Source organism: Miniopterus schreibersii, assembly GCF_964146895.1.
Source record: "Miniopterus schreibersii genome assembly, chromosome: 8".
Lineage (NCBI taxonomy): Eukaryota > Metazoa > Chordata > Mammalia > Chiroptera > Miniopteridae > Miniopterus > Miniopterus schreibersii.
This window is the reverse complement of record NC_138109.1, coordinates 42004044-42148222: the sequence shown is the minus strand read 5'-3', so window position 1 is coordinate 42148222 and position 144179 is coordinate 42004044. Positions and strand designations below refer to the sequence as shown.

The following is a 144179-nucleotide window of genomic DNA, read 5'->3' as shown; positions in this document are numbered from 1 at the left end:
CATGTTGTCCTCTCTATTTTGAATGTTCTGTTTCTTCTGAGCAACTCCTGTTCATCTTTCAATATACTCTTCATTTCTGTCACTGCACTTACATCACTGCATTGCAATGCTCGGATAATGTGCCTGTCCCACCAACTAGGTTTTAAGTGTCTTGATGGCCAGGCCAGAGTACTGGAAAGCAGGAGGAGCACACATGGCAAATTCCTTCCCTTCATTCGTAATCATCAGAAGTTAGTTCCACTCTAACACCAACAAAGTTCCATATATCTTCAGGGTCTTCCCTGCTCACCCTTCTCTTCTTTGTTGAAGTGGAAATCTGGCCCACCCCTGATGACACCATCTCCCACAGTTCTCTCACACTTATTTTCTCAAATTCCATTGGGTTTTAGGAGTGAGGTGGTGTCTTCCTTGGGCTCCACTTGCTTCTCTAATTTCACTTAAAACGGAAATCCCTTTGTGTCTTTGAGGCTCATTCAATTGAGATTTTGGGCCCTCTTCCTTTGGTCCCTGAAGACACCTACCAACTGCATGGCACCAAGTGACCCTGGCACCTAGCTCATAATCTTTCACTTCACTTTTCTCTATTTATTATTATTATTATTACTTTATTGTTGACATTATTACAGATGTCCCCCATTTTCCTCTCCTTTGCCCCCCTCCACCCAGACCTCGCCTTCCCTTCCCTCTGGCCCTAACCACACTGCTATCTGTGTCCATGGGCTAGGCATATATGTTCTTTGACTATTCTCTTCACCTTCTTTCAAGGCATTGAAAAGCATTGTTTTTTCCTTCTATTTCTCTTTTCTTTCCCTAACTCCATTCTTTCATCTCTTAAGTACGACTTGGGATATATATTACTCTGTTTCTACATATGTTTATCCAGTTATGCTTATATGCATGCACATTCATTTATTGGAATGGAAATTCTACTCTATTGAACTGTACTCTGCCATTTAGTTTTTATTTGCTGGTGTTGGTTTACCTGTAGCATTTTCACAGCATTACTGTTTTTTATCCTAGGAATGTCTTCATGAAGCCATTTGGGTATTAGCAGTAAGATTCTTCTTTTAATTCTAAAAAACAAAATGACACATTAGAAGCATTTTACTTTAGGATCGGTGTGGGCAGTCACATGGGAGATTAGGAAATCAACTGGAATGGAATGCATAATCAAAATCAGACTTCCTGAAGCAGGAGCCAAGATTTCCATCTCTTACTTGAAATAGTTAAGTGGGAAATTGAGTCAATCTTCTCAGATTCTTCTCTCCTCTCCATTGCTCTGCTTCTCTCTAAGGAGTCGGAACATTTCAAAACACTCACACTAGACTCAAGATGTGTGGGCGAGGCACCCTGGAAGTGACAGCTGTCCATCTGTTAGATACGGCAAAGCATGAGGAGCACAAGGAGCACGAGGAGCATGAGGAACATGAACAGCACAATGAGCACGAGGAGCTCGAGGAGCATAAGGAGCATGAGGAGCATGATGAGCATGAGGAGCATGATGAGCACAAGGAGCATGAGGAGCACGAGGAGCACGAGGAACATGAACAGCACGATGAGCACGAGGAGCACGATGAGCACGAGGAGCGTGAGGAGCACGAGGAGCACGAGGAGCATGGAGAGCACGGGGAGCACGAGGAGCACGAGGAGCACGAGGAGCACGAGGAGCATGAGGAGCATGAGGAGCATGAGGAGCGTGAGGAGCATGAGAGCTCAGCGTCGAAAAGTTTGGAAAACTTGAAGGATATTTTGTAGAACTTTCCAAGGTGGCCATAACCACAGAAAAATATTAAAGATGCCCAGCCGGGCGCAGCCCAGTGGATGAGCATCGACCTAGGATCCAGGAGATCCAGGTTCAATTCCCAGTTAGGGCACATGCCCAGGTTTCAGCCTCAATCCCCAGTAGGGGGAGCGTGCAGGAGGCAGCCGGTCAATGACTCTCTCATCATTGGTGTTCCCATCTCTCTCTCTCTCTCTCTCCCCCTTCCTCTCTCTGAAATAGATAAAGATATATTTAAAATATATATCTATATATTAAAAAAGAGAATGTTATATGATAAAACCATATAATTTGAGTTTCTCTAATTCTGAATTTGTAATGATTCCAAATAAGGTTGAGACGAAAGTGGTGGCTCCAAACTTTCTTTATGTGGATGGAATCCCCTGGGGGGGGGGGGGGAGAGGCTGGGAAATTGTCTTACAGTATTGTAGCACAGTGAGAATACCATTTTTTATTTAGGCTACATACTTATTCAGGATCACTGGGGTAGGGTGATGGAAAGAAGAGGAAGAAGCTGTGTATGACCCGCTTCTTCCCCAAAGCTACCCCTTGGCCCTGCTACTGTGTTGAAAGCACTTTCTGCATTTACAGCAAGAAGGTTGTACCAGGAACTTAAAAGAGACTAAACTGATCTCTTGTACATTTTTCCATGTTAACTATTCATCTGTTAACAACAGATCAGGCTTGTTCATCTGTTGAAGCAACTTCTTTATGGACTTTATTAAGTAACAACCAAAATGACTGAATGTACTTTGCTAGCCCAGTTTGATCTTGAATTGTAGGGTAAAAATAATTTGCTTACACATATTTATGCAATGTTTTATGGTTCAGCTTTTTTACTAATTTCTACTCTGTCTATACCTAAAATTAGACCAAATTAGTCAGTTCATGCTATTATAGAAAAGTTTTTATACAGCTGCTGATACAGTGAGAATATATATATTTAATGAGTACCTACCTATGCCAGCTGCTGATACAGTGAAAATATATATATATTTACCCACCTTTGGTTCTATTATTTAAAATGTTTTACCCTGTTTTCCAGTTCTATTTCTGAAATAAAGCTTATATAAATAATGTGTAGTTATAGTAAATAACAGTATTTGCTCATATGTATAATAGTTACATTGGAATTATCTCTTGTTCTTTTCTCTTTAAAAATAATACTTATTTAAATAATTAAATTAGCACAGAATTGTCCTATTTTCTTATTTGTCATTATTAACAGGAAGTTAATTCTTAGTTTATTCTTAGCAACAAATTTAAGTTATTTAAAATTTCACACTAACTTGGACTACTTTGGATAACAATAAAAATATCAATATTTGCATGTGGTATACATTTGAATATTACAATATTTCAAAGGGATTTATAATCAAATATATATATATTTTTAAATATATCTTTATTGATTTCAGAGAGAGGGAAGGAGAGGGAGAGAGAGAGATAGAAACATCAATGATGAGAGAGTCATTGATCGAGCCCTCAACCCAGGCATGTGCCCTGACCGGGAATTGAACCCCGATCACCTGGATCCTAGTTCGACGATCAACCGCTGAGCCATGCCCGGCCGGGCATCAAATATATTTTAAAACAACTGAAAATAAAGTTCCATATTCATTCGCCCACCTCTCAAGGGTAGCAGGGATATGTTTATTAATATGTAATTTAAACACTTAAGTTCTGAGGAAAAGCCCACACAAATTTAAAAAATCGCTAGTATACTTTATCTAAAATAGCTCATTCTAAATCTTCCTACTGTGTTTTGATTATAAATTTGAAAGAAAGAAAGATTATCTCATGAAGTAAGTGATGGCAAGAAAAAGCAACTCAGTGCCAATTAGGCAAAGCATATTCATATGTGTCAAACTTTGTGCATCACTGGATGTACTCGGAGACTGCCACATGAAACAACAGATTAGAAATATGTATTCAGCCCCAGTCGGTGTGACTCAGTTGGTTGAGTGTTGTCCCATGCACTGAGAAGTCACCAGTTCAATTCCTGGTCAGGGCACATGCCCAGGTTTCTGGCTCCATCCCCAGTAGGCGGCATGCAGGAGGGAGCCAATGTTTCTCTCTCTTCCTTTCCTTTCCTCTCTCTCTCTAAAAATCCATACAAACATTTTTAAAAAAGAAATATGTATTCAGTGCATCTAGTAAAATTTAGGAAATCAAAGGCCTTGCTTTCCTCAAAGTTGCATTTTTAAATAACTAGGTGTTGATCTTTACTAATACCATACTGGGGAAACATGATCGAAGAAGGCCACGGAGAATGGGCATTGGGGCTGCATGCTAAACCATTAACACGAATGGTATCAAAGTGATGATTTCAGATGGTGTCACACTTCTCTTCACACTGACTCAGGGGACTTGTGTGGGTAGAATCTGAGGCAGGTTATAATATGACTTAACCACTCTAAAGAATCCAGGCACTGTAGATAAACTTGAGGGCGCAGTGAGAAGGCTGTGTAGTGAAAGACAGTCCATGGGCTGTGGTATCAGCCAGGTCTGGACTTCTGGTTAGTGCTCAGTGACCTTGAGCTGACCACCTAACCTGTGTAAGTCATCTGTAAATTAGACCATAGAGCTTTTCTGGCAGGGCCATTGTGAGGATTATTCAATGAATGACATTTGTAAAGAGTTTGGCATAGGTACGTACCCATTAAATACTGTTCCTTTTGTTTTTCCTTTCTCTGAATAAAAATGTTGATGGATTTTTCTAGTAAATAACTGAATGAACTACATTTTGGTGGTTCAAATATATGGTCTAAATCAGAAAACAGAAATCCTGCAAAAACCTACCCAGCTCGGAGCGATTTGTTAAATATTCCAATCAAAGAAAGAATTGACAACACAACAGCAAAGGAGACCATTCCCGATAAAAGTCCAATGTCTTGTTGCCTGTTGTCTGAGAGGAAAGAAAAATAATTTTAGCTAAGCATCAGTGTCCATGTGATATCAGAAGCATTGTTCTGTCTGCTCTGCTCAAAGCGAAGGTCATTGATCTCAAAGGAAAAGAGCAAGGGGGAAACAAAATTAATCTTTACCTTGCGCTGTAAAAGGACTGCCCTTCCAAATTGCATGACAGTGCTTTTTGTTTGAGAAATGGGATTGCACGTATCTGATGTCAGTGGGTTTCTAGAAGTGCATCTCTAGCAGATGTGGTCAGCATTAGACATTCTTCTGAGCTTGTGGATGCATATTTCATATAAGAAGGCTTAGTGATGAACCTCATTTGGCTTTTCTGACACAAGTGAGAATTCTCAATTGCTTGTAACAGAGTCTAAAGCTGGCCACAATCACAACTGAGGTTTTGCTGTATGTGTTTTTAACCTTTTGTGTGAGACAGAAGTTATACACAACTTGTCACCATACTTCAAAATTTATTGTTCATGAGTTTTTTTCTGCTGAGAAAGAACATTCATTCTACTTAGAACAATATATGTAAGAAAAAATTTTAAATTGTTATACATCTTGCACTCACATTTCATTTTAAAATCAATGCTAACCATGCTTTCCTTGCATTTCGAAGTTGAATTAATCCCCTGAAGTCTTTAAATGATCAGTATAATATATTCAACATGTGCTACCTACCAAGATCATCACATTTTCTCCCTAGTACATGTAAAACCCTATTTTCTATTTTCAAATAAAGACTGCAATTGAGAAATGACTTATCACACTGGAGTTTGTTCTGAGCCATGCTGGGTATTCACCTCCATTCCATCCCCCTTCCTCCCTCCCTTTGGCAAATGTTTATCAGGTACTTATGTGGCAGACACTGTATTGGCCCTTCTCTAGTTATTTCCCAGCTGCACCTACCATACACTTGGAGTCTCCAGGCTGTCCAACCCCTCTCCCAAAGCCAATTGGTGGTCAGGGGCTTAGATTACTTCAAATTCCCTTGGGAAATGACATTACTGTTTTCCTAGGACTAAAACACAATTGCTGAAGATTTCATGCAATGAATGGAAGGTGCTGACTGCCACATGCCCTTGGGCATTAGTGCCTGGAGGAAGATAGAGAATCCCCACAGGAACATAAGACCCCGGCAAAGGGGACGAGGATAAAGCAGAGTGACCTGAGATACCTGGGTTTGAAATTGACTCTGCCACTTATCAGCTCTGTAACCTCAGGGCATAATTATAAACTTGCTGAAGCTCAAGTTTCCTCTTCTGTAAAATAGAGGTAATAATACCTGTCTAATAGAGCTGCTCTGAGTTCTGAGCCTCCACAATTCCCACAGAAATGTCAAGGTGCAGGTCTGTGTAGGCATCTGTAATTAGGGGTCTGCACTGAACCTAAGCACTTGGCTTATAATTGATTCACATGTACAGATTCAGAGTGCTCATACCTTGCTTCATGTTTTTTCATGACATCTATTGCCACCTGACTATTCTTGTTTTGTTTGTTGCTTTTCTCAGCCCCCACCCCTCCATCTATCTAGAATAGAAGCTTCATGAGACAGGGACTTTGTTCATGTTTTTCACTGCAAATTCCCCAGCATCCAAAACAGTGCCTGGCACATAGTAATTGCTTAGTGAATATTTGTTAAATACATAAATGATAAGTTCAAAGAATGTCAATATAATCTGCAAAGATTTCTATGCAAGAAGATAAGTGGTCTCCCCGTGGTCAGTAGTGAAATAGTGAAATAGCCTAAAGTTTTTAATTTAAAATTTCTATTTAGAGTTGTATTTGCCCATTGAACAACTTATAACCCAATCTAATATCTTTTTATGCCTAAAATATTTAGCTATGCTCATCAATGGAAAATCTTGAGTCATACTAACAAATAAAATAGGATCTTGATTGTACAAGAGAAAGTGCACAGACTTCAGAATTTTAAAAACAGGATTTGAATTTTAGTTTGTCACTTAGTGTGAACTTGGACAAGTTCCTCAACCTCTCTGAGCCTCAGTTTTCCCATTTATAAAATAGATACGTAACACTTATCTCACCAGGTTGTTTTGAAGATTGAAAAAGATAATGTATATAAAACTCCTAGTATATGGCAGACACTGAAATAGTGGAAATTTTTTAGAAAGAAGTTTTAGGGTCTTGAGCCCCAGCACCAATTAAAATGAAAATGTATCCAACTCAGAACAAAAGCTGGCAAAATCCATCTACATCATTCTTTAAATTCAATTTTAAGCAGATCTTTGTTGATTAGCTACTATAGAAAGCATATGGCTAATCTTCTTATCAAGAAATTTATGCCTGACACATAATTTTTTCAGTATGGAGAATTCAAACAAATGATTAGTAAGGTCTACTAGAAAAACCCAAATTGTATTTTCTTACCAGAAGTAAGGTGTCTTTTAAGGATGGAAGCCATTAGAAGCCCAGAATTCCGAGTATCGTGTTGGAATGATTTCAGTGTGACCAGGGGAACTTAAACAGAAAGAAAACAGCATCAGCTTCTTATATACTGCACTCAGGTTACCCAGTTTCCTAAGAGAGTTTCTTTACTTGTTTGGAGATGATTAAAGTAAATCAGTAACTTTTATAGTCCTGAAAGATGGAATAAAAGTGAAGGCCTTTGATTGTGTCTTTTCTTCTTTTTATTTAATTGGGTAAATCCCAAAGGAGGAAACAATGAAAAAAAAAACAATAAAAACTACTCAGGGTTTGTAAAACTTCAAGGTGTGTCCACTAATTTTATGAGGCTTATAGGCAACAAATACCAAGGAGCTTTATTTCATTCACTGAGGCAGAAAAAATGTACAATATCTGGTGTCTATTTGATTCCTTCCAATAGATGGTGCAATAAAACTTAGGTTTCCTTAAGAGCTTCCACCATGTGTCACTTTTGCCTTTGCACAATCTGTGAGATGCTGTTAGTGAGCAACCTCTTGCCACCATATAAGCCCAATTTTGATTAGTAGACACTCTGAGGCTGTAACACAGGGGCAGAATGCCATTAATGACCTCCCTCTGCTCCTTTCCTGCTGGCAAGGATCCTGGCCAGCCCCGTCTAGTCATAAAGGTTGTTAGGACACTGCTAATGAAAGCTTCTGACCAGGGTGGGGTGAGCAGCCGTGGCTGTGAACTCGCTTTCAGTATGAACTCCAGAGTCCTGGAGCTTCCTTACCCAGCTCTTCCCTCCTGATAATTAAAAGCTGCCAGAGGTGACTTCAAGGACACGATTCTCCCAGCTGACAGAAGACAATCCTGAAAATGGTTCTAAGCCCTGGATCTCCAAGAGTGCCTCAAGCCCCTATTCAGTCATTCTGATTTCAGTGTTCAAATTCTTCAAAAAAACAAAATTACTTTTGAGGCCAGGGGGAAATCACGACTGGAGGTGCCCTTAGTTGCCACTGAGATATCACACACTTGTATAACAAGCTATGTGGCCCAGACAACTCTCTTTGAGAAAAATATCAGAGTTCCAATAAAAAAGGTTCCTATGGGTCTTTGGAAATTTTTGAAAGGGCTGATCTGGGTGCCAGCACAAGCTCAATTGAAGACTAGTTTTCTAAGAAAAATGGGTAGGAAATTTTAGAAGATGAAAACATTAGAAAAGCCAAAAATTCTTTCCTGTGTTTTTATTCTGGCTTCTCCACAGCAAGAGGGAAATGTTTCACTGTGAATTGTGACAAATCAGAAATTCTCTTTGGCTTCTCAATGCTTCATGAAGTCTTTTGTTTCCAAGTATGCGGTTCCATCGAACTCTGAGGGAGCAAGGTTATACCCTATGGCCAACAGCCAGGTTTATTCATCTAAATTAGTATTTTATAAGCTTTTGTTCATTCTCAGGGAGCCCATGCAGGAGTCTGCATCTATATTAGTTTGAAATTTTAAGAGAAATATAGCATTAAAATGTGACACAATTTTCAATTTGGCAAAACCATGCATTTATAGCATATGTTGCTGGATTATTTTTTTCACTTTCATTATTTTAAAATCACCATTTTTATTTAAGAATATATATTGCTGTTGGCTTTTAATACAGTTTAATATAATTCTTTTGTATAACTACAGGTGGTTATTTGTCTATGAAACTGATGATGATTAAAAGCTGCCAGAGGTGACTTCAAGGACACGATTTCCCAGCCGACAGAAAACAATCTTGAAAATTGTTCTAAGCCTATAATTTGCACCATTGAAAAATAATTTTCATGTCTGAGTAGGGCTTTATTAGCCCCAATAGAGAATAAACATGATCTTCCTTTGGGGTCTTTTGTTATCATAGTTTCAAGTCAAACAGATTAGTTAATTTAAATTACATTGAAGTCATTTAAAAGAGAGCCTTAATTATCAGAGAGTAATTTCACAAAGAATCACATATCTTAAGTAAAACAATTTATAAACAAGATTGTTATAGAAGAAATCAAGACAGCGGCAAAACTTTTAAGTGTAGGACTGAAATGAAGCCACATAGACCAGATTCTTCATGGCATACTGCCACCAAGTGGTCAGGTCATTTCTTCTTAAATGATTTTATCATTTTTTTCGTTATAAAAGCAGTAACTACAATAAGAGAAAATAAATTCAACAGGGAAAGTAAAAGGGAGAGAAAAAGAACCATCTCTAATCCCATCCCTGTAATCTACCTGCTATTAGTAATTTATAGTATTTTCAAGTATTTTAATATACAAAAACACAAACACAGAATGATATACACGCATCTTTTATGACTGAAAAACTATTTACATGAGCTGTAATCATCAGTGTATTGCCTAATGTGCTAGAAAAATCTTATGGTATTATTATTATTTATTTAATGTCTGTTGTGTTATATCCACCATTCTGTCCTTGCAACAGAATATTAAATTATGCCTATTACTCTCACAGTGTATCCTTGACTATACTCAGAAAACCCAAATCATCTACTTTGGTAAAAATTTGCATATAACTTATACACACTGACATTGGATATTAGAGTTAGTCTTATAGAAGACAATGTGTTCATAGGGAATTTACAATGGTTTCAAACAAAAAATGTAGGTTCTTATACTTGGCCAAAACTAGAAACATAACATACATTTTTGGGCCTACCAAACACCCGCCTAATTTCGTCAAATCTGCTCAAAAGGTTTTAGCAATAATGTAGCCCATCTGTTTCTTACGGATGATGTCAAATCGGTCTCCTCAGCCCTTCCCTCTACATCCACCATGGGCCAAAGAGTGCTTGTTATTCTTTTTAAGTGACATTTATTGAGTACGAATTATGTCCCAGGTCGTGTACTAGACTTTACCTAGTTCCTCTCATTTAATCCTCGCGACAACTTAATCAGGTAGATAACACCATTGCTCTTATTTTATGGATGAGGAAACAAAGGCATAAAAAAAAATAAACGACTTGCCCAAAGTCACACAGGTAGAAGTCACAGAGTGAAAATTTCCACCCAGTTCTGACACACAGTTTTGCTGGTCGCTGGCCCCATTAATTAGTAACTTCCCTTCTGCAGCAGGATGGCTCAGGCTGGCTCAGCCAGCCCTGAAAGCAGCCTCTCCCATGCTGAGACCTGGCCCTGGCTCCGCTGGGCGCTGGCCGCGGTGTATTAGGACTGCCTGGGCCTGTAGGGCTCTGAACCCCACCACAGTGGGTTATGGCTGGGCCACTCCATTTAGCACTGATTTTTAGAATATTCCAGCCGAGAGTGATTTTCTTCCAAAAACCAACTATATTCCTTGATTATACAAGCAATACATGCTACTTGTAGGCTGCTTGAAAAGTATCAAAGAGTATGGAAAAGAAAATACCATTTTATATTTGTTCACAAACTGGAAACAATTATTTTTATATTTGTTAACAATCCTTGTGTATATCTGAACCTTAGTAGAGATCATGCTCTTTACTAAATGTCGTGTCTTGTTTTTCTTTTTTATTTAATATTATATCATGAACATTTCCTCATTTTACTAAAAATTGTCAAAATCATCACTAATGACAATTTAATATTTCATCAATTTCATACTGTATTTGTTTCACACACCAGCTTTGGACTCAGACAAGGCTCAGGTCAAGTCTGGATCTACTACTTGGATTTGCATGGCCCTGGGCAAGTTGCTTAATGTCTCTGTGACTCAGTTTCTTCATCTGTAAAATTGAATATTAACAGCACTTGTGAGATTTGATGAGATAATTCATATAAATCACTTAGTACCATGCCTTACACAAATTAAAAGCTTAGTAAGTGCTGTTGCTATTATGGTACTTTTAGATTGTATTCCAAATTCTTACCATTAAAACTAGCTTTTGGATAAATATCATTGTACATAAATCTCCTTTCCATATCTCTGTTTATCTTCTAAGACTAGATTTCTTTCTATAAGTGTAATTTCTGAGCCATAGGATATGGACATTTGTAAGGCCCCTTAATTTACCTTTTCCCTTGTTGATCTTGCTGTCAAAGATACATTAACCAAGGTTCACATCATAAAGGTTTTGACCAGAGCTGATACAGGGACTTTTTTTTCTAGACCTTTCTTTCAGAAGGTTCTAGATATTCAAGAAAGAGGAGTCATATTAAAAGAGACAAAGGGTGTGTTCTTCAAGTTATTGGAATTTTTTTTCAAGTCTATTTTTCTTAAAATATAAACATCTCCTTTTGGTTTCTTTCTAGTCTCCTTCTAATCAATTCAGCTGTTTCACAGCATTTAAGTGTGAGCTCCCCAGGCCAGTTTAGCTTTATGGTTGGAATTCAACATTATTGGGCCAAGGGTAGAAATTTAACTCTACTTCATGTCAGTGGCAAAGCAAAAGGCAATGGCCAGACATAGCAAATATGCACCAGTTGCCCAGGGCAGAGAAAAGGATTTGTCAGGACAAATTCACTACCACACCTTGAAAAGCAAGTCAAACAATGAATCATTTCATGGGTTATCATGTCATCCTTGCATATTAAAGACAGGGGTGTGTGTCTAGACACATTCAAGGAATTATCTTCATGCTTCTATTCCTAGGCTGTAAGTACTTGGTACATAGAGGGAGAAGAAGGCAAGAAATACATGTGTGGCGATCGTGTTGTTAAAGAGAAAGTGCAAGAAGAGGAAAAGGTAAAACTCAACAGCTACCCAGGAAATTTTCCTAAGGGACATGGACCATCCAGAGGTCTGATGTCAAAGTGTAGCAAAACTTTATACGCAGGAATGAGCAACTTCCAAGTTTTACCCAGTGGTTTAAGACTCTTCAAAAGTGCAGCCTTGCTCTCAAGTATGTACCTATTCTTGAGTTTGAAAGAGTCTAGTGATCATTTGCCATTTTTGTAGTTGCCCAGCACCAGGACATACTTCTTTGTGGGCATCCTAAAATAGGTAAGAGGCAGGTGGGGCTTTCCACTGTGGGAGCCTCAGTGGAGCAAACGCTCTCTTAAAGCCTTCAGAAGTAACGAAGCCCTGCTGATACCTTGTTTTTAACCCAGTGATAGTGATTTTGGATTTCTCACCTCCAGAGCTATAAGAGAATAAATCTGTATAATTTTAAGCTACTACGTTTGTGATAACTCATAATACCTGCAGCGGAAACTAATACAGAAGATTATTACTTCCTCATGGAAAAGCATAATCTTTAGTCTCTATCAGTGGGTTGCAAACCTCAGAGAGATTGTGAAGCTTTCTGAGGTGGTTTTATTTTTTATTTTTTTATTCTACAGAACTCCAGTGGTTTATTAGGTACAGGACCCAAAGAAAAAGAAATAAATGCAGATGAAGAGTCTAAAATGATTAGTGTGTTGTTAAGGAACATTGTGTATCTGTTTAACCCAGTTTAGTAAACATGAATCTACAAATTTATAATCCATCTCAATATGAATGAATCAGAAATCTCTAATTAGAAACAGCAGAATTTTTGAAAAGTACATTCTGTGTGCCACCCTCTAATTTCATTATATTTAATATCATCTATATTTAGCTGCATTGCTATAACATTTATGTATTATTTTTCTTTTAGTCATTAGAAGTCCTGAAAAATTAATGAGAATCTTTATGGAGTCATTGGTAATGCAACAACCAATAGCGTTTTGTGGGAACAAAATATAATGTGGTTTAATATCTTGCTCATACTTTTGGAGAATTGTCAAAAAATAAAAAAGAATAATATGATTTCTCTGGGAAACTTTTCTACTGCAAGTAGCAATTCAAGCAAATTAATTAGTCATTATGTATGAAATGTGACTGCCCTTCCCTCAGGCCTCTGACTTGTCATTAAAGAGATTACAGAGCCTGGGCCTTTCTGTCTTTATAAAGGCATCTGTATTACAGCGCAGAATTGAAAACATTCCTGTCTGGAAGTCCTCTTTTCACCTTTTTTATATCAGTGCTACTGAATTTAGGAAACTGATTTTCACATTTTCAATGTTGATTTTCTGTACTGACAAATTATCTTTTCCCCTCTGGGGCTCTTGCAGTACTGCTTATAGACACCAGGAATTTTTACAGCTCTCCAGGTTGGTGGTCTAGAAGCACCAACTTCAGCAGCCTTGGGTTCTCGGGATCTCAGCTGAAACCTCACATCCAAAGGCAGGGCAGGGTCTAGGCTGAGGAGTAATGTGGGATGGCATGGTTCACTAGGACAATGGTCTCACATCCGGTGCTTCTGGAGATTCCAGCCTCCTGAAGTGGGCTGGGGTGACTAGTGAAGCAGTGGGCAGGAGGAAGAGAAAGAAGAGAGATGACCAGATAGTATAAGAGATAATGGCCTGAGATTCTCAATGCCAACTCTTTTCTGTTCCCCTCCAAAACCACCGCTAATATAGATCCTTCCTATCCAAGAACATGAGATATTTTTCAATTTACTTGTGTCTTCAATTTCTTTCATCAGTCTTATAGTTTTCAGTGGGTAGGTCTTTCATCTTTTTGATTAAATTAATCTTAAGTATTTTATTGGTTTTGGTGCTATTGTAAATGAGATTGTTTTCTTAATTGCCCTTTCTGATAGTTCCTGGTTAGTATACAGAAATGCAATTGGTTTTGGGTTTTTCTGTATATTGATTTTTGATCTTGAAACTTTACTGAATTTGTTAGTTCTAATAGTTTTTTGGTGGAGATGTTAGGGTTTTCTGTATATAAGACCATGTCATCTGTAAAAAAGAGACAATTTTACTTCTTTTTCTAATTTGCATATTTTTAAGTTTTTCTTGCCTAATTGCTCTAGTTTGGACTGTGTTAATAGAAAAGGTGAGAATGGGCATCCTGATCTTTGAGGAAAAGCTTTTAGCATTTTACCATTGAGTATGATTGTTAGCTGTGGGCTTGTCAAAAATGGTCTTTATTATGTTGAGGTACATTCCTTCTATACCTAATTTGTTGAGAACTTTTACCATGAAAGGATGTTGAATTTTGTCAAAAGCTTTTTCTGCATCTATTGACACGATCATATGATTTTTATTCTTCATTTTGTTAGTGTGGTGTATCACATTTATTGATATGCATATGTTGAACCATTCTTGCATCCCAGGAATAAACCCCACTTGATTGTGCTCTTTGGTCTCCCTGTATATTCTGCCCACACCCAACATTGTTGTTCATGACACTTGTCCCTCTTAAAGGGTGTGTCTAACCTCTAGATGAAGTGGTTCTTACACTTTACTGCAGAAGTATCACTTGACTAGAGGCTGAGGAATCTGATTTGAAACTAATTTCCAAGTATTTCTAATACAGATGGTCCACTCTGGGAAGCACTGCTTTCTAGAAACTTGACTGAACCAGGACCAGCTGGAAAAACATGAATTGCCCTCTGGTGGTCCTGTCTCTGCCAAGGCCAACTTTTCCTCATCTCAGACTGCCCTATCCCAAGGTTCCTGGAGTCCTGCGGTTTCATTCTCTCCACCTTAATCCAAATCTGCTTTCACATCTTGTATTCATGCCAAAGTAGAAATAATTAATAGCATCTTATGGTTTACTCTTTTCTCATGTGTTTGCATTTTCATAACAAACATTACACTTAAAATGAAGTGCTGTTGGCATAGTTTTCTTATTAACTAGTGTATAGAGGGGGATTTGGTTAGGTGGCTGAGGGGGTGCTGACACGGGGCCCTCCTAGGTCTCTTAGGAAGGAAACAGCAGAGCTATAGTGTGGGTGCTAAAATCCCACAGCCTGCATTATGCCCTGGCTCTGCCATTTACCAGTTTTGTAACATTTGGCAAAACTGCTCGATCTCTCTGTGTCTCATATCTTTTTCATCTGCACAACTGGAATAATAGTTACACTCCTGCAGTGATGAATAAAGGGAAGTTCATGTGTAAAATGCTTATCCTAGTGCCCAACACAGAGAGAGCATCCAATAAAATTTAGCTATTATTATTTATTATCCTGAAGTCACCCTGCATTCAGCCACTTAATTAACCTTTTGCTATTGTACCAGCATAGAAAAATATGCTCAATGAACTTAGTGAGAACTTCATCAGCATAAAAAAACGACTAGTCATAAATGAAGGATACACTAACTGAAATGAAGAATAATTTACAGGGAACCAACAGTAGAGTAGATAAAGCTGAGAATGAAATCAGTGATTTGGAATTTAAGGAAGCAAAAAACACCCAATCAGCACAGCAAAAAGAAAAAGAATCAAAAAAGAAAATGAAGATAGTGTCAGGAGCCTCTGGGACAACTTCAAAGATATCAACATTTGCATCATGGGGGTGCCAGAAGAAAAAGAGAGACAGCAAGAAATTGAAAACCTACTTGAAAAAATAACGACGGAAAACTTCCCTAACTTGGTAAAAGAAATAAACTTACAAGTCCAGGAAACGCAGAGAGTACCAAACACGATGACCCCAAAGAGGCCCACACCAAGACACATCATAATTAAAATGCAAAAGGTTAAAGACTAAAGACAGAATCTTAAAAGAAGCAAAAGCAGTTAGTTACCTACACAGAAGCTCCCATAAGACTGCCAGCTGATTTCTTAACAGAAACTTTGTAGGCCAGAAGGAATTGGCAAGAAATATTCAAAGTGATGAAAAGGACCTTACAACTATGTTCACTCTACCCAGCAAAGCTACCATTTAGAATTGAAGGACAGATAAAGAGCTTCCCAGATAAGAAAAAGCTAAAGGAGTTCATCACCACCAAGCCTGTATTATATGAAATGTTAAAGAGTCATTTTTAAGAAGAAAGGGGAAAAAAGATCAAAATTAGAATAAAATGGCAATTGACTCTAAAAAACAAAATAAACAAACAAGCAGAACAGAAGCAGACTCACAGATACAAAGAACATTTTGATGGGAGGAGGGTTGGGGGAATGAATGAAAAAGGTGAAAGGATTAAGAAGTAAAAATTGGTTGTTACAGAATAGTCATGGGGCTGTAAAGTGCAGCATAGGGAATATAGTCAATAATATTCTAATAACTATGTATGGTGTCCGATGGGTGCAAGATTTATCGGATGATCACTTATGTAATGGCTAATCACTAGAGTGTACACTCAAAGCAAATAATGTATGTCAACTGTAATTGAAAAATTAAAAAATTATTAAAAAAAAATAATAATGTGTTCCTAAGATTTGGGCTTTAAGAGGTGCTAAAAGAACTTTTAAGCCAGTCTTTGGGTCTTTGCTTTCTCTATATGTGGTCACCAATATTTATAATGCATGTAAAGCGCTTTGAAAACATAAGACACAATTACAAGATGTTATAATAAAGTTGCTAATAACAATAGCGTGATTATAATTAAGTTCTTTAGTTCTGAAAAGAAAAAATTAAATCTAGTGTATAAACTACCTATAGTAGAGAGATATCTTCAGTATAATGGGGCAATTATGGAATTTTATGACAGTTACAATAGATTCATTTTATTTTGAATTCTGTTCAATTGTTTACAATTGAAGTCTGTTTGGTTAAGATTTTATTGAATTACATGTGTAAATGACTAGAATATTAAATTAATAATATATACTTAAAGATAAACAGCAGCTCAACTAGATTTTATTGAGAAGAGAATAATCTCATATTTAAGTGCTTTAACTCTTTCTGATTATTTTGTATATAGTAGGTAATCAATATTTATTGATACAATTTGATTTGTATCTCTTTTAGAAATTCTTCTAAAAGAATATATTTTATCAGTCTGACCTAAAGAGTTGAATGTAACTCTTAATAATGTTTTTTTCAAAGCAAAGTCTTAAGTTATTATGTGCCTCACAATCACCCAGGATGTTTGTAAGAAATGCTGACACTTGAGTATCCCCCCATTCCCACTACCTGAGACCTGTGAAGGAGGGATGATGAACATGCACAGCAGGTAGTTTTCATGCCCAGGAATGTTTGAGGACCTTTACATAAACTGTAGTCAGCCTTAACAAAATTAAAGCAAAATGAAAATTTAAGTATTACCACTTGCCCTAAATAGTTCTGTAAATTTTGATAGAAGAAAAAAATATATATAATTAGAAGAGAGACAGAGGTCAGAAGGAAAGCCTAACAGATTAAATATATAAATACACTCACCTGTTTCAGGTGTTTTATGAAAAAATGATGAACTCCAGGACTGCCAGTAGCTTTTACCTGTTTCTTGACATCTCACTTGAAATACATATTTAGTGTTTGGCTCCAAATAGAAAGTTGACTGTTGCACATATGTAAAATTGGTGTCAAATTCCTTAACCTAAAATGGATGAGTAACAATAATGAAATGATGCAATGTGCTTTTAAAACAATTATTCCATTTAGCAGAAATGCATGGAGTACCTATTATGTTTCAGGCACTCTCCTAGAGCCTGGGAAAACAAAGAGAAATAGGGTATTTTATATAAAACATGGCCGTCAATAATATGTACATGTAATTTTATATTAAAAATGAAGTACACATTGCATTTGACAACTCTCTCAAGATTTTAAATTTCAAGAAAGTCCAAACATAATATATTCTTAATTTTGAAATAGCAGATTATAATGGGGTGGAAGAAACAGGGGATCTAATAACAATTGTTTGATTTCTCTCTCTCTCTCCAGTTGGATATTTAGATCAATAATTGTTCATGAATGGTGAAATAATTTCACTTGCTAATGATAACTTTTAGAAAAAATTACTTATAAGCCAAGCTGCTAAATTGGTCCTTACTGGAAATTTGTGCACATTCTGTAAGACCTCTTATGTATATGTATGTGTGTGAGAGAAAATAAAATAAAACATTTAAGAAAGTTGAACTATAAAAATCCAATGGAAGTTAAGCAAGAAAAGAGCTGAGGTATAAACTTACAAATTGTTTTCTGGGGCACTACAACCTGCTATAAAATGTAATGAAAAATGACCCCCAAACAAGCTGCTTCATATGGGAGAGAGAAACCAGGCATTTACACAGCAACTTCAGTGTGTTGTGATAAGTGGATTTACTGAAAAAAGTGAAGCACAATTGAAAGGTAGACATAAAATATATCTAGAAATGCATTTATGCAGCGGCTGGGAGAAAATAGTTACTAGACACTCATGAAAGAAGAAGTTGAAACTATCAAGATTTTTTTTAAAGAGCAAGATAGCAACCTCATTTAGGGATTCTTCTGTTAAAACCCAATCTTAAAAAAAACCAACAATCTTAACATAAATCTCTAAAACTTGCAATGCATTGAAAATGTAAAATTCATGAAAATATCTGTATTGGGGATGTCATGCTCCCTGAAAGATATAATTCAGAGTCTCCCTGAGCCATTTTTCTAACCATGGCCCTTGGAATTTCTGTTATGTAAATGTGACTGGCGACACTTGGGGTCTCCTGGAACCCAGGAGACATTTTACTTGTGCCAAAAGTTTGACTTTCAAATGCATTCTGCTTCATATTACCTTCTCTTAGAAGGGAGTTGCTATTCTCCAATCTGGCTCTTGCCATTACATTTATAGATAGGTCCTCTTGAGGAAGTACCCTAAAGTGCACTCCAAATTCTAAACTAGGAAGAATAACTTTACAGAACTGTTAACAGAGTTGTTTCTCCCATGAGTCAAGCCAGGTGACTGCTTAGGGCCTTGCAAGCACAAGATGACACCTCAAGGTGTTCTTTTCAGAGGCTGAAATGAACATTGAAAGCTAGACCTAACTGAGCGACTATGGAGAGGGTTTGATCTCAAGTGCAAGAAATATGATTTTATTTTTTATAGCAGTTAATTTCTAGTTAGACACTCAATTCTGAAGGTGGGACATGGAAACTTAATCTCCATCAGTTTGAGGAGGCCCTTTTCTTAGGGTTACATCCAAGTTTCTGGGCGCATCCTTGGGTGGAGGGAAGGAAAATCTCAAACCTATTCCGAGCTCTATAATCCTGACTTCCTCCAACTCCCAACCTGGGACATAGTCCAGGGGAGGGGGCCCTTCTCAGTGACTCACCAGGGTCTTGACTCTTTTGATTCCTCTCTCTTACCCCTGGCCCTGGCCAGTTTCTGCTCTTTCTGTGCGGGTGGAGCCAGGGGTAAGAGAGAGGAATCAAAAGATTCCTCTGTTTGGTGGAGGAGGGTAGGAGCATGATTACTGGGAAACTTAGTTGTGATTAATAATCCCATGTTCTAGCAAGTCTCCTGTCTTATCCCAGCATTTATACTTTTGAAATGCAAAGGCCAAGGATTTGACCCTCTGCTATCTGTGTACTGTTCTGTTAGACATTCCAGGAAAAGAACGAATGCTTGGTTGTGTGCAGCCCATAAGCTGAGAATAGTTTTTACATTTTTTAAATGGTTGGAAGAAAAATAAAAAGAAGACTATTTCATGATGCATGAAAATTATATAAAATTCAATTTTCAGTGTCCAAAAATAAAATTTTCCTGGAATGTAACAATGCCCACTCACTTAGTGTCTATGGGTGCTTTCATGCTGCCCATGACAAGTTCAGTAGTTGGGACAGAGACCTTATGGCCTGCAAAGCCTAAACTGTTTACTATTTGGCCGTTGAATAAAAAGTTTGCCAATATCCTGGTCTTGTGTAATTAGAGAAATGAGTCACCATTAATCCATCTACTCGAACAAACAAAACAGTATTGTTGGGCACTATTAAAGGCAAACAATAATACTTACAGCTAATGTTTTAAAATACTATCTATGTGAGACATTATAAGATTCTAGACATTATAAGAATCGATGTAGATACAAAAATGATTTTGGAACAGCCCTGCCTTCCAGGGGTTCACAGTTAAAGGACAGGGAAATACACTTGTAAACAGATAAGTATATGCAACGTGGCAAATGGTCCTGAGATAGGGTACACAGCCACGGGCAAGGATTGCTGCTGAGGACTGTGAGCTCAATTTTTGACACAAGTTTCAGATGCCAGGGAGACAGTCCATGAAAATAACCAAGTAGGTAAATATTCTCCCCATGGTGTCAGCCTTGCGGGATCTCCTGAAGGGCTAGCTGGCTGATACCTCACAGTCTAGATGCAGCTTAGCTAAAAGGGGCTGAAAAGCATTCTCAATGCATGGTTTTGATTTTCAGGTGGGCTTCCTTTGCTCTGCAAAGCCTGCTGCATGGCTCCCTGGAGGTTAAGATGAAGAATAAATAATGATAATAATCAGCATTTCCTGGACATTAACTCTATTCCAGGCTCCGGGCTAGCTTCTAACAGCATTTGATCACCCCCACAACCCTATGAGGTAGGTGCTTCTCTTATTTCCATTTTAGGTATGGGAAGAATGAGGCACAGAGAAGATAAAGAACTTGCCCAAGGTTGTACAACCAGAGTGGCAGAGCTAGACTTTGAACTCTAGGGCCTGTGTGCTTAGCCACAAGTCTTTCCTGGGAGCTGCCTGCCACTTGGAAGTAAAGAACCTCCCTCCAGCAATGTCTGATGGAGGAAGAGCCGAGGTTGAAGAACAAATCTGTAGTCCTTTATGTCCTCCCACTCTTCTTGACTCTGACTTCCTGTCTCCCTACCTGGAGGCAAAGACAACACTTTATGCATGACCCAGACAAAATTGATGGGGTAGCCAGTGTAAAACACAAGCTTCATTCTGGCTACTACTAACGGGACTTGGGTCATCCAGATAGAAATAGTAATTCACCTTTTTCTGTCTGTGTGACTGGTTACATTTGGGAGAATCATAGTAGAAGGGATAGGATACCTGTTTTTTCATTTTCCAAATTTTTTGGGTGCCCAAAAGTGATGTAAGTTCTGTGAGAGGCACTTAGTTACTAACAGTGTAAAGTTTAGAGAATTTGGCTTAAGCTCTTTTGAGCCCATTCTGTAAAGGAGCTGATATTACCTATCACAGAATATTATTATAAAGATTAGATGGGATAACAAATATTCCTTCAGCTCCTTCATTTGCCTGCTCCTGATTGAAGAGAAGGTACTGAAAAAGGAGCTCAAGTTTACCCGTTACCAAGTCTCACAGTGGCATATGTAGCTCCACCAGGGGGAGCAGAGAACGAAAGTTTCAACCAGAAAACAGCTGCTTTCTGAAAACCTATGCAGAGATACTGATAATTCCTTTGTATTTTCTAAACATTCTTACAGCCTATTATAATCTCCTCCTACTTATGCCAAATAAAGGAGTTCCATATTCTCAGTATCATCCTATGACTGTGACAATACACAAGGGCTCCAGATGTTCTATTTGAGCAAAACCCTATTAACTCAAAATCTAAGACTCAAGAATTTCATTTAGGTTGTTCTCAAATTTACTTTAAGTTCCACATGGGCAAAAGAGAGGTCATGGGTTTTTGTTTAGTGTTTATCTCACTTGCCCCAGGCTTTAAGTGTGGGGTTGCTGTACACACAGATACCATAAGTCAAGGAGTCCAGCAGGATGGCTATTTGGTTACTGACCAAATGATGCAGCACATGAACTCGCATCTAAGTGTAACCTGAACAACTGGACGTACACATTTCTGATTTAAAGGAACAAGGGTAAATAAACAACTTGACATCAGGGATTTATTTTTAAAGAACAACCTTTAGAGGAGGTCATGAAGTCAGTATAGTATTACCCTCCTCTTCTTCACACTCTTTAAACACATTGGTCTACAGCAAAACTGATGCTCAGGATGAGCCTGAAGCAGAAGGCGGCTCTGGGGTCACACTAATCACCAAAGATTAGTGTTAAATACATATCGTTTCATTTAACTCCCTGAAAACTGGTAAATCCATACATGATATGTAACTCATAACACTGCTTTTTGAAATCCATACATGATATGTAACTCATAACACTGCTTTTTTATTTTATTTGAGTGAGGGTGTTCAATTCACCATCTTCACCTAAAATTAACTCCTTCCTTCCTTCCTTCCTTCCTTCCTTCCTTCCTTCCTTCCTTCCTTCCTTCCTTCCTTCCTTCCTTCCTTCCTCTTCTCTCTCTCTCTTTCTCTCCTTGCTTTTCACTCATCCTCCCACCTTCTTCCTCTTTTGAAAACATCACCTTGTTTGGTCTCTATATCAATGTATCAATGGGTCTGTTGTTTTGAGTTTCTTTATTCATTTGTTTTGGGTTTTTTTTAGATTCCACATATAAATAAAATCACATGATATTTGTTTTTCTCTGTCTGACTTATTTCACTGAGCTCAATGCTGTCTGGGTCCATCCATGTAGTCACAAATGGCAAGATTTCATTCTTTTTTATTGCTGAGTAATATTCCATTGTGTATATATATGTATATATGTAATACATATATCACATCTTCTTTATCCATTTATCTATCATACATGATAAATAACTCTCAACTGAGCAAAGCCAGACAACTCCATTTCTTAATTATTTTGACTAAATGGCAGTTCATTGTAATTGAAAAACTAAAGTTGCATATCTTTTCAAATACCCTAAATTGGGACTTTTTTCTCAGACTAGTGTTACTGTATAGTTCAAATTAGTGAGTTTTTTATTAATGCTCACAGGTTCTGTTCATGTGATGTGATTTTATTAGTGAACCTTGTACCTATGCCTCTCCTAAGACACTGGTAATTTGCCATTGGTATTTAAGGATGATTAGTTTGTCTAGACATTCACTTTTTAACCTTATGCTCATCTAAGACTGAGGCCTATACTAGTCACAAATCTTACATTTTGAATTACACTTTTTTTTTCATTTAAAATCTGAAGTTCCTTTTGAACTGTTTTTACTTTTCTGAATGCCTGTTGAATTTCAGTACAAAATCCTTAAATTTTATATCCGTGATCACTGATGTAAATTTCACCCTAGGACACTGGATTACAAGGAGCTAAATAGATGGAAATCTCTCCGCTGGACATTTGTCTATTTAGCAATTTACAAAAGGCAAGAGGACCTTTGCAGAAAACATCTCTCTGTTGGGAAGCATAGTGTAATCATTATTAAAACTAGAGTGGTTTGACTATCACACAAAGAATCAAATAAAAACATGTAAAATAGATCATTGTTAAGTCCACCGTGATCACTGACTGTTGGTTGGTGGGTTTTTTCATTCATTTACATGCTAAAGAATAGTGAAAGTTAGCTTACATTCCAAGTTCGGTTTGCTGTAGCCTTGTATCTCATTTCACAGGAAACCTTTTCAATTGCTGTTTGACTGTTCCAATAAATCACGGTCTTGGGGGCTGTAGTATTGATATCCTCCGCCCTGGAAATGATGGCTGCAGAAGGTATCACTAGGGAAAACAAAAACAAAAACCCAGCAATTTGAAACTCACTAGTTTTCATCAATCTATAGACATGTTAAAGCTCAAAAGTACTGCCTTGACCACTTAGCTCACTTGGGTAGAGCATCATCCTAATATGCCAAGGTTGTGGGTTCGATCCCTGGTCAGTGACACATACTGGAATCAACCAATGGATGCATAAATAAGTGGAACAATGAATAGACATGCTTCTCTCTCTTTCTCACTCCCCTTCCCCCCTCTCTAAGATCAATCAATAAATTTTAAAAATGATTAGCAAAAACTCTAAGTACTAAAAAGTAATTCCATGATCTAATTAACAATTAATGATTGGTGTTTTTTTTCTATTTTGTTATATAGGAGAAAATTGTGGTTGTTAAGTAAAATTCTATTTAGCCCATTCTTCATTTCTTTGAAAAGGAACTCTAATAGTCTTGACTCTCCCTCACTTCCCACACCCTTATAAATCCTAACTAATGAAACTCCAGACCCTGGTCTTATTAACAAAAGAGTGTCAAAAAGAAATAAAAGAGATAGCTCTTCCCTGCATCTGTTTAGGGAGAGGTGATGTTTTCTGCATCCTAAATTTACTTCAGAGAATTTGATTTGATCAGTTGTTAAATTTAAACCTTTCACAATAATATTATTTTTATTCTCCAGTGTTATATGGAAATTTATATGAATATTTTACTTATTACTAACTTGTTTTATTCTCCATTAAAACAAACCTGTACTTGAAAGTATGATTTGAGCAAAGCAAGTCTCACAGGGCTCTAAGATTTTACCAATTACTACTATGTTCCATGATAATAACTTTCAAAAGGGAACTGAAATTCTGATTGGTTATCTTACTAGTTCTTTTGTTGTACTTGGAGTAAGGGTGTAACTGAAATCTCTATATTTCTAAACTGCATAAATACTTACAAGTTTGTTCTATCTGAACAGAACAGAACCATTGACACTTTCCATTTCTCCTATATGCATGCTTAGAACAAAAAAAAAACAACCCTATGACTTTTCTAGATGTATTATTTTTCTTCCCTAGCATTCCTTTTTTTTTTTTTTAAATCCTCACCTGAGGATATGTTTATTGATTTGAGAGAGAGAGAATGTTTGCCTCCCATATGCTCCCTTCCCGGGGATTGAACCCACAACCTAGGTATGTGTTCTGACTGGGAATCCAGCCTGAAACTTCTTTGGTGTACGAGACGATGTTCCAACCCACTGAGCTACCCAGTGAGGGCCTCTACATGTATTATTTAACAAAAACTCAAGAGCCTATATGTGTTTTTAGGAACTATTATTACAGTTTAATATCCTCTATGAATTCTTTTTTTTTTCATTTATTCTAAATTTATATAGTATTCTTCAGGAAAAGTATTGTTTTATTATTAATAACTATGATCTAAAATTATGTGCACATGCCCGGCCGGGCGTGGCTCAGAGGTTGAGCGTTGACCTAGGATCCAGGCGATCGGGGTTTGATTCCCGGTCAGGGCGCATTCCCGGGTTGTGGGCTGCAGCCGATCAATGACTCTCTCATCATTGATGTTTCTCTCTCTCTCCCCCTCTCCTTTCCTCTTTCTGAAATCAATAAAGATATATTTTTTAAAAATTAATTAATTAATTAAAATTATGTGCACAGGTATATGATTTATACAGAAATATAAAAATTAAAGATTTGCTCTCTAGTAGCACAGTCTTAGAATAAAATCTTTGGGCAAAACCTAGCACAGAACAGAAATAGTAGCAGAATTAGTCTAATTAAAGACCTCACTGTACTGAAAACTCTTATCATCTGAGTCCTATAGTTGATTTCCTTTAACTAGTATAAGCTTCTTTAAGAAGAATTGGTATTCAGAGATTTCGAGAGTCAGGGAAGTGGACCCCATTGGGAGCTCGAGCAAGCTAACGTTATTCAGGGAAGTGGACCTTCTTGGGGGCTCTGAGACCACTTGGGGCCACTTAAGCATCCTCAATATTATGTTATTTACCCCCTCCTATCTCCCATCTCTGAGTTCGGCCTGCCACTGGTAGAGCAGCATAAACATTCATTTGCAGAATGAAATATTCCGAGGAGGAACCAAAAATCTGTTCGGTCCTATGAGAAATGCAGAACACAGTAAATCAGGTTTAAGATAGTCTTAGCACAGAGCAGGTTAATGCAGTAGAGATGTAAGCTTTTAGGTTTAAATGAACTTATATTTTTTCAATTAAATGTTACATAATATGTATTTGAACATATTGTTTGTTACACAAGACTCAAATATTAAATTTTTGTTATCATTGTTTAGGTTTCAAATATTCCCATAAAATTGTACTTCTTTATTTTTATTTCTTTTTTTCTCTATTTTACATTTTTAAAAGAGCTGTCAAATCTAGATCCAGTTGTAAAAGAGAACTGAGCATATGATAAAAGTATATGGCAAAACTATAAAAGAAAATATCTATAAGAAGTAAATGACAAAGTATTGTGAAATAACTGACCATCCATTTGGAAAACAAACTAAATTGGATCCTATGAAAGACATTGATTGGTGGCCATACAACCATTCCCAAACCTCTTTTCCCTTTCCCTCCAGAGGTAACTTCTACCCTTAATTCATTGGTAATAATTCTATTGCTTTTATTATTTTTTTTAACTCATATGCATTTATCTATAAACAATGTATTATTCAGTTTTGCCTGCCATGAAATATTCATAAATTGAAAAAAAATTCTCAAACCCCCCCAAAACTGTCATGTCATCATAGATACCATATTTTAAGTTTCCACTTGTATTGAAATAAATAGCATATGTTTGCCCATAATTATTCACTGGGGGAAATTAATATTCAAAATGGCAGCCAGAGGCACTGCATTTTCTGTATTAAAATTTATTTCTCTACAAAAGAAGTTTAAACATTCCTCTCACATGTCATTTTGACACAGTGTTACTGCATTCTTAGCCCTGCCTTTCAGCACAGCCTCTCTAACTTAATTAAAGCCCAATCCCATAGCTGTTATGTGGAAATTGCTCCTAGGAGAGTTCACTTTCTTCAGTTTCATAGGACAATTCATTTATCTAACTTGCAATGTCTCACTTTTAAAGTGTCACCAATGAAAATAGCTCATCTATTAATATTCTGGTGGCTTTGTTGGGTGGAGCCCCTACACTGTTACATTATTTGAATAATAAGAAGGGAAGAGGGGGAGGAAAAGGGGGAGAAATAACAACTCCAAACAGGAGGCTCCCATGTTCACAGTGTGAGAAGTCAGACTTGCTGGTGGCAACCAGATGAGATTTTCCCTTCATGGGAGGTGGGGTGATAATAAACTATGGCAAGTCAACAAGTCTGGGATGAAATCTAGCTGTCCTTCCTAGCTATGTGACCTTGAGCAAATTATTTTAGCTTTCTTTATCTGTAAAATGGGCACAGTACTACCATGTGTGATTGTTTCCACAATTTAATGCAATATACTTATTGTCTGGAACCCAATTCAATAATATTAAGGTCATAATAAGATCACAGTGATGATAACAGCAATATTACTACTAATAATTTAGTTACTAAAAATGATATTGCCAAAATGATAGTGAACATGATAGCCTTTAATCATCATTAATCCATCAAGGTGAATCTGTTATAAGAAAAGGGCATATTGCCCCATCCTACCTCAGAATGTAAATTTACAAAAATGTATACGTCATGGTCAAGAGAACTGTAATTCCAAGAATATATAATACAATGGAATTATTTTTCTCACCATAGTCAGCAGTGGTTATTTTCAAATCCAAAATTCAGAGCATAATGACAGATTTTTAGACCAATCCTATTAGTTGAGATAGTTGACTTTAGCTAGTTGAAATATTAGCTCTAATCGAAAACCTGTGATCCCCCAAAGATACCCATGCTGTACCCCAAAAGAAGGCATCACATTTCTTAAATTATTAGATAGCAGGAAAGTTGTCAGACACATTGTAATATGCGTTTTAATAAAAACTGAGGATAGGAGTTGAGGATGTTGGAATTAGAAGCTCCCTAGCTCTGCAATCTCAAATTTCTTAATGCAGCTTAGCCTCAGTTTCCTCATGTATACATTATAATCTCTTCTACAAAATAAGGCTCTTGTGAGGGTTAAATGACAAAATGTATTTAATAGCAGTTAGCACTGAAGAAAGTGGTGCATAAAGCTAGCTCGCTGAAATCATCCTCCATACAATAATAATCCCTCCTTATCTGAGGCAGATGGGTTCCAAGGTTCCCAGTGGGTGCCTGAAACCACAGATAGTACCCAACCTTATTATACTATGTGTTTTCCTGCACATACACACCTATGATCAAGTTTAACTTATAATTAGGCACTATAAAAGATTAACAACAATACCTAATAATAAAATAGAACCATTATAATAGCATACTATAGTAAAAGTTATGAGAGTGTGCACTCTCTCTCTTTCTTTCATAACATCTTTTTGTTCTATACTTACCTTTTCACTTAAAGGAAGCATTTTACAGCTTCTCTGGAATATCTGAATTGCCAGCATCACTACTCTTGCACTTTGTGGCCATTATTAAGTAAAATAAGGTTTACTTGAACACAAACACTGTGACACTGAACAGTCAATCTGATAACCAAGACAGCTCCTAAGTGACTAACAGGCAGTTAGCATATACATAGCGGGTAGATATATTGGTTAGAAGGATGATTCACAACCTGGGCAGAATGTAACAGGATGGCTCTAAATTTCACCACACTACTGAGAATGGCAACCTATTCACAATTTATAAAATGTTTATTTCTGGAATTTTTCATTTAATATTTTTGGGCCATGATTGACAAGCATAACTGAAATTACATAAAGCAAATCCACAGATAAGGGTAAATAACTGTGATAAAAACAGGAATAATTGGCACTGGGATCTCCAAAGAGAGGGTGATTCACACTGGTGCTCTTTGGCTGAACTCTTGCTTTAGGGCTGGGATATAGTTGTAAAAGGCTCAAGTTGTAAAGGGCCCAATTACTTTTTGGAATTTATCTTGAGAAAACCAACTAGCAAAACATTAGCAAAAATTTGTTCATGGCAACAGTCTAAATCTCCAATAATAAATGACTAAAGACATTTATCAAAAATATTATTGTAGATTAAATTAATAAAAATATTTATTCTATCATTATAAGTTTAAAAAGCAAAGTCTAAAAACATCTGAAGCAAAAAATGTTAACATTTGTTAAATTTGGCTGATAAACATGGAGATGTCTACACAATTCTCCACAATTATCTTTGCATTTTGTAAAAGTTTTCAAAATAAAAACAAAACCATAATTTCCACAATAGTGCATACAGAAGAATTCTTCATTGTACTGCATTTCTCACACCATAAGACTCCTAAGACTCATAACGCTTTATTCTAATTCTTATTTCTTTCCATCTTCTCTGGTAGCTCATAAGATATTTAGAGCAGCAGGTACCTTGTCTATCTTATTTCCACTAGCCCTTAGAACAATGCTTGAACACCAAAAGTTATCAATAACTATATTTTTAAAAACACATACACCCATTTAAAAATTATGAGTAATTCTTGTTTTCTTTAGCATGATCTACAGGAACTTTCGGAGAACTCCTTTTAGATCTAGATCTCACTTAAGTAGGTCAGCACAAATAAGTTATTTATTCGTAAAGACATTGCGTGATTTCTTGTTCTTTACCTATATCATCCAGGTCAACTTGCAGTTGTTTTGACTTCTCCATGCCCAGTACATTTGCAGCGTGGACCCAAACCAAATACTTCTTACCTCCTCGTAATGAGTCAGTGGAGATGTTAACATAATTTGAGGTGAGATATTGTTGTTCTTCTTCTGTCTCTAAACTTTAAAAAAAAGATTAAAATTACCGGTTATGTTTGGCTTGAATTAATTATTCCTCAAGTTTTTGATGCTACCTTCTTAGCTTGCTTTCAGAATGCAACATTTACTGAAAAATAGGCAAAATTGATTTAATTTTGATAATTTAAAAAAAGACATTCAAGGCTATCTACAGTCAAAGTGCGACTTTCATGGATTCCTTCCATTAAGAAAAAAATAAGTGCCCTAGCTGGTTTTCTCAGTGGTTAGAGTGTCAGCCTGCAGACTGAAGGGTCCGGGGTTCAATTCCGGCCAAGGACATGTAGCTGGTTGCAGGCTTAATCCCCAGGCCCTTGTGTGGGAGGCAACCAGTTGATCTCTCTCTCTCTCTCTCTCTCTCTCTCTTCCTACTACTCTCTCTGAAAAGCAAAGGAAAAAATATCCTTGGGTGAGAATTAAAGAAAAAAAGTAGTATAGATGTGTGTAGCTATGTTTATGTTTATATATATGTGTACATACCTATGTTTTTATAATATTTTACAACTGTTGTCATAAAAGCAAATATATTAATATCACATTTTAAAACATTTTCTCTGACTTAACGGCTCATTTTTTTTCTTCTGATTTTATTTTATTTTTTAAATATATCTTTATTGATTTCAGAGAGAGGAAAGGAAAGGGAGAGAGAGAGATAGAAACATCAATGATGAGAGAGTCATCAGTCGGCTGCCTCCTGCACACCCCCGACTGAGGATCGAGCCTGCAACCCGGGCATGTGCCCTGCCTGGGAATCGAACCCTGATCGCCTGGATCCTAGGTCGACGCTCAACTGCTGAGCCACGTCCGGCCGGGCTCTTCTGATTTTAAATGAAATTAAATATTTTCATGAACTCCTGAAAATATTGTTGGCCCTACGCACTGTGCCTACTGCACCTATTGAGCAAGTTGGCTCTGGACATAGCTTGAAGTAGACGAGCACCCTCTGGGAAAGAGCTTGCGTGGGGGTTCAGTGCAAGGGCTCTGAGCCAGACATTTCTACCAGATGTAAGAATGGGGAGAGGGGCGATGAGGGCTGGAGATCTGGGTGAGGTAGGGGAAGACTCTCCTTCCAAGACAGAAAACACCAGCACCTTCTGATACACAGGAAATGATGTGGAACATGAACCTGTAAGTAATAACTTGAAGTAGAGCTGACTGGGTCAAAAAAAAACTCCTATGAATTTTGAAAGTAGAAATGACTAGAACTGGTGGCTGCCTGGATGAGGGGAAAGGAGCCTTTCACTGCTGGAGAGGATGGAGAAGATAGAGGAGAGAGACTCACTGGGAATGAGAGAGAGCTATCAAATGATCACTTCCAATTATATTGATCTAAGTGTCCATAATTGAATAATTGAGGATCTCTAACCCACCAATTAAAATTTCCAATGTTATTTGTTAAGGCTAAAACTTGAAATTTTATTAACTGACAATAACTTTGAACAAAAACTTTGAGACTCTCTTTTAAGTCTTTTTTAAAATTACTACTCTATAATATTTTAAGGAGGTAGGGGTTGGGAGTAGTGGAGAGGAGAGTAAAGGGGAATGTTTCTTGCCTCATTTTCCGGTTTCTGTAAGGAGAGATTGTCATTAAAACTCCCTGCCTCTGGTCCTGCCCCTCGCTCTCGCTTCCCCCTTGAAAGTGAGGGTGATTATACTCAGGAGAAACTGGGCATGTGGACCTCAATCCCTTCCTCTTTCTTTCCCCTCAGGAGTCAGAAGACCAGAGATATGTCCTGTTCTAGTCTGCTCCTCCGACATGCTGTCACACTTAGAAGAGTGAGTGTCCCACGTGGGGACCTGCAGCTGTCTAGTGCTGGCCGTGACTGGGGGCAAAGGCAATAAATCCGTTTATTCCAGGAGAATCAGTATTAGAAAATTTACTGTTGCCACATCCCAAAGCCATGCTCTCCATGATCAAGCGTCATCAGTAGTAAATATCATAAAATATTTCAGCATTTAAAAGTAGTTAAAAACAGATACTTTGATATTTTATATTCACCGGCTAACTCTGTGGTTTCTCTCAGTTGGTTCAGAGGGAAATCTGCAGAGGTAACTATAGGGCCCCTCAGACTCTTAGACACCATTATCTGTAATCAGATCCATTCATAACATGAAAGTGTTTTCACTAAGTTTATATTTCACTAAGTTTATATTTCTGGAACTCTTCGAACTACGAACTCTTTTTTATTCCCTTTTCTTTAAGTTTTAGTCAGATTTTCTACATCCTTAGTTACTACATCCAAGTTACCATTCCTGCTTGTTTCTTAAACCCTTTGTTGTGATTTCTGCCTTCACTTTTCCCATGAAACTACTTTTCTAAAATGGTGTCCTTTCCAAGGTGAAGTCTTCCGAATCTTCTTTTTAGCATCTGTCCCTCTTAGCTACTTAAAATTTGTACTTCCCTTGGCTGCTGGACCCTGTCCTGTCTTCTGGGTGAGAGCTCCTGTATCTTTTTCACCCCTGCTTGGTGGCACCTTCCCTCCCCCAACTTCCTCTCCTCCTGACCCCACCACACGCAGGGCCAGCCCCTGGTGCTTGCCTTTTCCCGCAGCTCTTTCCCTCGGCTCGCTCACCATCCTGGCTTCCATCGCGATTCCACATGTACAGCTACCACATATCTGCGCTCTCACTAGGAGCTGCATTTGAGCATCGGCCTAAGGCCAGAACTGTATGTAGCACATTTCCAACTAGCTTATTTTTCTTTGAAAATCAGCATTTTTTGCCAGTCACTCCATTATTGTCAACAGTATGCTGCCTTTCTGATATCTTCAGTTTGCCTTTTTATTTTTGCGTTTTTAAAAAATTTATTGATTTTAGAGGGAGATAGAGGCAGAGACAGAGACAGAGACAGAGACAGAGACAGAGACAGAGACATCAACCTGTTGTTTCACTTATTCATACACTCATTGGTTGCTTCTTGTATGTACCCTGATCGGCGACTGAACCCAAAACCTTGGCATGTGGGGATGATGCTCTGATGCTCTAATCAACTGAGCTACCCAGCCAGGGCTCTCAATTTGCCATTTTTAATAATTTTCTGTCCATCACCCTTAAGACACAACCAAAGAAGGTGAAACATTTTTTAAAATATTATTTTCTTATTTTATCTTTTCTCCCTGTTTTGGTAGCTGTGGCCATGGTCTAGGTCCTATCTCAATATTAATTTTCTGTTTGATATATTACCTATAGATTCCTAAGTTAATTGTACTGCATTGTGAAACCTAACTTGATACAGATACTCTAATTTAGAAGGGAAGTAACCATGGAATCGGAACAGCGGTGAAAAGACAAGTGCCCTACACGCTCATATCCGATGAATGGAAGGCTTCACAAATCTGTATGTCATCTTCATTCGGGGGTCATGTCAATCTTCTCTGCACTGTTCCAATTATAGTATTTGTGCTGCTGAGGCAAGCAGCGCCTGATTTCTTTATATAACACCATTAACTGCTCTCTGTCCTGAGGGACTGACTTGATAGGCTTTGTGGGGAAGAAACCATTTAAAAATCACTGGCATTTCATCCCTAGGGCTTCATTTCAGGCCTTGTTACTATTATGTGTCTATACAGCAACTCCAAATTTCTCCAGCCCCACAATCTCCCAGTCAGGATTATAACTTGCCAGCCACCTAGATTTGTTGGAATCCAGAGTAGCATGCTTGCTAAGACACAAAACTCAGGGAGGAAAAGAGGAACCAGCCTTATGCTACTAAGTAACAAATGCATTTATAAATCAAAATACTAGGTAAATTATATTTCTATTATTTTTAAACTTATTGCCACTTCCAGAGCAGCATACCTTCAGCAGGCAATTAAGAAATCTCTAAGGCTGACAGAGGTGGGTGGGTGAGGGATGAGGGGAGTACACAGCATGCAGATGGCAGCAGCCACTCTATCTAGTTCAGCTCAGGTTTTTAACCCTCAGTGCACATTTTCCGGTGCTACCTCTTTCCTCTCACCAGCAGGGAGATCACTATGAACACCATGAGAGGTCAAGAAGGACGTACCATGGTGCGTCTTAGAGACAGACTTAGGTTCAAATTTCAGCTCTGCCCCTTGATAAATTGTGAGACTTAAAGCCAGTTATTTAATCTCTATGGACTTCAGTTTACTCATCTGTAAAACAGAAATAATAACGTCGTTGTTAATATGAATAAATGAGATAAATGAGTAAGTGAAATAATAAAGCATGGAGCACGTGGCTTCACACAGAATAAGGGGATTATTAAAAAACAATTAGTATTATGACTTAAAAGGTACTTTTGGCATGTTACTTTTACACATTTAAAAGAATAAAAATGAAAAAATTTAAAAATTTAAAAATTGTATTTCAACAAGTGAAATTTTATATTGCTTGTATCTGAGGTCAAATCATGCCATTATACCCAAGTGTTTACATAGTCGACTTATATTCTTTTTGAACTAAGGTGGAACATAAATAAATTAGCAAAGAATTTGTTATAAGGTACGCTAACTTCACACTAAGAAAGAATTAAAATGTGAAAATAGGGAAATGGCAACTACATGTAAGTAGTAAGTAGGGCGTCTTTGAATATTTTCCAGTTAGAGAAAACCACATGCATATTCTTAATTGGTTTGTGGCTAATTCTTTTACCGCACATATTGAGACCACAAGTCAAAATGAAAATGTTTTCTCGAAATGACATTAACCATATACTGGGTAATTTAATTCTGCTTTTAAAGCCTACTCTTATATTAGCATCTAGACCACAAAGCACTATTTTAGATGAAGGTTCCAATAATAATGACTGGCTATACTTTGGGACTATTTTTAGATAAAATTGTATATTATAAAGTTTTTAAATTTCTTATTTCTATTTCTCTTTTATGTGCTAATTAATAGCTAATTAATACATGAGATTATTTGTTGAAGGGAGTCAGCATGATTTATATTTTCCTGAAGTCTTCTGTGTGCCTAGCATAGTTGTAGTTAACAGATTTTCATTAAACACTGTCAATTTATGGTGATAATGGAGAATAGTGTCTTTTGTTCACTCAACCACTCATTGAACAATATTTATTTAATACCCACTTATGTACAAGCACTACTTTAGACAAAACTCCAGGGAGGAAAAGAGGAACCAGCCTTATGCTACCAAGTAATAAATGCATTTATACATCAAAATACTACATAAACAAACAACAGTGAACAAAACAGATAAATTCCCAAACTTTGTGTGGCATTCATTCTGGTAGGAACAAATAAATATATAGTCTGTCCGTTAGTGATGCATGTTCAGAAGAAAAATAAAGCAAAAAGGGGTTAGGAAGTGCTAGAGGTAAGGGTGAGGGATTTCTTGTTTTAGGGAGATGAGGAAGGCGTATCTGAGAAGGTGACATTAGAGTAGTAAACAATCAAGTCTCATGGCCTCTGGAGGAAGAACATTCTAGGCAATCTGCAAAGGACCTTGCTTGTTCCATTCAAAGAACAGTAAACAGTAAGGAGGTCAAGGAGGCTTGGTGGAGTGAGGGAGATGGAAAGGGATTCGAGAAAAGATCAGAGAGTTAGGGAGGAGGGGGAGATTTAGAAGGCATTGTAAGGTCACAGGGGGCATTACAAACCCTGGTTTTGATCTGAGTGAAATGAGAGATTTTGAGCTAAAGAGTGACAAGCTCTGACGTGCATGTGAAAAGGCTTACGCTGGCCATTGTGAATAACTAATGGGTTAGGAAGTTCTCGTACTAACTTGGATGAGAGGTGATGTGGCTTAGACCAGGATTGCTATGTATCTAGTGAAAGAGGTCAGATTTTAAAGGTAGATCCAATACATTTTGCTGATCATTTGTACAGAAGAATCCAGGTAGAGGCCAATGATTTTGACCTGAATAATATGAAGGACAGAGTTGCCAGTTACTGAAAAGGTGAATGCAAGTCTGGGGGAGAAGAAACTGGGTGTTTGATTTTGAAAATATTAGTTTTTAGTTACATTTGGATGTCTAAGAGGAAACGTTGAATAAGACGTTACACATGTTAGCTGCAGTTCAGAAGACATGTCTGGATTGGAAAGATATAAATTAGAGAGTTTTATACCATAAATTTGGATGATATCTTTTAGGTAAGGAGTTTTAGGTAGAGATAATAAGAGACCCTAGGATAGTGCTGTGAGGGTCTATTAATTAACTGGAAATAAAAAGGAATCAGCCAAAGAGACTGAGAAAAAACATCCAGAAGGTAGGAGAACCAAATGGGGGCGGTGTCTTGACAGCCAGAAGGAAGTGAAAAGCTAAATTAAATGTTCCTGATAGTAAATGATCTTGATAAAGAAAATGAGGGCTAAGAATAAGCCTTTGGATTTGGCAAATGGGGAAGTCATCAGTGGCACTGTTTCAGGGGAGGGCAAAAACTTCACTAAACTAAAGACAGGATGAGAAGAAAGGAAGCAGAGACCAAGTACAGACAACTTTTTTGAGGAGTTTTGCCATACAGAGGGGAAGAGAAATGGGGTAGGAGAGCAGAGGGATCAAGCAAGGGTTGTATTTTTCAAGAGGGCAGATGCTAAAGCATGTTTTAAAGCTAAAGGGAATAATCCAGTGACAATGGAAAAGGTGATAATGCAGAAGAGATAGAGGAATATTGTTGGAGCAGCGTCCTCCAGTAGGTAGGAGCGGTAAGATCTGGGACACAAGCGGAGACTTGGCCTCAGGGTGATGGTAGTTCCACAGTAGCAGAAAAGGAGATCGAGTATGTGTGTACAGATGTCAATGCACCAGTGGATAAGGGAGGTTGTGGTATTGCTCATTGCTTCTGTTTTCTCAAAGAAATGGGAAGCAGGTCATCAGCAGACCATGAAAGATGTTGGAGACCCAGAGATGAGAGAAAAACGTAATGAAACAATCCTTTGTCTTAGTGGGGGAATGACTTAGCCAGTGAAATACAGTGGGATTACTGGGTGGCTCTCTGGGCCCAGTTGAGGTTAGTGGTCATGAACAGAAAGTGGTATCACTAAGTCTGTGTTTGTCCCCAGCCACAATTAACTTTCTGAGCACAGGTACAAAACCAGTGAGGAAAAGGATTTTAAAATGTGAATGGCTCATCAAGTCCTAAAAGAATTACTGAAACGTAATATCAGAGCCATAAAAATATTTGGAATCATATCTAAGAACTCTTTCTGGTTGTTAGGAATGTGAATATGAAAAAGATGTGGCAAAAACAAGCAGATCTTATGAAATGGCAGAATAAACAATTGATTTTAGGGGGTCTGAAATTATATATTATCTAAAAATAATTGCCCTATTGGTCTTTCATGGCACCTGAAAATTCCACCATTGCTGTTATTCTAAAAAATTTATGAGCTTTTCATGCACAGAGAAAGTGTCTATCTTTTTTAATCTCTAGAATTTAAGATGATGTCATGAAGACACAAAATGCTAAATAAATATTTGCTAAGCTAATTTGAATGGAATGGAATGAAGGGCTACCATCATTCATTAATTTTCATTCAAGTATTTATTGAGTAGAAGGCACTGTGCCAGATATTACAAAAGCTTCCAAGATAAATAACATATATTACATGAACCTGTTGAGGGTATTGGGACAGCAGCAGGTAGATGCTTATTAGCAAAAGCTCATTAAGATTTTTTTGGTCACCATCCATTGATACATAGCAAAATATAGAAGGGTACAGGAGGGTATGTGAATGGTCATGCAGCTCTGCTGATGGGGTCACTACAAAGGTACTGGGAACAAAGAGTTCTTGAAGTAATATAGACACAATTCCTCTACTTTATAACTTCAACCCAACACCATCAGAAGACCCTGATAGTCCCCATCCTTCAATGGAGGAAATGCCACCTTTCTTCCACTGGTAAAACGAGTGGGTAGAGGTAAGATGCTGGTCAGTAAATGTGATTTTACTGGAAAATGGAACCACATGAGTTGGAAGTGAAACCTTGCAAATGCTGATCTCTACCTACTGGCCAAACTGGAAAATACACTGAGAACCCAGGATCAAGAAGAGCCTTCTTAAATCTGATACTTACTACTTCAACCACAAAATTCATTGTAAGTCAGCTTTTTCCTGGGAGGTAAGACCTTTTTGCTAGTTAGAAAAATTGACTTTCTCTTTTCTAATTTTTTTCAACTCATGCATGTGTTTTAATTATAAGATAAATAGATATTTACCGGTGCTTACGGAAGCTCATTCTTTGAATTTTTGAGAGGAGAACATTCATGTTTATGCTAATCTTTCAAGTCCTCTTTAAAATATGATAAAATCCCATTAGTCTGGACTCCATTAGTTCAGAATTTTGGTTAGGTTTATTTGATTTGGGCTATAATTTACTGTTGGATTTCAGGAAAGACAGTGAAAAGTTTTTTTTTAATATATATGACCTTTTGTTATTATTCTTTAACTAGGCTATGAAGGGAAAATGCACTGACTATGTGCCAGGCATTCTAGGCTCAAGTAATACAGCAGGGAACAAAACAAACAAAAATTATTACCCAAATTGAGTTTACATCCTAGTTTGAATGAATGAGTGAATTTACTCCTGACATATGTACAACAGCTAGAAAATTAGTCTCATTTATTAAAACATATATGAACATCTCTTTTTAGTAATTTGTCCATAATTACTGTTACTTGAAAATAATATAAATACAATTATTGTTTATAATATCCTATAAATTACCTTTACATTAAACTTCTTTCCCAAATCAGTCAGGTTTTTATATAAGAATAAATTAAATAAACCCAGAGTCAACCTTGAGTGTCACCATAATACTTTAGTTTCACCTTTTTGTTGTTAATATCTTAATCATCTCCTATTTGCAAACCATTTTCAATAATTTGCTTTCTTATAAGTTTTATAATAACCCAGTATGGTATTACTTATCCTCATTTCACAACAGGCTGAGGCTCAGCAAAGCTAAATAACTTTTCCAAGATAGCACAGCTAACAACTACAGTGGGCGATGTTACATGACAGTACTAAGCTCCATCTGCAGCGCACTTGGACGAGAAGCCTGGAGGTACAGCGTCTGAGGATTAAGGCCAACGCACAAGATTGCAGAGGAGAAAGGTAGAAAGAGCCTGGGTCCTTGGCTGTCATTGAATTATCTAGCCAGCTCAGTACATCTACTGCCTGATATGAACAGAAGTCCCATCTGTTCAAATCACCTGCACTTGGGTTTTCTGATCTTTGCATCATAAAAGACACCTGACTGATAAGTCTCAGGACTGGAAATCAAACGTAAAACTCTAAAGCCCTTGCTCTTTCTGTTGGAACAATCTCATAACTCACTAGAGGTATTCTCTTTATAAATAGACTGTGTGTCCCTCTTTTTGTGTGAAAAAACAAAACAAAACAAAAAGTCACATATAAATAATTTAAACATATATAATTTAGAATGGATTAATGAATTTTAAAAGAAATCTATAATAAATAATCTTACAAACTATTTGGAGAATATTTTTATGACATTAAATAGGAAATTAAGTGGTGGTTGGCAAGTTTTTGCTAACAAATATATTTTCTCAAATTGTGCTATGTTTGTTCCAAATATACAATGCAATTTTATTGTCAGGAACCCAAGAAGGCAGGTTAGTGGGACCTGAAAGGACTAACCCACATCCACTAAGACGGCAGTAACAACAAGATACTAACAAGTATTGGCAAGAATGTGGAGAAATTGGAACCCTCATTCACTCTTGGTGGGAATGTTAAATGGTGCAGTTGCTTTAGAAAACAGTGTGGCAGTTCCTCAAAAGGTTAAACAGAGTTATCTTATGACCCAGCAGTTCTACTTCTAAATATATGCCCAAGAGAAATAAAGACATGTCTACACAAAATATTGTGTACAAATATGAATAGAAGCATTATTCATGCGTAATAGTCAAAAAGTGAAAACAACCCAAATTCCATCCACTAATGAGTGGGTAAAGTGTAATATATCCATATAATAGAACGTTATTCAGCCAGAATAGGCAAATTCACAGAGAATGCCTACAACTGGGAAAACTGAGGAGAAATGGTGACTGCTAATGGATATAGGGTTTCTTTTTGGCAGGATGGAAATGTTCTAAAATTGATTGTGGTAATAGTTGCAAAACTGTGAATATGCTAAAACCATTGAATGGTACGCTTTATATACGGTGAATTGTATCATATATTGAATCATACTCAACAAAGCTGTTATATTTTTTAAAATTAACCAACCAACCATGATCCAAGAAATAGTAAAACCCGTCTAGGCTCTAGGCTCTCTGTCAGTCTGGCACTTCCCAGTTTTCCTGTGAACTTGGACTGTGGGATTGCTCCCACACTGCCCTCATTTTCACATTCCTAAAGTGGACTTAGCAATGAAACTCTAAGTTTTTTTTGTCCTCGTGGCCTTTTTCCATCTCATGGAGACTATTTTACCCCACAGGCCAGGGGTAGAAGTTAACTCTCAGGCCCTTGTTAGAATCCTCGCTCCCTATGTCTTGGAAAAGTGACTTTGGAGAGACAGTATGAACTCACCAAGCCACCTGTAAAACAATAATAATAGTTACCTCACAAGGCTGAGTTGAGGATCGAAGACATAATGCACATGAAGTGCACATGGAGCACGATGCTTAGCATATTGTGTATTATGCATCAGTGCACCCTGATTCTGATCTCAGTGTTTCCATCTTCCCTTTAATACCTGCTCATGCCTCTGTTTCACCCCTGCTCAGAAAGAAAAGTGTGACCTTCTTGCCCATGTCACACAGCTAGTAATTCCAGGCTTAGCAATGTATTCATAAAAATGTCTAGTTTTTACCCAGAATTTCTTGAATGAAAAGGTGTTACTTTTTATGTTTCATTTAATCACAATTATTCTGAGTATCTAACAGGTGGAGAAGATGAGCATGCTTGGAAGGTTGTTCTCTTCCACGATGATGAGACCTGGATGGCATCTATTAAACAGGCCCTGTGATCTGGTTCTCGACCCCATTTCAGCAGAAAATAAGTAAATTAGAAATAAGGCAGTGAGGCCAGCCTAAGTTCAAATCCCACCTCTCCCTCTCTGTGGCTGTGTGGGCCTGGACACGTTGCCTAATCTTGCTAAGCTTTAGCAGCCTTGCTTACGAAACTCAGAAAAAAGGATCTTATGTACCTCATAGGGTTGTATAGGGGATTAAATGAGGTAGCACATATAAAGCTTTTGGCTCAGTGCGTGGCGAACAGTAAAGATCTAATAATTTTTTTAAATAAGTAGTTTGTGAAATTTCTGAGAGAACAAAACGTGTACTTCAAATACACAACTGAAGGCATTATTTTTAAAAATATAAAGAAACATGGATAGGGTGGCCAACTTATCCCAGTTTGGCTACATTTTCCAAATTAATGGTCTATTTCCATCTTTAACACTAGCAGAGGAATCCAAAACAGATGGACATGCATAGAAAGATTTGAACCATGTACACTGAGGAATGGAAAGGGATTTTTTCATATCAACTTTTTCCCATTTTTTAGTTTCTGAAGAGTAGAAACTAAACATGCATTTTCCCCCAATTTAATTTAGTATGAAGTAATATAACTTTTATGATTAACCACTTATCTTTAAGCATAAAACTTAAGGGATTTGGGCTGCCTGGTGGTCTTGGCTCCAGTAGTCTGCATACTGTTCGAACAAAACACAAGCGCATTTCTACAAAGCCCTCCTAAACTCCAAGTAGAAAATGATTTCTTTCACTCAATTATTACTTTCAGTTTTAAAACTGAAAGTCCTGTGTCCTGAGAACCTCCTTAGACTCAGGCAAACCAGGAAAGTTGTTCAGCCTATTTGACACTAAATTTAAGTTTGGGGGAATCAGTATTAATAATAATAGCTTTCATGAATTTAGTGCTAAGTATGGACCTGGCACTGTGACACACCCTTTAAAAGCCAAATTCCATGTAAATAATTAGAACAAACCCATGCAATAGGTTCTATTTTAGGCCCATTTCAAAGATAAAGAGAAGTCAATTTGGAGAAAATAAGTAAATTCCCTAAACCTTAGGAGGAGGAAAGTTCTAGGATTTTTAAGCAAAGGTCCTTCTAAAACTCTCATGCTGTATAACAATTAGGCCACTGCCCCCCAGTTCTCTACCAATGAATTAAAAGGTTATAAAGATTATCAAAAACCTCGCCAACCAAAGTGAAAATATTAACAGCCCAAAAGGGTTGTGGTAGCTTCACTGATTGTAGATAGGGAGCGGGTTAGCATGTCCATTTAATGCTTGAGGGCTGATTTCTTGGATCCTGGGGGAGTTGTAAAGCACTGGCTGAACTGCAGTGGCAACTGCTTATGTTAAAATGTTGAGGAAGGAACCTACCTCTTCACGTGCACCACATACTTTGTGTCTATGTAGGTGGGCTTCCCAGTATTCCAGGTACAAGTCATGTTGCCTGAATATTCATAAATGACACAGGTTACCTTGTCAGGGACATCTGGTGGATCTGCAACAAAATGTATCACTTAGGAGTCACCCTAGAGACATAGAGTTCTTTATAAAGTCATTAGTTGATAAACTTCCCATTTTATTTGGGAAAACAGATCAATCCCCACTTAGCACTTCTCTCATTCATTCCCTACCACCTCACCTTGCAACCCACTCTGCCATCAAATATTGCTTCCTTCCTTTATATATTTCGCTATATTCTCTACTTTAGGGATACCAATATGATCAAGTTCCTCCCATCCCCCCCCAAAAAATCGACCCCCCTAAATTTTCTCCTTTCAACTACCACTGTATCTTTCTCCTTTTCTTAACAACTAAACTTGTGTTTTTTTTTAAGAATTCATTATACTGGTCTTTTTCTTCCCATATACTCTTAAACCCCTAACAACCAATATTTGGTCCACAACTCCAACAAAACCACTGTTGCTAATGTTGTTAATGACTTTTTATTTCTTTTCCTTTTTTTAATCCTCACCTGAGGATATTTTTTTAATTGATTTTTTTTTTTTTTTTTTTTAGAGAGAGTAGAGGAGAAATAGGAGGGGGAGAGAGAGAGAGGTGTGAGATAGACATATTGATTGATTGACTCGCATAAGCCTGCAACCAAGGTACGTGCCCTTGATTGGAAATTGAATCCAAGACCCTTCTGTCCTAGGGCTGACACTCTAACTACTAAGAGGGCATTAATGACTTCCTAATCAATAAATCCCATGATCTCTTTGCAGTCATTATTGATCTTGACCTCTGCAGCATTTAGTATTTTGGTCAAACCCTTCTTGAAACCCCTGTGCCTTTTGGCTCCTGTGAAAGAGTTCTCCAAAGTGTTTTTCTACTACTCTGGCAGACTTCTCCTCTGGCACTTATTCCACTGTAAAAGTTTAGTGTTTATACCTACAATGGAGTATTATTCAGTCTTAAAAGGAAAGGGAATTCTGACATATGCTACTACACAGATGAACCTTGGAGACATTACACTAAGTAAAATAAGTCAGTCACAAAAGGAGAAATACCGTATGATTTCACTTATAGGAGGTATCTAGAGTAGTCAAAGTCATAGAGATAGAAAGTAGAATGATAGAATGGTGGTTGTCAGGGGCTGGGGTAAGGAAGCATGGAAAGTTGATGTTTAATGGATATGGAGTTTCAGCTTTGCAAGATGAAAAGAGTCCTGGAGATGGATGATGGTGATGGTTGCACAATATACTCAATGCCACAGAACCATGCACTTAAGAATGGTGAAAATGGTACCTTTTTTGCTCTGTCTATTTTACCACCATAAAAAACAAGATTTTTAAACATGTTTGTAATCACAGAATTCTATTTCGAAGTTCTTTCTCCCTTCCCCCACCCCTTCTCAGTGCTTTCTCTGATTATAGAGGTTATTGCTAGATTTTGGTTGCTAGCGTTTTTCCCTTTTCAGAACTGACATCTCCCTCACTCCCAGCCTCATCCCCTTTCTACCCCAAGGGTTGTCCATCACTAGGCTCTACAGAGAAGTGTACCCTTGACCTAGGCTGATTGAGTATTTCTCTTGGGAATGAACGCATGACTCAAGATGAACCAATCAGAATTCTTCAAGGGACTTTTTAAGGAGCCATTGTAAAAGAGGCACTTTCTTCCTCCCTGAGATTGCTGCCTCTGAGTAACATGGAGCTGTGAGTTGCTGGTGGCCATCTCGCTGTCATAGTGAAACTATCTATTTAAGAATGAAGTCAACACAAGGGGAAAACAAAACCCAGAGATGGGAAAAGACCAGAGAGTTCTGATGACATTGTTTGAGGCCTTGGGGGCTCTGGAGCTGATGAAACAGCAACAACTATGGAACAGCACCTGGAATTTTCAGTTACATCACCCAATAATAAATTACAAAGAAATATGGAAATATTGAGTGCTGAATATATACTTTTCAGGTGTGGCTCTCTCAGCTCATCCCTACATGTGCAATTCTGTCTGGGAAACTAAACTAGTCAGAGAATGACCAGACAAATGGCAGAATGGGGGCTCATAAAGAATAAAAGTAAAGACATTTATGCACCTGAAGTCAGACCCAAAGATTTATCTTAAATCTAAATATACTCCTTTCACTTCACTTGCAAATTATGTACCAAGAATATTATTTGTAAAATCAGAAATAAATATATGAAAAAAATTATCCTTGTTGCAAATTGAAATGATAGTATTTAGACCAATCAAAATGTAGAGGATTTTGAAAAATGGTAATCCTCGGTGTTGGAACAGACTCAGGAAAATCCTCTAACACACTTGTGGAAATTGTTACAGCCTTTATGGAGAACACTACATATCACCGTCTTTACAAGTTGGAGTAATATTTTGCAACCCAGCAATTTTACATCTATGATTTTATCTTTAATTAAATGTTCATAGATACACAAAATATTTGGCTAAAAAATGTACCTCTTAAAGTATTGTTTATAATAATGAAAAATTAGAAACAAACTTAATACCCCCAAATAAGGTTAAGTAAACTATAAAACACTCCTAAAATATATCCCAAAACAATGTAGAATACAATTTTAGTATATATGAATTAATTTAGTAAGTAATGACCATATGATAAAATGAAAAAAGCAGATAGTGAAACAGTGTAGTATAGTGGTCTCATTTGAGAGACAGAAAGAGAAGGTTGAGGGAGAGAGAGAGACAGAGAGAAAGAGGAAGAAAGGGAGAGAGAGAGAGACTGAAAATTGAAACTAGAAAGACATAGCCTAAATTATTAAAGGCAGATTCTATTAATGGTGAGATTATAGGATTTATAGAGATAAAGAGTATTTCTTTTTGCTGGTCTAATTTTTTTAACTTTACTAATGGACTGTAACTTAATTTTACAATTTAAAAATTATTTTCAAACAGCAAGAAAACACTAAAGTACTTTATAACATTTTTGTGAGTTGTAGTATTGAGTTACAATGGGGAGAAACAGGACACCAAGTAGGGTAAAGAAATCTTTAAATTTTATTTGTGCCTTAAAGGAGGTGACTGTAGAAACAGACATTTATGTCATTTTGGATGTTATTGAGTAGTGGTCCCTCGATGATTACAGTGATTTATGGTGAAGTTATTTTTGTCCTCTGGTTCAGAAAGAGAGTATCATTGATTCAGTCATCATGAAAGAAAACTGGCAATCTTTTGGGACATGCTATTTATTCCACATCATTCTATAAGAAGTTAATGCTCAGGGTTATAAATGTCTGGTGATTAATTAACTCTGCAAAAGGTCAAATAGATTATATATACACATGCAAATAAACATAATATTTATAATATTAATGTGAAGCTATGTAAAGATGGGAATGTGAGTATGGTTATGAGAGTAAGACCAAATTGTTGTTAGATCTTACTGCCAGGTTAGTCAATGTTCAAGAATAAAAACCTGCTCTACAGCCAAATACTAGAGAATCCCCTGAAATATACAAAGATGGGGCTTACGTTTTTGCTCTTGCCTACCAATGCTATTCCTCCCCTATTATTGGGGCACTCATTAATCACAGGCCCGTTTTCTAATTAATTCAGTCTAGCCAAGGATCATTTTCTACTGAGAGCTTCTTGAAGGCAGAGTCTGTGATTCCCTCTTCTTTGAATTTCTAGCATTTAACACATTTTTGGTGCATAGCAATCTCTCAGTAAAGTGTATTTCATTAATTGATTGGCTTGATTAATGAAATGATAATAAGACTTAAAATGAAGAGAGATCCAGTGCTTCTCACAAAGATCACTCTTTAATTCCTTCTCCAAGGAGAGCACAGGTCAGCCTAATTGTGCCAGTAATGATACTTAATAGCAATATTAAAGATGAATATTCAGGACTTTTATTGGATAACAAGTCTGCTTTCATCAAGATAAATAGAGAGCGAAGATGGTTAAAATTTAAGTTATTTTAAGTTATTAAAATTTAAGTTACTAAAATCAAAGATATTTAAACTTTTAAATAAATGATTAAGTGTCAATGTGACTGTTCCATGTATGGTTTATATTAATTTGGTATTTTTAAATGCATAAAGACATTTTACAGTATTTGATTCCATAATTGGTGTTATTCTGATAGAACAAACTTCCTGTAATAAGCGTGCATTTAATTTCAGATAAGAATCTAAGAAGTGTTTAAAATCATGGCTAAAAATGAAAATCGTGGTAATAATAGTTTGTATTTCACAAATTACATATTAAAGTAAAGACCGACCGGCCAGGTGTGGCTCAGCGGTTGAGCATCAACCTAGGATCCAGGTGATCGGGGTTCGATTCCAGGTCAGGGCACATGCCCAGGTTGGGGCTCGATCCCCAGTCAGGGGCATGCAGGAGGCAGCCGATCAATGACTCTCTCATCATTAATGTTTCTATCTCTCTTTCTCCCTCTCTTTTCTTCTCTCTGAAATCAATAAAGATATATTTAAAAATAAATAAATAAATAAAGTACAGACCATTTAAAATATATATGGATAACTTTTCAGGGAAAGCAATGACTCATTGATCTTCTCTCTGTCTTTTATGACTTGTCTGCAGTCTAAAAATATACACATAATCATGATATTTAAAGCAGTAACGATAAATTGACATGGTAAAGCTCACAGGACAAATATCCTGTGATCAAAGTGATCCAGTGAAAGCAATGTGATTTCTAGAGTACCACAAAAACCCTCAAATATCTTGTTTTGATCTACTTAAATAGGAAGTGTTGTTTGCTAAGGATGCAGAAACCCAAGAACCCAGGGGTTCTTGAGTCCAGGGGTTTGAGTAAATTTTTTCCTGGCAGTTACAATTTCACACACATAGCCAGAGATCTATGTGAGAAGTTATAACTCACAAAGTAAATAAGTGGAAAGAGTGATGTTCTTTCTAGGCAGCCATTTGCAGAGGACAAGTGCTTCCTTACGTTGTCCTAGAAGGGGAGCAAAGGCCATTCCCTCACCTTAAATGTCACCCAACGGTCTTTGGGGGGCTCAGAGACCCTCAGCCAGCACTGGGAGAACTACTGGTAGTAATCTATTGCCCAAACTGCAGCACAGGAAGGGAGGCCAGGTTTCTTTTACCTCTTCCTTCCTCTGGCTTAAATGAAAGACTAACCTTTCCTCATCGCTGTGAAAGCTGCTTATTTGCCCTGTGAAGAAATTGCATATTATCTCAACACCCCCAACCCCACCACAAAGGATAAATATAGGTAGGATGTCCCAAAAAATGTGTACACACTTTAACAGCTGATTCTATTTCATTTTGAAAATGAAATATATTTTAATAAACACTTCCTTTATAGTTATTCAAAGTGTGTATACATTTTTGGGGGACACTCTATCATAAAGTATTTAAACATTAAGGCTTATCTGTGTTTCCTGAGGATGTGGACAAGGTAAGGAGTCCTCACACATCAGATAAGATGTCTGCCTGTGGTTTCCATTCCCACAATTTAGGACAAATTTAGCATGTTATTATCAGTTTAAGGCATATGTTAGCCAACCTTATACTTTGACCCCAAAACTTACTACTTCCTTTTCTTCCTCAGTTTATCTCTACCACTTCCCATATTTCTTCTCTTTTTTGAAAATCTTGCAAGATCAGGTAACCAAGGTAAGTAAGACAATGCCTTATTTCAGAACAAGGAAGCCTCCTGCTTTTCAGCTATCCATCCTGGGGGCCGGGGTGTCTGGCTCTTACTAGGTAAAGTCTGGAGGTGAGGAAGTCAGAACTCAGATTTGATTCTCATGTGTGCAGGCAGAGAACATGGCAAAGACCCCAAGCCCTTTATCTTCACTGAAAATGGGCCCAGGTGCCATGAGGAATAAGTATCTGGGTTACAACAGTGCTGAATTTACTGATCTATCTTTCATAATAGCAGAACCAAGAATTAAATACCAATAATTATGTAAATTAGCCCACATCGCTCTAATATTTTAAACCTCTTCAGAATACTCAAACACAAATTGAAATTAGCAAATATTTTAAGGATTAACTTGATAAATTTTTTCTTAAAAATTAAAGTAATAAGCATAATGATTTACAATTGGAGCAGTGGGGTTAGAGGAAGGAAATTGTACCAGAATGTTCAATGTTTTATCCAAAGGATGTATTTTTAAGGGTTTAGGCACAATGTCGTGGTACTTTAAAGTGTATAAAATGCTTTAAAATAAATGATTAAAATTAAGTGCTTACCACAGTCAGTATAACTTGCCTCATTTTATAGATATAGAATTGAGGCCCAGATTAGTTAAGCAACTTGCCCAAGGTCACACAGTTGGTAAGGAGCATAGCAAGAACACAAACCTAGTTTTGCAATTGTTTTTTTTTCTCCCTAAATCTTAACCTCAAAATTTCACAGTGAGATTTGCTTCAAGGTTGATGATATTAGTCTAGAAAAATAAAAACAAGCAAAAAACAGATGAAAATAACATTTAAAACCAGAGTTGCTGCCTCTCATGTATGCTGTGTCTCACCAGGCAAGTGGCTTTTTTTGAAGGCATTGGTAACATAAAATTTGTAGAGTTTACATTAAAAATTCATATTGCTGTCTTCTTTTGAAGAGTCAAAAAATCTAGGAATATTGAGCCCTCACAAATGCTGGAGCTGGTCAGTGGTTTTCCCCGTAGACCATATACTGTATGTGCTTTCCTCTCTGCACAGATCCCACCTGCTTTTGTAACTCATATTTTTCACCAATCTGGCTGCTGGAGACATTTAAGGTTGCAACTTCTGTATTAAACTAATATAAGAAGTGCACTATATCAATTTGCCTCTATTTTTAGATAAGTTGGTGATTACCGGTTAATTGCTAGACCAGCTTTCATTTGAACTTCTTTTGTTTGTTTGTTTATCCTCAATAGAGGATATTTTTTCCATTGATTTTTAGAGAGAGTGGAAGGGAAAGGGGGGAGATAAGAGAGAAAGAGAAACATTGGTGTGAGAGAGACACATCAATCAATTGGTTGCCGGAGATGGAACCTGTAACCCAGGTGCCTGTTCTTGCCGGGGAATCAAACCTGAGACCCTTTGGTGCAAAGGCCGACGCTCTAACCACTGAACCATACCAGCAACTGCTCCAACCACTGAACCATACCAGCAACTGCTCCTTTGGACTTTGAATGCACCCCCAACACTTACATCCAGAAGAAATGTCTTTTCCACATATCAGTGTCTCTTTAGAATATCCAGGACATTCAGCAGTGCAGTGCATAGAGGCACGTGGTTCCAGAAAGCTGTTATATTGAAGCTGAGCTGTTGTTGTATTAATCCTTGTGATTTTAAATCTTTCTTTGATGAAATTTTTATAAAAATAAAATTTCCTTGGTTGGCAGTTCTTAATTGCTGCTTGGCAATATATAGAGATATTCATACCCATCTTAAAAATTGTGGCTGGTTCTACCCAGATGTGGCCAGAGCAGTTTATACTTGTAATTCCTGGAAATAAGTAGATTAAAATAATAAATTCCATGTAAAATTTTAAAACAGGAGATTCAAAAAAATAGGCTATTATATTTAAAATTTATTCTTTTCTATTAATTAAATGATTTCCATGAGGAAAATGTCTTGGGACTAAGTGTATCTTTTAATTGATTAGTTTATTATCATCTATTTTTACTATGCTTCCATTAAGCTACAGCTGCATGACACAAGACGAATGTCAGTCTTTAAGCTTCTCTGTCTAAAGAACAATTGTAATTAGCTGTCTTATTTTAAAGCAGAGAACCAAGGCATTATGAGGCTACACCATTTTTAAAAGGTAAGATTAGATATAACACTAGGCACTGCAGAATCCAAGCCCCATTCTCTAGCTAATCAATCAATCAATCAATCAATCTTTCATTATTTTGTAGACAAGGGCTACTTTTACCAGAAACTTCTGAGTTGAATGAACAAAACCGTACTCTTACTTATAGCGAAAATCTATTGTTTGGTGACCACTTAAAATTCATCCTTGATTTAATAATATGGGAAATGTTCAGAATTTTATTTTAGTTAAAAAAAAAGTTGCAAAACAGCATATTTAGTATACGTCCAATGTTAGAAATAAATAGATGGATTAATGAAAGAGAAATACACTGACAATAAATTAGTAAGATTAGTAAGTTAATAATTTTCCAGTATATAGAAAAAAATCAGTTATCAACAGGAGTCAGCATGGATTTCATACAAACAAGTCAATATCCTGCAGGAAGGAGTCTAGTTCTGACGATGAGGCTACCTCTATATCTCCAATATAAATGTGTCCCAACCTGCAGAACAGTTTTGTACTTGTCACTACTCTGAGTAACTTGCACCATCTGCAAAGTTTTCTTCAAGGTCTAGAACCCTTCCTTGGTGTTGCTTGTCACCCAGTAAATGAACTCTAGCTGCCTACCCACGATACCATTACCTCCAATAGAAACTCCTAAATGCAAATGGCTGTCCTGCCTGAACTTCTGATGATCCCCTTCCTGGATTCCTCATAACTGCTTCTGCCTGTCATTATGCCAGATGTTTGTGTAAATCATTGGATGGGAATAACAGCAGCACATAAAACTGCAGCGAGAAGTTGTTGTGAGGGATAAAAGGCTTAGCACAGTGCCTGACACAGAGTCACCGTCAATAAGTGGTCTGTGGAACTGAATCAAACTCAAAATCTCTGATGCGTTTTCATATAACAGTTATAGAACATGTCAACTCAAAGTAATAAACTCCTTCATGGAAATGTTTATATGCGAGGTAAAGGTGTGTTCATTACAGCTATATACTTGAGAGAGTGACCCTGCATTAGGTGGAGGGTTGGACTTTTCTATTTCATTCCACATAATTTTTTGTGTCCATATAATTTTTCCCAGTATAATAACTTGATTCTTCAGAGATTCTAGCATAATACCTCTAAAATATTAGACACTCAATATCTTATTTGAATAAAAGATAACAATGGGTATTCAAAATACTATACCTCCATGGCACCAGCTGAGGAGTGTGTAAAGCGCTATCACCACGTCCCATTGAACCATGGCCTGATTCATGCCTGAAAGCAGGAAAAGCTCTTTGTTCCCCTCTAGAAGAAATACCAAAAATGTTTAAATTGTAATATTTTAATAAAATAATAAATGGCATTACATTTTTTCCTAACGGTAATTATTGTCTTTGATCAGAACCTTTGATTAGAAAGGAAGAAAGGAGGAAGGAAACAGCAAAAAGTCACTAAGGAGGTTGAGGAGGAAAGCCAAGTAATGGCATTCTCTGCCCTTCAAAAATCACTGTGAATTACCTCAGTAGGACCTTTTGACCATTGATATAATTCCTCTTAATCTAGTCTCTCTCATCAGAAATCTCTTTCTACTCTAACTCCTGATGATGAATTTTCCTCCTGACCAGATTAGGCACCTATCAAGCTCCAGGAATATCAGTATTTGATGAGTAAAACTTTGGAGAAACCAAAAATTTCAGAATCTCCAGAGAAAAGGCATTTAAAATGAAGAAAGATGAAGTGAGATAAATGCATATGTGTTATCACCAGTTAAACTTACAGAAAGCTCATTCATCTGTAGAGAGCTCAAAAGAAACACATAGGAATTGCCGTATCCTGTTAATCAGTTTCTTACATTATTAATAATTCAGTTATTCAATAATCAACATTATTCACTTATTTTTATCTGTTTAATATATCTTGAGCCTCTCCTATAAATAACAAAACAAAATTATCTGATAACATTTTTAAAAACTGGGGTCCTCATGACTCATGAATACAGGGATCCTTTTCCTAAGTTGTTAACAATAGTTGGTCTCGTCTTTATAAATAATTGGCAAAACAAGCCCTAAAATGTTTCTAGTCAGAAGTTAACTACTCACCTATTAGAATATATACAATAATTATTACTTAAGGTGATGTCAGACAATATTATAGATTCAACTTTCATCCATAACCACTGTATAAAATATCACAAGAACTTATAAGAGAAAATAACTTTGCCCAAGTATTTCCAAAAGAAAATACAGCTGTTTTTAAGGATTTGGATGATCACTTTCTCTTTACCTTTTAGTCTGTTTGAGGCACATAATTCCACTTCAGAGCCAGGCCCAAGTCATGTCTTCTTTCCCCACTGCTTGCCTGTCAATGATCACTTCAGATTTTCAGCTATGAGGCAAGTGGAAATGTCAGCAAAGCCCTGACCTACATTTCCGATTCTTGAAGAGGAACTCAGACTGTCCAATTCAAAATGACTGTCTCTCATGTCACCATTTGGGAAAACCCAGATTACTGAAAGTGAGCTGCTTTGTCAGTACTTTCTTTTCCTCAGCTTAATTTAGAATTACCTGTCTCATCCAAGCAGCAGAACACATGTACATGCTCTCTCTCTGTCAAAATCTTTGGCACCAAATATCTGATGCTTAGTTTTAATTAGCAGCCAACATTGGTATTAATTATAAATTTGCTTCTTAAGAAAAGAAAGTTTAAATGTTACTGTTGACCATTAATCTATTTAACATGCATTTTTAAGTACTATGTGCCAGATATTGTTCTGGGCATTGAAGGTATAATGGTGATTGATTACAAAGCAGCTCCTTTGTTGTAATGTGTACAGTGATTAAATTACAGATCAGTTACTTTGAGTTTAAACTATCATTTGCAGTTTAGCAGGTTTCTGCAAGCAAATAGAAAATTTACCAAACATTTGGTTGGTTTATAGTAGGCATCACCGGGGCCCTTTCTTGGCATACCTTTACTTCCTGCCTCCTCTATTTGTTCTACATGCATACCCTTTCACTTTATACACACCTTTCTAATGTAAACGATAATATTTTTTCCTCTACAGCAAACTTTCTTTTTAAAATCCTCATCTGAGGATATGTTTTTATTGATTTTAGAGAGAGAGGAAGAAAGAGAGAGAGAGAAACATCAATCGGTTGCCTCCTGGACATGCCCCTACCAGGGACTAAACCCACAACCTTAGGTATGTGCCCTGAATGGGAATTGAACTCCCAGCCTTCTGATGTATGGGACCACACTCCAACCAACCAAGCCACCTGGCCAGGGCCACAGCAAATTCCTTGAAGTCAGGAACTCCACAGTCTTTTTAATTTTTATATCTTTAGTATCGCACACATTAGAATACTCTAGAGGAATACTTAAAACATTCCTATGCTTGATTCATTCTAGACAATGAAGTCAGAATTTCTGTGGGTGGAAGCTGGGCATTGATATTTTTTAAAAGCCCCTCCCCCAGCAGGTGATATAATGAGCAGTCAGAATTGAGAACCACTGAAATATACAAATAAGATTGTTTTTGAAGACCACACAAAAGAAATGACTATCAATTGGGTTTTAATGATTCATAACAATTTCCCAACCTGTAAAGGAGAGGCTGTGGAAAAACACTTCACAAGAACAAAATTTGCAAGTAATATACATGTTTTGGGACTGGCAAGCGTTTCTTCAGGTTGAGAGGAACAAGATTTGGGCTGGAAAATTAGGTCAATAGCAGAATGTAATAGGCTTTGTATTCCTGCTAAGTAATTTAATCTTTATCTTAATGTCAGTCAGGAGGTAGCAAAGACTGTTAAAACAGAAGTAACAGAATCAGATTGTATTTTAGAAAGATAATTCTAATTATAGTGCAGAAAATTGACTGAAGATAAAGAGCCCAGTTAGGTGGCTATTGAAAATCAAAAGCTGATGAGGGCCTAAAGCAAAACAAAGGCAGCAAGAACTGAAAGGAGAAAACAGAATTGACAGCTATGTGGAGGCAGATTGGACAGGCTGTTGTGACCAATAAACAAATGGTGACTTTTGGAATTATGCAGTCAACAACGTGTGTGGGAATTTAAGGATTCAGGACAGGAAGAATGACTCTAGTGACTAGTTTTGCTGACTCAATAGATAATGACATTAACTGAGCACACAAAAGGAGGAGTGACGGTGGGGAAATTATGAATTTGGTTCTGGGCGTATTGATTTGGGGGTGCTTATCAAGTATTCAGAGAGAACTAGCTGACTAGATCGGCTGTTGTAGACATTGTTAAACTTGGGAGAAAAGTTTGAGTTAGAGATGTAAATTTGGATGATTTCAGCATGTCAACAGTATTAAAACTAAGATTAGAATAAGAAGACTCAGCCCTAGCTCAGTAGCTTGGTTGGTTAGAGTGTAGTCCTGATATGCCAAAGTACAGGTTCAATCCCCCACCGGGGTGCATACAGGAATCAACCAATGAATGCATAAATATAAATAACTGGAACAAAAAATAGATGTTTCTCTCTCCCTCTCAAACCAATAAATTTAAATATACATATGTGTGTGTGTGTGTGTGTGTGTGTGTGTGTGTATAAGGTTCAGAGAGAACACTCAGAGCAATAAGGGAAGGAATGGGTGGCCAGAACCAGAAAATGTTGACCCAAAAGACAAGAAGAACATAAGTAGTGTGGGGGCTGATGGTGGTCCTGAACCATCTTTTCATGTGTTTATCTGCTGTATATATTTCTTTAGTGAACAGTCTGTTCAAGTCTTTTGCCCATTTTTATTGGTTTGTTGTTTTTCTTATTGCATTCTGAGAGTTATTTATATATTTTGAAAAACCAGTCCTTTATCAGATACGTATTCTGCAACTCTTATCTCCTAGTTTGTGGCCTATATGTTCATTTCCTTAATGATGCCTTTTGAGAGAAGAAGTTTTTAATTTTAAGTTCAACCCATTAACTGTTTTAATGATTCATAATTTTTTTTGTCCTTCGAGTCTCTGCTTACATTTTCATCAATAGAGCAACACATAATCTTGTTTTATGTGTGTATCTGTTTAAAGACACCTTACTTAATCTATTGTTGATTAATTAACATTAAACTTTGGGCTAGTAGCACTGTCATTCATGCCTGAATGAAGCTTAGCTAACATACATATTTTTTTTGTAATGTACATTGCAGCCTACTTGCACTTAGGTCTTCAGGACTATACTTTGGGGGCCATTTTAAACAGCAAAATCACCAACAAAAAGTACAAAATGTAAACAACATGGCATTAAATAGACTGAAAACACTTGTTTGCCCTATAAGAGCCAAAATGACTCTTTTGCACTCTCCAGTATACTGTAGACTGTGTGTGCAATGAAAGTGAAGAGTTATTTTGATGACTGGCTGTGTCATCCTGCCTTTCTGTTGTTATAGGCCCAATAAAGGGCTGCACATTCCCTTAGTGCCTTCTCTGTGTGAACATACACTGTTCAGGGCTATGACTACAGAAGGGGATGTTCATGGATTTCAAAGATCCTGAAGTGGGAAAGAAGATGGTATTTAAAAAGTACAATGTGAAAGAATAAAATGCTAGTGGAAAGATCTGAAAACAGTTCTATACAGAGGAATATACAGCAGCCTCAGGTTCACATTTTTGCAAGCTTCAGCCTTGTATGCCAGCTCCTATAGAGCAAAGCTTACCTAATCTGGGTCAATGACTCAGGCTCAGTTTCTTGCCTGCCCCCTCCTGTTTGATCTCACACTTGTGACTCTGCACTAGCTTTTATGATACCAGCATCCCTCTTTCAACGGCCTCTCCTGCTACCCCCTCCTCCTCCACTGGGTGTGTGCTACCACTTCATGCCCACTTCACTTCACCAAGGGTGCCCAGCTCCCTGTCTGGGCCTGCCCTACTTTTCAACACTCACAACTCTGAGTAATTACAAGAAGTACAATTTCAGTCCTTTAGTCTTTATTTAAGAAGGTAACAGAAAATATTATTCATTTAAGAAAACTTGTTATCAAAAATGTTGAACTTGTTTTTCTAACTTCATGGCTTAAACTTGAAGTTATAAATTTTAATAATCTTGAGGGTAATTTTACGTGGTAGAACATATTCTTCAAATAAGCCAAATGAATGAGGTGTCGCTTTATTTTATTATCTCAACCACTGAATTAATAACCCCATTATTCATAAAGAGTTATGTAGACTCGATCAAGAGAAATAAATACCATAAATCTTTTGATTCATCCAAAGGATGGTACCTACATGCAGCTTTTTATTCTTCTCAGCATCAAAAACCTATGGCTCATCTAGCTCTGTTGGAGGAACAGGTGCTACAGGCTGAATCACCACCATTTCCTGTGAGATATGCATTAAAGGTCAACTTTGTCTTATTTCCTGAGTTTGTTAGAGACTTAAGAACTCTAAGAAGTGGGGGTGAATTCCAAACCTTCAATGTACAACTCTAGCTCTTGAAGATTGCATGCATACTTCAAAGGAGGCCAATTTCCAAATTCTCAACTTCAATATGTGCCTTTCCTAAATTTGATTTCTCTGAGAATGAGTCTGGGTTCACAGTCATCTTTCTCTCAATTCATAAAAAAAATGGTATTCCTCATCCCAAATCTCAGTATTGTGCATTACCCTGGTTATAAGTAGCTGCAGGGTACCAAACAAACAGATAAATGGAAATATTGATTTTAAGGAGGCCTCCTTGGATAATTAATAAAGGCACTTTAAACTCGTAAGATTTCTAGTCTTTCCCTGACATATATATATATTTTTTAAAGTGAAGCTTATGAAAATATTTGTGTTTCAGCTCATGTTGAGATACTCTGAATTTTAGCCAATTTGGGGATATTTGGGACCACTTCAGAATAGTCTGAAACTTGGGACCAGATGCAATATAAGGGACTTATGGTTATCCTCTTAAATGTTAAATAGATTTTTGATGGATTATCACAGTTTTTCTAGACACACTGGATAAAAGTCATGTGAAAATTTTAATTGATTTCTTACAGATTTGCTGTATTCTAGTCAATAAGATAGTTAAAGGTTATGTTATCATATTATGGCATATTTGTTCCAATTACAGCCTAGTCTCACTTATTTCATCTTGTAAGATGTTCAATAATTTCTATTGTCTATATAAAAGGAAGTAAATTTATTTGACTTATGTTTAATATTTTAGATGTCAATTAAAAAATATGCAAGGGAGTACATAATTTTAAAAGCTTCTTTTAAAGGTAGTTAAGGAAAACATTTAGACCACCTCACTAGATAGAGCTCAACTATATAAGCCAAACAAAAAACATATGTGGAAAAACTACACCAAAATATCAATAGTAGTTTCTTTGGATTATGGAATTATGGTTACTTTTTCTTCCTTTTGCTTTTTTGTAACTTCCTATTTTTTAGGATGAGTATATGTGATAATTTTAAAACATTTTAAAAATACTAAACATATTAAAGAACAAGGAAAACTTTAAAGGAAGGAATATAAAGGAGAAGTTTCTTCCTAGTCAATTCTAAAATATGAGACAGCTGGAGGGAATTACTGCTATGTCTACTGCTGCACACATTTTACTTATGCAAATTTATCTATAATAAGAGGGGAAAAGAGGGTTTTTATTCCATTGAACTTATTTTCATTCTTCTTCTATCCCCTTCAAAATAGACCTTGAGCCTTTAGTGACTCAAAAAGGCCATATAAGAAATGTTATAATATTATTTTTTTATCCACTCACTTTTGCCAATCAGTGGGATAAAACACCTATGAAGCCTTTCTTGGTGTTCAAAATATTTTTAGAGAATTTTTCAGATAAAGAAGAATAAAACTCAACATGGTCAAGAACACACTTGTCACTCTGTGTTGCAGGCCCCTCATTCACTTGGCCTTCACTTATAATTCTAGAGGAAGCTCAAATTTTAAGGGTGATTTTTATGCTGTTCAACAAATATATCAACAAGATATTCAAATTTGCAAATCTATCCATGCAAATGACTTTGAATATTGAGGGTCTCCTCCAGAAAGACTTAGAGTTCTATCCACTCACATGAAAGAGTGAGGACCTGTTTGCATGGAAGCTAATGACTTCAATGGTTTTAATTGCCTTTGCTCATCTCAAAAAAGTCTGAGACTTAAGAGTTGATGATACAATTGAAAATTTGCAAAGCTTCATTTAAATACTACTTTTTTTTTTTAATCCTCACCCCAGGATATTTTTTTCCAGAGATATTGCTTTTCAGAGAATGGGAAAGGGGGAGAGAGAGAGAAATAGAAATATGGATGTGAGACATATCGATTGGTTGCTTCCCCACTGGGGCTGGGGATCAAGCCTGCAACCCAGGCACATGCTCTTGGCCAACCCAGGACCCTTCAGTCCAAGGGCCAAACCACTCAGCCAAACCAGCTAGGGCTAAATACTGCTCTTTAATTGAAGTATGTGCTCTGGTTTTGTTTTTTGTTTTTGCTGGTGCATGCAACAACCTACTACACACCTAGGCTATGCCACCTAGAATTGTGTAAGTGCACTCTATGATGTTCCCACAATGACAAAACTGTCTTACAACACATTTCTCAGAATGTATGCTCATCATTGAGCAGCGCATGACTGAATTTTTTTTTAAATAGCTAAATGAGAGTGTTTTTAAAATTAAGAATGTAAAATATACCATGGAATCATTCTTGCCTTTCTAGAAACATTCATTAAAACTCAAGTGAAAAGAAAATTATTCTTTATCATTTTGTTCTGTCCATATTTGTTCTGACCTTTTGTACTTATTTGAACATTCATTTATTCAAGAACTATTTATTGAGTGTTTACTATGTTCCAGCAATTATTTCAGCACTGAGAATAAAGGAGTAAACAAACAGACAAAAATCCAGTCCTTGTGGAGCTTACATTTTAGTGAGAGGAGATAGTAAGTAAAACCAACAGATAAAATATAGTTTTAGATGGTGTAGCATTTGGAAAGAAATAAAGTGGAAAAGACAGAATTCAGTGTGCTGAGAGAAGTTCTTACTGGAATATAACATTTGAGCAAAGATCTGGTTGGAGTGAGGGAGGGGGCCGTGGAGTTAATTTACAAGAAGTGCTTCACATAGACAGAACAGTTGTGGGACAGGGAGGAGGGAGAATAAGAACCTCTAGGGTGTTCCTGGCTGATGTGGCTCAGTGTTTAGAGCTTCGGCCCTCGGACTGAAGAGTCCCGGGTTAGACTCCAGCCAAGGGCAAGTACCTCGGTTGCAGGCTCCATTCCCCGGCCCCAAATGGGGTGCATGCAGGAAGCAACCAGTCAATGTATATTTCTCACATTGATGTTTTTCTCTCTCTCTCCCTTCCACTCTCTGAAAAGCAATGAAAAAATACCGTCAGGTAAGGATTAAAAAAAAAACTTTTTAAAGAACCTCTAGGGTGCATGAGAGTTCCAGCAGGGAGGGCACTGTGGGAGGAGCAGGGTAAGGAGGGGGAGAACAATGGGAATTAAGTCAGAGGAAAAGGAGCTCAGAGGAGTAGTGCAGTGAGGGTGGTGGGCAGTAGTGTCAGACTCTAGGAGGCCTTCGGCTCTTCTGATAATTGAGTTAAGCCATTGAAGAGTTTGAAGCGGAGAAGTGACAATGATTTGATTCCAAGGATTCTGGCTTAATCAACTATAAAGTTTGGATAAAGTGGCCATTAATTAAGGTGTGATCAAACTTGAAGAGCAAAATACTTTGCTGAGGAATACGGAAGGGGATTAGAAATTGCGTTGAGACATGTTACATTTAGAATGTCTATTATGCATCCAGACAGAGGTGTTGAATAGGCAGCTGGTCATATCATTCTGGAATTCAGAGGAGAGAAACAGACAGGATATAAAAATTTGAGTTTCATCTACACATAAATGAAATTTAAAGTAATAAAAATGGATAAGATTACCAAGAAAGCAGATATAAACTAGAAATAGAAAAGGGAAGAAGTCCTAGGACTGAGCCCAGATCATGCCAGGAAAAATAAACCAAGGCAAATTTTCTAATAACTTAAGAAAGTTACCAGGAAATTCATTTATTTATTATTGGGAAAATAACCAACTACATAAATCACGAAACTAAAGAACTTTGAAGCTAAAATAGACTTTAATCTAAAGGATGATCAAATTCAGCCTGTTGGCTTCTGTCAACAAATACTTTGACATTTAAAAAACTAGCTGACTGACTCATTCATCCAATTTTAATTTAGGGTTTTAATTTCAGTCAAATTATGGGCAGTGATTGAAATACGAACCTTCAGTATAAAGTAGGTGGATTGGCCTAAGTATGGGGTTTCTCAGAAAAAGGGGGATCTAGTTTTAACTCAGGGGCTTGGGTGGGGCACCACTCAATTCACAAATATTTATTGAGCTCTTATTATGCGTTAAACTCTTGATAGGATAATTTGGGAAATACCAATATGAGTAAGACGCTGTCTTTTTTTTCAGAAGGAGTACAACAGAAAATGGAAAATAAGAGAAGAAAAATGCCATAGAGAGGCAGAGAGATATTTCATGGAGGTTCAAGCTAAAGAAAGTGACTCTCCATTGAGAACATCTAGAAGGCTCCACAGGGAACACGGCACTGAAAATAGCCCCTAAAATAAGGGTAGGATGGGATTTTGACAGGTAGAAGGTATCGTATGGACAAAGGCCCTGGGATGGGAGTATGTTTCACTCACGGGTGTTCATGTCCCCAAACCATTGTTACTGTCATCTGATCCTGTTTTCTTTCATTGTTTTCTCCCGAACTGGAGAAGCAGAGAGTGCATAAATAATTATTAGTTTGAATCCATCAAGAAAATATGTGTATATCTGTACACCCAAGTTTATTGCAGCATCATTCACAATATCCAAGAGGTGGAAGTAATCTAAATGTCTACCAAAAAAAAAAAAAAAGTGGTACATACATACAATGCAGCCCCTAAAAAGAAGGAAATCCTGTCATATATTATAACATTGATAAACCTTGAGGGCATTATGCTAAGTGAAATAAGCGAATCACAAAAAGACAAACACTGCATGATTCCACTTATATGAGGCGTCTAAAATAATCAAACTCATAGAAACAGAAAGTAAAATAGTGGTAGGGAAAAAAAGAGGAGTTGTTATTCAATGGATGTAGTGTTTCAGTTTTGCAAGATGAAAAATTTCTACAGACCTGTTGCACAACAATCTGCATACACTTAATACTACTGTGTTGCACATTTAAAAATAGTTAAGATGGTAAACTTTATTTTATTTTTTCCCACAATAAAAATGAAAAATGATCAATTGTAAGTGACTAAACCAAACCAGAATAGCTTAGTCAAACAGGAGAATTTTTTGGTTCAGAGAACCTAAGAAACGGTAAGATGCAACAGGGCCTTAAGAATAACTGTGACAGGGATTCTAAAAGGCCCCTAGGTGTCGCCCTCCACCTCCTGACTCATCTTTCTCACTGTGGATCTGCTTTCTCCAGAGTGGCCAATATAGCTGATGATAATTCCCAGGTTTACACCTTAGACCACAGAAAGAGTGCCTGCCTAGTGTTCTACCTCCAAGTTCAAAATATTGAGAAGAGCTCTAAGTGGCCCAGTCAGCCTCTGGACAAACTGATGACAGGATATTGTAAAAAGATCTTACAAGAAGTCAGGTCTTGTAAGAAGAACCTAGTAAATCCTGTGGGAACCATACAATTGGGAGTGAAATGGGATGGGAGGTATATCAGTTAGCTGTTACCACTTCAGTGCTATATAACAAAGTACCCCAAACTACTGGTTTAAAACAATTATCATTTATTTCCAAGAATCTGCATATTGGCTGAGGCAGCTCTAATTTAGATTGTGGTGAACAGGGTAGCTCTATTCCACTGTGGAAAGGACAGAGAAGAAGAATTAAAGAGGAATGAGAAGATCTGGTAATTGATTGGATATGGACAGTGAAGGACAGGGAGGAGTTTATTGACATATTGCTTCTATTAGTCAGGATAGGATAGGATATGCTGTGATAACAATACCCCGTAACCTCTGGAATTTAACACAAAGACTTTCTTCCTCCAACTTGTAGTTCTGCTGTCTTTCATAATTCATGGCCTCTTAAGTTTGCCACAGCTGAAGGAAAAAAGAGATTGAGAGGAACACAATTTCCTAAGTGCCTTGGCCTGGAAAAGACATACATCACTTTCATTCCCACTGGCCAGAACTAGATGGATGGTCCCAACCTAATTGCAAGGGAGATGAAAAAATGTATAGAAACATATGGATATTTGGTGCTATTATTGTTAACAGTGAGGATTAGCAGTATGGATGCTGAAAATATACCGCCTGAAAATAAAACTCAGTTCCTCTACTAACTAGTCATGTAGTTGTGGGCAAGTTTCTGCTTCTTCATTTGTAAAGTGATATTAACAATAGTACTTACCTCATAGGCTTGTTTAGAGCATTAAATAAGGTAACGAACATAAAAGACTTAGTGCCTGGGACAAGGTAGGCACTCAATTAATAATAATATTCAAATTAAAATGATTCCAATATTTTTTCTCTCAATGACCAGTTGAAAGGAATATAGAGTGTCAGATGTAGCAAGTTTGGGAAGGGATATAAATGAATGTGTTGAATTTCCATTGGAGATGTTTGGTGGGCAATCACAAAATGAACGGGAAAAAAATGGGGCTGGCAACATAAACCTAGGATGCATCAACAAGTAGGTGGTAATTTAAACTTCGGGTATGGGTGAGATTGCTAGGGAAAGTGACTACTTTGTGGAAAAATGAAAGTTTGAAGGCAGAACTCTGGATAATACCAACATTTAAGAAGAGGGGAAAGAAGAGACCACATCGGAACAATGATATCATTAAGAGTGCTCATTATGTGGTCAATATACTGGTTGGTTGACTGTGTAAGATGAAAGTATTAAGACAGAGTCCTTGCCTTCAAGGAATATGTATTTGAACTGGTAAAGCCAGATAATGGAAGTAAATTTTAATTTAAGCTTCCATTTTCTAGATAATTTCTCAGTCCTGATCTTTAGTGTCTGAATTTAGAGCCTCTTTTAGTTTTCCTGAAATTTTCCTTTAAAAGGAGACATTTGGAACTTGCTGAAGAAGCTTTGAATTTTTTTTAGTCCCTAAGGTTCTAAACTGTTAAAATGTAGTATAGTAGTGTTTTGCTCTCAGAAGTAACTTTTAAATTTGATATTATTTTTAGTAATACCTCAGACTCTAATGTGCTTATAGTGTTGGCTCTGCAATCTTGAAATTGTTCATTGATGTAGCCAAGTCTTTGCAATGAGGCCTGTGGATGATTTATGGTGGGAGTGACTGGGGACTTTATTCTGCCCTGGTTGGCAAGTTCTCTATTTCATTGTGTTCTTTTTCAAAAAACTGTCATTACTGAGAAAGTAATTAAGAATATGAATCCAAATTTCCCTTGAAAATAATTTTACTGAGTTTCAGCTTGGCAAGAACCACATTTTATAATAACTCACTCAACTTCACATTTTATCCCCCAGTAAATCATCTTGAACTAACATCATCTATTACAGATACACTGGGGCTACTCCCCCTAAAATGTTATAGTCAGAGACCTCTCCAAATTAAATTGTAATTTTCAGATCCCAGTTAGGTCCTGAGATTCAGAGGGGCGTAAGTCAATTGTTGCTTTAAATGAGCTTTCAGTACAGTGAGAAAGAGATTTGTTAGAGTGAATTCAATAGCGCAGCATGCCAAGTTCTTTAGTGAAGGACAGACATGTCTGGGAGAAAGGCAGGATGTTTTCAAGGAATAGTAGTAGAGTATGGCAGAAGGAGACAAGATAGGGTAGAAGATTAACTGGAAAGATGGACTGAGCCAGATCCTAGACTGTCTTTTCTTGAAACATCTTGTATATCATCTGAAGAGTTTATGTGTTACTCTGCAGGTAATGGGGAGCAAGTTGAGGTTTGTGGCCTAGAGCTGGATTTGATCAGTTTCCTGTTTAAGGAACACAGCTCTGATGGCATTTTGAAGGATCAATATTTGAGAGATAAGGAGGGGAGGGATAAGAAGGGAGTATAGTACAATAACCTAGGAGACAGAAAGTGAAAACCTAAAGGTCTGAAGGAAATAAAAGGATCGGAAAAGTCTCGTCCAGTTGGGGTCATTGTTGCTTCATTGGTCATGGAATTATGTGACAGACTGTTGACTCATTCTGGCCTCAAGATTCTATGAGTTAGTCTTCGCTGACGGTAGAAGAACCCTACATTCCAGAAGAGGGCATTTTCCCACAACTCTAAGTACATAAAAGAATGCTTCAGACGTATCTCTACATATTTAAGAAGTGAGATCATCTCTCCCACCCCAGTTATTATATCAGTTGAAATGGGGATAATTAGATCTATTTACTTGAGCACAAACTAATTTTGTGTTTTTTTTTATGAGTTTCCAGTATGGAGACATAGTAATGCTTATCTGGGTAGTCTCTCTAAATACGATGCCTACACTTGTGCTTTATAGGACAATGTGTTTTAGTTTCTGTTCACTGAACTCAGAATAAAAATTTAATAAGAAATTGAGAAGTTAAACTGTGAGAAAATTAGAGAAGGAAAGGAAACAAGATAATCAAATGACATGGTACAGAAGATACTGAATTGTCATATTAAAATAGAAGATACAGACTTGCTGAATAAATTCTCATTGTTTCCTAAGTTCCAAGGATTTAGAGTAATAGAAGAAATATATTGTGAAGGAAGCAAGTAGGCTGTCAGATATATGGACACCATTGGTGACTGCATGGGGGCAGGTGTGGCAGAAAAACCAAAATGATATACAGATGGAGAACATACATTTTGCAGCACTTACAGATAATCTCACATATCTTATCCCTAAGTATAATCTCACATATCTTATCCCTGGTAAGTATATCATTACTTATATTTATTTCTTTTATTTGCCAAACATTTATATGTCATTTACATTCACTCATTTAAACCTCATAACAACCCCATGAAATATGCATTTTTATTATTCCAATTTTACAGATGGGGCAACAGAGAAATTAAGCAATTAGCTCTTGGTCACACAGCTGGTAAGAAGCAGAGCCAAGGATTCAAACCCAGGGATCCTGACTTTAGAGTTCATGTTGCTTACCAGTACACATGCTGCCTTTCTAAGTTTGAAGATGGGAGAGAAAGCAATGTTTTTCAACACTATGGCTTGATCTAGAAGGACCTCAACAAGACTCTGTCAAAAATTTGTGTATTCTCATAAATGTAAATGCAGGCTAAAAGCAGTCATAGCATTTATAGTTGTCCAATTCCTCTAGTGCTGGTGGTTAATTCATTCAGGTTTTTAGGTATTAGGGATGCAAAGATGAATTAGGCATGGTTTCTGCCTTCAAGAAACACATAGTATATGTGTTTCTAGAGGGGGACTAGAAGTGCCATATTAAAGGTCTTGGATCATCGACCAATTTAATTTCAATGCAACTGATTATATAAATGTGAGCTCTTCACATTTACTTTCATTAAAATTATATCATGACAAAAGAAAATAGATATAAATCAAGCTGCATATTCTTCAAGTATACTTCAAGTATGAGTCACATCTGCTTCTCATATGGTAATCTTGAACTTTCAATTCACCTTTATTATACATTTAAAAATTCCTGGGGCCTACACACATCTGAGAGTTCTGATCATGTGACTTTCTACCTAAAAAAGTTGACCTCTACAATTCTAGAATTTATCCTATGACCTCTACAATTTTATTTTTTACCTAAAACAGCAATATAAAGATGAGTCTCTTAACTTATACCTACATAATCAATTATATGTTTAAACTGTTTTAGAGATTTCTTTATTTTTCTTCTTTTTAAATAGGAATTTACTGACTGACAATGGCAGAAAAAATTGTAAAGAAGTTAGATGTTCTAAATGAGCAAGCAAATACATTTTTGGCCAGAAGAATAAAGGTTTGTAAAATAAAAGCTAAAGTTTAATTAAATTATTAAAAGTTCGTTTCAAATGTGAATGATTATTTTTACTTTTTAGTTAATATGAAGATATAAATTAATTTGTAAAAAACAAATAAGTATATTAGTTGAAAGAGTCATCAATGTAGGTGGATACTGTAAAGAATTAATTAGATATAAGGTAACTTCTAGATAGTGGCCATATTAGGTTATGATGTATTTAAACTGCTTAAGAGCTTAAGCAGTCAAATAGTAAATGTGACTACAAACTATTGTTCTTATTAATATGTTAAACATGTTAAAAATTATTTACTTGGTTTATTAAAAGAAAGAAAATATTTGGTATAGTTACCAAATTACAAATAATTAAGGTTCATAAAAATTAAAGTAAAACGGTAAGACTCCTATGAAATTCAATAAATGAAGAATAATAAAGAATAAAGGATATAGTCCTCAAAAAAACAGATTTTTTAGCACATATGAACAATTTAATTTGGTTACACAAAGACATGCAAAATAATATAGCAGTGTGAATAAGTGAGGCATAGATAAGAGCACGCAGGAGAAACCAAGGAAGACAGAGAGGAGCCCTTGAGTGAAAAAACGTATTTATGAAAGCGGTACCTCGGTTTTCGAGTGTAATCCGTTCTGGAGACCGTGGAGTTCCGAAACGTTCGAAAACTGAGGGGTCAACAGCCGACAGCTGGGCCTCACGACCTTGCGCTCAGCCGAAGCCGCGTGACGGGTTCCACTTCCGAGGCATGTTCCAAACCCAAGCGTTTACTTCCGGGTTTACGGCGCTCCTAACCCGAAATGTTCCTCAACGGAGACGTTCGAAACCTGAGGTAGCACTGTAGTCGGGTTTACCTCATTTCCCTTTGTTTGGGGATTGTGGTCCTGCTCTGCCTGTTTTCCGATGCCTGCTTACAGTTGCTTTCCTGTATTTCGCCTCGTTTTCTAGTAGTTTGAGCAGGAAGGCAATTCCCGTAGCGCCTAATCTGACATTGCTGGCCAAAGCAAAAGTTCCCGCATCCTTTGACCTGCTTTCAGATTTTTCATCTCTTTATTCCTTGGCGCTGTGCTCTGGGAGAATTCATTGTAGAAGATTTTTGGCTCCTTAACTCACTCTTCAGCACTCCTTTTTCCTCTTCAGTCCATCTATATAAATATATGAACAAAGTTCTCTTTTGATTCCTTTTTTAACTCTAGTACTGACTCATGCTACTCGACAAATCATATGATCCACAACATACGCGGTGACAGGGAGAGGGACAGGTTGGAGAAACCGGCCTGCTATGGTTCCAGTAACTCTACGTATCAATATTGTCTTTGCTAAAGATATAGGTTGTTCTTAAGTTCTGAATTTTAGAATTAGGAGGGAGCTTTCATCATTATCTAGTCCAACATCTTCATTTCATTAATAGGAAAAGAGCAGCTCAGGTCACACAGCAATGGCACAAAAAAAGTTGGTGTACAAGACCCCCGACTTTCAATCTGTATTATTTTTACATTACTGACTACCACATAAATTGTGGTGGTGTGTGTATGAGTGTGTAAAGTGAGGTTAATTCTGTCCTTTCCAAACAAGATTTTCTTATATGAAAAGTACTCTTTTTTTCAGTGTTATATTTTGGCTTTGTTGCAGAAAAACACTCTTCAGAGCTGCGTAAAGAAAAAGACTCCTATTAAACCCCTGACATTTGATTTTCAGTTGGAATATGAAGAGGCTATTATTGCTACACCCACATCTATGACAGTATCAAAGAGGAGAGAAGATAAGTCACATGGTATTAAAAAAACTAAAAGGTAACCATTCTAACTACTTCAGACATTCAGTTTTGAGTTTTAAAGCGTTACTTTAGATTTGTCTTAGATTATGCAGTCTATATTAAATGTCAGCTTTGTCAAACAGGTATATTTCATAGTGGTTACGAATTATAACATACGAGATAAGCATTCAGAATATTCCTAGTTTATAAAACATGTATTATAATATTTCGTTATTGCACATGTTAATTGCAGATAGTAATTGTAATTCTAAATTTTTAAAGAAAGACTCCTCTTGCCCAGCCAGTGTGGTTCAGTGGTTGAGCATTGGTCTAGGATCCAGGAAATCGAGATTTGATTCCCAAGTCAGGGCACATGCCTGGGTTTCGGGCTCCATCCCCAGTGGGGGTCGTGCAGGAGGCAGCTGATCAATGACTCTCTCATCATTGATGTTTCTATCTCTCTATCTCTCTCCCTCTCTGAAATCAATAAAGATATATTTTTTAAAAAAGACTTTTCTTGAGCTGTATTATATTGCCTCAAATTAACATCAGGATTTATTTCAAACTTTAATATACTGCTGTCAACTGATGGTTGTTGGCACTAATTCAATGCCAACAGGAATCTCTAATTTGGGATACAGTGAAGAAGGAAACTTCACTCAGTGCAAACAGCTCAATTGTGATACAGTATGACTATGAGAACAGCAAGACTATGGAACAACTGAATAGTGTTATAGCTCAATTCTGTTCCTACAAGACATCTTCCAGCTGTGGAAACAGTCTTTAGGCTTGGGTGGAAAGGGAAAGTGCACTCTGGGAGACAGAGGGGAGCTGATTTACATAGAGAGAAGTTCCCACCCCTGGTCAGGGATTGGTCTGTCCTCATGCAAATGAAGACTCCAAATCCTCAAAGTTTGATTGGCCCAAATGGCACTGTTTTGATTGGTCAGAATGGAGCTGCTCTGACTGTCAGTGAGGATGCTGATAGGGATATAACTGTGCAGCTCTGATTGGACAGGGAAAGTCTCAGTCCTATTGGTTGAAATAGAATTCCAGGAACTCCTTTATAAGTGCTGGCTTAGCCAGCAGGAACACAGTGCAGGCAGGCAGTTCATTGAAGTGCAGTTTGTGTAAGAGGCTTCTGTATAGAAACAGCTGCTAAGCTCTGTTATTTATTTATTTTTAAATCCTCACCTAAGGATATGTTTCTATTGATTAGTTGAGAGAGAGAGAGAAACATCGACTGATTGCCTCCCATTCACACTTCTATGGTGATGGGAACCCACAACCAAGGTATGTGCCCGGACCGGAAATTGAACCCGCAACCTTTTTGTGTACAGGATGACACTCCAACCAACTGAGCCACCTGGCCAGGGCAGCTTTGTTTTTTTAAATCTGAGCCCAGTTAGCTACCGGGCACCCTTATTAATAGATATCACCTTTCTCAGGGTCTACACAACAACAACATCAAAAAAGTCCACCTACAAAATTAAGTAAGGAAGTTTCCTGTGTACTTATAAGGACTAGTCTGAATATGTCATAGTTGGTCTTTCACTGGCATTGTATATGTGTGTAATGCTATAAAATTTTTCTAGGCACCAGAAATGTCGAAGAGAGCCCAGATAATTGGGCTCTCTTAATTTCTTACTCTTTTTAGGGAGCTCTCGGATGTCTTTAAACAAATGTTTTAACATTTTGTCTATCTTTTTTAGTTGTTCTCAGGATAGCTGGTCCAAACCACCTAGTCTTCTATTTCCAAAAGTGAAACATAAATTACTATTTAATATAATACTAGATTTCACTCATACTTGAATAATTCTCATTCTGATATAACATTGTTTTTTCTAGGGCTCTAAACCAAATTCAAATAAAAAATCCTTGCAGATAACTTTTATTTATCTTTGTTACAATAGCTTTGCTATTACATACTACTGTCATTTTCATTTATTGATTTTCTTCTCTAAGTAATTATTGAGTGACTATTATACTCTGGAGATACAACAGCAACAATAAAATATACCTGTGTGTTAAAGTTCAGCAGATGGGGGGTAGTTGGGAGGATCAGATAAGTGAAAACATGCAGTTTTCAGGACAGTCAATATCTAAATACATACCTAATATATAAATCAGGAGAGCAAGAAACAGATGGTAAAAAAATCAAAAGCAAAGAAATATTAGAAAAATATGCCCTTTTTTGAAGACAGACATGAATTTTCAGATCAAAAGGGTTGCCAAGTGCTAGACTTATGGTAAAATTAGTACCAAAGGCGGGGGAAAACATTGGTTAATTACAAAGGAAAGGAAATCAAATGAGTTTCATATGTCTCATCTGCATTTCTAATACTGGAAAACAGTAAACCATTTTTAACTTTTGAACAGAATGGCAATCCAGGAATCCTGTATTTGGATGAATCATCATTTATATATGAGAACAATTTTTTGGAAAGAAAATACTTTAGAATGTCATCTGCCTACGTATTCTTTCTAAGGAACTTACTTGACGAAATATTCAAATTAAAATGAAATATGGATAATATAAAGATACAAACTAGGAATCTTTATTAAGCAAAAATGTATTTGAAATTGTCTCTGGTGCCAAAATGAAGGCTCTGGACTTCCATCTCACAGAGGCTGTCCTATGAAAACATAAAATATTCCAAAGAATTACCAGGGAAGGAGTTCATAAGGGATTTCCAGTTGGGAAGAGACAGGTTTTAGAACAGACCCCATGCTTCCATCTGAGTTGTGCTTGTCTCTTGGGTTTTCTTACTTTCATGTGCCAGAGCCACTTCAATGATTTATCCCAGGAACATGCAGCAGCCTCCCTTTAATTTCAGCACATGCAATGCAAAATCAAGGTCTTTACCTATATTTCCTTTAACTCAGCTACAATAGAATATAATCTCATGGAATTTTTTAAAGTATAAAATCAAAAATGGAAGGGGGGAAAGGTTTAAGGGAAATGAATTTTTAAAAATACAAGCAGCCCAAAATCAATACAACTTACAAAAACCAGATTTATAATTTTATGCTAGTGAATTAACCCACAAAATTTATAATTACAAGTTTCATTCCTCATATTATAAGAACCCAGTACTAGCAACACAAATTTTATTCCTCGGCGCTTGTCCCTTCCATTCATTCTTTCTACTATTGGGAGAAAATTCTCCAAAGGTCTCTTGTATTTCTGTATATCTTATGAGCAGAGGCACTGGCTGCCTTTGTTTCTGACTATTGTTTCAAATATGTTTATGTAGCAAACAGCCTTGGAAGACAGAGATAGTGCTGTCTTCTAAGCAAGAGCAGGCATGTCCTTATAAAAATTTGGACTCCCTAAGCTTAGGGTTCCATTCCTGTAATATAACCCATTGTGTGTGCAGGTGTCGCCTGGTCCTCTGCTTGTTACCTGGTGGAAGAGGGGCTCAGAGAACTAGCGTAGACTGTGTTACTCCTGTTACTATGAATAACAAATAGTCTTCTGTCTCTGATCCAGGAGTCTCATGTCTTCTGCCAGCATAGATGAAACTTTGACAGACTAACTTGTTAGTTTGTAAGTGGGGTCAAATCTCAGACTTTTCACAGTTCTTCACACCTACTTTTAGGGAAGAAACTTGATAGAATAACAGAAACTTTGACCCTCCTGTAAACTGAGTAGTAAAAGTTATTGTGCCTCATTCCTCAGTGAGTAATAGAACACCCTCACCCAGGTCCCTTTGTGTTTAGAAGGACTCTATATACCCATTTTATCTATTCTACAAGTCTACCTGCTTGTAGGTAGCAGGATTTATAATTTAGTTACATCTCAACTAAGTTCACAAAATTAATCCCCATAATGAAGATTAACAAAAGAAAGAAACATGGCATGAGATTATGTAAACTAGGAAAGAAAGTCATAATCAATTGAGAACAGAATTGTAACCCAAACATCTAGCACTTAATTCAATTTATTTCCTATAAATCATGTTAAGTATGCATTTATTGAAGGACAAAAATACCTCCTTGAAGCTGTCAGGGTGCATTTCTTCAAAGTTTTAAAGAACTATTTAAATGGTTTCTGAGCATAGACAAAGATGAAATAGTTCCAATTCTTTTTATAAAGCTGTATTTGATTCTCCAGTCTGACCACAAGAATTAGAAAACCATTGATGAATCTCACTTATAAATACAGATTTTTAAAAAAATCTACAATAAAATAATAGCTTAACCGTTTCATTTGTCTATTCCTTTTTCAAAATATATCCAGCAACCTCCTGGTTCATAGGTCACTGCTCAACCACCGAGCCACGCCAGCAGGGCTCATTTGTCTATTCTTAACTCAGAAACATATAACATATAACAATTTTTATTTCTCTAATTTCATTGACTAGTTCTGGTTATTAAAAGTCTGTCCAATTTAGTGTTTTGATCCCACATACTAATCAACTTTCCCTGCTCCCATCAAGCCAGGGTAGTGACATTGGAAGAGCTGAAATGGAAAAGGGTATGGCCAGCAATTTCCTTCTTCCTGTTCCCCTACCTGTGAGTGAAAGGTGGGTGTGGTCTTCCTCAGCACACCTTTTCCTCTTCCATCTTCTAATATCTTTTCCTCTGGGTTGGGAACAGTGGTGTGCTAGAGTTAGCTCCTACCAGTTCTTTAGAGCTGACTGTTGAATTTTCAGGAATTTTGTGAGATCATTATTAAACAGTCATTATTAAAAATAAAATTAAATAAACTAAGAATTCAAAGACATACTAAAAACAAAGATAATACTCAAAACTCATCACTTCCTAATTATTTTATTACCCTTTACTATTACCTATGGTCTCAAAATTATTTACATATATTGTATCCATATGGTAGAACTATTATGTAATATGCTACTGCACATTTCTTCTCAGTTCCATATTCAGTGATGTTCCATTGGTAGCTTGAAATCAACCATGGAAATATTTAATCATAGAAGTTGGCGAATACTACAAATCAAATTTTTATTTGTTGTTTGTCTGGATTTAAGGAGTTAAGGAGAAAATGTTAATGATGAAGATTAAACTTAAAAGTATGTCTCTTTCCTGTAGCCATTATACTTTAAGTAGCAAAAAAGAAAATTGAGGAAAGATTATTCTAATATTCAAAAACTATTATCTGTCTCAGCAAAGAAATAGCTTATGTCATTAATGAATATGTGAAGGTACAACATATGTCTTCATTGTTCAGTTTCATATTATTCCTTAATATGAATGAAAATATCAACCAACACTAGAGAAAAAGCTATTAAATATTTACCAGCACCCAGTTGTATGGGAGGAAGGGAAGAAGGAGAGGAAAAAACCAAAATTCTTAATCTGGCCACTGTTACCATCTTCTTTCTCATTGTTATTTTCTGGCCAACTCTAGTCATCAAGAAGCTAGCTGTTGAAATGGATGGAGGTGATCAAAAAGTACAAACTTCCAGTTATAATATAAATGTCTGGGAGATGTAATGTCCAGCATGGTGACTGGAGTTAACAAGTCTCTAGTGAGATCTGCTGACAGATTGAGAATGGGGAATGAGAGAAAGAAATCAAAGATGACTGCAAAGTTTTTGGCCTAAGCGTCTGGTTGAATGCAGATGGGGAAACCTGATGAGGAACAGATTGGGAAGGAGGTGGAAGCATGAATTTGGTTAAAGATATGTTACATTTAAGATGGTTATAATACATCTAAATGCAGAAGTCATGTAGTAGTTGGACATATAAATCTGGAGCTCAAAGAAGAGTTAGGGGTCTAGTCTATACTTCTGGAGACATCAGCATATGGGCAATATTTGAAGGTGTAGAACTGGGTAATATTGACTACAGGTGAGTGCCTGAGGTCTGAGGACTGAATCATGGGTTATAAGCATTTAGAGGTCAAAAATACCATGAGTTATAGACCATTAACTTCCTTATATACCATCAATAGTCAGAATTTAGTGGACAAAAATTACTGTTTACAACAAATAAATGCTGTGATCTGGAGTCTGAACTGATCCTAACTCCACGTTTCATCACTTTGACTCATCTGGCAAGGTCCACAGTATCTCATTTAACAATTTTCCAGCATATTTTTCTAAAAGGGTTAACCAGCTCCTGACCAACAACTTCCTGAAGTGCTCTCAATTTTATGACAAACAGCAGTTTCTATTCTCTCTCTACTTCAAGTGAATATCACTAATATTTTCAGCTCCTGCTTAATGAGTCCCAATTTTTCACACTCTGTACTGGAATATATTAATATCATAACATCCAAATCTATATAACTAGGACTTCACCACATTTCTCCAAATTTGTTTTTTAGATTCGTTTTATAAATGTTCTGATTATTTTAATTACATTAATTTTATTTCTTCTAGGCATGTCTCCTTCAAAAATAAGCCTGAACCTAGAAAGAGTGATTTTGAAAAGTTGAATTTAAGACCACACTTTGTACCAACAAATATAAAAAATCAAGAAAACAAGTCACTAGGTAATGCTTTGTGTAATGTATTTGTTTCTCCTTTAATTTATTAACGCATGCTTTTATTATACACTTTAGTATTTGTATCTTAAAGCTTCTTGATAATTTGATGTCTCTGTTCAAAGCATTTGCTTGAAGTATATGGGTTATAACTGCAGTGTGAAAGATTTTAGTGAGCTATAAAGAATTTCCTAAGAGAAAGAGATGTTAAATATCAGAATGGATAATTTATATAATTTGAAAATTAAAAAATATTTTTATGTTTATTTATTTTTCAAGAAAGTAAATTTCTGAATTTCCTTTTCGCTCAACCCTAAAAGTTTCCTTGTTATTGTTTTTAAAAAATCAATCAAGTATGGACATTTGCTTGATAGAAACTTACTTTACAGGAACATTAATTTCTGTAGCTTAAAATAACCCTTGATATCTGGTAGAGCAAGTCTTCCCACCTTGTTCTTCAAGAGTATTGTGTCTATTTTCTATTTTCCATTATGATTTCTTCTTTGGCCCATTGGTTATTTAAAAGTATATGTCTTAATTCAAAATATATAAGGCTTTTCTAATGATCTTTTCATTATTGTTTTTTTAGCTCAATTCACTGTGGTTTGAAGATACACTCTGTATAATTTCAGTTGCATAATTAGTTAACAATGGCATTATTACCCATTACATGGTCAATTGTTACAAATGCTCCATATGTGCTTCAAAATAATGTATATTCTGCAGCTGTCGAGTGCAGTGTTCTGTATGTCTTTTAGGTCAAACCTGTTCATTGTGTTTTTCAACTCTTCTATATCCTTACTGATTTTTCTGCTGGTTTGTTCTGACAATTAATGGGAAATTTTAGACATATTTATTCTTATTTGTAGCATTGTCAAATTTTGCTGTGCAGATTTTTAATACACTTTAGGCCATGTTATGAATTGCATAACATTTTAGAATTATTACATATCTAGTGAGTTGAACCCTTTTCATTATGAAGTGATTTTCATCTTATCCAATATTACAATACTTGTAGTTATACAGCTTTCTTTTGGCTAACATTTGTATAGTATATCTTTCTCCATCATTTTATTACCACCTTTCTATAATATTATGATCTAGATTTATCTCTTATAAACATCAAGTTGTTAGATTTAAAAATCTACTCTGATAATCTTTGTCTTTGAAATGGAGCATTTAGTCCATTTATATTTAATCTTATTTTGTTCTTTCTATCTCTCCTGTTGATTCTATGCTTCTTTTCCTATGCTCTTGTATCTACTTTGATTGAATTTTTTTAATTTTAAACTTCTCCCCTTTAATAATTTGGAAGTTATATACTGTTTCTCTTCTTTAAATTATTACCCTAGAAATTACAATATGCATCCTTTCAGAATCCTTTTATTGCCCTTATACAATAAAAGGATCTTAGAACACTTCAATTATTTTACTCTCATACTGAGTTTTATATTATTACTAAAGTCCAAAATCCCATCTAAATATCATCTAAATCAAATATGGGTGAGACTCAAAGTATGATTCATCCTGAAGCAAAATTTGTCTCCATCTGTGAACCTGGGAAACCAAACAAATTATGTGCTTCCAAAATAGAATGATGGTATAGACATCCCCATTCCAAAAGGGAGAAATAGGAACAAAGTAAGGGGTGATGGGGCCCAAGCAAGTCTAAAACCTAGTAAGGTACCAATTTCTCTCTTAGTTCAGGCTGCTCTAAAAATCTGCTGTAGCCTGCGTGGCTTAAACAACAAATATTTACTTCTCACAGTTCTGGAGGCTGGAAGTCTGAGATTGGGGTGCCAATATAGTCAGGTTCTGGGGAAGGCCCCCTTCCTGGTTTTCAGACAGCCGCCCTTCTTTCTGTGTCCTTATTGGGCAGAGAGATCCACCCTCTCCAGCCTTTTTTTATTAAGGCATTAATCCCATCATGGGGGCTTCACCCTCATTATCTCATCTAAACATAATTAGACCCACTTCCAAATACCATCACATTGAGGATTAGAGCTTCAACAAATAAATTTTGGGAAGGACACAAACATTCAGTACATAGCAACTACCCTACCTAAATTATACCTCCCTGTATTGTTCTCACTCACCAAAATCTGTTTATTTCTGTCTCAGCATATATCTCAACTTATAATTATCCAATCCTTTGTTTCTTTACTTGTTTATTTTCTGTATTACCCACTAAAATGTATGCATTGTTGGACAATAATTACCACTTCAGAGTCTAACACCAGTGCCTGGCATATTATAGGTGATTAACAAATAACCATTGATTGAATGAATGCCACACACTGTATTAAGTTTGTTACATCTATTTTTTATCTCATTTAATCCTCACAGCATCCCTATTAAGATAAGTACTATCATTTTCACTTAACAGATGAGGAAACTAGGGCTCAGAGGGGTTAAATAACTTTCCTAAGTCTACATAACTCACACACAAGAAAAGTAGGCTTTGGTTCCAGGCTATCTAAATCCAAAGTCTATATGCTTGGCCCTATAGTATGCCTACTTTAAGACAATCCATTAAATGATAATCCAGATTAATAAAACTCATGATTGAAGATGAGGAGAGGGTAATTCAGATTGAGGGAAATATCTCTCTTTACAAAGGAATTTATAAAAAAATTTGACTATCAAGTATGATTCTACTTTATTTAGAAATTCATTTTTTTCCAACATACAGCTTTATTGTATTATAGTAAGTAATCAAAAGTTATATTCTGTTAATAGAAATTCACTTTTAAAGCACATTATTCTAGAACATATTTAGCTCTAAAAATGTAAAAGCAATTTTATGTAAGCAAACAAGATTATCAAACTACATTTCTAAAAATTTTACTAATGCAGAGAAAATAGTTTATTGAGTTAAATTAAAAGCAGTCTAATAGTATGGAAATATCATTTATGTTTGGATTTATTTCTTTAGAACCAGTAGAAGAAAATCTAAAATCAAGATCTAATAGAACTTTTCTTTATCTTAAGGATAGAAATGAGGTAGGTTTAATTTGTATGCTTATAACTACTTAATAGCCATTCGCATTAACCCAAATAATTTTTTATATGCTTCTACCAATCCCAAATTCAAGTGGATTTTAGGATTCAAAAGCATAAGATTTTAAAGTGATTTTATCTCTGATATTATGGAAAACTTTACATATGGAAATAATAGAGGAAATAATATATTATTTGTTAGACAATCAGCATAGCAGAAATTATTTATTAAATATGATACGGCATAGCAGTTATTATAAAGTTGGTTAGGACAGAGTATCATAATCTATATATGCATAAGTTACATATTTTATTTTAATTTAAAATATGAAAATATGTATGTACTTGTTAATCTTTTAATGTGTAGCCAAGACTATTTTTGAGCATGCAATAGTTATTTAGATTATGTAATTACAATAACAACTACCATAACAGGTTTTCTTCTCAAGTCAATTTTAGTAATTTTTCTTTATATTAAAGTTTCTCTGTTTGACTTTCACATCTGTAATCTATTTCTCTTACAACTTTCCTTCTTACCTATTCAAACTTGTCTGTTATACTCAATAAATGATAAATGCTCCCTGCTCTAAATATTCTGTTTATGAATACTCTAGGCTTCTTCTGAAATACCCTCATCTTCAAATCATAGCACTAAGTTCTTCCTCATTGATGAAATCTTTTCTGTCTATTTTAGCCCTCACCGATAGTCCTCTTTTCTAAACTCCTCCTCATTTATTGATTAGTTTGGTTCTTAGTGACATTTCTTTATTACATTATTTGCTAATGTTTCATGTATGTAATCATACTTATCCAATAAGAATGTGAGTTCTTTGTGGCCCAGATTTTTGTCATATGCTTTATTTTTATCACATATTATCCAGAACTACATATATTCTGTGCCTAGTGTGAAAAACAATTGTGGGTGCTAAACAAACGTTTGGTTTGTTGATGAAGATTCACAAGTTATGCAGTTTATATTTACATATGCATATGTATATTTTGAATATCTAGATGTGCATATTTAAGTAAAAACATATGGAGCCAATCTGAGACTCTATTGTAGGAAAATTTGGATAATGTGTTCCAGTTTCTCCCCCTTTACTCAGGGCTATTCTGCTGCACTGACTCTATGTATGAGAGAGTAAAGCCTCTGTCTAAATTGAGAAGGCTACTTGTTTCTCAGTATTTGAACTTTAGACTTTCCCTGCACTTGGAGAATTAAGTTTTATATGGATATAAAGGCTAGGTTTTAAAGCCAGAGAAAATAAAAATTAGTAAAAACATGAGCATAGGCAAATTTTTAAATTTCTGTAGATTTGTTTTCTTATCCATAAAGTGGTTATAATACCCATCTTATAGGGGTTTTTTGAGAATTAAATAAACGTTATATTTTAAAGAATTTAAAGAACTAGACAGCTATTAGTTATCATAATTAGATATTCCAAATGTGAATCATCAAGTATAAATTATCCATATACACATGGACAGAAACAATTTCTAAAACAGTTTTCCATTTTTTTCCCGATGTTTAGGTAGAATATGCTAAGCCCTTATTATATTCACAGCAGAGACAAGAATGTAGAAGAAAGTCGGGTTCTACAATCTCTTATCCTATAACCAGCATTCAATCTAATGCTTATAAGAAGGAAAAAGACACTACTTTATTTAGAGGTATATACATTGTGTGCTTATGTTGAAATAATTGAAAATTAATTGCATCTAACTTTTTTTTTAAATATATCTTTATTGATTTCAGAGAGAGTAAGGGAGAGGGAGAGAGAGATAGAAACATCAATGATAAGAGAGTTGTCATTGATCGGCTGCCTCCTGCCCCCCCCCCCCCGGACTGGGGATCGAGCCCGCAACCCAGGCATGTGCCCTGACCGGGAATCAAACCGTAATCTCCTGGATCCTAGGCCAACACTCAACCATTGAGCCATGCCTGGATGAGCTGCATCCAACTTTTAGACATAAGCATTAAGAAAATCTTGAACCAAGGCATATCAGAATCTGATCATATTACCATATTATTTCACTACTTAATAACACCTGAAGACACTCTATTACAAAAATGGTCAAGTCCAGATTGCTTAGTATGGTAAGTAAGATCTTTACAGCCTTCTGTTGTCTGTTTACCCACAGTGACTCTAGTCATAATGAGCAGTCTGCTCCAAATACTCTGTGATCTGATCCATTCTATTCTCTATGCTGAGAGCCTATTTCTCCACCTGATAGGTTCCTACTCATCTTTAATAGTTGGGACACTTTTAGCAGCAATTAAAATGATGGCATGTGACTTAAGCAATACAGATATTTATAATCTCAAAAAATAATAAGTCCCTCAGTAAAGCACTGGCAGGGCTGGTTATTTAAGGGGTTTAGTGATGCCATCAAACATCCACTTCCTCTGTCTTTCCTCATTGTCTTCTTACTCAGCCCTGCTGTAAAATATGGTGACTACTAGATCAGATAACTTGTATGGTAACAACATCCACTGAAAAAGAGAAAAGCTCTTTGGTCCCTTTGTAAAAATGAGGAAAATGTTCCCCAAAGGCCTCCAGCAGACTTCCTTTTATGTCTCCTTGGCTACAACAGCTTCATGCACCCATGTCTAAACCAATAAATCATCATCAGCTTAAATCAGTTTTCCCAACTTTCAATGTGACCCTTGTAAGAACTACTTTTTATATTACAATCTAATATATATGTGGAGCAGAAGATTCAGGTTCATGGAGCCCTAATTCTTTGTCTTTCTCTCCATAAGTTGAACTTGACTGCAGTATTTTAGTATTTGGTTCAGTTATTACTTAAGATCCATGTGATGCACTCTATTCTATTTCTTTTTTTTTTAATGCTGGTCAGGAGATGCTAACTTGACTTAGTGTCTAACGTGATGAGTAATAGCTCACATTTTGAAAAGCATAAGCTTAGATCATTCAAGATTCACTCGCTTGAGTTAGGAAGGAGCCCAGCCTCACTTGAAGGACATAGTTGCTTGGAGGAAGATAAATAAGAGCAGAGTTCTGTTAGCAAAGAAAGGGGGAAAAGGTCTGTTAAATAGGCAATTTTAACAGTCCTTTTTTAAAAAACAAAACAAAACATGCATTATTCTTTAAGATCCCACTTAGGTGTTGCATCTTCTCCAAAGTGTTCCCTGACAGCAGAGACAGGCTGGTCTACCCTCTTAACAGAGCAAATTTTCCTTTGTAAAATTTCTGGAGTCTCTCTCAGGAGAGGCATTATAATTCTTTTATCAAAGTCCCAAACTAAGACTTCTGGGAAAGTTGGCAACTTAAATACAAAAAGAAGAAACATTTATTACATCAAAACTAGAACATTTTATCCCAAGCTTAAAGAACATCTGTTATATATTACAATATGAAGTAATCTGAAAGGAGATTCCAGAAGTCAGTGCACAGTTTCATTTCCTAGGAGAAAGGAAAAATATTTAAAAAGTCAGTAAAAGCCCGGCCAGCATGGCTCAGTGGTTGAGCATTGACCTATGAACCAAGAGGTCATGATTTGATTCCAGGTCAGGGCACATGCCCAGGTTGTGGGCTCGATCCCCAGTAGGGGGTGTGCAAAAGGCAGCTAATCAATGATTCTCTTATCATTGATGTTTCTATCTCTCTCTCCTTTTCTGCTCTCTGAAATCAATAAAAACATATTTTGTAAAAGTCAGTAAAAGATATTCTGACACTCCTATTAACAACACCCCCTCACACACACACACACACAGCGCGTGCATTCAAAGGAAAGGGGTTTATAATTGGTCACAGAAAGAAGGAAGGAAAGAAGGAAGTCCTTCCCTTGGGATTCCTCTCCTTATTGCAAGTCAACGGCATTCCAAGTCACTGTTAGCAGTATTTTGAGAGAAATATAATGACCATATGACCACACCTAGTCATTTGTTTCCTTGGATTCCTAGTATTGCTTCAGATATATTCAGTTAGGGGGAAAACCTCTTAACTTGGAGGAGCAAGGTCTTGAAAAGAGGGTTGACAACAGAAGAGACAAGATACAATTTCCTAGGAACCATCTTTGCAAGTGCAATTAATAGCCACAAAGAAAACTGTGCAAAGAAAAAACGACCCCATTGAACAGCCTAAGAACTATGAGACCTTTCTTTTACTAAAGTCCTCCTCAAACTAAATTACTGGAACCCAAGTGACCCCTCACATATAAATGGACAGAGTACCCACCATCATCACCGCATTAGAGTCATGAAGAAGCTACACAAAACATGCAGTGCACAGAAACAAATTTCCCCATGGTTTTTCACAGTTCCAGCTCCCTCACCAGCCTACTCAGGAAGCTGAATGCCTGAACTCAATGCATAAGATAACACCTGGGTTTACACGTTAATTTCTAAGGGGAGAATTTAATAGTATTCAGGTAAACTGGGAGATCATCCACAGAAAATTTACCTTTATTATTTTTGGACTAATATCAAGCCCAGGTTTAAGTGTCCTGATACAAAGGTTAGTAAGTAGAAAAACAAGGGAAAAAATGTTGGACCTATCAAAAATTCTGTAGCAAAGAAAAGAAATTATTTAAAAGATAGCTGATGGTCACAATTTGACAGAATGTTTTTAACCATGAAATGAAAGAAAATTTAGACAATAATTGGCTTATATGCTCAAAAACTTAAAATAAGGAGTCTATGAAATAAAGGGTTGGGAAGCACTACACTAGAATACAAACTACTTGAGGACAAGGAAAGAAGCTGAATTTATTGCTAATAGCATGTATGTCTGGGGACACTTTTAAGAAGGTAGAGAAATGCTGAATTGGCTACCAAGTATAACTGGAAGAGTTCAACCCTGGACACTTTCTTTATGTCAGTTGGCCAGATCTATTTGACATTTGCTAAATAACCTCCTGCCATACAAATAATGTTTAGCCGTCTGAGACTTCCTCCTGACTAATAAGACTTAATAAGACTTTACACATTGAAGATATTTGGAAATATGGGAATGCCTTTCTTCCACAAAAATCTTCAGGGCCAGTTTTATGTTTATGTCTTAGCTAAACATCAGATCCTTGATAGTCTCATTAGACCTGAGATAGTCTTTTCCAGTTCTATCTTGTTCACATAAGAAGTTTTTACTGAATAACTACTACAGATCAAGCACTATATCTGGTGCTTTCTATGTTATTTTATATTGTAAAATATTTTATACAAGATATTTCTTAAATGCCATAGTATATATGTTCCTTTTATCACAATCTTTTATAATTTCAGCTCAAACTGAAAAAAACCCTGAAGAACCATTTAATTTGGTTGGTGACTTAGAAGATTATGTAAATAAAAGGTAATTTATCTTATAGTTGTTGTTTTTTTAGTTGTTACTGTTAATCCTCACCAGAGGATTTTTTTCCCCATTGATTTTTAGAGAGAGTAGAAGGGAGGTAGAGGGGGAGAGAGAGAGAGAGAGAAAGATCAATGTGAGAGAGACATCGATTGGGTGCCCCAACCAGGGCAAGGGATTGAGCCTGCAATCCAGGTATGTACCCTTGACTAGGATTCAAACCCCAGACCCTTTGGTGCATGGACTGATGCTCTAACCACTGAGCCATACCAACCAGGGCAAGAGGTAATTTTATTTATTTATTTATTTATTTATTTATTTATTTATTTATTTATTTAAATATGTCTTTATAGATTTTAGAGAAAGGAAGGGAGAGAGATAGAAACATCAATGATGAGAGAGTTACTGTTCGGCTGCCTCCTGCAGCCCCCTCCTGGGTATTGTGCCCAAAACCTGGGCATGTGCCCTGACCAGGAATCAAACCTCAATCTCCTGTATTATAGGTCAGTGCTCAACCACTGAGCGACATCAGCTGGGTGGTAATTTATTTTAAATTTTTAAATATTTTATTCTGTACAGTGATGTTTCTAACGGGAAGAGTTCTGCCTTTTATTTTCTAGTAGGCCAGAATGGATTTATTCTGGCTTATTACTATTCAGGCCCATACTGCAATCCAATGACTAATCCTAGACTGCTTAGCTAGTAAGCATTATATTCGGACCCTGAAAACATGTTCTATCTGCTCCAAGTTTACCGTCAAATGGAGAGAAAGACATGGTAAAATGAATGGAGAGAATACAATAGTAAAGATTGCTCAAACTATGTAATGAAAAAAAAAATCATGTTAATCCAATGTACTTTAAAATTTGTTTGGAGCAATAATATTTAGTCTCTTTAGGTTTATCTCAGTCCTCTTTCTTTTGAGATGGTATCTGAGAAGATGAGGGAGGGGCTCACTGGACTTTGTGACATTGAGGAAAGGTACTTGACCAAGGGTCTTTGTCAGAATCCTTGTAATGCTGGTTTCATTCCTAGATGTTCTGTGACTGCTGCTACCGGTGGTTCATGTATATATGGTCTACTCTCTGAATTTAGATAGTGTCCACCGTTAACTCTCATTAGTGTGGTAGGACTCTCTGAGTCTCTGTCATGTCCTTCATCTGCCCTTAGACTGTCCCTCCTTATGCTGAGCCCTTGCTAGGGGTTACCTCACCATTGCAATGGCAAGCCGCTTGGCAAGCCTAAAGTCAGTGTCCATGCCACACATGAACCAAGGGACACCTAGGATGAAAATTATACCCTCTGCCTAACCACCCGTTCCATCCTGCTAACCAAGCTGGGGCCACCCTATGTTGGAAGGAAGCTGCCCTGCAAAACACTTTTCTCCCAAAATCTCAACAAAGGATGTGGAAATACCTCTCTACTTTCGGTGTTCTCCTCAACCTACATAATATTCCTTCTTCCCACTCATAAAACGAAGAGGCACACAGATTACTGTCTTGCTTCCACCAACACTTTTGCTGTCCCCTCCCCCAAACCAGGCAGGAAGGCATGTCTTATCAGGTTTAAAGTCTATGACAGAGGGTTTGGGAGAGGTGTTGGCAGTGACTTTGAGGAATGGGGGTGGCAGACAAAAACTGACAAGTTGAAATCAGCCCTATAGACATTTATTCTGAACTTGTGTTCATTTTCAGAAGAAAATCTCCTCCACAGATGAATGATTTTAGTACAAAAGAAAGTAAACCTGTCAGAAATGATCCATTAAATGAGAATTGTTCAGTAGGAAAGAAAAGCTTGCTCCCCTTATGCTTTGAGGATGAACTGAAGAAGCCAAATGCCAAGATAATCAACATTAGTCCAGCAAAGCCAGTAACTTCTCATACGGTAAGTAATAAGGCTATCTACCACTGTTCAGTAAATATGTGTATTCTCACTGCTTGTGGGAATATCATATTCAAGTGACCAGAATCTTTGGTAAATCCTTCTTTTAGTTTCACGCACTTAAAGTCATAATGCTCTTTTTAGAACCATCACCCCCAAACTGGGAATTCCTTTGCACCAGCTGAACATTTTGTGTGTTTTTTAAGTGAAGAAGGCTTTATCAAATTTTCTTGCTTATAAAGAAATATCAAATAAAAATTGTATTAAAAATGGATCATGTATCATATTTCTATCAATTTACGTTAGCTATTTCAACCAGAAAATACATTTATTAAAGGCTATTTGGTAGCTCACAGAGGTTCTAGGAAGGCTGGAAAGACAATCTGGCTTGAAAGCTATCCAGTCAGAAGTCACCAAATGACAGCCTCAGACTGCTCCACAGGTGCCCATGCTGATGTCACAGATAACAGTTAACAACTCTGATTCTGGGCAGGGAGCACTATTTCTAAGACCCTTGCCACTGCCGCCCTTCAAAGCGGGATATATCTACCACCATCCTCACTAGAATGGTTTTAACAATGCCTGTTTTTTTCACAGTGCTTGCTTTTTCTGAATTAAACACTTGTCTTAGGTATATCTTATTGATAGAGCCCAGGTCACATGCCTATGTGCTAACCTCAAGAGAGGCTGATAAAGCTAGTTCCTGTGCTTCTTCCTCAAGGTACATAGAGGTGAAAAATTCCCTAAGGTATTGGGCAGACCAAAAATATGACGGATCTCCACTACTGTGGCTAAGTGGATAACATTGGCATCACCAATGGATTGCAAAACCAGATCTTTTGTCACTTTTTGGGAAATCATAGGCACTAACATGTCTTTCAACTAGGTACACTAATAAACAATTAGATGGATCCTAGTTTCTTAGGTTATAAACTAAATACTGGTGATCTTTATATTTAACAGTTTCTTTGGAGTTAATTTTTTTGCCCTAGAATGGAAATGTGGGGAAGAGTTTAGTGAGTAGATTATATGTACAAATTTTGCTACTACTGTAATAAAAATAGTCTATTTTTAAGTCAGTCTACTACTTTGGCTACTTTATTCTGCAGATATATATTGAGCGCTTTTTATGTGTTAAGTGTTGGGACACAGTAACAAATATAATCATTGTAAAGATCATTTTAGATTTTCTGAATTATTTACTAGGATATCCAGACTTTATAATTTCGGCTTGTCATCAGTTATGTCTCTTACGACCTTTTGACTCAATTCATTTTTTGATATGCTTTTTATTTCTGGACATGGAAATCTAAGAAAGGTCAGAATGATGTTTTATTCTACCAATATCCTGCTTTATTTCAAAAAGGATTTTAGGAGGCCAAAAGTTCAGATTTTTAACCCTAACATCTTGGTAGAATATTAAGAAGAGAAGGAAGTGTGTCACATACAAGCACTTGTTTTTGTGTGTGTTTAAATACCACTATTGTTCATATTTAAAACTTCTATGTATAATTTTTAGAATATTTTATTATTTTATTTTTATGTTTAAAAATATATGTAGCCTTCTTGCCTCAATAGATTGATGACTAAGTATTCTTTTCTTTAATCCACAGGGACAAAATGACACAAATCCCATAATTTTCCATGAGACTGGATATGTACAAATGTTACTTTTAACAAAAAATAGGCTTCTTCCCCATTATATGGAAAATAGAAACATTTACCCATGTAAAAGAGCAAATTTTGCTTTAGAAAGAAATCACGAAATTCTCAAATCTTTAATTAATAATCAATTTATTACTTCTTCCAAACCTAAAAGAACTATGCCTACAGCATGGAGGAACTGTATACAAGCAATATCTTTTGCAGCGGGTCATAGAATTGTAGAAGATAAACTAAAGAAGAAAACTACTATGCAAACATCCAAAAACATATCTCGGAATAAACTCTATAATTTCTCAGAGACTTTTTCCTGCCTAACAAAAGAATTTGTAGGTTTCCTTAGTAAAACTGTTACTCATGAAACAAGTGCTAAAACTGGCAAATTTGAAAGAATGAGCAAAGTCAGTTCCTTCCCTGTCAAATGTTGTTCAAAGCCTTTTAAAAAGGTACTCAAAATCCATAAATTACATAATGTAACTCCACTGGACGATTTGTTCAGCTTACCAAGTAAAAATTAAATGCCTCATAAAATACTGTTTACAGCAATACTTGGGTAACAAGAAGCAAATAACAAAGTTTCAAGATCATAGAAGAAATTCTTATCTAAATAGTGATGTTCTAATGGATGATATAAGGAAGCAAAGCATAGAAATTGGAGTTACAAATCAACAGTAGTCTGTTTAAGAAAAATCAATGTTTTACAAAACAAAAGGACAAAATTAGGAAATAAGTATCAACAAGAGGAACTAGTTCATGAATTATCCCAATTAGTTCCTCAATCACCAGCATTCCTACAGTCAAGTTTGATTTGGACCAAGAATGTGATGGACTGATCCTGGAAATTCTCTATTGGAAGCCAAATAACATCAACAACCTTGCTCTAAAATTAAATATAAAATAAGACAAAGGTACCATTAACCTGATCCATGTGGAATTAATCATATCGGCATTTTGGATAATCATTGTATTTTACATTAGCAATTCATGCAATTAAAAAGGCTTTGTAAAATTTCAAATAGTTTTTTTGGTTAGTAAATGTTCAAACTTCATTATTGTAAAATGCCTTTTTCAAGTATAACTTGGACTTTTTTCTGAATTGTTAATTTAAAAGAATAACTTATCCTTCATAACTAAATTTTTTTAGCAAATCCTATAAAGTATGAAACATTTTAAGCATATTATTACATTGCTATTTCACTGTTTCTCATTAACTTCTCATTAACCTGAACAGTATATAGGCAGAACTCAACTTAGAAACAAGTTGCCTTCCAAAAGTTCGCTTGTAATCCATTTGTTAAAGGACTTTTTTTTTCTGAAAAATCTTAACTGTGAGTAGTTGAGGAGAAGTGGATTTAAAAAATTAGAAGCATTTCAGTTCGACGAAGGCTTGTGGGGGGGTCTTTTGAAAACTTTCAAAGGTGAGGCGATAAACTTGTTCAGGTTCCTCTGTTTCCACTTCAGACTGGACGTTTTCCTTCTTGTGTGTCATCAATGCTACTCTCAAGTGTGTCTTCACAAGCAGAGGCAACATTTGGCTCTCAAAGAGAATGATGGAGAGAAAATGGAGATGGAAGGGGGAGGGAGGAGTGTAACTGGAGACTAAATGACGGAAGAGCAGAAGAAAAGGCTTCAGGATGAGGCGTGCTCAGGTGTGCTGGAGGCTGGGGAGGAGCACACGAGCTCTCCTGGCTTGTCTGCCTCTCTTCTGGTTGCTGGCTGGGGAGAAGCAGCAGCCCCAGCTCCAAGTCTGAAGCCATCTTTCTCTTTGTCTAACAAACAGGGATTGACACTCCTGTTCTCTTTATTGCTATTATCTATGCTCCCTTTACCCCCAGGCTACCCCTATTTTCCCTTCTCCCAGGCTCACTACAAAGCAGAACAGTTTTCCTAACTGCCCTGCTGGTTCAGGAGATAAAACACAAACTCTTTTTCATCACTAACAATACAAATGAAAAGAAATAGAAAATATATCTAATAATAGCACAGTAATGATGGTCATTTTTCCCTCTTGGTATTCAGTATAAGATAACTATGGGGCTTAGATTTGGGCAGATGTGAATGAACTTGGGCAAATAATGTAAACTATCTGAGCCTCACTTTACTGTATCCCCTCCTTAAGACGGGGACAGCAATGCCTTATTACAGTATTATTTTGGGGATTAAAAAAATAATGTGAAGTACCTTGAGTATGATAAACATTCATTAAAGATTCCTTTCCTATTCCTACCCTTCCCCCTGCTCTCTTTTTACTTTATTTGACATGCTGAAATGTATTTCTTTTTCTAAAATCACCATTTATCCCCTCTATGCCCTCTTGCCCCTGCTCTTAATGTCTAAGTATAACATTTTAAGAGATGTCCCTCAAAGTCTCTTAATTCAATCTTTTCTAAAATCTAACTACAGTATTTAGACTTTTGCCTAAAGTAGATCCAAATTAAAAAAGGATTTTTGTTTTAGTCATTTTTGAAGGTTTCTGCTTGAGCTTGTGAGTGTATCCTTCAGGAAGGTAAAAAACTTAAAAATTCCATTTTGCTGAGGATTCTCCATTAAAACAGCTGGACAGCTGGGAGCAGTGGATTCCGGGAAGATGGTGACCTAAAGTCAGCACCTTTCTCTTCTCCTCTCAGCTTAAACCTGTCATTCTCCTAAACCAAATGTCGGCTGGGATGTCAAGCTGTGGGGTGCGGGGTTAGACGTGGTTTCCATTCTGATGCTGAAATCTGAGTGTGGCCCTTGGAGCCCAGTCTCTGAATCACAAGACAATGGTGGAGGTTGTGTTGTGTCCTGGGACTAGCTGGACAGCTGGGATCTGTAGAAATAAAAGGATAGTATAAAAGGATAAATAAAAGCAAAAGTTTTTGTTTTATGTGTTTGTTTTTAAAATACACTAAAATGGATAAACCTTTCTCAAGCATGATTTAAGGAAGAAAAGCAAAAAAACCAGTATAAGATTATGAATGAGAAAAGACCATAGATACAGGAGAGTAAAAGAATCATAAAAAATATCACAGGCACATTTATGCCAACAAATTTGAAAACCTAGATTTCCTATCAGAAAGGAAATTATTGAAAGTGACCCCTAAGAATGGGTATTTTGAATGGAACAATTTCCTAGAAGACAGTGACATGGGCCACGTCTAGATGAGTTCATAAGTAATTTTTTATAATTATTATTGAAGCCAGTGTAGTAGACAGAATTCCAAAGATGTCTCCCCAAGATTCCAGCCCCTTATCATTCAAACACTAATCTAGGCACTGCTGGGAAAGGACTTGAAGATGGATTTAGGATTACTAACCATCAGACCTTAAAATATGGGGATTAATCTGAATTATTGATGTACCCAATATAATCAAATAATCCCTTAAAAGCAGAATGCAAAAGTAAGAAAGATGTGGCATAAGAGAAATATGGGGTAGAAGTGGAGATTGGAGACTTTATTTCATAAAGGCAAAAATTTTGAACACTTGTTTATAATATTTCCAAGAGGAGGAAGGGAAAGGTGTGGGCATGCTCCTGGGAGGGAAAGTGCAGTCTGGGTGCTTTGTTTTGAAGATTTTTAAAGGCTGGGAGTTTAGGGGAGGTCTTAGGGGAGGATTTCAATAGACTATCAGCTTTTCCAGGTGTGCCTTTTCGGGGTCGTGGTCTCTTCTGATTGGTCAGTGCCAGGGCAGGGGTCATTAGTCATTGCAGCTTTTCCTGGCATCACCTGCCTGATTTTGCTGCTTTTTCTGGGCCAGGAGCTGAAATACAACTGAGACCTAGATGTTATCTCTAGGGAGGAAAGGCCAGGGAGTCTAAACCGCAGGACCAAGGATATGTCTGGAGGAAAGGCCACCTTGGGGGAGAGGTCCAGCACCAGTTTTTTCTATCGCTAGGCACCCAGGCTTCCCTCCCCTGTGAACTTCTGTGTCTGGCTGTAAATTGCTTGGCCAGTTCAGCTGTCTCAGTTTTCCCATTTCCTAACTTCTTACTGTCCTGTCTCACTCAAGGTTTTGGTGTCCTCTGACCATCTGGCTGGGAGTGAAGTCACTATTCTTAAAACAGCCCATCCTATTTTCGTGTTTTGCTAATTGTTTATCAGCCAGGAGACTTGACAGCAATCAGATGGTCAAAATTATCCACAAGTGAGCCCTAGCTGGTTTGGCTCAGTGGTTAAAGCATTGGCCCACCAACTGAAGGGTTCAATCCCAGCCAACGGCACACACCTCTGTTGCAGGCTCTGGCCCCCAGGTCACATGTGGGAGGGAACACATTGATATTTCTCTCTCTCTCCCCTTTCCACTCTCCCTCTGAAAAGCAGTGAGAAAAAATATCCTCAGGTAAGGATAAAATAAATTATCGACAAGTGAATAACTTTAGGAGAATATAATAGGTGGCTACTGAGGTATCAGTTCAGTGTAAGAAAACTACAAGGGGTAATGTAATTCCCCAGAGCTAGTAACCACAAGAGACCTATGGGGCTGAAGGGAAGGAGAGGTTAGAGGTATTAGGGAAGAACAAACTTCACTCTCAAGCTTGCTTTGGCTGGTCTAATAATCAAACAGACATGAGACAGATTAGCAAGAGAAAGTAACCGGACAATACATGTTTATGAGGGAATCAGAGATCCCACATGCAGGAGAGATTCAGAGATAGAAAGGGGAATTAAGGTATATTAGACATCCTGAACTAACGAGGTAAGGTGTTCTGTGGGCTTCAAAGGGTCATACAGAAGGCTGATAGACATGAAAAATGCTCAATGTCACTAACTGCCAAAGAAATGCAAATTAAAATCACAATGAGATATCTCACACCTGTCAGAATGGCTATTGGATAATTTTTGAAAACATTTCTCCATTTCCTGGAAGCCATTCAGATATTTCAAGACATCAGAGATGCCTCATTTTTCTCCAGGAGTCAGGTGTGCAGGATTAGACACAGGTGTGGTATGAGCAGGAAGGTATTTTATTTCAGTGCCCAAAGGGAGAATCAAAACCAGTCATTTATGAAAGCCAAGGGGATATTATTAAATGTAAATCCTATTTACTGCCAATTTCACTCTAAAGAAAACCTTCATTATATATGTTCTCTGCCCAGAAGAGAGGTAGGACACTGCCTTTATAGCTAAAGCAGTGGATGACCACAAGAAAGAGACAAAAGAGCAGGTCTGACCAGTAATCACAACGTAGATTCCAAAGTGGCACTTAGTTTGTCAACATGCCTAATTTATTTTAGTCAATAGTTAATTTGATCCAAACCTAAGTGTAGACTTCTGTGGGAACCAGAAACTAAATATGGGCTTTCTGTTTCAGATATGAACTATACGTGTTTAATTGGTAACTAATACCTCTAAAGACTATCCTATTCTTTTGCCTTATTTTTTTCTTCCCAACATCCTTACTATCTTGCTATTTTTTCTCTTTTCTTTCATTGATTTGCTTAGGACCTTAGAGTTAAAAAGGATCTTGAAAATCATCTAGGCCAGAGCTGTCAAGTAGAATGTTCTGCCATGATGGAAATGTTCTATGTTTGTGTTGTTCACTATAGTAACTGCTAGCCACATGTGGCCATTAAACACTTAAAATGTTTCTAAGGTAGGCTTTCTCAGGCTCAGCATTATTGACGTTTGGGGCTGGATAATTCTTTATTGTTGTCAACATTGCTGAGAAAATTCATCCACCATGCTGAGTAGGTCCATGCACAGTCATTCTATTTAACTTCAACCTTATCTTCTCAGCTCTCAGCAATCTTTTTATTTAACTCCTGTTCACTACCCTTTGTACATTCCATGGTGGTGGCTGTTCCAAAATCTCCCACTGTGCTCAAATTCATGACCTCACCCTGTTCACCAATTCCAAGAACAGGAGGAAAGCAAAACCAGTTGCAGCTGTAACATGAGACTACTTCCTCATATAATCTTGGCATTTACTTAACATTTCTAGTTCCCACGTAGGCAACAATACTGATCATCTCTGAATTCCTCCAGGCTGTGAGAAATTCCAAGTGGGGTTACTTGCATCTTTGGATCTAATAGAGGGAGTTCAGTGTAGTGAAAAGAGCATTGGATGGAGATATGAGAGGCCAGGGTTCTACAGTCAGTTCTATTAATAACAATATATATAGTTGATTCAGCAAGACTCTAAACCTGGCCAACCTCAGATTCCCCATCTGCATATCATAGAAAACTTCTAATGATTTTTTTCTCATGATTTTAGATGCTTTTTCAAGGTCTATTCCTTTAAGATTCTACCTTCTTTACTGTTCAACTTTTAATCAAAAAATGCTTGAGTATCAACTATATACCATCATTGTGCTAGTTGCTGGTAATGTAACAGTGACTAGAACAGACTTGGCTCATGCCATTATTTATTTTGATGGAGAAGCTGGCTGCCTGTCCAATGGTCCATCCTGGGAAAGCTCAGCTTTAGGGAGAAGAGTCAATCTAAGCAATAGGTTTGTATTACTCTATTCTTAGGCTAACCCATAGGGTACCAGGAAGGTGAGACTAGGCCTCCTCCCAGTTTATGATTTCTCTCATGTAGCTATGTTGACTGCTTAGTAGAACCAGGGATTATATGACAAAGATTTAATAATGAGCACGGTACGGGCACTGGCCAACCAAACTTATAACTGAAGCAGGATGTCACTCCAGGACTGACTCCTTTGGTTGCTGACTTGTGGGGGTTCCAGAGGAGGGGCTAGGGTGACCATGGCAGTAGGTTGAGTCTCAGAGGACCAAGGGATGTTACTATTTACCAACAATTGTAGAAATACTCTTATATTCTAACTACAGAGTGGCCTTACTTGTGTGTTGCTTCTGAGTATCAACCCTAAGTAGAATTGATGAGGAAATATGGACATACAGCTATGTTAATTTGTCAACAGCATTGGTCCTTCCAGAGTCATCAGGAGAAGCCCGCAGTATCCCAACATTTCTTTTTTTATTTTTTTTTTATTAAACATTATCTTTATTGATTTCAGAGAGAGGAAAGGAGAGTGAGAGAGAGAGAGAAACATCAATGATGAGAGAGTCATTGATTGAGTCCGCAACCTGGGCATGTGCCCTGACCAGGAATTGAACCCCGATCACCTGGATCCTAGGTCGATGCTCAACCGCTGAGCCACGGCCGGTCAAGCCCAACATTTCTTAAAGATGCCTGGGGGGATATGTATATGTATGTAAACCCTCCATCTTAACTTTAGTTTCCTCTCTTGACTCTACTCAAGTTTCCATCCAGCACCTCCCTTTCCTGGGCCATCTCCTAGTTCTGCCTACTTCAGAGATTTGAATAGGCCCATCACCTCCTTGTATTGACATGTTATCTTAATGTGTGGAGTGGTTAAGATCCTATACTACCTCATTTGGCCCAATGCATTGTCCTTCCTTGGAAATAACTCTAATACTTATTTTCTGCCAAGTTTGGAGAAGACATATTATGCTTTTATAATCCAAATTATGAAAAAACACAACCCCACTTTCTTTCTTCCTTCCTTCCTCTCTTTTAACATATGTGTATTGTATGGCACTACTCTACGTACCAAGAATACAATTGTGAACCAAAAACAAAGTCCTCCACTCTTAGGAACATAGACCATAAAGCTAATGAAACTTAAATTTCATGACCCTCACTCATGAAGTTTTTCTAAGGCCCCAAGAAGGACCCTAGAAAATGTTCACCTGGTTTATATATTTTATACATTTATAAAATTTGCAGATGAGATATTTTAGCCAATAATTCTGTCTCTTTCCACTCAAATTTTTCCACCATCATGCTTCCGCTCATATTAAAAAACATTTGAGTAGTGAAAGGTATTTTGGAACTCCTTCTAAGGAGAAATTGAGTTCAGGATATATCTGGTCTCGGTTTAGTAGGAAGTATATAGATAATACACAGTCACTTCTATATAAAGTTACTTAGTTGTTTTTTGTTTTTTTTATCCTTACCCAAGGATATTTTTTCCATTGCTTTTCAGAGAGAGTGGAAGGGAGAGAGAGAGAGAGAAACATCAATGTGAGAGACATACTTCAATTAGTTGCTTCCTGCACATGCCCGGGCCAGTGCTGAGGATTGAGCCTGCAACCAAGGTACATGCCCTTGGCAGGAATTGAATGCAGGACCCTTCAGTCCGAGGGCCGATGCTCTAATCACTGGTGTCCAAGAGTACTCCAACTGTCTTCTATGCTACTTTATCATGTGACACAAAGCTACATGTCCAGAGGACACATTATGAAATAAAATGTGTCCTACAGTGGTCAGTTTCAAAAGTTTGTGACTAGATGAAGAGAAAAAACATCTGAAACAGAGTCTAGAGCTGTATCTGAAACCTTCCTTCAATCATCAGACAAATAGTTATTATCAGAGAATTTGGTCTCATCAATACTTAGTCAAAACAGAAGTCTCTCAACCAATGTCACCCCAGTAAATCCAATATAAAAGTTTTCTTATTTGCAAATAATAATGTAGTGTATGCTGTTAATAACACACTATGCATTTTTTCTGTTTTGATGGTAATCGTGCAAAATAGAACTTATCAGAATGTGTTTGTAGGGCACATTTGAGGCAGTGCTACAGTGAGTTTGTCTGGGTGTGAGGATGCCTGTTTTAAAAATCCCATTTATTAATAATAAAAACAAACTGGTCAAACAATACTAGAAGAAAGGCTGACTTATTTTTCTATTACCTCTATCAAAAATATATTATAAACCCCCTGGTAATGGGCACCACCTGATTGGTTGTGCTCTTATATCAGTCAGGGGCAAAGCAGACATACAATCCTTAGTTCATCCTAATTGATGCCTGTGTTGGTGGCCAGAGCTGTTTCATGCCTAAAATTATGTGTGTGTGTGTGTGTGTGTGTGTGTGTGTGTGAGAGATCACATTCAGCAACAGTAAAAAATGTGCAGCAAAATATAGAAAAAATTATAGAAATATGACTGACAAGAAAAATATATTAATTTTCTGCCAGACTTAAAATTTAAAATTTCTTAGTTCTGATGTCTTTTCTTATATTAAGTAGATATCCATTTTTGTGCCTCATTTTACATTCTCAATTTTGCATCTTTTAGAGAGCTCACAAATGTTTTCTAAAACTTGAATCAACTCTTGCTCATGGAGCTAATATAGAAGAGGAGGTACCGGCAAAGCAGAATGAGAAGGGGCACCCAGAGAACCAGGGGAAGTTCGAGAGAGTGTGGCATCCCAGGAGTCAAGGGAAGAGAGTGCAGCTAAAGGAAGGGAGAGGATCAGCAGTGCAAGTGCTGCAGAGTGGTCAAGCAGGGGAAGGACTGAGGGTGTCTTCTGGGTTTGTTTCCATGGAGGTCATTGGTGACTTAGGACTGAGCAGCTCAGTGCAGTGGAGGGGATAAAACTAATTTGGTGTGAGTTGTAGGGTGATTGAGGGGTGGTTATAGAGAGGGAAGAGCTGTGGTGAATAGGTGGATGGTAAGGCCAATCCACTGAGACAGAAGATTGAAAGAAGTTGATTAGGATGAAGTTCAATCATAAACATATTGAGTTTGAAATGTCTTTATATTTTGAAAATGCCTGATTTGATAACTGGTATGGTAGTATTTGTGAATGGGTCATGATTGACTATAACTTCAATAGATTGCTGTTTCTGTCTCTTGGATATTCTTCTTCATAGGGTTGATAAACACTAAACTTGGTAATTGAAGGAGGTTATGGCATTGCAAGAATATCTTTTAAAAGAAAGTATGTCCACCTAGTCAAAATGAGTCAGGATTGTCTAGTAGAAGAGCACAGACTTGGGCTAAATCTGTACAGTCACTTAGAGCTTCAGGACTCAGGATATGCCGAATACTCCCTCTCGACTCTTGTTTTCCTGTTCATTAGTTGTTTCACTCACCTTCTTCCTATGTAGGTAAGGATGAAATGAGACAATGAATTTCAGTTGTACATGGCCAGACTCATCATATGGTCAATAAGTTCATTCCTTCCAGCCCATTATAGAGAAGTGTGAGGCGCTGTAGAGAAGCCCCATGCTCCTTTCATGCTTTTTGCTTCTCAGAATTTTAAAAGCATTGTTCAAATAGAAAACACAGATAATCTTTGTTCCCTGGCTATAATGTAATTAGTGATGCAACACAGCAGGACATTGGGTATGATCTAGCCTGGCAATGAAACAGAAATTGGTGAAAGAAGGTGAACACCAAAAGAGGCCTATATTAATTCCAGTATAAGAAGAGCAAGTGAACCAAGGGGAAGTGGGAAGTGCAGGGAAAAGAAATAATATGAGTCATGTTAACAAGTAGTGTATAGAATCAATCTCATTCATGGAGATACATCATGGCTAAAGCAATGTTTTGATAAAAAGACATGATTTAATTACAAAGATTTTTCTGCTAGTAATTCCACCTAGCAAGATGTACAATATATTTTGAGATTCCCAAACAGATTTGTGTATCATTGAGAATATTTAAATCCAGTCTTTACAATTTTATACAGCTTTTTAAGATATGGTCCAATATTTATTCAGTTTTATCAAATAATATATAAACCTCCCACATATAACTCTGTGATTAATATTACTGAGGTTAAGAAACAGGTTCAAGTACCTAAAATACCTAAACATACCTACAAGTCTAAATACCTATAATAAACACCCTACTACAGTATGGGCACCTATCTTATCTTTATGGGAACCTATTGAGAATGCTTGACTCTGTTAGCCTTAAAAGTATTTTACTGAAGGTCCACAAATCATTACTGGTGTTGAGAAAATTCAATGCAGTTCTTGGCCTGTCTGTGATAGATCTTAAATATTTGTTAACCAATAATGCAATCATGCTTAGAAAAACAATAGTAATTGCTTGGACCAGTACTTTTAGGAGATTTATTTTTATTTCATTTTGTGTAACTGCAATTAATTTATTGCAGAAATTTACACTTAGCATTTCATACTCCACAGGGCAGCACTTGAACTATTATCTGGCCTCTTTTAGTGACCTCCACTGTTGTCATGTGACTTTTAAAAGATAGTTTTATTTTCATAGTGTTAATGGGAATGTAAAATTGGTACAACCGCCTTAGAGATCAAGTTGTTAATTCTACTACTTTAAAAAATCAACTGTAGTCTTTAATTAAGCAATTCCACTTCTAGAAACTTATACCTGTACGAAGTTGAATGGACAAGGATAATCAAGGCTGAATTGTTCATGAACCGAAAAACTGGCAACAACCTAAATGTTCATAGGACGCATTACATGAACTATGATGCATCTAGCTGATGGAATTCTCTGCAGTCATTTTTAAAAAGAATGAGGTAGAGTTTCTATATTGCCACAGAAAGGCCTTCAAGGAATACTAAGTGAAAAGAGGTTGAATGATAATAATAATTAAGAGTAATTATTATTATAATCACTTATAAAGTGTTTATAAGTGTGCTATGTTTTAAGTACTTTACCATTATTGACCCATTTAATTCTCACCACCACTCTGAAGTACATACTATTGTTATCCCCATTTTACAGATAAGGAAACTAAAGTACAGTAATATCAAATAACTTGCCCAAGGCCACAAAATTAGTGTCAGAGGCAGTGTCTGGTTTGAAGATCAGTGTTCTGACCTGGTTCTTTCCATGCATGTTTAAAATGTATAAAATATGCGCATAAATATTTATATGTAGGTATGTGTTCATATATGCACAGAAAATGGCTCTAAACATAGCCTCCAAACTGCTAGCAATTGCTTCCTCTGAGAGGGAGTTGGGGTGGGAGAGGAAGAGAAGATACTTATGTAATATGTCTTTTTCGCTTGTTTGCTTTTGCCATGAAGGACATTAATATTTTATAATAATTTTTTCACAAGGAATGTTTCTCAAAATATAACTTTCTAGTTAGTTTCCTTCTGCCGCTAGCAGTTAAGAAAGAAATTTAGCCATTTTCCTCACTGCTAAAAGGTTTCATCATTCATTGGTTCAGTTAATAAAAACATCTAAACTGTCCTAGGTGTCCCTGCCTCTCCCAGTTCTCAAGAAGCTCACTGTCTAGTAGAAGCTCACTGACATGTAAACATGTAATTCCAGAGCCTCTGTAAAGGGGATGCACAAAGATGGGGTGGCAGGAGGACAAAAAAGAGATGTCACTTCTTGTGGAGAGAAGAGTGAAGGAAGGCACTCAGAGAGAGGGTAATGTTTTGCCGAAACACTGAATGAAAAGTAGGAGTTCTTCAGGAGACGGGAATAGGGGAGAGAGAAAAAGCATCCCAGATGGAGGGAATGTGAGTAAAAACAGAAGTAAATACACTGGAACTCACATTGTTCTTTAGGGAATGGATATAGTTTGACTTAGCTGCAGCTTAGGAAGAGAAATACAAGGAGTGCCTGCCTCTGGAGATGTGGGCAGGAGCCATATTGCCTAAGCCCTGTGAAGCATGTGAAGGAGGTCACCCAGTTGCTCCTAAGCAACATTAGAAGAACCAGGTGTTCCCAGAATAAGACAAAAGACATAGATCAAAAGATGCATATCATGGAAGAACATTCTGATACATGCTACATGTGGATGAACTTGAAAACATGCTAAATGAAAATGTTATATACGAAAGGACAAATACTGTATGATTCCACTTATATGAGGTACAGAGAGTAGTTAAATTCATAGAGACTGAAAGAATAGTGGTTCCTAGAGGATTGAGGGGGCAGTTACTGTTTAGTGCTTATGTAATTTCAATTTGAGATGATGAAAATGTTCTGGAGATGGGTAAGGGTGAGAGTTGCACAATAATGTCAGTGTACATAATGTTACTGAACTGTACACAAAAAGTCTTAAAATAATAAATTCTATATTATGCATATTTTACCGCACTAAAAAAAGGTTAAAATGGTAAGTTTATGTTATGAATATTTTTACAATTGAAAAATACATAAAAAAGATATAAAAAGATACAAACTACGGAAATAATTCAAAGTTCTTTTTCTTTCTTGACATTAAAATTAGATGTCATTTCTTTGCTTAAGCTGATAATGATTTGTTATATAATAATATAATAATGCCTACCATTTACTGAAAACTAGCTCTGTGCTAGCTTTATCTTCACAGAAATGAGGAGATGCAGGCTGACGGACCTCAACCAACTGGCCCAAAAGCACACAGCTAGTGAGGAGGCATTTCTACGAAACCTAGAATCGGAACTCAGCTCCCAACACCCTGCTCTTTCACCAGTCTACAAAGTGCTTGATTATCTTCCTACATTTTTCGACATATCAATACTTTTCTTAAAAAATTCTCCCCTTGATCTGCAACGAGTGTATGTTTGATGTTTTCTGGGTTCAGAAAACGTAAAAAGCCGGAGGCAATTTAGAATGAAAAGCTGAGGACTTCTGATCCACATCTGCTCCTTTGGAGTGGCTCTGACCCACTGCAAGAGAGACCACAAGAGCTTTCAAAATGAGACTAGACTTACACTACCTGGGAACTACCCGCCAGCCTCCTGCTACGCGGTGGAAGGTGTGCATTTTTGTCGCTGTGGCCACCTGGAGAACACGCTCCCAGCCCGGCCGCCCGCAGCCTCCGCGTCCCAGGTGCGCAGCCGCCGGGAGACCAGGCGCGGCTCGCGCGCAGGCGCGAGGTGGCGGCGCCGCGCAGCTGCCGTGCTTGGCGGTCTGGCGTCCCAGTGTCCCCGCGTGGGTCCCCCGCGTTTCCTCTGCCTCGCGCCCCGCACTCAGGGTCCCCGCTGCCCCTTCTCCAGGCCCTCTCCATCTGTTGCCCAGGCCCGGCCCCGCATGGCCCCTCCCCTCTGACCCCGCGTTGCCCCAAGCCGGAGCAAAGTCCTGGGGGTGTGAACCCCGGCATTCCTGCCCCTGGGCGGGGACGGGAGGCGGCTGTGCGGGGAGCCCAGGCGGCGAGCGCGCAGCCTGCCCAGTCCGCCGGCTCCGGCCCCGCTGGTCCCCCGCGAGCTGCCGCCGCAGGCCCCCGCGCCGCTCCCCTCACAGGCCGCCGCCGCCGCCGCAGCCATGGCGGAAGTTCATAGACGTCAGCATGCCCGGGTTAAAGGAGAAGCCCCCGCGAAATCCTCCACACACAGACATGAGGAGGAGCTGGGGATGGCGTCGGCCGAAACGCTGACCGTGTTCCTGAAGCTGCTGGCCGCCGGCTTTTACGGCGTGAGCTCCTTCCTCATCGTGGTGGTCAACAAGAGCGTGCTCACCAATTACAGGTAGGGCCGAGGCGGCGGCGGCCGAGGCCGCGGACAGGAGTGGGCGGCGGCGGCGGGACGCCGGCTCCCTGGACTTTGGCTCCGAAGTTAAAGCTGAACAAAGTTGGCCCGGAGCTGGGGAGGGCTGGCGGCGGCCCCGCGGCCCGGGCGGCGGCGGGGCTGGGGTCGCGCTCCCGGCGCCGAGCTCCGGGCGGCCCGGCTCGCGTCCGGGGCCGCGTTCAGAGCGCGCCCGCCTGCGGTGCCCGCCGCGCAGCGCCCTCCCCGCCGAGCGCCCGGGCGAAGTTGCTTCGTGACCTGTTGTTCCCCGGGCAGGGCAGGGAGGGAGCAGAGCGAGGGATCCCCTCCCTTCTCCGAAGCCCGGGCCGGGGGCTGGGGCTTCAGGGTTCCCCGAATTCGCTGACAGCCTCTGGGGTGCGCATCCTCAAGCCCATTTATAATAAGCCTCGATGCTGTCCCGGGGACCCTGAGGCAGAAGCATTTCTGCCTGAAAGGTGTGAAACCGTTGAAGAGACCCAGGCTTCGTTTCCTTCAAAAAATCCGTTGCAGGCAGCGGACTGAAATTGTAGCATCGGACGACGTGCGGCCAAGTGGCCGCCCCAGGGCACGAAATCAGCGGTGTTGCCTCGAACACGCAGAGATTTTTCTCACCCATTTTCACTTGCGTTAGGGGCTGACATGAGTGTATTTGGTATCAAAATGCATTTTAAGGTTGCCTAGGTGCAAAGGGAATTCACAGAGCTACATTTGGGTTTTTCTGACCCTGTGTTTTTTTCCCCCTCTCTACCATTTTGTAGATTTCCCTCCTCACTATGTGTTGGACTTGGCCAGGTCAGTTGGAATCTTCAGCATTACGTGGTTATGCCCTGAGAGCTTGTGTGTGTGTCTTTATGTGTGGGACAGTGAATCTGTGTTCTCTGTTTACAGATGGTGGCCACAGTGGCAGTTCTCTGGGTGGGAAAGGCCCTCAGAGTAGTCAAGTTTCCTGACCTTGACAGTAATGTACCTCGAAAGGTAAAAACAAAGAAAGAAAGGAGACTTTATTTTCTGAAAAGAAGTCACCGTATGTATATATATATTTTTAATCAGTGCCTTGCACATTTAAAAACTGTCCCCCAATCCAGAGTGGTATAATGAAGGTAAAGAAGAAGTGTTGTGATATGTATTTTTTAAAAGTTCCACAATCTCTTTAAAATTAAGGAAAAAAAGCCCCTAGAAATCACGGGTTCTGTTTTAATTAATGAACACTTTTTGGGAGTACAACCATCTTGCTTGTTCTTCATCTAATCTAGCCAGTGTATTCTTCATTCATTTTTCTTCGGGTTTATTTTCTTATTCTTCTGTCTGCATCTGCTTGGCGCCACATGAAGATGAAATGCATTTCCTTTTTCTGCTGACATTAGAGTTGTGGGCTAACACATTATCATATTTTAAAGCAAAGGATGTGTTTGTCCCACATGTTTGATCATATTCATGTTTGTGTGCCCTCCCTCCCATGCTTTCCTCTCTCTTTCTGCCATAGTAGTGCTGTTTATCGAGGAATAATGTTTTTTGGGCACTATATGGGGGCCAGAATTGTATATGAGAACTAATCTTATGTTTTAAAGGGAAAGAATTTAATCATATAAACATAACTGTTTCTGTTTGAAAGGCCCTGTTTTGGCTATCTTTATTATTGAGTTTTGTTATCCCTTTTTAAATTTTCTAGACGTTTCCACTACCTCTACTATATTTTGGGAACCAAATCACGGGACTGTTCAGCACAAAGAAACTGAAGTATGGATAACTTTATTTTACTAGTGAGGTTATATAATATACTCTTAAAATTGTACTTGAATGTCAAATATTTAACACATCGTTATTGATTCTGAAATAAATGAAAGGACCAGAAAGCTTCTGTTACTAATTATTGAAGATCACACTAAAGGTTTTAGGTTAAGCTCTTTAAGTTTAAAGAGAGAAGATTTTGTTTGTTTTGGATTTTTATCCCTCAGTTTGAGATGATAGAAGTCTTAAAATGTTATAAAATGCTGTGACAGGAGATGTTCATTATTTTTCCAGCTCTATAGTAGTGAAGGATATACGCTTGGCTTTTGGAATTTAAATTTTTAAATACAATTTATGAATATAATATTTTTGACAATTCCACAAGCAAAATCAGAGGGTGGATATGAGAACTTCTGTAGTTTTTACTTTAGCATGTTAAAATAACATCAGACGGAACTCTGATTTAAGTATGATTAATATTTTATTCACTGCTATATACCTGTAGAGGCAGCGTATTCACTTTTAGAAAGAAGTGATAGCTCTCTATGTTATGACAACACCATCTTACTATCTTATAACCTCCCAATTCTTGGTTTCTCCACTTAAGGAGTATAGTGTGTGTTGGGTGTATGTAATGTTAAAATTATACACACAGGGAAACCATTTAACAGAAACGCATAGCTTCACCACTTCCATGTGAGCTAAACCCCTGTCATACTTACTGGATGATTGTAAAACAGAATGGGGAGATCTCTGAGGATCAGAGACAAAGTGTTTCCCATTTCCTCTTTCTTTAGACCCAAGAAACTTGACAGAATGACCATAATGATATCTCTGGAGAGTGTTCCATGGAAGTCATATTTATCATGGGCAGGGCATCCTTTTCCATCTCATTACCCACTTGGAAAGAAATGCAGACCTTCTGCAAAGGCTGCTTAATAGAGTTTGCTCTCTTTCATCCATTGTCATCCATTCATTCACACCCTATCTTTGCTTGCCAGCTAAATATAAGGCACTTTTTAGTGAGATGAGATATATTCATAAATAACTGTATTACAAGAGGCTATATGTTTGATCAGTGCAAGCGAAATTATCTGGGAATTTAGAGGAAGACAAAATTACTTCCACAGAAGGACAATTAAGGAATGTCTCATGGAGTAAGATTATCGTAGATGTTATTTGGAGGGTTGGGAGTGGGAAGGGAGGTCAGTAAAGAAAGGAGAAAGAGGTCTTTTTCTCTTAAAGACTAACATGATTACTTATCAGGATGTATACATAATAAGTAAAATAAAAATGTGGCTGTTAGTAGTCTTTGATAATAGATGTATGATCTCTACCATTTTCAGTGTTTCTCACTTCTAGTAGTTTTGTAAAAGCAGCCCTTTCAGGCTTTCAAATAAGAATTCTTTCTAGAGAGAAATAAGGGCTTAATTTAATCACAGACTAATCAGCATGGAATTTTTTAAATAATAATTTGGAAAATCTTTTAAAACAGTTAAAAAATAAATTGTTAAACTATTTTACCTAATTATGTTTTTTGGGTTTTTTTTGCAGCTTGCCAATGTTTACAGTTCTGAGAAGGTTCTCCATACTGTTTACAATGTTTGCTGAAGGAGTTTTACTCAAGTGAGCTAAATTTCTGATATATCTAGTCTTTAATAAACTCAAACCAGTTTAAAAAGGTAGCCAGATAATAATTGTTTAATAAAAATATTAAAATTATTTGTATTGCTTCTACTTTATCTTTTGGAAAGTTTAAGCAACTTTATCCCTTTGTTATAGGAATTGATAGTTTATGGGAGTAGTAGTTGGGAAGGTTATGAATTGGAGTTAGAAACTTGTCTGAACATGAGATATACTTTCAAGAATTCCTATACCAACTGCTGTCATTGGGTGAAGCCAGGTCAGAAACAATATATTATTTTTGTTTTGTTTTTAATCCTTACTCAAGGATATGTTTTTGTTGATTTTTAGAGAGGAAGGGGGAGAGAGAAACATCAATCGGTTGTCTCCCTTACCTGCCCTGATCAGGGATGGAACCTGCAACCTCTGTTTGTGCACTGACTGGTAATCAAACCCACAACCTTTTGATGTACAAGACAACGTTCCAACCAACTGAGCCACCCGGCCAGGGCAGTATAGGTTTTAAATAGTGTTCTTGTCTTGGCTACTTTTACTACAAATGTGTGTGACCTTTTTCTTCTTAAAGAAATTCCTATTTGCTGAAATTCAGGCTCAATAATAACAAATGATAAGAATAAGGAAAAAAAGAGTATACTTATGTATATAAGATTTTGCTTAATAAGAGGGGTCTTTTAAATATCCAATTCCTTGGAAACATTTAAAATATGACTTTATAGCTTTTTTCAAAGGTGTCTTTTTTTTTTTTTTTTCCCATGTTATAAAATATCTTTGTGAATAAAGCCACATGTATATATTTAATTTTTTTTTAATAGGAAGACTTTTTCTTGGAGTATTAAGATGACTGTATTTGCAATGATTATTGGAGCCTTTGTAGCTGCCAGGTAAGACATGGACCTATATAAGCTTATGAGCACATTAGAAATTATCAATAAGTATTAATGATGATTTACCAATAAAGATAATTTTTATAGGCAAATAAGAATCATATCTTTGAAAAGCATCCAAAAGATGCTTTAAAAGTTAAATCTTTTGGGGTTTGTTAAAATCAAGGCTGGTAAAATCAGATTCTTGGGAGTCCTAAAAGTTAAATTCATGTAATTTAGCATTTATTATACTGTCTTCTACTGATTGAGCACATACCACATGCCACGCAATTTGTTTGACATTTTTTACATGTTATATATTCACAACTCTGGAAGGTGTGGATATAATTTTTCTATTTTGTAGTTGAGGAAACTAAAATTCAGTAACTTGTTCAAAGTCATACAGCTAGTAAATAGCAGAGCTGGCTGGAATTTGAATCTTTCTGCCCGTCTTCAGAGCCTGTGTGCTTTTATAAACCATGTGGCGTATTTTTACTTTTTATGCTGCTAAAGAAAATAGTGTCTCAGAAATGGCAAATGATAATGAATTATTTGCCTTGTGGAATAATAAATAATAGAATTGCTTTATTTGGCTTCACTTAAGATATATCACAAATGCCATAACTTGGATAGTCTATTAAATTATTAAAACTTTCTCCATTGTTCTTAAGTTTTAGTTTTCAAATGGGTGGAGAAAATGTATATCCAAAGACTCAGAAAATTAAGATGATGGTTAGAAGCCTTCTATAACATTTTACTTAGCCTAGGACCTGCATATATGGGATACTAATGCCACAAATTCTGTCTGATTGATATTTTTCATTTGGGAGTTACACTGGTCCTCTTGGATTGGCTCATTTACCTTCATCATATCCCTGTGGTATAGACAGGGAGGGGGTGAGAATATAAGTCAAATTCTATTCCACCCTAAATCTCCAAGTGAAATTTCATTGTTAAAAAAGGGGGGAATAGAATAGTTGGTTACTGGAATTTCATTATATAGTTAACTGCTTTTCCTTCTAGATATTATTGCCTTGGAGAAAAATTCTATATGAGCATCCTACCTTTCTTTTAGAAGCATTTCCTTGAAGCTAGCTGGTGGGATCCAAAATTGAGCCAAACGATAGGGGTTTCTCAGAGCTAACATCTGGCCTGCAAGATTTCTGAGGAGGATTGCTATCTGGACCAGACTTGTCTAATTAGAAGATTTTACTTGGGAAAGAGATTGGGAGGAAGGAAGGGAGTCTGAAATTAGGGTTGTCAGGCTGCTTGAAAGAGGGTGTGTGCATTAGGCTTGTTCTGCCTAAAATTGCAGTGGCGTAGAGCTCCTCAGAAGTCTTGTTCCATGTAGTAGTTTAGGTACAAATATGTAGTATCTTTGCAAAATCACAGAATGTGGGACCATTATTTAGATAGGGTGCTAAAATGTGAAGGCATACATTTCTTTTCTTCTTCTTTTTTTTTTTATCCTCACCCAAGGATATTTTCTCCATTGCTTTTCAGAGAGAGTGGGGGGGGGGGGGAGAGAGAAAGGGAGAAACATCAATGTGAGAGAGACACATTGACTGGATGCCTTCTGCATCACCAGGGTGGGGGAATTGAGCCTGCATCCAAGGTTCATGCCCTTGGTCAGAACTGAACCCAGAACCCTTCAGTCTGCAGGCTGACGCTCTAACCACTGAGCAAAACTGGCTAGGGCTGAAGGCATACTTTTCTCAGATTTTCATTTATTCTGTTGAATTTAATACATTCTTATCTCTACTAAATACTAGAAAACTTTAGTTTCCCTAATGCCACTAAGTTATACCACATAGGAGCATTACGCAATTAGCACAGTATTTGAGTTCTTAACTGTGTGCTTTTGGACACTGTTGTAGCTTGATCTCAGAACTAACCATGATCCACACTTCAGAAATTCCACCTAGTGGCCCAACCACCTGTGCAAGATAGTCCTACTTTTTACATGAACCTTTGGAAAATGATGTATTAACAACTCATCCTTTTGGTTTCCTTACCTGTGAAATTGAACTCTGATGCCTTCTGCCTGCTTCAGATGTGATAGTGAATTTGGTTGCTGCTTGTGGTCTGACTTTGACTTCAGAGCAGTGTGCTATTTAACTGACATGATTGTTTATTGCTAATGATTTTAAGTGTTAGTATTTTGCATTTCTGAAGACTCTACTTAATATAAAAATTTCAGTTTGTAGCTAGAAATCAAGAAATACTAGTAGTTGATAAAATGCCTAATCTTCATTTACCTAGATAAGAATATGTTGTTGCAAATACTCTATTCAGATCTACTTAAAATTAAATGCATGTTCTTTAAATGTAAGTTGGTGTTAAAGTGTTGCTTATGTTTTGCAGCTCTGACTTGGCTTTTGATCTGGAAGGATATGTTTTTATTTTGATAAATGATGCCCTGACAGCAGCAAATGGCGCATATGTAAAACAAAAATTAGATTCAAAGGTAGGTAGCAATCTAAAGTTTCTTTAAGAGATGTTTACCAGTCTTGGGAATGATAATGTCAATTTGTCAGGGAAGAAGCGGGGAATAAAGAAGAATATTGAGGAGGGATGGTAAAGAAACAGGATCTCTGAGAGTAGTTTATAAATATTCATGGATGTATTCTAGAGGCCTTGGTGAGGGAACTGGACAAGAAAGAAATATCTGAAAGCCCTTGAGCAGATTTGAAGAGAAGTGAGTGTTGGAAGGGACTGCAGAAAAAGAATGGACTTTGTGTATTTGTCCTTCAAATAATGGGAAACCTTAGGGAGCATTACGATCTTTCTGAGGGGCAACACCGAGTTCCCTGGCCTAGATCTCATACACATGAACTTTGTATACCCAGCTCTTCTCTCTCAACTTGCAGCATGCACACAAAGGCTTTAAAGACATTTGTTGTTAGTTTTTCTACTATATACTTTGTGTATAGACACACTAAATTTTATTTTTAGATCAAGTCAGATAATCAGAAAGCTGAGTATTTGAGCCACATTGCTTTATTACATTATGGTGTAAGATTACATTATTATAAGAAGAGGCTATATGGAACTGAGCTTTACATATCATAGGGTTGTTATTGAAGGAGTTGTCCTTTTTATCATAATGTATCCTATATGGGGACCCACATGAGATATTTATCATAGATGTCACCATAGTTTTTCCTGAATAGCTGGTGTATTTTATCTCATTGTAACTGACCATGGCTTTATCATATTCTCCTACCCGTGTTTTCAGTCAGATGACCTTATCTGCTTAGTTTGTGCAGTATTTCTGAAACTACTTCTGGTCCTTTTTTGGAGTTCAGATAATAAATATCAATGACCTATCTACTCTATAGTAGTATTAATATTGAGTTTGTATCATCTTGGCAAGGGGCTTTGCCTTCTCCAGAAACAACCCTAAGATGCATGACCATCCCAATACCTCTCGTTTTCAGAGAATATTTATTTTTTAATATCCTTGAAGAACTAGGGACAGTGTAGATCTGTTTCTAACAAATTTTCTTTAAACATAACTTTTATGTCTTGTTTTCCATGTACTTGTCTTGACAATTCTGTATGATGATTGCATTTTAATGGAAGCCACTATTAAAAAATTTATCTTTTTGAAATAGCAAAAGGAAAGAGACCAGTTAGAGATTTAGTTTTTATCCCATTTTTCCCCCCTCCAGCTCATTTGCTGCTTTGGAAAATAGGTATGAATAATAAAATTTCATTTTTCCAGCAGCCTCATCTCTCTCAGTATTGTCATAGTAGAGTTTTTCTGTGACGATGGAAATCTTCTGTATTTCTACTGTCCATTAATGGTTGCCACTAGCCACATGTGACTGTTGAGCACTTGATAAGTGACTGTACTACTGAGGAACTGAATTAGTAGTTTAATGTAATTGTAATTAAATTGAAATAGCTGCATATGGCTAGTGGCTATCATATTGTACAGCACAGTCTAGAGTATATCCTGGAACATAGAAAAAAGCAAAGAGGATTTCTGAGTATTTCATTCCCAGGAGAGCCCTTTAGTTCCTTTCATAGAAATGACTTGTGACTTATTTGTATGAGACCTTTTAAGCATTATTGATCTGCTTTCATAGTGCATGGATTAGGAGCAACAAACTAGAAGATGGATTCTTTTTAGATGCAGAGAGAGGCTTACCAGCAGTATAAAAGGTCAGCTAACAATAAGAGAAACAAACAAGAAAACTATAAAAATCAGATGGAGTACTCAGAAATGATTCAGGGGCTATTAAACAGCTTTAAGTGCAACACCACATAAGAACAAAATATAGCCCTGGCCAGTGTGGCTCAGTTGGTTAGAGTGTTGTCCTATACACATAAAGGTGGTGGGTTCGATTTCTGGTCAGGGCACATAACCCAGATTGCGGGTTCCATCCCTGTTAGGGGCCTGTGTAAGAGGCAGCCGATCGATGTTTCTCTCTCACATGTTTCTCCCTCCCTCCCTGCCTCCCTTCTCTTTCTAAGATCAGTTAAAAAAAACCCCACACAATATAGTACTGCATGTTTATAATGATGCCCTAAGTTAAATTTTAGTCTATGTACTTTCTTTAAAAAGCAGGAGGAAAGATATTCAAAACAGTTAAAATGTGAAAAGAAAAACAGAACAGTTTGGCATTTGTCAGTTATCTGGATGGGTGTGTGTGTATGTGTGTGTGTTTGTGTGGTGTGTAGGCATCCTCTTTAAGAGATGGATAACACTTATGCCTCTGGCTGACTGGAGTCCTGTTTAAGGTGGTTTTGTCCTATGGCTTTTTCCTTGTTGCCTTAGAAGTGAGACATTCCTTTTCACTGATGCTTGTGGTCGCCATAAGCAATCAGTTTTTTGGTTTATCCGAGAGGCAGTATGGCCCCACTGAGAAGCTTTTGATCGGGAGTTTTTATTATGTATAATCCCAGGACTGCTTATAATCATGAGTAATGTGGCATGAAAACTTAGGGCTGCATTTTAGACATGAATGCAGCTGTTGAATTTAAAACATTTTTAACTTTAAAGAAATCACACAAGTAATACATATTTATAATAAAAGTAGTAGAAAGCATAGATAAGCAAGAGGAAGAAAATAGAAATCTTCCTTAATTCTACCATCAAGTGAGAAGCACCGTTTTGGTGGATATCCTTTAGTGTGTGTGTGCACACACTTATGTACACACTTAACTATGTGTAAAATTTTTAAAGAGCAATGCTGTATAATGTTTTCTAACACATTTTCACCTACTACTGTTTCATGAACACCTCTCAGTATTAAACATTTTTAATGGCTGTATAATGTTTCTTTGTATGGTTGTATCATAGTCTAACTAGTTTTCTGTTATTGGATATTTGTTTTCAAAGCTTCTTTTGAGAAGTTAGTTTGACTTTTTTTAATAATTCAGTGATCTTTTAATCACAGAAGTTAGGCAAATATCATGTCCTTGTCCTTACTACTTCTTCAGCCCCCTGACCTGCCAAACTCTGGCCTACTTTTTAAGGTGACTGCATCCCAATGAAATGCCCCAGAAGTGTGTGAGTCAGAGGTAGACCCAGAGTTCTCATAGGCTCCCTGTGTTTGAAGATGTGCGTGGTCCTCATTGCTCCCTAGTAGCTGAGGTACAACTAGTCATACTATGTTTAGGGAATTGTAGATATAGTAATCTTCATTTTTAATGTACTTCACCTATGCATTTACAGAAATACTTCACTGGGAAGTTATAGGTGTCTGTGTTGGTACATGTGTGAGTCTGTCCATCCATCTCTCTCTCTTAAAATTTTTTTTAAATATTTTTTTATTGATTTTTTTAGAGAGAGAGGAAGGGAGAGGAAGAGAGAGAGAAACATCAATGTGAGAGAGAAACATCAATTGGCTGCCTCCTGCACGTACCCTACTGGGGATGAAGCCCACAATCCGGGTATGTGCCCTTTTCGGTGCCCAGGATAATGCCCAACCAACTGAGCTACACTGGCCAGAGCCATCCATCTCTTTTAAATGGCACTCTGCTATGGTTCTGAAAAGTCCAAGACTAACTTAATGATTTTTTATTCAGTTCTGGAAAGGGAAGGGCTTCAAGGAAGAATTTCTATTGAGATGTGTACATTTGTTCAAAATAATCTCTTCCATATTTACTGTTTTGAGGCAATAGTTGATGTCATTTTTATTTCTCTGATTTTAAACACTCAAGGAATTTACCTTAAATTAATTTTAAAACATGTATTTTTTATTTTTCTTTAGAAAGCTTAGGCTATTTCTTAATGTTTGAGAACTTCTGACTTGCCTAATTTGCTTTGTATATTGTGCAGGAGGTGTGTGTGTAGGTGCGTGTATAATGAGGGTAGTACTTTATGTCGGGTTTTGTATATTTATCTGCTAGAACCAAATGAAACACCTAATTGTTTACTGTCCTAGGAGCTGGGAAAATATGGTCTGCTCTATTACAATGCACTGTTCATGATTCTGCCCACCCTGGCCATTTCGTATTTTACAGGAGATGCACAAAAGGTAGGCTTTCTAACTATGGTTTAATGGTGTATATTTTTTAATTGTATTGTTATGTATAGACAAAAGATAAATGGTGGAGTTGTTAAGTAATGTGCTTATTAAGGGACCAAAGACTGAGAATGTACTTTTTAGCTTGCTAATGTCATGCTAACCTTTTTTCTTGGCATAAGAATTGGATAGTACTAAAATGGCTCAAAACAGCTCCGGTTGCCAACATAAAAATAGTACATGCCTACTAGTGTCCTTTTCTTATAGAGCCAGAAGGATAGATGAAGGAAATTTTTACATTTCTACTAAACTACAAAATAGGAATAGTAGCAAACTACCTTTGAAAAACAAAAAAAATCTTGAAATAGTATAATTCTTCAGATTTAAAATTCTAGGCATCTCTAGAAGCTCTCTGTTTTGGTGTAAAATTTGTCATCCTGGCTTAAATCCCAAACTGGTTTTTTCCCTCAGGAGATATTTAGCACTGTGTGGTGACAACCATATAAATAGCAAATAATATAATAGTTTACTCACTTTTTGCAAATGTTTAACTAAATAAACCCAAAATAGAGTAACAAAATAAATCCAGACAAAATTTTTTCTCTAAAACAAGCTCATATTCATAGGCAAAAAATTAATACCATTTTGTTAGATTTCACAAAATTTTGCAAACTACATAAATGGAAACCTAGAATTCTGCCAAGGATTTCTGTACCAACAATCCTTCTAATGATTCCTCTGGCTAGTAGTTTTTCAGAATAAATGTGTTGGTTATTTACTCTAATAACAGTGACAATTCCCACAAATCAGTGGGAGCAAAATAAAGAAAAGGTTTTTGAAAGTAGTTAGACTGTAAAAAATTGCTGTTGAATCAAAGGTAGGCAAAGACTGTTTATAAAGCTGTTTTTTGTTTTTTTCATCAAGAACTTTCTTTAAAAAAAAACTGGCACAGATCATCTTCAACATGTGTGATGGTCTTAATGAACTGTGTGACCTGGCTGCCAGCAGGCCTACAAATGACACCAAAGTAGAAAACAGAGCTATTGCTTTGACTAATGAACAGTGTTAAGTAGGTATTTTGTGGCTGCAAAAAACGTGGGAAGAGAAACTAACATTTATTGAGTCCCTATTATGGACTAGTCACTTTATGTATGTGTTATATTGTAGTCCCCATACAGCTCTAGAAAGTTTGAATTATCTCTCTTTTGCCCAGATGGAAATAAAGATTCAGAGAGATTAAGCAACTAGCCCAATGTCACACTGTCTGTGGGTTGTAGAATCAGGATTTAAACCCAAGCTTGACCCCAAAGGTCATGGTCTTTCCAGTGTTCTGCCTTCCTCTAGCAGACTCTGGCAGAAGCAACCCTCACTCTAGCTTTGGAGCAAGAATGTAATATAAAATAACCAGGCCCTTCTTGGCAACACAGATGATTCCAAATCTTGAGGCCAATCTGTACATGCAAAAGTTGGAAGGATTAATGTAGGTATGTTATTCTACACACTTGGCAAAGATGGAATTTTCATTGACTTGAAACTGACTAGTAGCTGCTTGAAAAAACTGAACCAAAGGAGAAATTTCTTCATTCCAGAGTGATTATCATTTAACTAGACGTTATATGCATAATTCATGCATATTTCATAGTTCAGTAACATACATTTTATTTGGAATGCTGCAATATAATTAAGAATGTCTACTCATTGTGGAAAAATTATTCTGCCACTGTATTAGGATGAGATTTAGTTTTCCTCTTATTCTTATTTTCTTTTTTTTAAGCAGAGGAGTGAAATTTGAGTAATCTTTTTTCCCCAATGAAAATGCCAGGCAAAGATCAAGAAAAGTTTATTTTGGAAGAATAATGGTTCATCTAAATACTTTCAAGTTGGGATAATAAACTAGTTATGGAAGCTGAAATTGTTGCCTTGTAATCAAACCCCACCAGTATTTTGATTCTCACATGTTTATTCACTCTCACCTATTAGAATAATGTGGTTCTTATAACACTTTTATTGGGGTATAGATGGACACACTAGGTGACAGTCTTATAATCTCGTGATCTTTTTCTTAATACTCTCTCCTTAATCTGCTCTCACTCTAACATTCTCAAATAGTTAAGTGCTATTGTGTGTCTCACAGTGTTAGGCACAGGTGATAGAAAAAAGAAGATGCGTTAGGTTGTATTCTTGCCTTTGAGGACCATACAGTCACCTTGTGGAGCAGACCTGCCACCATCAGAGCAATAAACTATTACAGGTTTTGTAGAAGAAATGTTTTGGGTGCATTGTAGGTTATAAAATGGAAGATCAAGTCTGTGTCCTTGTTGGGAATGGGGTGCCTCAGGGAGCTTTGCCTATGCTCAGAATTAAAATATGAGTGATATGAGTAATCAGTATTGTTTTGTAGGTTGTGAATTAAATTTGAAACTTAAGAAGTAAGAATTCTAAGTTTAGTTCTATTCCTAAATTCCTGAGATAAGTCACTATAATTTCCTTTAAGTTCAATTCAGATTAGTATTTCTGAGCATCTTTCTTGTGCTAAGAAAGCCCTGTGCTAAGTTCTCTTGGGACTATATGAGAAATATAACAGTTCTTGCCACACAAAGAAGACATTTGTAATGCTACCGAGATGGTGTAAGATCTAGCACCAAAGTGCATGCCCATCAGTTAGTACTATAAGTATTCAGGTTAGGAAGAAATTTGTATGGGTTTCATATCAAGATTGGCTTTTTAAAGGAGATAGGGCTTGGTTTTCTTATCTACCAAATGCAACAAGTAATGCTAACCTATTCTGGGGTTTGCTGTTGAGAAATAACTTAGAGAGGTGGTTGAGCGGTTTGCTTTTATTAACCAGCACAGAAACAATGGGTGGAAGCCATAGGCAGCGTAATGTGTCCAAGAGGCTTATAGTATTCTACAAGAGGTTGCGGTTGACTTCTTCCACTGGAAAATTCAGTCTCATAGCAGTCAATGGGCAGTTTATCTGAAGTCTGGCAAGAAGAGTTCACATTACAGAGTGAGATATATGGCAGGATTTCAGGTAAGAGTTTTCTAGTAAGTCAGGTTCGTTTTCAGTATGTGTCTTTTAGACCTGTGTCTTATGTCCAAAGTATGTATACCTCTAAGTAGACAGACATTCATGCATGTGCATGTCTTTTTAAAAAATATATATCTTTATTGATTTCAGAGAGAGGAAAGGAGAGGGAGAGAGAGATAGAAACATCAATGATGAGAGAGTCATTGATCGGGCCTGCAACCCGGGCATGTGCCCTGACCGGGAATCAAACCCCGATCGCCTGGATCCTAGGTTGACGCTCAACCGCTGAGCCATGCCCAGCCGGGCGTGTGCATGTCTTTTTTAAAGAATGGGTACTTTTTCATGTGGCGGTTTCTCTTAAATAAAGCTGTTCCCATGTTAACAAATTGGGCCTACTCCTGGCCTTTAGTAATAATTTATCGGGTATGATGCTTTGTACCGGACAAGGTCCTCCCGCAGACATTATTTTCCCTGATCCTCATTGTATACCTGTGAGGTAGGTTGTTTCCTGATTTATAGAGGTTAAGGACATGCTTAAGGTTGCACAGTGGCAGAACTTAGAAGTAGAGCCTGTCTGTCTGACTCCAAATGAATCCTTTGCTATTTGCATGACTACATCTGTGCTCCCTCCCTGACTTATAGTTTTCCCCAGTTTGGGACTCTCACGCAGGGCTTTCTTACAGAACAAGCTGCTGAACATGAGAAACACCTCAGGTAGTATTAGAAGTGGAGTCTCTGCAGCTTGGCCTTGTTGTTACTTAATTGTTTACAAATAATCATATTTCTTTCATTCACTGAATATTTATTGAGCGCTTATTATGTGTCAGGTGCTGTTCTAAGTTAAAAAAAAAAAAGACATGTTGCTGTTTTAAAGGAACTTGCATTCCAGTGGGGTGAGATAGACTAAACATAATTGTACACTAAGAGCTATGAAGAGAAGTAAAACGAGAAGAGTGATTGGAGAAGTCCCATTTTGGATACGATGTTTAGGAAAAGCATCTGTAAGTTTTTTTTGAGGAGGCGTTCAGTAGGACCGAGAGGCCAATTGCTGTGGCCCTGCGGAAGGAGTAATCTAGGTCAAGGGAAGAGCAGGTTGTAAGTGCTGAGATAGGAGTGTTTAGCTTGTTCACAAGGAACAGTTTCTGAGTAAGTAAATCCCAGGAAAAGTCAAAGTGGGCCTTGAAAGATGTGGAGGGAGAGAAATAGAAGGTATATTCCAGGTGTAACTAATAGCACAAGCACAGGCATAGCTTGCAAGAACCAGACTCTTCAGTATTGTTAGAAGGAGAAAATCAGAGACTTTGGAGACTTCAGAAGAGACTTTAGAGAGCATCTGGTTCAGGTCTCTTATTTCACAGATGAGGAAACTGGGACCCAAAGATGGCTCAGGACTATAACCCAGATTTCGTGACTCTATGACTAGTGCTTTCGCTCTTACAACCACACCACACCGTGCTTCCTTCTAAGTTGGCACCAGTGTTAAATACAGAAATTTGAAATTGACTCTGCAGATAGTGACACATCCCTAAAAGTAAGTGGTACAGGGGAGAGAATTTGGGGCCAGAAGTCAGTAGACCAGCAATCTCTTAAGTCTGTCCCTGACCGTGGTCTGACTTTGGACAAGACCCTGTGCTCTCCTGACCTGCTTTGTCATGTGTAAACTGAGTAGGTTGGATCAACCAAGTTGGTTGGTTCTCTAGATAGGGCCCTTTCCAGGGCTGAGACAGAGTTTCTGGGAAGTAAAAGGCGTGCCAGTGTGAAATTGAGGCTGCTGTTCTGACAGCTGGCATGAGCCCAGCTGCTTTCTGATTCCTGGTAACCAGTGCTGATAAACTATTCTCACCTGTTGGGCTCCTGGCTTTCCTGACCCAGATCTGTTAAGTATTGAATAAAAAAATCTCCAAGATAAATTGTTCAATGAAAAGCACAGTGTAAAACAGGGTGTGTGATATGCTGCCTTTTGAGCAAAATAAAAAGGGGACAATAAGAATATATATACACATACATTTTATTCACTAAGTAAAGAAACTGAAAGCATATACATGACACTAATAAAGTATTAGTTTTCCTGTGTGTGTGTGTGTGTGTGTGTGAGAGAGAGAGAAAGAGAGAGAGAGAGAACACAAGGTGGGTGTGGGGGAGCATGAAACTTTGCTCTGCTCTGCAAGATTCTTTTTGCTGGTCTAATAGTTAAATCTATATGAGACAAATTAACAAGATAAAATAACCAAGTTTAATTACATATATACATATGGGGACACTACATACATGTGAGGTTCAGGGACAGAAAGTTAAAATGAGGTATATATGACATTCTAATCCAAGGATGAGGAAAGGTGCTTTGGGGCTTCAGAGGAAGGTTATTGGGAGATGATGGTAAGAACATGTTTAGTCATTAGTAGTTTGCCCTGCCATATAGATAGGTCAGAAAGGTATCTGATAACTCTTATTATGGGGAAGACCCTTAATTTAAATCCTTCTGAGAGAGGGCATGAAAAGTTTCTCTGGAGCCTGCAGTATGTCAGTTGCCTTTAGTGTAAAATACCACAGAGGCACATCTTTGGGTGACTCATTCTGAACCCCTACAAAGGTAACAGGAATGGGAGGGAGACATTATTATTTATCTTTTTATATTTTTTTGATTGTAGAACCATGTGACTGTATTTTAAATTATATTTTATAAAAGTAACAATAAAAAAGGATAAAGTGTTTTTAAAAAATAAATGACTATCCAGTGATGAATTCTAAATTTTAAAATGACTGGGGGAGATAGGACAAGTTAACTTACTCTCATTCAGAGTTGCAGACTCGCTACCTAGAATGTAAATTGAGACAGAATCGGATACAAATTATTTTTCTTCAAATCCCACTGTTAACTTTAGTAGGCAGAAGATGGAAAACTTCCTCTGTTAGGACAGGAATCCAGTGAGAGGGCGCTGAAAGGTCAGCTCCCAAGGAGGCAGGAGTTGTACAGACCAGTTGATGGGACTGACAGCCCTTTAAGCAAGAATTGGAGGGCAAGGAAGAAGAAAATTTACCATAAAAACTGAAAGATCCAACTGAACAACTCACCCACCCCAGTGAGTACATAATACAAGTCACTCACAAAGCATTCTGAGAAGCCAAACCGGTGTGTATGTGATTAAAAAAAAAAATTTTATTCAAAATTTTCAAAGCTCTGAATTTACCAGAAATCAAGGAACCAATACTATTTCAGCATTTAGATTTTTAAAACATATGTTTTCTAACTTTAAAAGATTCTTTTTTAAAAAAAGCAACAAAACAAAACTGTGTATCATGCAAAAGCCAGCTTACTGTTAATAAAAGATATCTAGTTAACTAGATAAAGGCAGAGCCAGCATCAGTTGACTAATGACTTTCTAAAGTCATTTTTATGGTAATGACTTTCTAAAGGGTCAGGACAGACTGTGTTTAAACTTGTGAGTTGCTGCCTCCAGAAGGGAATGTCTGCAGCACAAAGCCAGTGATTCAGAGTCCCAGGAATTGGAGCTGGCCTTCTGACAGCACACCCCGCTAGGTGTTCTCATGTAGGGATGGGAGAACAGACCCCTTGCTGTAGATCTCACAAGGCCAGTACTGTAGGCACTGGTACATTGTATAATGTCTTCATTATATCACTGGTTATATTAAATGGCTCAGATGAGTTTTACAAGAAAACTTGCTGCATAAATCATCTACCTGGAGGTGTCTCTTAATAAGCATTGCCAACTAAATAAGAAGCATTTTTAGGCTGTTGGCTTGGCCTCTCCAGAGTTGTTTATCTTTTCTGGGCCACTGTGTGGACCACAAAGACTGATTCGCAAACCCTGAATTATTCTTTCCACATGGAGACAGGTCCCTTCTCCTTCCCGGACCTCGGTATTCCATAGATAAAACAGGAAGGTTGGATCAGTTATTGTTTAGTTATGAATGATGAGCTCTTTCTCTTTGTGTATTGTTTGATTGACAAAGTAATGTTTTTACCCATTCTACCTTTGAGAATATTTCTTTTTCAAATAAAAGTGACTTGGTAAGCTGGAGTATGTAGTTTTGCCATGATACATAGGTTTTCCATAGATGGCAGAGCCTAGCAAGCAGAGCAGAGGTAGTGAAGATACCTGGGTTCCGATTCCTTGTCTGAGCTAGGAGCACAAGGGAGAGCAGGAAAAGTTGTGGCAAATGGTTACAATAGTGCAGAAAATAGGGTAGGGTGTACCCTAGGACCACTTTCCCAAGGTAGGCAGGAAACCCATTCAGATCATTGGCACCACTGACATTCTCTTCTGTTTTAGCTAGGTTCCTAGCAGTTTACTTTCTAGGATAAGGTTTCAGGGGTTTTTTACATAGTTTTTTGGGGAAAAGAATTTTCAAAATAGAATTATATCACTCATCAACCTTCTTCTTTAATATGAAGTCCAAAGACTAAGTGGTTTGTTTATTTTTAGACTTTATACTAAGGGAGATATCAAAACACTTAAGAAAATGTCCCAGTCATGATTTGGAATTTATTTCACATCTCAAGTAAATTGGCGACTCTTTTCTTAGCAAATATTCCTGGGAGTAAGAATGGTTGTATCTTAGACTGAAGTGCACATTGAAATTATTTCATGCTTTTCACTAGATTAGGCGTGGTGAATTGGTGCTGTTATCTTGTGCTCCTTGCAGATAAATGCCATGTAGTCATAGCACTTTTTGCTAAACCTAGACATAGCCTGAGACTGTTCCACCAAGACAGTGGTCCAGACAGCCAAAATCAGTTGATTAGAGTTGGTACATAAGACAAATCTGATTATATCCCTGGACTAGATTTCATTGATTGTGTTATTGATTATGTAGTGTTTGATGCCCCATCTTACTTGCTTTTTCAATTTCTTTAACTGAAGCAGCTAAAGAACACTTTTTTAAATTACACCTTTTTCAAAATATTTTTATTTAAATAAAAGTCTCATTCAAACAAATGCCTAGTTTTAGGAAGTCCATATAACCCATTTGTCCATTGGTTATGCCACATTCTTTTCATGCCTGTGGTGTGTATTTCCTTCATCCAAAACAGAAGAAAAGCCTAAGAAAGCATCTTTGTATATTCAGTCTGCACTCCAGCCACCACTCAGCCAATATTGAAGATTGCAGGCCTTGTGGCAGAGAGCCCATCTAGTTCTGTGTCGCACAGAATGAATAAGCAGGTTATTTTCTTTAGTCTTCTCTAGAGGCAGAAGTTTTGTTTTGTTTTAAAAGTTTTTGGTTTTTTTTTTTCCTGATTAACAATGTACATGTTCACTGTGAACTTCTGTCTTAGGGGGGAGAAAAATTCGCTTGCAAATTTATCACTGAGAGATAATAGTGGTGGAAGTTTAAGTCAATAATAATCTCTTCTGTATGTAAATTTTGTGCACATTTAAAGTGTCATGGTCAGATAATATTCCAGTGAGAGAGAGAGAGAGAGAGAGAGAGAGTGTGTATGTGAGTGCATGTGCATAACTTCTTTATCCATTCACTGGCAGTTGGACACTTAGGTTGTTACCATATCTTGACTACTGTGAATAAGTTGCAGTGAATATGGCAGTGCTGGTATCTCTTCAAGATCCTGATTTCATTTCCTTTGGATAAATACCCAGAAGTGGAATTGCTGGATCATGAGGTAGTCCTCGTTTTAGTTCTTTGAGGAACCTCTGTACTGTTTTCCATTGAGGTTGTACCAATTTACATTCCTACCAACAACATACAAGCGTTCCCTTTTCTCCACCCTTGCTATACTTGTTATCTCTTGTCTTTTTGATAATGACCATTCTAACAGGTGTGAAGTGATAGCACAGTGTGCTTTTGATTTGCATTTCCCTGATGATTAATGATGTTGAGCACCTTTTCATCTATCTGTTGTCCATTTATATATATGTCTTTGGGAAAATGCCTGTGTAGTTCCTCTGTCTGTTTTTTAATTGGGTTATTTTTTTTGCTGTTGAGTTATATGAGTTTCTTACAGATTTTGGATATTAACCCCTTATCAGATATGTGGTTTGCAGATATTTTTTCCCATTCAGTAGGTTGCCTTCTCATTCTGTTGATGGTTTCTTTACTGTGCAGCAGCTGTTTAGTTTGATATGTTTCTTCTTATTTACTTTTTGCTTTTGTTGTTTGTGCTCTTGGTGTCATATCCAAAAAATTATTATTAAAACCAGTGTGATGGACCTTTCCCCTCTATATTTTAGGAGTTTTATTGTTTGAGGCTAAAATTTCTTTATCATGATTGTAATAGTGGTTACATGACTGTATACATTTATCAAGACTTATGCACTTATAATTGGTATATTTTATTTTTTAAATATTATGCCTCAACAAAGAAAGAACCGTAAACACACTGAATGTTTACTGTCAAGTGCTGTGTTAGGAATATGATTAGAAAAATGTGATATGGGTCCTCTCTCCGGGCAGCTCACAGTCTGTGGAGTTGGTGTAGAAAGACACAGTTCAGAGACATAAAAGCCCTATAGAGAAGTATATCTGCTGAGGCACAAAGAAAGGTGTTCTTGGGTAGGGAAAGTCCACAAAGGAGGTACTTGACCTTAGTGTGATAGGTGAACAGAAGCTAGGTAAGTGCTGAGGGGAAGGGCATTCCAGGCAAGGGCACGTGAGTGTAAAACTGCATGTCATGTTTTATAAACCACAAGGAGCCCGGTATTGCAGGAGCCCTGGAGCTGTGAGATTATGTGCATGTGGTTAGAGTAGAAGCTGGACTGGCTGGCAGAGAAGTGAAAGATGAAATGTTTCTCAAATTTGCTTATCAGATTCATATTGCAAGAGAAATTACGTACTTGAGAGAGAAACCCTCTGTCTTGGATGAGAGATGAGATGATCAATGTTCCCATTTATGTCTCTCCATTCTGTTGCTTTTGGCTTAAAAACAAAACAACAAAAATCCTTGCTTTTACAATCAACTGTTTTAAAATAGTAATTCTCCCTGGACAGACCTCTGCTGAATTTGTGTAACTAAGGCTGTACTTGAGCTTTCACATATTATGGAGGGAGTATGTTTTAATGTTTGAGAAGGCCTTTGATAATAGCCATCTGGGAGAACTGAGATTTGCCTCATGTGGTTTGTGCCTTCAAGCAAATGACCAGTTTCTTTGTACCAACAGGGAGAAGTACAAAATCTCTCCCACATTACATTTTGGAAAGGAGAAACCTTCTGTAACTGCTTAATGATTCAGTTCCATATGAAATTCTTGAACATCAGCCTCTATCCTTGGAGGGACGCAGGGAAATGTGTGTATACGTGGTGGGAGCAAGCACACAGGATTTTGATTAATAGGACAGCTGATTTTGCTCTAAAATCGAATGCTTTGTTGTATATTACAGGCAATGGATTTTGAAGGCTGGGCCGACACCCTCTTTCTTCTGCAGTTCACCCTCTCTTGTGTAATGGGGTAAGCCTCTGCTGCCTTGTTAGCAGGTAGTTTTACTAGAGAAATGTGTTCTCGGCTCCTTTTGCATCCTTCCTCAGTATCCTTTTTTGTCTCTTGAGTATATCAGCTTAGGATAAGTAAGCCTCCAGATTCACGTGGTTTCACAGCCCTTGGGAATGTGTCTTCAGGGTAACTAAACTAATCCCAAAGTCATGCTTAGAAGGATAGAGAAAAACTAACATTTACCCAATAACATAGTAGGTGGTAAGCACCGTTATTTTCAACATTATTTTTCACCATATAGTTCATGCATTATTTTATTTTTGCGTTGACCATTTGGGAGATATTGTTGTCCTTTTACCTACCTCAGAACTCAGGTAGGTTGAGTTTGCACAGTTAGTAGGTAGCAGTGCCAACCCTTGAATTTGGGGGGACTGTTTGACTCCTCACTACCTGGGTGTCTTCCTCTTAGAAGAGTGTATGTAGAAGGCTGGAGGGTACCTGCAAATGTGTCTCTTCACCTCCTTGTTTCCTAACACATTTTTCCTCAACTAGTTAGTTCAGTTGATATTTGTGACTGAATCTGGTACAGGGTAGGTACATAGTGAGCTTCAAAATAAACTTGACATGGTGCCTTAGTACTGAGGTCTTTGTGCTCAGAAGCCTCATTATAAAGCTGGGAGTTCCACCTGCTGCCACTTAGTTGTTAAGTGAACCTATAGCTCTTCTTAAAGTAGTTCTAATTTGGGTTTCTTCCATCCATAAGAATCTCTCTTGTTTCATCCTGGTCCAGAAGTCATGTTGTCCTGATGGGAGGTGCGCATCTGAGCCAGGGTCTGTGAGCGCTGAGCTTTGTCTGGATTAAGTGAATTAGTAGGAATATGATCTAAACAGAGTGCTTATGATTATGAATGATGGTTTCAAGGTTTTGGTGAAGGTAGCTGGGAAAAACACCTGATCAGTAAATGGACGTGTGTTTCTTTTTAATGAAATTTTAAAAAACCTGAAGTGGTGGTACAAGCAGCAGTGAAGTAGGGAAAGCTCAGTCAATGACTAGAACATGCTAGAATGGCCAACACTGGTTGTTTTCTTGGGTAATGATCATTGTAAAGTAAGCAACTGGATCTTACTCATCAGATACCTATTCCTTCTTCGTTTCAGGTTTATCTTGATGTATGCCACAGTGCTCTGCACTCAGTATAATTCTGCTCTTACAACTACAATAGTTGGCTGTATTAAGGTGAGTTGAAAAAATACTGTTATCTTTTGAGTACCTGCTTTATTTGAAAATGATTCCTCTAAAATAAGTCTGGCTATGGCTTTAAGCCCCATAATCCTTATTTCCTCACATATATATTTTTTTCTCAATAGTTTGACAAGTTGTGGTGATGGTTCTCTGACACAGTCTTGAAGAACTCAGGGAAGACATAATCTCTGCTTTCAGGCAGTTTAGCTCTGAGGAGTATGAAAAAGGGGAGTATGGAATCTTAGAGTAGAGAAAGAAGAGTTTGGCCTGTTTCTGACAAGGCAGATGGTGAGCTCAGTAGTGAGAGGCCTGTCTCTGTAACCCCTGGTGGGAACTGTTCTGTTCTCTGCCTCACTGAGTTCTGGCTGTTTTGTAGGGGAAGGATGCCTGCCAGAACTAATCAAGGGAGTTTTCCTATGTGTCAGCCAAACCTTAAATGGCCCACTTTTAAAACCCGTGTCTGACATTTCCAGTGATATCATTTCCTCCTGACCATTTTACTTGAGGGAGGCTCATTTGTCTTCAGCCTGGAGGGTCAAGTTGACTTGAATATTGAGCTGAAGTCTGTGGCTTGAAGCCTGAGGCCTCTTTCATCTGACTTTGTAATTCTAGTACTTGAAGATCCAAGAGGCCACAGCTTGCCTGAATTACAAATGAATTAGCAAGATAGGCTTGCTTTCTAAAAAAGGTAAAGCCTAGAGAAGTAGATCCTAGGTCACTTGGGGAAAGAGTGCAGTTGCCCTTGGGACCTCCTTTATGGTGCCCTGTTTGTCAAAAAGTGAGGGAAGTAGTTGCAGAGGTAAAGTTTTTACTGCTTTGCTGTGTTTCCCTTTGCACCCCCAATGGCGTGGTGTCCACATGAAACCACCCATTTAGAAACTAGGTTTGGGTTAAAACTTCAGAAGGTTTGTGACTTCATATCATGGAATTGGAGTGTTTGGTGTGAATAGAATTTTTTTTTTAAATATATCTTTATTGATTTCAGAGAGAGGCAAGGAGAGGGGTAGAGAGAGAGAGAGAAACATCAATGATGAGAGAGTTATTGATCGGCCGCCTCCTGCACACCCCCAACCGAGGATCGAGCCCGCAACCTGGGCATGTGCCCTGACTGGGAATTGAACCCCGATGGCCTGGATCCGAGGTCGAAGCTCAACCGCTGAGCCATGCCTGGCCGGGCTAGAATTCTAAATTAAGCTATAACAATCAGCTGTTTGAATTCCCTTGAAATCTAGAGACAGTTAATCTACACTCAAAGGTCTGTTTGTCTGATGTGGTTTTAGCCCCCAGAATTATCTCTCAGCTCTGTTTCTGTTTTGTAAAGTAAATCTTTAAGAGCAAAGTGGATGGCTTGCATCTTCAGAATAAGAACAGGGCAGTTGGTACCATGTTTTTAGCCAAAAAGAAGGATGGTACAGGAAAGCCTGTGTTTAATTTTAGTAACACAACTTATTTGCTAAATATTTCTTAGTGTACTTTCTTTATCATGATCAGCATGGGGTACAAATACAGTCATGCTCTCGTTAACATAAAGTCCAGTGCTTTTGATATTTCCTTCTCAGCACAGAACCCTATGGACTTAGTCCAAAGGGATCAGTTTTGTTTACAAGCTGTAGGGAGAGGGAAAAATTGGATTATCTGATTAATTTACAATTGCTGTTGCTTCTTACTGCCCTGTGGTATTTCTGTTGAAGGTGTTATACTGTCTGGCAGATGGGAGTACACGGAAGCTCTTGCTGTTTCAGTCTCATGGGTGACAGTGGAGCTTCTCTCATTAGCCTCTCAGTCATACCCTTTAGCTCAATCGTTGTTCCTCAAGGGGTTTTAAGCTGACTTCTGTGCTTGAAGATCCCAACCCCATAAACCCTTGGGCGAGCATTCCTTGTTTCTTAAGTGTGGTAGGAAAATTACTTAGGATAACTAATTAAAAATGGAAATTCCTAGGCCCACCTCAAATATACTGAATCAGAATCTCTAAAGTAGGGCCTGGAAATTATTGTCTTTAACAAGGTTTCCAAATAAGTCTCAGGTATTACTAAATTTTGAGAATTAGTTTTGAACTACCAGACTCTTTAGTACTTCCTGGTTGGTTCTGCTTTGGGGGCATTGGTGTCTTTTCCTGATAGCAAACCCTTGTTAGGTTGGCCTAATGTATGCTTAAGAGTTTTTCTAACTTCTGATTGGTTTTACACAATAAGGATTGGGTTCTCTGTCTTTTCCCTTTCTCAAGTTCCTTGGGCAATTATGCAAATTAACCTACCTTCTCCCTGGATCTTTGGATCTCTGTATTCTAAGAGAGGTCCTGTTATACATTTTCCCCAGTTGCCTACCGTTACATGGTATTTCATCCCCCCCCAACTCAAATAATTAAAAAGATCTCCTCTGAAGTAACTTGCTCTCTCAATCCTTGGACTTAGAAGAGGTTGACATAATTTTGAATGCTCAAAGGGCACTCCATTTAAATATAATTTTGAAGTTTGTTTTTGGCCTTTTAAAAACACTCTAGCTGCCCTGGCCAGTTTGGCTCAGTGGTTAGAGTGTTGACCTGCAGACTGGAGGGTCCCAGGTTTGATTACAGCATGTACCTCAGTTGTAGGCTCCATCCCCAGCCCTGGTGGGGAGGCAGTCTCTCTCAGGTAGATGTTTCCCTCTCTCTCCCTCCCTCTCTCTGAAAAGCAGTGGAAAAAAATATCCTCGGGTGAGGATTAAAAAAACAAACGAACAAACACAAAATCACTGTAACACTTTCCTGTCTGCTTCGGAGGCCTAATCTGGGAGAACGCAGGTACTGAAAGTGCTTATGACATTTCGCATTTATGGCAGCTGTAAAGGCAGAGAGGGATGCAGTGACTTACGAATGTGAAAGAATGGAGGTTAGAGAAGAACTGAATAACTTTGGAAAATTTTATTTCCCCTTTATGGTCTGAGTTTAATTAAAGGGAAGCCAGATAAGCAGAAGACATTCACACCTGGGAGTTTAAGGAAGTCAGGAGAGATGACTTAGTTATGCTACTTTGAGATGACTTCCCATGTGTTTTTTGAAGATACCAAGGAAGGTTCCTCTAAAAACTGTCTCATGTTGGTAATCTCCCCACCATCCCCTATGTCCTTTTCAAAAAGGAGGGAAAGATCCTTGCATGTCAGCAGGCTTTCCTTCCTCACTCTGCCCTCGCTAGTCCACAGTTATCTCAGTGGGAGAAAGAACATTCTTTTCTAAGGTTGCTAGATACGCCTTAGTGCTTTCTACCCTAGCAACAGCAGCGTTTCTCAATTTAGATTTATAAAGTCAGCCCATACCACAGAGCAGAGAAAGTTTGAGAACACCAGCTCTTGTTGATAATCTTGTTAGCATTTTTTAGTAGTGGTGAAAGCATTTAGCTTCTGTAGGGAAAAAGTTGGGAAAAGGCTAATGTCATTGTTTCCTTGTTAGTGTTCTTGCTCATATACGACACTCATTTTAGGATTGGTTGATTTTTGTTATTGTGTGCTTATTTGTTTTTGCATTAAGGATAGGTATTTGGGTCATAGCATGGGTGAATTTATATGAATATTTTAAAAGCTCAGTTAAACCTATGTAACAGTATATTGCCTTTAATTTTAGAATATATTAATAACTTATATTGGAATGGTCTTTGGTGGAGATTATATTTTCACATGGACGAACTTCATTGGCTTAAATATCAGGTAAGTAAAAATATTTAAATATAACCACCTTGACAAGTGGGATTTGGGTACTCAAATAGTGTCACAGTAAGGTTGGGCTATTTAATGTCAAATGTGTGTTCATTTATTAAACAAACAGTTATGGAGTGCCTACAATATATTATATATTTAACATCTTAAGATAGTGCTTTTTGAGAAAGAGAGAAAATGGTTCCATATTTTATGCATAATAGTTGGGGAACCTTTTCTGGAAGTTGAACTCCTTTTACTTAGCTTTTCAAAGAATACACCTACCTTTATAGTATGCTAGATGGCAGTACACTGTTATTAAGAAAATGCAGGGCTAAAGAACACTAACTTTGTTAGAAATGTGTTATATGTGTCTGACTTTGGCCATATCACTGCATTTCTTTAGGCTTTATTTATCTTCATCAGTGAGGAGGGTGACTTGTATGAAAGATCTTTTTCAGCTGAAGAATTTTGAATCTCATGGTTTTAAACTTGTTTATCTGGTTAAAAATTCTCAGACCTCTGTCCTGAACATATGCTTGTGTACCTAATAGCCCACTTGATATCTCCAGCTGACATGTCCAATACTGAACTCCTTTTAGTTTCTCCAAAGTCTCTTCCACCCAAAGCCTCTGCATCTCAGTTGATGGAAATGCCATCCTTCTACCCTTTCACTTCAAAAACCTTGAAGTCATCTTTGACTCTTCAGTCTTATACCCACTATCTAGGGTGTTAGAAAATTCTGTTGGCTCTACCTCAGAATATATTCAGAAAAAGACCACTTCTCACCACCTGCATTCCTCCCATCATCATCTAAGCCACCAGTATCTCTTGCCTAAATTACTTTCTAGTTTCTACACTTGTCCCTGGTTTGACTCATTTCCCACCCACCACAGCCACCAAATCCCGTCCCACAGTTCTCAGTGGAGTAGACAGTATATTCCTTATAAAAGGTAAGTCAGAATATACCACCCTTCTGTTTACCCCTGCCCCAGGCTCTTCATGTCCCGAAGTCCTGACAAGGCCCTACAGGATCTACCTCTTTACCTCTCTAATTTCAGCTCCTGCTTCTCTTCTCCCTCACTCCACTTCATCCACATAGGTTTCCTTGCTGTTCCCTTAAAGTGGGTGTATGCTCACTTTAGGGCCTTTGTATAGGCTAGTTCCCTACCTGGAACACTGTACTGCCAGATACTTGCATGGGTAACTCCTTTACACCTATAAATTTTTGCTCAAATGTTATCTTCTCAAGGAAGTCTACCCTGACCAACTTATTTGAGATTGCAACCTATGGGGGTAGGGGGAGTGTATAGGGGGGATAAATGGTAATGGAAGGAGACTTGACTGGGAGTGGTAAACACACAATACAATATACAGATGATGTATTGTAGAATTATATGCCTGACACCTATATAACTTTATTAACCAATGTCACTTCGATAAATTTAATAAAATTAATTAATTAAAAAATAAAATTGCAATCTACTCTTCCCCTTTTGATACTTCCAAACCCTTTTATTTTGCTTTTCTATTTACCTTTTCTAGGATACTTACTTTCTTTCTAATATACCATATAATTTGCTTATTTATATTTATTGCTTACGTTCTAGCTCCCATGCTAGAATGTGACTCCCATGAGGGTAGGCCTCTCAGCCTCTATTGCTTACTCAAGTTTCTCAAGCTCCTAGAATGAAGCCTGGTAGTTGCTGAGTAAATATTTGCTTTATGAATTCTATGTGGATGAATTCTGTGTGGATTGCTGAAAAAGCACTTTGGGAACTATAAAGCTCTCTACTAGGATATGGTACTGTCGTCTTTCTAATTTGCAGCAAATTATTTAACCTCTCTGAGCTTTTATCTCTTCAAAGGTAAGTGATAACACCTGTTCTACCTTTCTTGTGGATCAATATGAGAATTTAACACAATTATTATTAATAGGTTAATAATTCATTGATGCTCCTTTCCTGACATCTTTTTTGCCACTATTGTTGACAGCCTTCTAGAGGAAAGATCGTTTTTCACTTGTAGAATTAGGCGTAGGTGGTATGGTGGGCATGTATGTGCATCTGGGAATTGCATGTTATAGAGAGAAGATGAGTAGTTGGGTCCAGACCTTGTTTGGAGTTGCAGTGCTGAAGCTTGCCATCTGTGTGACTTTGAGTTAGTTGTTTATCTTTTCTTAGCTTCAGTTTTCTTATGTGTTGGGGATGAAAATACCTACCTTTTTAGAGTTTTTAGAATAAAATAATGAGTCTAAAGTACCTAATTCACTGCTTGACATCTGTGCTTACTTAGTAAATGTCTGTTTCTTTCATTAAAATTTGTGAGGAAGGGCCAAGATATAAGGAGCAAAATGGTGAAACAGTTCTTACTTTGTGTGTGGCCTGAGTTTCATTCATTTCTTAAAATCTGGATTAAAGAATCATTATGACACTATATAGACCTGAGTCAGAAATGCCTTAATTTTTTTTTTTTGTCCCCTTAAAATAAATAACCTGATAGCCAAAATGAAGTAAAAGCTTCTGTTTTCATTTTTAGATCTCTACAGATTAAATCTCTTATAAGATAATCTTATAAAAAAGATTAGGTATCTTTTTTTTCACATTGAAAGCTATTTAAAATAACTTAAGTTCCTGAGTATATTGGAATGTTACAATTTATGTCATCCTAACATGTATCAAATCCAGCATCTTGAAAGTTCTTCCAGTGCAATTTCTGTCTCAAGATGTTGGATTAGGCTGACATAAGTAGGGCTCTGTTGAAAGTCTGGCTGTCTCCAACTCCCTCTAAATGCCTTTTTCCAGTGGCCAGTTACTAGGGTGCTCATCCAAGCCTAAGAAAGTAACAGAGAGGGTGGGAATGAATAGTGAAGGGTGGTGACAGAGAATGTTTCTGTACTTCTGTAAGTGGCTGGGCTCTGGCCTGCGCTTTGGCCTGAGTAATGTAGCCTCTCCAGGTAATGACATCATCGTCCTTGTAACAACCCAGGCTGAATTCTTAGAATCTCTGGAACTCATCTTTAGCTGTAATTCTTTTTTTTCTTCCATTTAAAAAAATTAATATAGACTTAAATACAGTAAAATCCATCCCTTTTAATGTGCAGTTTTATGAGTTCTGACAAATGCATAGTAATGTAACTACTACATCACATTCAAGATATGAAACACTTGTATCACCACCACCCCAAAATCTCCCCATGTCCCTTTCCATTGAACCTCTGCCCCTAATAAATACCTGTTTTCTATCCATGTAGTGTCCAGCATGCCATATAACAATAATATGTAGCTTTTGGTGTGACTGCTTTCATTTAACATATTCCATGTTGCATTTGAGATTTTATGTTGTTGCATATATCAGTAGTTTTTAATTTTTTATTGCTGAGTAGAATTCCATTTTGGATATATCATAGTTTATCCATTTACCAACTGAAAGACAAGTGTCCAGTTTTTAGCTGTTTTGTATTAGCTGCTAAAGCATTTGCTTAGAAGTTTGTGTGTGAGATAAGTTTCCATTTTACTTGGGGTAAATACCTAGGAGTGGATGGAATTCCTGGGTTGTATGGTAAGTGTATCTTTATGAAAAATTTCCTCTTTTTTGAAAGTGTCTATACCAATTAGGTTATCTGAAAACTCTTAGGCAGATAGAATGATTCACATCCTGGCCAGAATTCTGTGACTAAGATACTTCTATTTTTAAAGTATGTGTACAGACCAACACTTATCTTAGTATAGAGAGGACATAAATAGATCCCTGGGAAGGCAGCAGATAGGAAGTTAATGTTTGTTGAGTACCTAGTAGATGACGGCTACCTTTATAGTGCCATCTCATTTAATTACCCCCCAGTTCACATAGTAATGAAATTGAGGTTCAGAGAGGTGAAATAACTTGCCCAAAGTCACACAGCTGCCATAGTAAGAATCAGAGCTGAGATTCTAACCCTGATTGGACTTTAAAAATATGCCCTATAATTTAACCATGTGAAGGCACATGGGATAAGAGGTTAGAATGGCTCCGTTTTGTTTTGAATGTTTGCAGTCTCCCTGCTGGCTTCCTGCCTGATCTGTTTATCCTCTTGCCCTTGCAGGCAGCATGAGAACCAGGATTGCTTAACCCTTTCTGTACACTTATTAAAGGAAGTGACTACTTAGTGCATGCAAAGCCTTAGACTAATTTTCATCCTCAGGGAATTTGTAATCTAGCTGGGAAGAGTTACTCATAAACAAATGTATCGTAGGTACCTGCCAGGCACCAAACATTGTTTCAGGCAATGGAGATAGAGCTGCTATCAAAACTGGTCAAAACCCTCTTCCTTCATGGAGTTTTCCTTCTAGTAGAGGAGACAGCAAATGAAGGAAGAGATAATTGAGTGACCTGTTTGCTGGTGACAAATGTTGGCTGTGAAGAATATATAGGCAGCACAGCTGTCTCTGGCTGGTGAGACAGAAGAGAAAAGGCTCCCCAAGCAGCTGCTGTGTGGGAGTTAAGATGGGGTGTCCCTTGTTGCTGTAGGAAGACTGTACCCAGAGGTACATTAAATTATGGGGTGGGAAATATGTATGTTCAGAAATAGCAGTAGAAGTCAAACTGTTTTGGTTCATAGGTTTTGAATTGGGTTGACATTTTACGTATGGAAGGCGGGTCTAAGAGGCAGAGCTACCTGGCTGGACACATGAACAAACGTGTCAGCTACAAGGAGAGATGGAGACTGCTGTCCTTTAGTACTCTAATGCCCTGGCCATGAAGGTGCTATACTGAAGGCATTTTTAGTATGTATTTGTAGAATGGCTCTCTCATCGTCTGTGGCTGTTAAATGTGTCCATGGCTATAGGTCTAGGAGAGGCAGGTTGAGTTTGCATGGCTCTGGAAGACCAGCAGGGGATCAGAGCAGAGGAGGGGCCCTGTTCAGCACTTTCCTATCCTTCTTGCATTATTCTAACTAGACCCCTGTCTGCGGGGCACAGTAGCTTTTTCTTTTTCTTCTGTTTATTTCCTGGCTGTGTCTGCCACAGCGCGTCTCAGTGAATTCAGTAGTACTGTGTGATCTGAATATTAGGCAGATGGAGAATTGCTTGAGATTTTAAAAAATGAATATTTAGGATGGTTGGATATAGAAATACCAATTCCAAAGTACCAGAAGTTATCAAATTTCATGTGAATGTTTATGGTGCCAGACTAATGAGAAGTTCTTTTTTTGTAGTAGAAGATCCTGATTCACAATTATTGGGTAGTGATGTATAAAAAGTCAGATGTAGTTCCCCCCTAAAATCTAGGCTTTTCCCTTTCATTTCCTGTCCTCGTCTTCCCCTCCTCCCCGTTTCCCTGCATTCCCAAAGCTGCTCAGAAGCAATTTTAAAGTTTATCCTTGAATAGTGCAGGTTTGAACTGTGTGGGTCCGTCCACGTGTATGTGGGTTTTTCTTTTCTTTTTTTTTTTCTTTTTTTATAATTTTTTTGTTTAAAGTATTACAGATGTCCCTTTTTCTCCCCAATGACCTTTCCCCCCTGTTCCTTCCCCCTTCCCAGTCCCTCTCCCCACCATTGTCCGTGTCCTTGGGTTGTACATATATGCATATAAATTCTTTGGTTACTCTCTCCCCCTCCACCCCCTCTCCCCCTTCCCTCTGACATTTCGTCAGTCTCAAAATGCTTCCATGTCATTGAATCTATTCTGCTCGTCAGTTTATTAAGTTCTTTAGATTCCACGTATAAGCGAGATCATGTAATATTTTTCTTTCACTGCCTGGCTTATTTCACTTAGCATAATATTCTCCAGGACCATCCATACTGTCCCAAAGGGTATGAGATTCTTCTTCTTCACAGCTATGTAGTATTCCACGGTGTAAATGTCCCACAACTTTTTAATCCACTCATCTGCTGATGGGCACTTGGGCTGTTTCCAGATCTTAGCTATTGTAAACTGTGCTGCTGTGAACATTTTTCAATAAATATGTACAGTACTATATGTGTTCTCTACCGTATTTTCTTAATAACATTTTCTCCTCTAGCTTACTTTACTATAAGAATATGGTATATAATACTTATACAGAATATGTGTTAATTGACTGTTTATGTTATCAGTAAGGCTTCTAGTCAGCAGTAGGCTATTGGTAAAGTTTTTGGGGCGTCAAAAGTTATATGTGAATTTTTGATTGGGTGTCTGCACCCCTAGCCCCCCATGTTGTTCAAGGGTCAGTGGTATGGTATCCCTTTCCAAAGCATCACTGCTTGGCACACAGTATTCCTGTGATGAATATTCAGTTCTCATCAGGTGATGCAGGAAAGGGCATTTCTGATAATGATCAGCTTAACAGGAGGGTCAAAGGTTATCAGGAATAAAGAGGAGATGAAAAATGTTTATTGCCTCTTATTGGAACTTGTGAATATCTGAACTCTCTGTGCTCTGCATTCTCCAGAGTACAGTATTCTCTCTGTTTGGATTTGCTTTGGTTATGAGGCAACAGTGTGCCCCTCTTGCATCAGGTTAAATCTGATTATACCACCATATCTTTTGTTAACATGGCATTTCGCCTCTGGTTGGTGAGTATCAGAGCTCACAGAGAAGGAATGAATATTTCCTGATTGCTTAACTGTGTGCCAGGTTTGGGGCCTGGCTCTTCATGTGTGCTCTCACCTCAAAGAAGCCTAGATGGATAGTATTATTCTTATTTACAGAAGTAAAATCTCAGAGAAATTAACAAATTTGCCCAGGGGTACAGAGCTATCAGTATATTCAAGATTTGAACCAAGGCCTGACTCCAGAGTCCATGTTTCTTCATTATACTAACTGCACTGACAAGCGTAGAGTCCAGGATCACCCTAAGGACTAAGCCTGGAATAAGTTCCGTGTCTTCTATCCTGCATGGCTCCATTATTTCTATCCAGGTGGATTCTGCTTGACAAGTGCATCAAAGGTAATCTTGACAGGAAAAAATACAGAGAGCATTGCTATGTTTTAAGTTTTCATAGGAGTGGGAATCTAGTGGAGGGTAGGATGGCAGAAGGAAGGGGCATTCCTTCCACTTTGTTGGGGCATAGAGTGGGGTTGAGGCACATGGAAATTGACTATCGTGTATGTACAGTGAACCTGAAGAGTGTTGAGCTTTAGTCCGGAAGGCTACAGTTAACCATCTCCTTGGGTCCTAGCCCAGCTGCCAGAGAAAAGTCATCTACTTGATGCACTAGAAAAATAAGAACCGTTTCCAGAAGAGTCACATAAAATTAAAAAAAAAAAAAAAAGAGAGAGAAGGAAGGAAGGAAGGAAGGGGAAAGGAGGTGGGTGGGAATAAAGCTACCAGATGAAGAAGACGAAGCTCTGTGAACACTGGCACAAGGATTGGGGTAATGAGGTTTCTTACTTTGAATTGGGCCATAACCGATATTCCATCCAGCAATTATTTACTATGCTGCTACAAAGTGCCAGACCTGTGCAAGGGACTCTGCAGAGCTAAGAGTAAGGCTTTGGGACATTTACAGGCTGATGGGAACAAAATAAGGATAGGTACCTGCAATATCGATTGGAGCAGGGGTCATAGAGAGGAAGCCATTTCAGTAGGAACAATTGGACTAACAGGGTTTTATTCGGGTCTATCATTAACATGCTTTGTGACCCTGAGCAAGTTATCTTTTGACTCTGGGACTCAGTGTTTGTTATCTGCAGAGATATTGTACCTTGCAAGAATATTGCAATAGCAAATGTATGTAAAATACTTGACATGTAGTAGACTTTAGTAAATGGCCACAATTTGATTATTAAGTGCTGTGAGTGCCTGATCTTCCTTATTTTCTGGAGCTAGGCATCTCTCACCTTGCTGTAGCTGGTCGGGGCTGCGGCTAGGACACCAAAGTCCAGAGGAAAATGGAACTAATTTCAAATAAGCAGTAAATTTGTGGGCCAAGTGGTCAAGCAGAAGGTAGGGGCCAAACCTAGGGCAGGGACATCTGAAAACAGAGCCCAGGCCAGGCTGCCAGCTGGAGACCCAAGGGAGTCATGGGTGGCAGGCTCAGTGGGAGAGCAGGTCAGGGCAGTTCAGAGTGTTAGCTCTCTAAGCTCCTCCACCAATCTTTCAGTTGTGATTGGGGTAGGAAGCTCTATATTGCAGGTGGGCTTGAGGTCCCCACAGAGAATAGATAAGAGTAATCACTGTCCCAGAAGAGTGACCCTTCCTGGCGGTAGGTATGGTAGACAAGTGAAGGGTACTAGCAACCAACTCAGAGGCTGAGAGCTCAGATAATGGGTTTTCCACTGCAAACTTGATTCTCGTCAGAGAAAAACCAGCTCTGTGAATCTCCCAGGGTCTGCATGTTTAGTTATTAATTGGGATGATTTTCATTTTTATTAAAAATAACTTGCTTTGAATGATTATTTTCAGAAATACAGAAAATACAAATAAAAAAGAAATCACCTATAATTTTACCATCCAGATGTAACTATTGTTAATATTCTTGCGTTCCTTCCAGACTTTATTCTGGTGCATATCAATATACATATTCTGTTCATTTAAATAAAATGGGATTAGGTAATAAGGTTTTGTGAGATTTTTTTCATTTAAGATGTCATTTTAATGGATGCATAGTATTCTGTTGTGTGAATTTTATATAATTTCTTGCTGTGGGACATCTACCCTTTAACTTTCTGCTGTTATAAATTTTATGGTAAACACTTTGTCGATAAGTCTAAGAGGATATACACAATTCATCAATGAAAGTAGATTGCTAGGTCAAAGGATAAGCAGAATTCTAAGGTTTTTGATTTCAACAAATTGTCTTCCAAAAGCTTGTATAAAATTGGCACTCCTGCTGACAAGTCTGTGCAGACATTCATTTTTCCCAAAGTGTCAACAACAGTGGATAATACCAGGATAGGGGAGTGTGTCTAGTTCTATAGGTGAAAATGCTGTATCTGTTTTAATTTTAGGTGCCATTGATTTATATAGGTAGCTCTACCCCTCACACCAGTCTCCCTTACATTTGCCATTCCTTCCTTCCTCCCTGATGGTGATTTTCTATTTTGCAGCATTGCTGGGAGCCTGGTGTATTCCTACATCACTTTCTCTGAAGAGCAGCTAAGCAAACAGTCGGAGGCCAGTAACAAGCTGGACATTAAGGGGAAAGGAGCAGTATGACCAGAGGATTGCTTCACCGACGTAGGCCCAAGATTCTGATCAGCTTGGAACACTGGCAATTTTTACACAGATACTGAGGTGTCTTGATTATGGAGAAAATACTATTCCTTTGCACTTATACAATCTGAGGATTGATTGCTGCCTTTTAACATTTTATGAGAGAAACTTATAATTGACTCTATTTTAAATATGCCATTTGAATTAATTTATATCAGACTGGAAAACACACCGGGCTTTTTAATTTATTTTTCTTCTGTGCCGACAGTGAAACATCAGTGTTTTGAAACTATTTTATTCCATACTTTGATATCCAGGTGTCCCTGAGAGCTGCATGTATGAAGTGCTCCAACTGGAGCCTCATCATTCAAATCGTTGCTGTGTCTGGAGGCAGGTTTAGCCTTCCTTCTGCTGGCAAGGCGGGGAGTATTGGAAATTTCTCTTTGAATTATATTTCTTAATGATTGCATTTTCTTCATAAGGAAAGCATCACTGCATTTGCCAAAGACAACAACTTTGGCGCTAAAAAACTTGGCGGGGCTTTGAGGTGTGTTGCTTTCCATGTTGGCTTTCCTCAGAACCCCTGGGGTGAGCAGAGTGCGTCCAGTGAGAGTTTGCTGTCCCCTCTTTTGTGGGATGGGTAACAAAGGGGTGGAGAATGTAGACCTTTCACTCACTTACCCATCTGTCTGATTCATTCATTCAGCTAAAATGTAGTGAGTGTGTAGTGTGTGCCAGGCATTGTGCTAAGTTCTGGGGGTGCAGACATGTTTTAGAAGTAGTTGAATTTTCTCACTGCTGTACTGACCGAGGATAAGACAGAGAACTTAGCTCTGTTGGTCCATTCAGAAGATGTAACTGTGAACAAGTCACAGAACTTTTTTCAGTTTTCAGAAACTAAAGATCTCTACCTGGGGTTAGAAGCACCTTCCCTACCTAACCCACAACCGTGTGAAACCAAATGCTGCAGTGTGAGGTCCCGTGCGTGCGAAGGGCTGCATTTTGTGAACCATACAGCCCAGCCCTTCTCTGAGTGAGAATGGCAGGCAGGCAAGGTGACCACCATACATTTCCCTGTGCTTCCCTTTTCTGGCTTTAGTTGCTACTCTTTTTACTCCTCTTTAAATCAATAGGACTGGGTCTTACATTTCTGAATGTATTGGCCTGAGGGGAAAGGCTGGTTAGATGTTTCTGTGTTGTTGAGGTTTAGTCTTTCTCTGGCAGCATCAGTGTTGGACTCATCACCTTCCTTTTTCCTTAAATGGCATGAGCATACCTCTCTCCTTTGGTTATTGCCGCCTGCATTCTTTGTCCTTTGGCTCACTTAATGAGGATGCCAGCTTCTCTCAAGACCATGCTGCATTCTGGGGGAGCAGCTATGAATGGACATGGAATTGCCTCTTTGGGCAGGCGGGGTGTTAAACAGTTCTGTGACTTGACTCAGATACATGCTGACTTTGGGCTGAGGGAGTGTACGGGAGGCTGGTGCCTTTGAACTGGTGCACACACCACTTTCCAGTTCATTGGGTGTAGCCTCCACTGGGCTCCTTTGACCTAAACAATGAGTATTTTGGTGCTTCAACAGGGCACCTGGAAGATTTTGATGTTTGTATTTTTGAAAAATTATATTGAGGTCATTTTCATATTTATGTTTTTCCCTTATTTTGCTTTGTCTTTATTAAAGCCTGTCCAGTGGTGCTGGGTCCTCATGGCCAACTTCCAAGTTATAAGCTCCATGTAAGAGGTCCTAAGGCTCCCTTTTTTCCAGTACCAGCTGATATGAGGAAATTCTGGTGGGAGCATAGGATGTTATCTTGTATAAGATGGTTCTTACTGCCCCTGTTTTACCAGTGAGAAAACAAGAAAGTAGGTGATTTGCTAATTAGTCCAAATTTATGTTTTTTTCCATTGAATCATGCTGCCATTAATGAACTGCCCCTTTCTGAGGCAGTAAGGGATGCTGGCTGAATTAGCTTGAGCTCTTTCAGGGAGGAAAGCAGTTGATTGAATTTGGAGTTGGAGAGGAATAGGCTTTGCAAAATCAGGGAGCTCTATCTGATGGATCACTCTGTATGCCAGAGCTTTTATCTAGCTTCCAGGCTGGCCACGTTGATAGGCACTGCTGGCTGTGACTGTTGCCTGCCATTGCCTGGGTTTGTCTGGGAACAGTGGAAAGGCATTGCGAGACCTAATTTTGGCAGTTCTGTTCCTTCTTTTAGCGGCATGAAGGAACTTTGACATTAGAAATAACTTGTAGAATTTCTCATCATGAAACACCTTTGGATGTGTTTAGAGGTGTTGAGCTAGAACCCCACCAGGAGGTGAATTGCCTCTTGGGGTCATCTGTCATCTCTTGAAGATCTGTCATCTCTCCAGGTTTGCCTGAGAAAATAATTTATAGATACAGCTTCGCTAAATGCACATCGATCTCAGGGCTCATAGCCTATGCCAGACTTCGACCAGATGCAATAGAACAACTTATAGCTTTTGCCCTGTACATGTTCTGACTCCTGGATGCCCCCTTCAACTGCCACCCACATTTTTGGAGTTTGCTTCAATTATGTGAGGCTTGGTTACAGCAGTACACTAGAGCTATATAGCATCACTCAGAATGTCTGGATTTTGCGCCAAGGTTGATATCTTACAAGTCAAAAAATTTGACCTATTAACTACCTCCTGGGAGGAAAAAGAGGCAGTATAGCGTTAAATCCTTAATTTGCCCTGTGAGACAGATGAGCTGTGGTGAGAATTCTGAAAGCCAAATTCTATGACTACTGGCTTCTCTCTTTTGGGTTAACAACAGTGAAGTCCTCTTAGCTGGTTTGCTTTTAGTCAGTGCCAGATTGATTTGAATAACCCTGGTTGGTGAGGCTACATATGGTCAACATGTTAGGTGATTTTCAATTACCTGATATGGCTGTTGACTTTATGAATCAGTCATTTGTAGGATCCAGCTTGCATGTAGGTTAAAAGTTTTCTGTATTACTATTGTACCAGACAGTCATCCATGGAAAGTTCAGGTCAGTGAAGCTGATACATGATCTTCATGGAAAGAATAATAGTTCCACATTTGACTGTGTTTGAATAGTACTTAGGAATTTAGGCTCGCCTTTGCTTCTGTTATCATGGCCTCATTCAGTGAGCAAAGATTTCCTGAGTATTTTATGACAGGCATTATGCTAAGTATTTTGTTTGGGATGGTAAAATTGTACTCAGAGACTGAGATTGTTTTTGCCAACCTTTTAACACATGTTCACTGTGGGAATTATAATAATTTCCTAAGCCAATAACAAAATAACGTACTCCAAAGCAATGGTAGATTAATTGCACTGCTGTTCCAGGCAAGGGAAGGTGAATGAAATAAAGTCCAAATTTAGTTGAGGTGTACCCTTTCTACAGGGTTGGTTCTTGGGAAAGACAGCTTAATCTACAGAGTTGCCTTCCAGCTGCCAGCACAGAAAAGAAAATCGCCTGTTGCTAGAGCAGATTGCTAGGGAACGGTGGCCCTGGTGTTGGCAGGCAAGATGTCCTTCTCTGAGTGGCTGCTGCAGGCTTCTGTCACTGCTGGTAAAAGAGGCGCCATTCCCGTGCTGGAGCTAGTGCCCAGTGGTCTTGGGAGAGCTATTTGGATCAGCAAAGGGTTACCTTGTCCGGACAGAACTCTCTAATAGACTTCATAAACTCTCTTCACAAACACAGCCCCTTGCCACAGCTGCTTCCTCGTCGGATGTTTTTTATTGATAAGCCCCCAGGGACACCCCTCACAGCTGAGGTGATGTCATCATGACACATCTTACTTCATTTTTATATCAAAACAGCTTTACTTTTTCAAAACAACTTAATTTTTGTCCTAAACAAGTAAATTTGAAATTATATCAAACCAATATACAGCAGTAAGCTCTGGGGAAACAGATGAGTAGGACATGGTTCTTGCTCATATTCTTTAATGAGAGCCTAACTGAAAGCAGCAGTTGAAGGATTTATCAGGATCACTGATTAGGGGGTGCCCACCATAAAGCCGAAGCTTTTTTTTACCTAAGAAGACTTTTATAGAATTCATACTAGTCTTTTGGCTCTGAGATGTGCCAGGCTTTTAGAATTCCATGACTATCCTGAGTCCCTCCTCCCTCTACTGCACCTATTCTTGCTTCCCCATAACTTTGTATTATCTGTTTCTCTTAATTGGTTTTTCCCTCCCTGAGGTGAAAATAATAATATTCAAAAGAAATGAGGTATTGGATATGAAACTACTCAGCACAATGCCTAGCACATATTAGGCACTTGGCAGATTTTGTTACTGGCAAAACAAGTTTCTTAAGTTGTGTTCTTTAAATGCTAGAGGCCTGGCCAATGTGTGTATTCCTTGAAAAGTGCGACCCTGTACTTTGTTGGCTTCCAGAATGCTTAAATAGTTTCTGTTCAAGGTCTGTTTTTAATACCTACTGGATATAACTGGCCATTGTGTGATGCAGGTGATTCCACTTGTTTTTTAAAAAGGATGAAATTACTCTTATATTTTGATGGTAATATTCAAAAAATAAAAATTACGCTATCTTAGAGGAAGATAATTACCCTTCACAATGGTGATTCAGTTAAAATTTTACCTGCTTGTCACCTTAAGGAGCTCCTTGCAGGCCCATCATTCCTCCTTCCATTCTCCGAATTAAATGCATTGATGATGTGCTGCGTCTGCATCTTGGTCCATCTCGGTTGTTGGTATTTGTGAACCTCTGGCACAATCCCTAAACCTGTCTTCTAGTGCTTACTGTGAGGATGCCACTTCGTCATGGTATGAAGAGATGTTGTATGGTGGGTTTGTTGTTTTTTAGTTTTCTTTTTTGAAAATACTTAATATAAATCTACTGGTTAGATTTATCGTCTCACAAAAATGTTTTTTAGAGATTATTTTGTTCATAAATGTTGCTTTCTCATGCTGGTGATCAACTGATTTTTGTCTATAAATGTTGGCCTATTATAGTATTTTTCAGTATAAATTCTATTTACCAAATGACCATTTTAGTGTTTTTAAGAGGTACTGAGGATTGAGATATGTAAATCAGGTGACATAAACAGGAAAATTATGTGCCTAAATATTTTTGTAAAGTTGTCAAATAAATACTTTTTTCTGAACACATGTATCTACACCATTTTGTTTATCTGTTCATCCTTTGATGGACGCTTGAGTTGCTTCCCTTTTGGCTATTGTGAATAGTGCTGCTGAACCCACATGGGCGTCTTAGTTTGTAACTGCACAGAACCTTATTTTCTTTAATCTGCCCTTTATTTTTATTTTTTCCCCTTTGACTCAAACTGGCCTCATCTAGCACCCTGACTCACTCACCTCCCTCTCCCTTAATCATTAAGCCCTTAGGACAGTGAGGTTCTGGTCAGCATCCAGTAGTCTTAGGAACAAAGTCCTGGGGCTATTGACTATTGAGACAGTTTTCAACCAAACTAAACATAATATCTTGGCCTCAGAATGATCCCGCAGAACAAATCCGTATGAAATTGAACAGAACAACTCCATGGTGGACATCAGGACCAAATGCAATGGCCAATTACCCCTACCCAGCACCAACCAATCAGTAGAGACCATGATCATAACTCCTTTAGTCACCATGATTAGTGACTTTTCCCCTGTATAATCCATCCCCTGGAAGCTATCAGGGAACTAGGTCTTTGATCATAAGCTACCTGTGACTGGGCATGGCACCATCTCCTTAAAAAATCCTTTCTTGACTGCAAACTCCTGTTCATGTCTTATTGGGCTTTGATGTGTACAGGCAAATGAACCCCTTCAGTTCAGTAACAAGTTTGGACTGCTGTAACATTACCATTGACTAGGTGCCTTAACCAATAAACATTTATTTCTTACAGTTCTAGAGGGATTCGTAAGATCAAGGTACCGGCAGATCTAGGGTCTGGTGAGAGAGCCCACTCCTGGATTTGGAGATGTCCATCTTCTCATTTCCTCACATGGTGGAGAGCAGAGAGAGGAAGCAAGCTGTATTTTGCCTCTTATTATAAGGGCACTAATCCTGCCAGGAGGGCTCCACCCTCATTTCCTAATTACCTCCCAAAGGCCCCATCTCCAAATACCATCATATTGAGGATTAGGGTTTTTGTATATAAAGAATTTTTTTAAGAGAGAGAAACATGTATTTGTTGTTCCACTTATTTACACATTCATTGTTTGATTCTTGTATGTGCCCTGACTGGGGATCAAACCTACAACCTTCGTGTATCAGGGTGACACTAACCAACTGAGCTACCAACTGAGCAAGGGCAAGATTAGGGTTTTAACATATGAATCTGGAGGGGACACAAAATCCATAGTAATGGTTATGCAAATATGCTTGCAATTCTTTTGGAATTACTAGGTCATATGGCAATTCTATTTTTAACTTTTTGAGGAACTGCCATATGGTTTTCCATCGTGGCTGTACTATTTTATATTCCCACCAGCAGTGCACAGGTGTTTCAGTTTCTCCACATCCTTGCCATCACTTGTTTTATTGATAGTAGCCATCTTAGTGTGAGATATTGCATTGTGGTTTTGATTTGTATTTTCCTGATGGTTAGTGGTGCTGAGTATCTTTTCATATGCTCGTTGTCAATTTATATACTTTCTTTGGAGAAATGTCTATTTAAATTGGATTTTTTGGAGGGTTGAGTTGTAAGAGTTCTTTATATATCCTGAGCTTTAACCCCTTATCAAATATATTTGCAAATATTTTCTCCCATTCTGTAGGTTGCCTTTTCACTCTTGCTGTGTCCTTTGATACACAGGTTTTTTAAAAAAGATGTTATTACTGATTTCAGAGAGAGGAAGGGAGAAATGGAAACATTAGTGACGAGAGTCATTGATTAGCTGCCTCCTGCGCTCCCCCCACTGGGGATCGAGCCCGAAACCGAGGTTTGTGCCCTGATCTGGAATCAGACCACGGTCTCGTGGATCATAGTCAATGCTCAACCTCTGAGCCATGCCAGCCGGGCTGATACACAGTTTTAAATATTGATGTAGTGCCGTTTATTTTTACTTTTGTTGACTATGCTTTTGGTGTCATATCCAAGAGATAATTGCCAAATCCATTGTCGTGAAGCTTTCCCCTATTTTTTCTACCAAGAGTTTTATATTTTAGGTCCTAATTTAGATCATTGGTCCATTTTTAGTTAGTTTTTGTATATGGTGTAAGGTAAGGATCCAACTCCATTCATGTGCATGTGAATATCCAGTTTTCCTGATACCAGTTGTTGAAGAGTCTGTCCCTAAGGCATGTGTTTTAATCAACTTTGAAAAGTCCTCTGAGAGTTTTACTTTTTTTCCTTTCTAATTGGTGCTCTTCTACTTAGTCCTTTGCTGGTTTCTTGTCTCGCTTGGATTTTGCACTCAGAGTTGTCAGTACTGGGAACTCCACAGAAGAGGCACTGTTGAGAGGAGCAGAGCAGAGAGCTGGTTCGTGTATCCACAGCAGGTGCGCAGTTACCAGGTACCTCCAGGACTTCCTCCCTGCAGCTCTCATCACGTGTTTGCTTATCCAGCCAGCCAGACTGAGCTAACTGGCGCCAGCACCAGCCTCTGACAGAAGCCTGGCACAACCATGTTTGACAAATGAAGCTCAGTGAGATACAATTGTCCAATATGGTTGGTGAACCCACATTCAAACCCTAATCAGTCTGACTCAAAAGACCTTTGCTCTTCATCACCCTACTAGGTTCTTGTTTCTCCTGGTCTGCTTATAATAGACTTGGTGGTACTAAGTTCATCACCACAATGTGCATGTCAAATGCCATTCTTCATTCAAAGTCCACACACCATGGATTTAAAACTTAGGCATGAGCTGGTAGCTGATTGAGTCTGAGAAGGCAAAGCAGGCCTGCTTTTCCAGCTGTGCCGATAGTGCCCTCTTGTGGTAACGGCTGCCATTGGAGGTAAATGATGGAAGGCGGTTTGCTTTCCGGGAAAGAAAAGCACTATTCCTTAGGGAGGCCCACTGTGTGCTTTCATGGAGTTACACCTTTATCATGCCTTTTCGCATTATAATACTTTACCATTGGCAAGTGGTGGCTTAATTAAGCAAGGCTAAGGAATTTGTCTAATTTGCCCTAGCTAATAAATTTAAATCTTTTATTGATTCCCAAATCTTTTCTTTTGAAAGAATTCCAGATCACATCCCTGTAATTAGGAGAATGCTGTCAGAAATGATCAAGAGTCCCTCCTCACATCTGCTTATGCTTAAGGTAATTATTTGAAGTGAATATTTTGAGGATAATATCTACCAATGATGACAGATTCTTGAAATTATCTGAGATATATATATATATAAGAATGGAAGAATATCATTTTTCCTGGCAAAGGTAGCAGAAACATTTTCTTAGAAAAATGGCATTTGAGCCGATTCTTCAAGGAGCACTAGGATTCAACTAAGATTGGAGGGGACAGCCATCTAGCATTCCAGGGCTGCTACATCTGCCTCTGTCGAGTTCATTCCCCCTTGATGTCTTCTTAGCACATGCCCTCACCTCCGTGGGCCTTCCCTGAGCAGTCTGTCTGAAATTGCCCCCACCACACACTGCTTCCTCCTCCCGCTTTATCTCCACAGGACTAATTTCCTCTAATCAAATGTAAGCTTTATGAAGGCAGCAATGTTGGCCTGTTTTGTTTACTGTAGTGTCCCTGGCATCTAGGACAGTGCTGAGCACATTGTAGGTACACAGTGAATATTTCCTGAATGAATAAATAGTCAATTAATAGCTATACTTTTTGAGCTCAGCAAGGCAGAAACATGGCCTCGTCTTCATTTTAGATCATGCCAGCTGCATGATTTGAATGGTATACTGTAGATCAGGTGTTGACAAATTCAAATCTTACAGGAGCCAGGCAGGTAAAAAGTGTGACTCTGAATTCATGAATGCAATCAATTAATGCAACAGTGTTAAGGCTTGTGCCTACCTGCTTAAAGGTACTCAAATTAAAACTAAACAAAAAGCCTGCCAGCTAGATTTGGCCCACTGGCTATCAGTATGCCTAAATGGAGGAACTACTATAGGTCAGATCTGCACTACAGCAAGGTCACTGAGGATGCTGTTCAGATCACTGGGGGGTTGGGGGTCAAAGAAGGGCAGGGCTGTCCAGATAAGTCCATCAGCTAGAGAAGGCAGCTGCACAGTCCTGGTGAGAAATGATAGGGTCCTAAAGCGTACTCGTGAAATCATAGAAGAGAAACAAGATTTATTTAAGGAGATAGAACAGGTGATAATAAAAGCTGCTTCTATTTTTTCATTTCTAAGGAAAGCTTCAGTGATGAATTTATTTTTTATAAATCTAATGTCTTCAGACCTTTTGAACTTCAGGGAACCAAACGTGAACATTTTTTTAAGGTATTTAACTCGGGTTTCCAAATGTTTTCCAAAAAGGTAATATTTGAAGTGTAGCGATGGGATAGAGTACTTGCTCTGCCACAGTAAAAATAAATTTACTGAGCATCTGCTACATGCTATGTAGGCACTTTTTCTTAGCACCTTACATATTGATACATTTTTA

The 144179-nt window shown here is 37.7% G+C and overlaps 3 protein-coding genes across 4 annotated transcripts in view; 2 read left to right on the top strand and 1 right to left on the bottom strand.

The window, feature by feature from the left end:
• Positions 1 to 50548, bottom strand: part of IL23R (interleukin 23 receptor) — a gene marked incomplete at both ends in the record, with an annotated part of 52955 nt that extends 2407 nt beyond the window's left edge. The window contains 9 exons of the mRNA XM_081144872.1: positions 983 to 1073; positions 4583 to 4688; positions 7085 to 7174; positions 17175 to 17331; positions 23122 to 23267; positions 28969 to 29129; positions 41445 to 41568; positions 48675 to 48971; positions 50479 to 50548. Of these exons, the coding sequence (XP_081000998.1) occupies positions 983 to 1073; positions 4583 to 4688; positions 7085 to 7174; positions 17175 to 17331; positions 23122 to 23267; positions 28969 to 29129; positions 41445 to 41568; positions 48675 to 48971; positions 50479 to 50548 (1242 nt within the window). The remainder of the gene's footprint in view (positions 1 to 982; positions 1074 to 4582; positions 4689 to 7084; positions 7175 to 17174; positions 17332 to 23121; positions 23268 to 28968; positions 29130 to 41444; positions 41569 to 48674; positions 48972 to 50478) is intronic.
• Positions 50549 to 65113: 14565 nt separating this feature from the next.
• LOC308560450 (uncharacterized protein C1orf141 homolog) lies at positions 65114 to 88059 on the top strand (the record flags this gene model as incomplete). Its single annotated transcript, XM_081144372.1, has 8 exons — positions 65114 to 65188; positions 66834 to 66994; positions 73308 to 73420; positions 76347 to 76414; positions 77944 to 78082; positions 81657 to 81726; positions 83418 to 83607; positions 85218 to 88059. The coding sequence occupies 8 exons, from the start codon at positions 65114 to 65116 to the stop codon at positions 85782 to 85784; spliced, it is 1383 nt and encodes a 460-aa protein (XP_081000498.1). The 3' UTR covers positions 85785 to 88059.
• Positions 88060 to 98218: 10159 nt separating this feature from the next.
• On the top strand, positions 98219 to 139765 carry SLC35D1 (solute carrier family 35 member D1). Of its 2 annotated transcripts, XM_081144466.1 has the most exons (12): positions 98223 to 99421; positions 100216 to 100249; positions 100346 to 100432; positions 101127 to 101194; positions 102740 to 102811; positions 103642 to 103710; positions 106057 to 106159; positions 110091 to 110183; positions 120556 to 120623; positions 121764 to 121842; positions 125447 to 125529; positions 134530 to 139765. In XM_081144466.1, exons 1-12 carry the CDS (start codon positions 99219 to 99221, stop codon positions 134636 to 134638), a joined length of 1068 nt encoding a protein of 355 aa, XP_081000592.1. In that variant the 5' UTR covers positions 98223 to 99218; the 3' UTR covers positions 134639 to 139765. The 2 variants fall into 2 exon arrangements, with proteins under 2 accessions (XP_081000593.1, XP_081000592.1); XM_081144467.1 differs by lacking the exon at positions 100346 to 100432 and having other exon boundaries at positions 98219 to 99421.
• The last annotated feature ends 4414 nt before the right edge of the window (positions 139766 to 144179 follow it).

What these genes read in the sequence shown, in the direction of transcription:
- SLC35D1 (XM_081144466.1), top strand. Translation starts at nt 99,219, where the DNA reads ATGGCGGAAGTTCATAGACGTCAGCATGCCCGGGTTAAAGGAGAAGCC. An exon ending in TTCAGCACAAAGAAACTGAA is followed by an intron (nt 101,195 to 102,739) that starts GTATGGATAACT and finishes TTTTTTTTGCAG; the next exon opens with CTTGCCAATGTTTACAGTTC. An exon ending in CAATAGTTGGCTGTATTAAG is followed by an intron (nt 121,843 to 125,446) that starts GTGAGTTGAAAA and finishes CTTTAATTTTAG; the next exon opens with AATATATTAATAACTTATAT.